Below are 144,179 nucleotides of genomic sequence, written 5' to 3' on the forward strand. Positions count from 1 at the left end.
AGATTGGTGAATCTAGTGTACATGTCGGCAATTGTTTCATCGGGTTTCATTTGAAAGAGTTCATATTGCCGAAAAAGATGATTCATTTTAGATTCTTTGACTTGATTGGTTCCTTCATGGGTGACCTCTAAGGTATCCCAAATTTCCTTAGCCGAATTCAAATTTGATACTCTATTGAATTCTCCGGGAGATAGAGCACAAATAAGGGAATTCATAGCTTTGGCGTTATAATTTGAAGCTTGTTGTTCGGCTTCGGTCCAATCATTTAGATTTCTTGTGGGTAATGTGTATTCATTATTAATTGCTCTCCACATTTGATAATCTTGGGTTAAAAAGATTTTCATTTTAGTTTTCCAAAAATCATAGTTTGTTCCATCAAAATAGGGTGGCCTAGTGTTTGAGTAACCTTCATGGTGTTGAGGATGGTTTGCCATTTTAGAATCTTTACTCTAGACCGGTTAGGGTTTTTAAAAAAAACTAGAGACGAGGCTCTGATACCAATTGAAATTAACAAGAGGGGGGTGAATTGAATTTTAATACTAAATTATCCCTTTTGACAATTACTTGTGAACCTAGTTAGAATTTTTCTTCTTTAAATTAGGTTTTTGGTTAGTGCAAGTAAGATTGAAAACAAAAGATATACCAAACCAAAAACAAGAATGAAAGTACAAAAATGAGAGATGACACACCGATATATAGTGGTTCGGGCAAAGCCCTACTCCACTCTTCTTAAGATCGTCCTTAAGGTTTTCCACTATTGGAGACCTCCACGATGCCCGGCTCCGAGGCGGTTACACTTCCAAGGGATATTAAATAAGGATGCCCTTACACCTTTACAAAAGACTCTCCTTCTCCGCCGAGTTCCAAGCGATGCTCTCTAGGGTATTAAGGTAGGATGCCCTAGCCACCTTTGCAAGAAATGAAGATTGAATAGCTTGGCTTCTTCTTGAAAGCTTGATGCTCTTTGTAGACCCTTGATTGCTCTTCAATGATGGTAGTTGCAAGTGAAAGCTCTAAATATCCCAACTCAAGAAATTTGCAAGTGCAAGGCAAGTTTGGGAAAAATCAAATCTTAAGAACAAAATGGGTTGCAAGTTTTCTTCAATGCTTAAGGAGGTTTTCAAATCATCAAGAGAGAGGAAATGAATCATCTAGATGTTGTATATATAGCCTCTCTATAGAATATGACCGTTTGGGGGTGGCAATAACAAAAATCACAAATTTATTCCAACGGCTATATTCTCACCTGTCGCGAGGTTCTCGGAGTTCCGAGAGAACGGCCAGAAGAACAAAATATTCTACTGGACCATTTCTCGGAGTTCCGAGAGAACTCTCGGAGTTCCGAGCTCGGAGCTCCGAGAAAAATCTCGGAGTTCCGAGAAGCCTAAAAAATCAGCAGTTTTTGTATTTTTTGCTTATTTGATTTTTTGGCTTTTGGAACTCAACTCCTTTGATAATTTTGGAATGTTTATGAGGGTCCCAACATGTTGGTCCACCACATAATCATTCACTAATGCATTTTAAGTTCTTTAAGTGTTTTTGAAAACTATTTTTTAAAACACTTTGCCTTGACTTGAAAATCTAAAGAGAAAGGATGTACAATGATACCTATGTAGCTTTCAACTTCTCTTTAGTCTTGGTCTTCATTTGATCTTCCATCTTGTGTATACTTGCTTGAGAGATGATGTGAGCTCCACATAGCTCCTTTGACTCTTGTGTTGGTACGTCTTCAAGCATGACCATGTAGTGTGTTGGTTTCATCAATGATCAATCCTATCTTAAACACAACACTTCAAAGCAAATTGATTAGTATTCAATAACACAATCAATTATGCTTAGAATCATCAAAACAAGATAGGAGAGCAGACCCTTGGGCTTACAATATGAAAATAGTGAAGAAATGACCAATTGCCATGAGAATCCAAAGTTCCAAGATGCCTTAGTTGGCCGAATTGGCATGACGCTTTAGTAGGATTAAATTGATAATGCCACACCCTCTTACTTTGCTTTGAAAGGTGAAATTTCAAGGATGGATGATGAAAAACAAGAGAAGAGAAAGGATCTTAATTCCAATGGTTGAGATTGAAATGATCAAGAGAGAAGAAGGAAATTATTTGTTGTTTATGTGCATTACAAATGAAGGGTAGATTTGCCATTTGCGAAAGTATATGGCATGGTTTCAATTCATTTGAAAGATAGGGACAATTTGGTCCTTTCATGCACATATTCCTCAACTTGGAAACTTTCCATTATTTTTCTAACATTTAGAAAGTTGCTTGACAAAATAATTAGAAGGTTTTAGACAAACATTTGGAAAGAAAAAAAAAAGGAAAGTAACCCCTGTGTTTTTTAGAAGAGATATAGAAAGCCCACTCAAGCCTTAATCTTGTCCTTTCATTTGTTTCATAAGATTAGCTTTTTAATCTCCACCTTACGTCTTTTTCAATCCCTTAATTTAGCAACCTTTCTCACCCAAAATATATATATCAATCTCTCTTGAACTCTCTCCCATCTTCTTAAATTTTTAGTCTCGTCTCGTCTCGTCGCGTCTTCAGTAGTTATTTTTATTTTTTTCTAAAACTTCAACGGACCATAACTTCTTCGTTTTAGCTCCAATTCGTGCGTGGTCGGATTCGTTGGACTCGTATCGACTAGAGGAATCCGATCAAGGCTTGAAGGAGGACAATGATTCAACCATTGAAGGATAAAAAGAATAAGTTTTCCTTATTTTGCTCTTTATTTTAAATTACAATTTAATGTATTTTTGCTTTCAATTTCAATTAAAGAAGAGTTTTTTTTTTTCTTTTTCCTTCTCAAGTTCTTAATGACAATTCTCTTCTTTCTACTTTTTATTTTTGTTTCTTTGACTTTCTTCATGAGTAACTAAATCCTATATGCATGGGTTTAGATTAAACCATGGGGAAGGAGAAAGTTTTTAATTAAATTTAATGGTATGGAATTAATGGTTTATAATTGTTGCATACCAATCATTCATGCCATTGGCTTTCCCCTTTCGTATGAGTGATTGCTATGAACATTATAAATATTTATATAGCCTTTAAAATTGGAGTGTATCTTTGATAAATTACTCATGGGCAATGGCATCCATTGATCTTATTTCCCATAGACTAATTATCAAATATACAATTCAATACACAAAAATTATTTTAATTAATCAATCTAATCCAAGCCCATGGTGGATTCTAACCCTGAGTAATCTTTTATATTGAATTAAGGTTTTTACACTATTCCAAATTACTTTTGCAATTTTTCAATTAACTTAGGCCCTTAGAATTTTGGTTATCTAATTAAATTAGATAAGTAGTTAAAAGAGATCATTAGAACTTTGGTACAGTTTGCCTAAATTAGGATTTTAAATCAAAAAGATCTTAGTTAAATTTGATTCTTAGATTGATTAGAATATACACTTATATATAGTGTTGGCTCCGAGGTCAAGTCCACGGAAATCCTGAGTCCATTACAGGCAACATTATATCATAGCTAGTATTCTAATCGGTACAAGAATAGGATTGACAACTAGATTTCTCTTTCCTAAGTTTGACCCGTATTTACACGATCCGTGCACTTGCGGTAATTTAATTTCTCAATCAAGTTTTTGGCGCAGTTGCCCGGGAAGAGAGTTGCATTAGAATCTTAATTATTCGAAGTGTTAGATTAGTAGTTATTTTTAGTTTAGTTATATTTTTGGTATTTTGCTTATCCATCTCTCTTACTTGGTTCTCTTGTGTTTATGAGTGCAGGTTGGGTGCGGAATTCGGCCAATCGACTAGAAAGAGCAAACCGGTTAGAGACGGCGGAAGACATCGAACTGAATCCAAATTAAGTAGTCATGGCGGAAGAACAAGAGCCGCCCAAGAATTTGCGTGATCGCTTCTATCCGGCCCGAACCGCGCAACCTTCTTGCATTAGATTGCCGATTGCACAGGGCAATAATTTTGAGCTAAAATCGTAATTTATCTCTTTGCTTCCTCATTTTCATGGCGTTCCTTCGGAGGATGCTTATTTATTTTTGTGTGAGTTTGAAGATGTGTGTGCTTTGATTAAGTTGCAACAACTTACCGATGATGCGGTAAAGTTGCGGTTTATTACGTTTTCACTCAAGGATGGAGCCAAGAAGTGGCTCTATGGCTTACCAACGAACTCCATCACCACTTGGGAGGAGTTTGCCGTCGCTTTCCTAAAAATTTTTTTTCCATTGCATAAAACTAATAAGCTTAGGAACGATATTTTACAATTCAAACAAAAGCCATTAGAGTCATTTTCTAAGTTTATGGAGAGGTTCAAAGACCTACTCCAAGAGTGTCGTCACCATGGAATTGATTTACGGCACTTATGCCAAATTGTTTATGAAGGCATCGATTACCAAACAAAGCAACTTCTTGAGTCCATGTGTCCTAATGGTTTTATATTTTTCACGGATGAGGCCGCGGCATAGAATTTCTTACTTGATTTGGCGAAAAAAACAAGAGAGTGGGAATCCACTCAAGACGGTGAGAGAGCCACTTCAAGCAAGGGATTTCTCATAGATGGTGCCGTGGCTAAAGAGGCCCATCTTGATAGCCTAATCAAAAGGCTAGAAGCAATAGTTGTCAAAGGACCCTCACAAGTCAATCAATTGCACATAGTGTTTCCATGTGTAATTGGTGTCAAGCCACGGACCATGTCATGGAAGAGTATCCAACTCTTGCTAAATTTGTTAATTCTAATGAGAATGTGAGTGCTCTTTATGCTAATAATCCTTATTCTAGCACTTATAATCCGGGATGGAGAAATCATCCCAACTTTTCATGGAGTCAAAGTGGGCCATCTAATTTCCATGGCCAAGGCCAATTCGACCAACCTAGGCCCACCTTCCCTCCCACTTTTGTTCTGCCATCCCCTTCCCCTCCTACTTTTCAAAACCCCATGATTAATAATGTTTCAAATCAGCAACCGTCGGGTTTTCAAAAACAAGGAGAGTCGGCACGCATAGCTTCCTTAGAAAAAAACATAGAACTTCTCACTAGCACTTTCATGACAAGCCAACACAACATGGAGAAGCAAATCTCCCAACTTGCCATGGCGTTGCATGAGAGGGAAAAGGGGAAGATGCCAAGTCAACCCGTTTCTAATCCAAGGAACGTGAATATGAATGTGAATCAACAGGTACCGCCAAATCAGATAAATGCCATTCACCCAATTTTGCCGCCGCAAGAGCCCTCCAACGAATGTAATGCCGTATATGCTTTAAGGAGTGGTAGAGATTACCACAAGGAGGAGGTCAGATCTGAACCTTCTATAGATATACAACATACATCCAAAGAGGTAAGAAAAGACTCCCCTCCAATAGGCTCGATTGCGGAACCCAAACAGGTAAGTGAAGAGCAGGCTGTTTCTCCACCTGAAAATGAGTTTGTGCCTACAGCTCCTTTTCCAAGGAGACTTGCTAAAAATAAGAAGGTGGATGCCATAGATAAAATTTTAAATGTGTTTAAACAAGTGCAAATTAACATTCCTTTATTAGATGCAATTTCTCAGGTTCCTACTTATGCCAAAGTGTTGAAAGATTTGTGCACACAAAAGCGCACAACTAATGTGTCCAAGAAAGCTTTCTTGGCCGCAAATATAAGTTGCATCTTGTCTCAACAAATGGTCGCTAAGTATAAGGATCTAGGATGTCCTACTATTTCTTGCACTATTGGTAACACAAATATTGAACATGCTCTTTTGGATTTGGATGCAAGTGTAAATCTCTTGCCTTTTTCTGTATTTAAGCAACTAGGATTAGGAGACCTCAAACCAACCACAATCACTCTTCAATTGGCGGATAGATCAATTAAAACACCCAAAGGAATGGTTGAGGATGTGTTAGTTAAAGTAGGTGATTTTTTATTTCCCGTAGATTTTGTTGTGTTAGATACCGAGCCTGTTGCTAATATCAAGGATCAAATTCCTATCATCCTTGGTAGGCCGTTCCTTGCCACTAGCAACACTCTAATTAATTGTAGAAATGGATTAATGAAATTATCTTTTGGAAACACATCGGTTGATTTTAATGTCTTTAGATTGGGTAAGCAACCAAATTTTCATCAAGAAATCAATATGTTGTATTCATTTCCTGACGATATTGTTTCTAATTTTGAAATTGATTTTGATGCAGGATTCTAAGAATGCTTGGACAAACTAGGAAATGATGGAGATGATTTCTTTTCCAAAGCTTTTACCATCCAAAACATGGAGCCTGTTGGACCACTCGCAACATCTCTTCCAAAGACATCAATCGAAGAAGCGCCACAGTTGGAGTTGAAGCCCTTGCCTTCTCATTTACGTTATGCATTTTTGGGTGATAATTGTACTTTGCCTGTAATAATTGCTGCGAACCTAACCTCCACTCAAGAGGAGGAACTCATTAAATTGCTAAATGATAACAAAGAAGCCATAGGTTGGACAACGGCCGACATCAAAGGAATTAGCCCTTCGATTGTGCAACGTCACATCCATCTCATTGAGGGTGCCAAACCTTCAAGGGAACATCAAAGAAGGGCTAATCCTGTGATGAAGGAAGCCATCCAAAAAGAAATTTTAAAATGGTTAGATAATGGGATCATTTATCCCATCTCGGATAGCCAATGGGTGAGTCCCGTCCAAGTAGTGCCTAAGAAGTCGGGAGTTACCGTTATACAATCCGCCACCAATGAACTTATTCCTACTCGTAATCAAATAGGGTGGTGGGTTTGTATTGACTACCGAAAGCTTAATGCCGCTACTTGGAAGGATCACTTTCCTTTGCCTTTTATTGATCAAATGTTAGAAAGGTTAGCGGGTCATGAGTATTATTGCTTTCATGATGGATATTCCGGTTACAACCAAATTCCCATAGCTCCTGAAGATCAAGAGAAAACGACATTCACATGCCCCTTTGGAACGTTTGCTTATAGACGCATGCCTTTTGGGTTATGCAATGCACCGGCAACTTTCCAAAGATGCATGATGAGTATCTTTTCTGACATGGTGGAGACCTTCTTAGAGGTTTTTATGGATGATTTTTCTATTCATGGCTCCACCTATGCCGAATGTTTACATCACTTAAAATTGGTCTTAGAAAGGAGTAGAGAAAATAACCTTGTCCTCATTTGGGAAAAGTGTCATTTTATGGTAAAAGAGGGCATCATTCTAGGACATGTGATTTCTAAAGAGGGAATTAAGGTTGATAAAGCCAAGGTGGATCTCATTGTCCATCTTCCACCGCCCAAAAGTGTGAAGGATATTCGATCATTTTTGGGTCATGCGGGCTTTTACCGGCGTTTTATAAAAGATTTTTCTAAAATTGCTAGGCCTCTAACCAACTTGTTAGCAAAAGATCAAAAATTTGAGTTTTCCAAAGAATGCTTCGATTCTTTTGAGTGTTTGAAAAAGGAGCTAACTACGGCTCCCATCATTCAAGCACCTAATTGGATCGAACCGTTTGAAATTATGTGTGATGCTTCCGACTTTGCAATAGGAGCCGTGTTGGGTCAAAGATTCAATAAATTACCGCATGTAATCTATTATGCAAGTAGAACTCTTAATGATGCACAACTCAACTACACCACTACCGAGAAAGAATTTCTGGCAGTTGTGTTTGCATTAGAGAAGTTTCGGTCTTACTTGATTGGATCTCATGTGATAATTTATACCGACCATTCGGCAATCAAGTATCTTGTTGGAAAGAAGGATGCTAAAGCTCACCTCATTCGGTGGGTTTTACTTCTTCAAGAGTTTGATTTAGAGATTAGAGATAAAAAGGGTACGGAAAACTTGGTTGCCGATCACTTGTCTAGACTTCCTAATGCAATGAATGACGAAGGTCCAATTAATGAATATTTTCCTGATGAGCAATTGCTTGCTATTTCTAGTGAGCCGTGGTATTCAAATATTGTGAATTACTTGGTTACAGGTGCTACACCGGATCATTAGTCCAACCAAGACAAATACCGGTTTCACTCACAGGTAAAGTATTTCTTTTGGGATGATCCCTATTTGTTCAAAACTTGTTCGGATCAAATTGTCAGACGATGTGTGCCCGATCATGAGCACCAATCAATTCTATCTTTTTGCCATAATCAAGCATGTGGTGGCCACTTTAGTGCAAAGAAAACCGCGCACAAAGTTTTACAATGTGGTTTCTATTGGCCAAGTCTTTTTAGAGATGCTTTTGATTTTTGTAAGGCATGTAGATCGTGTCAGTCATTAGGTAGAGTTACAAAGCGAAATATGATGCCCCTCAACTCGATCTTAGTGGTAGAAATCTTCGATGTGTGGGGTATTGATTTTATGGGTCCGTTTCCCAACTCTTTTGGAAACTTGTATATTTTGTTAGGTGTAGATTACGTGTCGAAATGGATTGAAGCCATTGCTTGCAAATCCAATGACCACATGGTGGTGGTCAAGTTTCTTAAAGAAAATATTTTTTCACGCTTCGGTACACCTTGTGCCATCATTAGTGATAGGGGTAAGCACTTTTGAAATAGACCATTTGAAGCTCTTATGAAGAAATATGGTGTTAGTCATAAGTTGGCCACCCCTTATCATCCTCAAACAAGTGGCCAAGTGGAGGTTTCAAATAGGCAAATTAAGCAAATTTTGGAGAAGACTGTGAATCCAAACCGCAAAGATTGGTCCATTAGATTAGTGGATGCTTTGTGTAAGCCCAAGGGTCTACTCTCCTATCTTGTTTTGATGATTCTAAACATAATTGATTGTGTTATTGAATACTAATCAATTTTCCTGGAAGTGTTGTGTTTAAGATAGGATTGATCATTGAAGAAACCAACACACTACATGGTCATGGTTGAAGACGTACCAACACAAGAGTCAAAGGAGCTAAGTGGACCTCACATTATCTCTCAAGCAAGCATACACAAGATGGAAGACCAATTGAAGACCAAGGCTAAAGAGAAGTTGAGGTTTACCTATAACTCATTGTACATCCTCTCTCTTTAGATTTATAAGTCAAGGCAAGGTTTTTCAAAAGAGTTTTTCAAAAACACTTAAGAACTTAAAATGGTTTAGTGAATGGTTGTGTGGTGGACCAACATGTTGGGACCCTCATAAACATTCCAAAATTATCATAGGGTTTGAGTTCTAAAAGCCAAAAATCAAACAAGCAATAAAAACACAAAATCTGCTGATTTTTAGGCTTCTCGGAACTCCCAGAAATGGTCCAGCAGCCTCTGGCCATTTTCTCGGAACTCCAAGAAATGGTCCAGTAGAAATATTCATCTTCTGGCCGTTCTCTCGGAACTCCAAGAATATTTCTCGGAACTCTGAGAATTTCTCGGAGGTCCGAGAACCTCGCGACAGATCAAAAAATAGCCGTTGGGCTTTGAATTAGAAATTGGTTTTTAATTTTCTTAATCCCAGACGGTCATATTTTAGCAAGAGGTTATATATACACCTTTAAGAGGATTATTTTCCTCACTTGAATATTTTGAAAAACCCCCTTAAGCATTCAAGTAAACTTGCAACCCTTTCAAGCTTAAGATTTTGTTTTTCCCCAAACTTGCCTTGCAACTTGCAAATCTATTGAGTTGGGATTTAGAGCTTTCACTTGCAATCACTATTGAAGAGCAATCAAGGGACTTCAAAGAGCATCAAGCTTTCAAGAAGAAGCTAAGCTATTTATCTTCAAATTCTTGTAAAGGTGGCTAGGGCATCCTACCTTAATACCCTAGGGAGCATCGCTTAGAACTCGACGAAGAAGGAGAGTCGGTGTAAAGGTGTAAGGGCATCCTTATTTAATATCTCTTGGAAGTGTAATCGCCTAGGAGCCGGGCATCATGGAGGTCTCCAATAGTGGAAATCCTTAAGGACGATCTTAAGAAGAGTGGAGTAGGGCTTTGCCCGAACCACTATATATCGGTGTGTTCTTTCTTATTCTTGCACTTTCATTCTTAATTTTGGTTTGGTATTTCTATTTGTGTTGATCTCATTTGAACTAACCAAAATCTAATCAAGAGAAGAAAATTCAAATTAGGTTTCATAATTAATTTTCAAAAGGGCTAATTTAGTGTTAAAATCAATTCATCCCCCCTCTTGTCTATTTCAATTGGTATCAGAGCCTCGTCTCTAATTTTTATGTAAAAACCCTAACCGGTCTAGAGTAAAGATTCTAAAAATGGCAAACTACCCTCAACACCATGAAGGTTACTCATACACTAGGCCACCCTACTTTGATGGAACAAATTATGGATTTTAGAAAACCAAAATGAAAATCTTTTTAACCCAAGATTACCAAATGTGGAGAGCCATTAATAATGAATATGTATTACCCACTAGAAATCTAAACGATTGGACCGAAGCCGAACAACAAGCCTCAAACTATAATGCCAAAGCCATGAATTCCCTAATTTGTGCTTTATCACCCGGAGAATTCAATAGAGTGTCAAATTTGAATTCGGCTAAGGAAATTTGGGACACCTTAGAAGTCACCCATGAGGGAACCAACCAAGTTATAGAATCTAAAATGAATCATCTTTTTAGGCAATATGAACTCTTTCAAATGACACCCGATGAAACTATTGCCGACATGTACACTAGATTTACTAACCTTGTAAATGGACTAAAGGGACATGGAAAACAATTTTCAAATAAAGATTTAGTGACCAAAATCCTTAAATCCCTACCTTTGTCTTGGGAATCCAAAACCTCTACAATCACCGAAGCCAAGGACATGAATACATTAAACCTAGATGAACTAATAGGGTCCTTGATAACCCATGAGATGATCTTCAAAACAAAAGCACCCGAAATTGAAACTAAAATTGAAAAAGGAAAAGGAGTTGCTTTTGCTTGTAATGTAGGTGATAATGAAGATGCAAAGAAAGACATGGAAGATGAAGTTGCCCTCCTAATAGGAAGGATCAAATTCTTGCAAAGGAACATGGGAGGCATGAAAAATAGAAGAATCAATCCTCCATTCAAGAAGAAAGAGGAGCTCGGTGACGGATCTTCTCAACCCCGATGCTATGGTTGCAAGAAGCTTGGACACATTCGCCCGGATTATCCACTCAACAATGAGCCTACCTCAAATAATCCCTTCAAGAGAAGAGAAGGCAAGAAAGGAATGACCGCCACATGGGATGAGAAAATTGAAAGCGAAGGCGAACAAAATGATGGCGAAGATTGCTTGATAGCAAAAAATCTTTGCTTCATGGCCTCAACAAACGACAATAAAGAGGTAAATACTTTAAATGATGTCATTGTTTTAAAAGAAGTTCTAGATTCCTTGCAAAATGCACATAATGAACTTGAGATTGAATTTGATAAAAATGCATCACTTGAAAATTCTCTTGCTAACATGACAAAAGAATTTGGTTGGCTAAAGAAAGACCATGAATTTCTAGATGATGAAAATGAAAAATATAAAGTTGAAATTCATGATTTAAATGCTACTATCAAAATCTTAAATGAAAATCGACAAGAACTATCTATTGAAAACAATAAGCTAAAGCATGAAAATAGTAAACTATCTTTTGAATATGATGAACTAAAGAAACTTTTTGAAAAATTTGAACATAGTTCATTAAAATTGGATAGGCTTGTTAATATTCAAAGAATGTCACATGATAAAAGTGGACTTGGACATAAATGGAATACTACAATATCCAACTATAAAAACAAACTTTTAAAGGCTTCTTCTAGTAGTACCAAAACTTGCTTTTATTGTGGTTTAGAAGGTCATTATAAAGTCGCTTGCGTGCATGCTAAACAAGATAAAATCAAATTGAACTCTAAAGTGAAAATAAATGAACATAGCAAGATTAGGAAGATTTGGGTACCTAAAGGATCTCACTTGCCTATTCATATGTAGGTATGCCTTAAAAGCCATAACAAGAAGAACACATGGTACCTTCATAGTGGATGCTCTAGACACATGACCGGAGACCCCACTCAATTCGCATCCCTTTACTCAAGGATGGTGGAGATGTTACCTTTGGAGATGACAAGAAATAAAAGGTCAAAGGAGAAGGCACCATAGGTAACTCTACCTCTCCCATACATGATGTGCTTTATGTTGATGGCTTATCCCATAATGTTATTAGCATTAGTCAACTATGTGATAATGGTTTTGAAGTAGTCTTCAACCCCGACAAATGCATTGCTAAAAATAAGATAGATGAAAAAGTGAAATTCATAGGTTCTAGAGACAATAATATTTACACTATTGGACTAGATGATCTTAGACTCCAAAATGTGACTTGTCTTAATGCCATTAGTGAAGATTATTGGTTGTGGCATAGGAGGTTGGGTCATGCCGGAATGGATCTCATTTCGACCCTCTCCTCAAAAGAAATTGTTAGAGGATTGCCTAAGTTCAAATACACCAAAGATCACATTTGTAGAACTTGTCAATTAGGAAAATAATTAAAAAGCTCATTTGCCCCTAAAAATATGATTTCAACCACCTACCCCTTGCAACTACTTCATATGGATCTTTTTGGACCAATGAAGACAAGTAGCCTAGGTGGAAAAAGGTACGTGTTTGTAGTTGTGGATGACTACTCACGATTTACATGGGTCATATTTTTAGCACATAAAGATGAAACCTATGAAAATTTCCTTAAATTGTGTAATCAAATACAAAATGAAAAGGTTATTGCCATATCTTACATTATGAGTGACCATGGAACGGAATTTGAAAATATACATTTTGACACTTACTGTAATGAACATGACATCAAACACAATTTTTCGGCACCTAGGACACCTCAACAAAATGGGGTTGTAGAAAGAAAGAACCGAATCCTCCAAGAAATGGCTAGAACTATGTTGCATGAAAATGATCTCCCTAGATACTTTTGGGCGGAAGCGGTTAGCACCGCTTGCTATATCATAAATAGGGTATATATAAGGCCAATTTCTAAAAAAACACCTTATGAGCTTTGGAAAAACTTGAAACCAAATATAAGCTATTTTAGAGTGTTTGGTTGTAGATGCTTTATCTTGAACATTAAAGATAACCTACACAAATTTGATAAGAAATCGGATGATGGCATATTCTTAGGGTATTCTTCACATAGCAAGGCATATAGAGTATTTAATAGAAGAACCCTAGTTGTAGAAGAATCCATGCATGTGACATTTGATGAGAGAGAGCCAACACCTCAAGAAATGCCACATGATGAGGATGAACCTATTGAACATCTCTTACCTAAGACAAATGTTCCTTCTCATGCATCTACAAGTGATACATTATCTAGTGAGGAAGTTGAGAATGTAGATGATGATGACTCATTGCCTAGGGATAGGAGAATATTGGTAGATCATCCTGAATCCCAAATCTTGGGTGATGCCACATTGTCGGTAAGAACTAGATCATACTATCGTAGTGTGAGCAATAACTTGGCGTTCCTATCCGAATTAGAGCCTAAGTCCATCAAGGAAGCCGAAAAGGATGAATATTGGTTGATGGCTATGCAAGAAGATTTGAGTCAATTCGAAAGGAACAAGGTGTGGAGGCTAGTGCCTAGACCTAGTGATCATCCAGTCATTGGCACGAGATGGGTGTATAGAAACAAATTGGATCAAAATAGAATTATCACTAGAAATAAAGCTAGGCTTGTAGCCCAAGAGGAGGAGGGAATAGACTATGATGAGACATTTGCTCCTGTTGCCCGCATGGAAGCCATTATGATACTCTTGGCATATGCTTCTCATAAAGGGTTTAAACTATATCAAATGGATGTCAAAAGTGCCTTCCTAAATGGCTATATCCAAGAGGAAGTGTATGTTGAGCAACCTCCAGGTTTTGAGGACGACAAACATCCAAAGCATGTCTTCAGACTTGATAAAGCTTTATATGGATTAAAGCAAGCTCCTAGAGCTTGGTATGAGAGGCTTTGCACTTTCCTAGTGGAAAAAGGATTTGAGATGGGAAAGGTGGATAAAACATTATTTATCAAAAGAGAAAATCAAGATATCCTTCTTGTCCAGATTTATGTGGATAACACCATCTGTGGCTTAACTAATCAAAAAATGTGTGATGAATTTGCAACTCTAATGAAAAATGAATTTGAAATGAGCATGATGGGTGAGTTAACCTACTTCTTAGGACTCCAAATTAAACAATACCAAAATGGGATATTTTTAAAGGGAAAGGTGTGCGTACTCGGTCGAGTAGATAAGCTTATCTACTGGGTCGGGTAAAAAACAGTGGGGGCCCACATTTTTGGGGTGATCCAAACCATTCATTTGAAAGGCCCTTACCTAGATAGGGTGTCCACCAAAAATCAGCCCCATAGGATCATCCTAACCCATGCAACAGTGGAGGGAAAAATGGGAAAAAATGGACAAACACAGCTTGTCCACAAATCTGCTCATTTTCCCTCCACTGTTCGATGGGTTAGGATGATCCTATGGGGCTGATTTTTTGTGGTGACCTTATCTAGGTAAGGGCCTTTCAAATGAATGGTTTGGATCACCCCAAAAATGTGGGCCCCCACTGTTTTTAACCCGACCGAGTAGATAAGCTTATCTACTCGACCGAGTACGCACACCTTTCCCATTTTTAAATCAAGAAAAATATACGAAGGAGTTACTAAAAAAGTATGGCATGGATAGCAGTAAGACATCAAGAATTCCCATGAGTACAACTGCTAAGCTAGAAAATGATGAATTTGGCAAATCTGTGGACCAGAAGATGTATAGGGGTATGATAGGTGGCTTACTCTATTTGACAGCCAGCAGACCAGACATTATGTTTACTGTCTGTCTCTGTGCTCGATTTTAATCGGACCCAAAGGAGTCTCACCTATCGGCAGTCAAGAAGATCTTCAAGTACTTAAGAGGAACCCAAAGTCTGGGACTATGGTATGAAACATCATCTACCTTCACTCTCATTGGATATTCAGATGCAGACTTTCCTGAATGTAGAGTGGATAGGAAAAGCACTAGTGGGACTTGTCAATTCTTGGGAAAATCACTTGTTTCATGGTTTAGCAAGAAACAAAATTCAGTAGCTCTGTCCACAACAAAAGCTGAATATGTGGCAGCTGGAGCTTGCTGTGCACAAGTCATATGGATGAAAAGCACATTGATGGACTATGCAATTAAAATGAAAAATATTCTCATCCAATGTGACAATACTAGTGCTATAAACTTAACAAAGAACCCCATACAACACTCTAGAACAAAACATATTGAGATTAGGCACCACTTCATTAGAGATCACTCACAAAAATGAGATATTTGCTTAAAATATATCAATACTGAGGATCAATTGGCGGATATCTTTACAAAACCCCTTAGTGATGATAGAATATGTTATATCCGAAGTGCCTTAAACATTTGGAGTGCGGATCAAGTTAAAGAAATTGCCAAATAAATACTTTGTGCCTTTCACCAGCTTATCTATATAGTATTTATATATATCATCTTTGTTTGATAGTATCTGCATGAATGAGATGTCAAATATTAATCTTAAAAATCACTCAATTGGTACTCTTAGCCTTCTTAGTTTTCTAAGTTGGAGAGGTACCTTCACTTTAATTAAAAATACCTAACAATTTGACTTGTGTCAACATCTTGATCATGAACTATGTGCATTACTTGGTTAAAATATTTTTATACCATAAGCATTGATTTAGGGGGAGTACCTAACTCAATCTTCATTTACTTCTAAATTGCTGTACATTTTAGTTCACCCTTTCTGTCGATGACAAAAGGGGGAGAAGTTTGAAATTGATTATCTATTCAATTGACTATATGCATCATATGCTTTTAATTGTTATAATATATCTATGTGCATATATTGAGGGGGAGTTCCAGCATTCACTTGCCTACTATGTCACTCCACAAACACCTCATAATCAATTTTGTTTGTCATTATCAAAAAGGGGGAGATTGTAAGCCCAAGGGTCTACTCTCCTATCTTGTTTTGATGATTCTAAATATAATTGATTGTGTTATTGAATACTAATCAATTTGCCTTGAAGTGTTGTGTTTAAGATAGGATTGATCATTGAAGAAACCAACACACTACATGGTCATGCTTGAAGACGTACCAACACAAGAGTCAAAGGAGCTAAGTTGAGCTCACATTATCTCTCAAGCAAGCATACACAAGATGGAAGACCAATTGAAGACCAAGGCTAAAGAGAAGTTGAGGTTTACCTAGAACTCATTGTACATCCTCTCTCTTTAGATTTATAAGTCAAGGCAAGGTTTTTTCAAAAGAGTTTTTTAAAAACACTTAAGAACTTAAAATGGTTTAGTGAATGGTTGTCTGGTGGACCAACATGTTGGGACCCTCATAAACATTCCAAAATTATCATAGGGTTTGAGTTCCAAAAGCCAAAAATCAAACAAGCAATAAAAACACAAAATCTGCTGATTTTTAGGCTTCTTAGAACTCCGAGATTTCCCTCGGAACTCCGAGAAATTTCCTCGGAACTCCGAGAAATGGTCCAGTAGAAATTTTCATCTTCTGGCCGTTCTCTTGGAACTTCGAGAATTTCTCGGAGGTCCGACAACCTCGCGACAGATCAAAAAATAGCCGTTGGGCTTTGAATTAAAAATTGTTTTTTGATTTTCTTAATCCCAAATGGTCATATTTTAGCAAGATGTTATATATACACCTTCAAGAGGATTATTTTCCTCACTTGAATATTTTGAAAAACCCCCTTAAGCATTCAAGTAAACTTGCAACCCTTTCAAGCTTAAGATTTTGTTTTTCCCCAAACTTGCCTTGCAACTTGCAAATCTATTGAGTTGGGATTTAGAGCTTTCACTTGCAACCACTATTGAAGAGCAATCAAGGGACTTCAAAGAGCATCAAGCTTTCAAGAAGAAGCTAAGCTATTTATCTTCAAATTCTTGTAAAGGTGGCTAGGGCATCCTACCTTAATACCCTAGGGAGCATCGCTTAGAATTCGGCGAAGAAGGAGAGTCGGTGTAAAGGTGTAAGGGCATCCTTATTTAATATCCCTTGGAAGTGTAATCGCATGGAGCCGGGCATCGTGGAGGTCTCCAATAGTGGAAATCCTTAAGGACGATCTTAAGAAGAGTGGAGTAGGGCTTTGCCCGAACCACTATATATCGGTGTGTTCTTTCTTATTCTTGCACTTTCATTCTTAATTTTGGTTTGGTATTTCTATTTGTGTTGATCTCATTTGAACTAATCAAAATCTAATCAAGAGAAGAAAATTCAAATTAGGTTTCATAACTAATTTTCAAAATGGCTAATTTAGTGTTAAAAACAATTCACCCCCCCTCTTGTTTATTTCAGTAAGTATTCCTAAGGGGCCCAAAAAGGTTCCTACAATAGGAGACCGCAATCCAACGGCTCCTATGACTTTAATTAAGTTAATTCAATTTATTGAGATTGGTGATTTTTAGATTGACTAATGTTCTATTTTCAAGGATTTTCGATTCCTAAATATCTAAGGGATACCAAAGATTTTATGGTTTGCCAGTTTCGGCCTCAAATCGCAACCATGGATGGGAATCGTGCTCTCAACCCTTGTATAATTTAGCACGTAAGTTATAGTATCTTATTGCCTGCATGTTTTTCAGGATTTTCGTGGACAGTGAACCTCGAAGCCAATATCATACTATAATTTGCACACTGCAATTATTCAGGATCGATCGCAATCAGTATACGATTATGGTTGCGATCTCGACTAGTAAATTATCGCGCTATGGCAAATTTTCAAGGGGGATCTATGAATCCTAAGGCTTCTGTTTCAAACAAGTTAGGGGTTGAAATCATAATGGAAAGTTAGGGTTTTCTGAAGATTTGTACTGATTTTTGTGTTAATATGCTCTTAAATTGTGATTTAATATCATTAAGACCAGATTGCTAGGATTACACAGTAACCCTAAGCAATCGAATTCCAAATTCATTAAAACATTTCCAGTAGCAAGATATGAATGAGTTTAGACTACTGAAAGAGATTAATGAATTGAGAACAAGTTTTGAATTTTCAAAATTTAGTTCAGATTGCAAACTAACAAATCCACTCATAGCATATGAATCTCAAATCAAGTAAAAATTTTACAGTACAGCTATAATCATGGTATTATACTACTGTAAAAATTTTAAAGGTTTTTATTAAGATTTGATGCCAATTAAAATTTTCACAAAATTTGGATAAAATCAATGAATTAATTAAAAGGTAGACTAAATGGTATCCTAAAATCAAGTAAAAATTCCAATAGATATATAATAGATTATATGATTTTTTGCCAAATTTAAAAATCCAAAAATTAAATCTCCTCTCTAAAATCAATTTTTAAGTAAAAGAGATCAATTTGTTTCATAGGAATTAAAACTCATTTATTAAAATAAATTGTAAAACCTTATCAAAGCTTTTCAAAATCAATTGAAAATTTTTCTCTAACATTCCAGTAACCTAAGTTACTAGTTTGTAAAGAAAATTTTCAAAAATTTAATAATTTAATATGGAAAAGAATTACGGCAAGTAAAACGGGGAGGCGATTAGAAAACAGTAAGACCATATTATTTTCAAACTTTTTTTTCAATGTAAAATTCAATTTATTATTAAGCTTTAATTTTGAAAACTTTCATCAATTTTTACAACCTTTTGATATTTATTAAAAATGGCCGAAATTTAAAATAATTAATAATCCGATTAAAAATATCAAAAAATTCGAAAAAATTTTGGGTGATCTGGAAATGCAAAAGTCGGTTCGGAAACAAAATGTCATGAATTTTGGACTTGATTTGACCCGTTTTTCATTTTATTCTTCAAGAAATAACCCTTTGTTGGGTTAACTTTGGAAAAATAGAACGGAAACCGAGGCGGTCAAACAATGGTCAAAGATCATGATTTCCAGTAGCTTTAGAATTTTTAGAACCCTAAAAAAAATTCATTTTTTGAAAACGATCCTTTTTCAAACACTTGCTTTGAAAATTCCATTTAAATCCATATTGAAAAGAAAAGATCCTTGATGTGTGATTTGTTGAAGAAGAAAAGGGAATTCAAGAATCCGTTTTGTGAAGAACCCTTGAGAGAGAGAGATGAACACACTTCAAGAGAGAGGATGTTTTTTTCTCTTTTTTTTTCTTGGGAGGAGAGAGAAAAATGACGAATTTGGATTTTTTTGGATCCCCTTTGTGTTGTGTGCTTTGATTTTTATACAAAAAAAAAGCTAGGGTTGAGAGAGAAATAGTAGTTTCCAATGTGAGAGCTCCCATCTTTGGCTTGTTTCCAATTTTCCCCTCTTGCTTTCTTTCTTTCTTGTTTCCAAATTGGATTTGATTCCAATCTTAATTTCTTATCAAACAAGACATGTTATTCTCATTTCATATTGCTTCTTTGGAAAACCCCTTTTATGCAACCATTCATCTTTTCTTTCTTTCCTTCTTTTTTTTTATTCTTTTTATTTTTCTTTTAACCAATATGATGTCACCACCATGTCATCATCTAGGTGGAGCACCCAACTCATGTGGGTCAGCCATGTGGGGCGCCCACCATGGTGGTTGACCCACATGGGTTCCATTCTTGCGGGCTTTAGCCCAATGGGCCGTTTCACACGGGTTTCGGATTTTTTCCATAAAAATTCAATAAAATATTTCTAAATTCAACATTTTATATATGGACCCAACCCATTTGACATTTATGGTGCATCCCTAACACATGATCGAACTATCTTTTTTGGGAAAAGAATTTTTCGGACCAAAATGCCCCTATTTAACAATTACACATCCAAATGTAACCAAAATACCCTTCAATTGGTTCACCCCTAAAGGGAAGAGTTAAAAATGGAAAGTCTTTGTGATCAAACTTCAAAAATAGAAACTTTTAAAGTTGGGTCCTTTTGGTGAGCAATATCAAACAGGATCATTTGGTACCCCTTTAAAATATCTAAAATGCCCTTGACACATAAAATTTCCAAGTAAAGCGAAACCCCTGAGAAACTCTAAATTTAGCAAGCTTTCCAAAATTCATGAAATGATCTAAGATTCCTTAGATACACCCTAGAGGTCAAATGAAACATATTGGAAATGACCAGATTACCCCCGAGGTACAAAATTTGGTGAAACTAGGAAAAACCCTGAGAAATTCTAAAAATAGCAGCTTTTTCAAAATTCATGTAATCACTCAAGATTTCTCAGACATAACTCGGGGGTCAAACGGGACACATCAGGAATGACCAAAATACCCTTGTACTGCAAAAATGGGCGAAAATGAAGGAAACCTTAAAAATCCAAAAAATAGCAGATTTTTTCACTTACTTGAAAACTTAATTTTACATCTTTCGGAGGCCAACGGAACCCCCTAGAGACCTTTAGGATCGCGGATCAACTTTAAAACTCATATAACGAGATGAAATCTACCCTAAAATGCATGGATGCCTAATCTAATGCGGAATACGGACTAAAGACTCGATGACACTATCAAATCTTTTGATTTTTAAAGCGAAGCAAAATAGGGGTGTCTATTGATGCCCCTTTTTGGAAGAGATGACATAGTCATAGAATACCAAAGCAGAAATGACAGAACCATTTTGCGTAGCTTTAATCAACAAAGATATTTCCTACACACAATGCAACCTAAATGCAAACAGCTCCTAAATGCAAGACCCTAGATGAAGTCCTAGAATTAGAATCAAGATCATTTATTCTTACCACCATGAGCTGGTAGTTCAGAATAATGGATAAATGGATTCAATCCAAGAGCGAAGATCACACAGCTTAGAACGAAAGATAATTATGAGGCAGCGCCATTTTCAAACGGGCAATGAGGAAATGAGAGATCATTTTCGAATGGGTACTGCTTTCAAACAGGCTCAACAGAAATGCGGCACTATAATTGTACAAGCCAAAGGGAAATGAGAGATAGATCATTTTCGAATGGACTCACAGAGAATGAAATGCCGTATTTATACAGATTCCAAGGAAATAAGACATCATATTTATATGAATCCCAAAGAGGAACAAGAGACCATTTTTAAATGGAATTAGATAGAATGAAATACTGTATTTGTACAGTTCCAAAAGGAAATGAGACATCATATTTATATGGATCCCAAAGAGGAACAAGAGACCATTTTTAAATGAACTCAGATACGATGAAATACTGTATTTTTACTGATTGCAAGAAAATGAGGCATCATATTTGTATGATGTTCAAAGAGAATTAAGAGATCATTTTTTAATGGACTCAGATAAGATGAAATACCGTATTTTTACAGATTCCAAGGAAATGAGACATCATATTTGTATGATGTTGAAAGAGATTTAAGAGATCATTTTTTATTTGACTCAGATAAAATGAAATACTGTATTTTTTCAGATTCCAAGGAAATGAGACATCATATTTGTATGATGTTCAAAGAGATTTAAGAGACCATTTTTGAAATACCGTATTATTACGGATTCCAACGAAATGAGACATCATATTTGTATGATGTTCAAAGAGAATTAAGAGACCATTTTTTAATGGACTCAGAGAAAATGAAATACTGTATTTTTACGGATTCCAAGGAAATGAGACATCATATTTGTATGATGTTCAAAGAGAATTAAGAGATCATTTTTTGAATGGATTTAGAAATAATAAAACGCCGTATTTTTATGAATTCCAAGGAAACGAGACATCATATTTGTATGATGTTCAAAGAGAATAAAGAGACCATTTTTTAATGGACTCAGAGAGAATGAAATATTGTATTTTTACGGATTCCAAGGAAATGAGACATCACATTTGTATGATGCTCAAAGAGAATAAGAGACCATTTTTTAATGGACCCAGAGAGAATGAAATACCGTATTTATACGGAGTTCAAGAAAATGAGACATCATATTTGTATGATCCTCAAAGAGAATAAGAGACCATTTTCGAATGGACTCAGAGAAAATGAAATACCGTATTTATACGGAGTTCAAGGAAATGAGACATCATATTTGTATGATGCTCAAGGAGAATAACGGACCATAGTTGTATGGATTCGGAGAGAATGAAATACCGTATTTATACGGACTCAGAGAGATTTAACTTGTTTGCAAATGAGACGAGAGATCAAATTCAGATTGCTTGGTTGATCAATTGTTGATTAATTGATGACTTTGACGATGGTGAATTTGGAGATTTTTCATGAACTTGAATTCTATGTGAAGTTGAATTTGATGAACTTTAGTTTCTTGAAATAAATGAAGGATGAAATCGGGGACAATAGAGATCGTGCCCGATGAAGTTATTGGAAACTAAGACTTTGATGAATGATGAGACAACAAACCTTAGGAATGAATAAGCATGCTTAACGAGAATGGTTTAGGAACGCTTTCAGGAAGCTTAAACAAGATTTTTTGCAAAGAGACTGTTGGTCTTTTCTTCTGGGGATTTTGATAACTGAAACCTTGATCAAAAGAATATTCAAATATCTCAAGGGGAATCTTAGCCTAGGTTTATGGTATGAAAGTTGTAATTATTTTACCCTAGTAGGGTATTCGGATACTGACTTTGCCAGATGTAGAGTGGATAGAAAAGTACAAGCGGCACTTGTCAGTTCCTTGGTAGATCCCTTGTATCTTGATTTAGTAAGAAGCTGTTAGCCCAAGGGTTCTCCATGGGTTCATTCAATCACCATGTTTTTATGATTAACAAACAAAATTGATTAGTCTTTTATGGACTAATTGTTTGCCTTGAGTGTTGTGCTAAGGAAAAGAAATTCATAGGTTAATCCATGATAACACCAACACACACAGATAGCCTATGCTTGAAGATGAACCAAACAAAAGACAAAGGAGTTAGAGCATACTTGGACAAACCAACCTTGGAGGATCAACTAAGGAGAAGCTCATCACAATCATCTCAAAGCATTGAACACACTAAAGAAGATCATGAAGGCTAAAGCCTGTGGATCAACAACTTGCAAAGGAGCTTGAACCAAATGGTGGCTCATCCTTGGAAGGTGTCAAAGAAAGAAGCTCAACTTTGAAGATCCCAAAGCAAGCCAAGCACCACATTGAAGATCAAATGAAGATTAGCTCAAGAGAAGTTCAAAAGAGTACTTAGAATGGTAGTATGTATCTCCTTTCTCTCTTGCATTTTCTCTTGATCAAGGAACATCTTAAAATCCCTTAAAAATATATTTTTTAAAGAGACTAACACACCCTTTAAGGACTTAAATGGATAAGTGAATGGCCATGGTGGTGTACCAACATGTTGGGACCCATATGGCATTCAACACAACATTGAACAAAACAAAGTTCCGAAGAAACAACCTGGACCAGCAACTAAATCCTATCAAAACTTGTTTAAAATATTTTCAAATATTTTTAAAAATATATTTAACAGATAGCTTTTTTTTCTCATATCTGTAGAGTATAAGAACGTCGAAATCCTATAAGAAACGAAGGAGATATGAATTTTACAAAATCGAAAAATCCTGATGGAAATCCAGATTCAGAATTCTGAGAATTGATCTCGGAATTCTGAGACATTTTCTCGGAACTCCGAGAAAGCCCCTGGACTGAAAAAAATAGCCGTTGGGGGTCCATCGGCTAGTTGACTGTTTGACCCAAAAATGATTGTTTTGCCCCTGAAACGGTCATATTGAGTTTGGACTTCATATATACCCATTCAAAGGGTCCAAAAAAAAAGATGAACATTCTCCAACTCAATTAAACCCTTGAAAATCATTTGGCCATTATTTTTGAGTAAAATCTCTCTCCATCTCACTTGTGCTTTGATCTTGAGGAATTCTTTTGAGACTGAATTAAGCCTTAGTTGTAATTATTTTTGAGAAATTCTTGTGAGCTTTACACTGTATCAAGCCTTCAAGAGGCTAAAGAGTGTGCTTCTATCTTCTTCTTTATTGTAAACTTGGCAACAAAGGGCGCCGTATTTAAGACCCTTGGAATTTGGACGCTCAGATTGTACTTGGCGAAAGGAACACTGTATTTAAGTACCTTGGAAGATAGTGGATTCCTCAAGGAGACAAAACTTGAGAAGAGTGGAGTAGGTCTTGGGGTTAAGACTAAACTATTATAAATCTTCGTGTTTCTTGTGTGATATTTATCTCTCTCCCACTCTCACTCTTATTTGTGCTTACACTTATACACTTAGAATTGAGTGAGTAGTTAGCATTGGGAATTAACTTGCTTCTCTAGTACCTTGCTAATTAGCTACTTTAATCTTGTTAATTAAGTTTGCTTCTACCAAGTGTTTGATAAAAGGCCTAAAAGAAACCATTCATCATATTCCGTTATCTTGTTGTGGAATTTACTTTATATTTGAAATCTTTAATCATCCACCAACTATTTTGATAAAAAGATTAAAAAAATAAATAATCAACTAGGGTTTTCAAAAGTCACCTAACAAGTGTTCGTTAAAAAGGTCGAAGAGAGAATATCCACTTAAGCTTTTGAAAACTAATTAATCTTGCAAAAGTTTTTAAAGAGGATAAATTTTTTTTAAGACACCCAATTCACCCCCCTCTTGGGTTGCCTATTAGAATTTCACTTGGTATCAAAGCTAAGGCTCTTATATAGATTTTTGAACTTTCAAATTTCTTCAAGAGAAAAGATCTATATTGATAACCTAATGGCTTCTAGAGTTCCTTGTTTTTATGGAACCGACTATGGATCTTGGTCGATCCGTATGAGGTCTTATCTGAAGAGTCTAGATGGTGAATTATTAAAAGTAATTGAAAATGGCTTTGTATTAAACTCCAAATCTAAGAGAATTAGTGAATATGATAAAAGATTATATTGCTTGAACTCAAAAGCTATGAATGCCATATGTTGTGCCTTACCTTCTCATATGTTTGATTAAATACCTAATTGTAAAAATGCCAAAGAAATATGGACCTCACTTGAAAATATTTTTAATGTACAAGTTATATGGCATTAGAAAACAACAATGAAGAAGATAATGATAAGGATGAGTCTCTTACAATTAATGAACTTCTTGATAGATGTGAAAAACTAAATGATGCTTTAAATCTTGAAGTCTCCAAGAATCAAAAACTTAAAAACTCTCTCAACTCAATTTCTAAGAAATTTGAAAACCTTGAAATGACTATCAAAATTTGCTTAAAGAAGAAAAGCAGTTAATTGAAAACAACAAAAAATTAGAAAAGAAAATAGAGGAATTAAAAACAAAAGAAGAGAAACTATGGGTAAACACATCTCATGAGCTAAATATTCTAAAAGAAGAAATTGAAGAGATAAAATTAGAAAAAGAAAGACTAGAGTTGGAAAACAAATCCCTACAAGAAATGAATGCTAAACATGTTTGTGTACCTATGCATTCTTGTAGTTGTTCATCTAGATGCTCATCTACCTATTCTTATGATTCATGTGATTATTGTGGTAGATTAGATCATCATAAATCTATGTGTAGACTTAGGTTTGTGAAAGCTTGCAAGTATGTGTAGATTAGAAAAGATGATTTTCTTCATAGAACAAACTTGCATGGACCCAAGATGGTTTGGGTTCCAAAAACCCCTACTTGATCTATTTATGACTTAGTAGATATAGGGATGTGCTTCAATATTTATATCATATGAAAATAGTTGTTTGGATACAAAAATGTCTATCTTGCATGAATGCCATGTATCTATATTTTGTGCTTAAATGTTTATCTTTTTGAAAATCCAAAGTCTATATGCTTAAAAAATGATTTGTATTAGACTTTGACACATTGCACTAAATTGTTATATCGATTGAAAAAGGTTCCCTAGATATCTCACTTGATGTCTAGTTTATGTTTGAGCTAAAATTGTCAAATCCCATGGAATGTATACTTCTAGATACATTATGCTTGATTCCCATGTATCTAGTAAATCTTGAGCTTAAATGCCGTATCCCTTGAGTTTATTTGGGTGCTAGATGTCACATTATTATTTCCTTACATCTAGCCTCATATGTGTTTTAGAGATCACAACTTTTTGAAAGAAACAACTTGTAGATACAATAGACTTATATTGTTTGATTCTTGTGTATCTATATGTACTAATCTAAATGCACACACTAATACTTAGATATATTTGCACTTACTAGCCATCCACATGACATGCCACTCTAGAACTTAATGTGAAAATCATAGTTGGTCCTTCATGATTTTCAACCCCTCTTTGCCCATGAGTTCATGATAAACTCACAAGTCATATTCCCTTTATTTGAACTCTAGTTTTGGACAAAATTGACATGTGCTATATTATTTGGTATTTAATGTATTTATGATATTACTTCTAGCAAATCTATGGATCTATATGTCATGTGTAGGAAAATCAATGACTATCCTTCATTAGACATCTTTCTTGCCCTAGGTGAGCAAATATGGTTCCAAGTCCCTATGCATCTAGTTGTTCTTCACCCACTCACAAGACTTTTCTATTATGTGCTAAAGTGCTATCACTATATATAATATGAAGTCTTTGATGAGTCATGTGTATTTGTATACCTAAAAGCTTATAATGAATATCCTCTCATGACTAGTATAGAATTAGAAACTTAGATGATATGTATTTAGTCATAGTAGTTCTTCTTTGGAATACTTATGTCCAAGGTGTTCACTAGATATTTATCTTTAGAGTCCTTTGATCTATCCTTAGATTCTTATAGAATATATTTTGTAGGGAAAATTGTAAATGGTCTAGATTCAATGTATTTAAGTAAAATTGAAAACATATTGTGAATCTAGTATCTTATTTGGGCATATTTCACCTTAGTGGTTGATATCCTATACCTTGTGATGGGAACATGTGTCTCCCACACATTTTGGTTTTCCTATGGGCTTATGCACTTTGTGCCTAATACCTTGTCTTTATATTAGTGGTTTGCGGATGTAAATACAAATGTTTGGACCATGCACCTTATATGTCATGTTTATGTCCAAACATGATAGACTATCCATGGATGTTTTGATATAAAGTATATCTTCCTCATGATTACCCATAGTGGTATACTCTCACTCATGAGCCATGGATGTCTCTCTTAGACATGGTACTTTATTGTCCATTCTTCTATGTCTAAGTCCTATAGAATTGAGCCAAATTGGTATATTTAAATAATCTATAGTTATCACCCCTGGTTGGTAGTATCTACATAATTGAGATGTCAAACCTTAACCGTAAAAGCTACTCAATTGGTGCCCATAGCCCACTTTGACTAAAGGCGGAGTCGGTACCTTCACAATAATTAAAATACTTAATCAATTGGCCTTATGCCACCATCTCAATCATGAATAGGTATATGTATTTGTATGATCTCCCTAGCTTGTTTGTATGCTATATACTTAGGGAAGAAAATTCAAAATTGTAGAAAATGATATCACACTTAGGGGGAGCATGAGCCAAAATTACAAATCTTTTGTTCTATGCTTGTTTATCATGATGAGATAGACTATGGCTAACATTTTGATCATGATAAACTGACACTTAGAGAGTAAGTGTCATTGTAGCCCAAGGGTTGAGTCTAACTTGGTATCTTTTGAAAAATATATCCAAAAATCCTTGGAGTATATGTGAGGACAATCCTTTGGATTCATATATTGCATGATTCTTTTTCAAAGGGAGTGCTTTAAAGTTAATCTTGTCCTCTATGTCCTATCATATGATTCTAAATGTGTATATCATTCCTCATATGATAAGTACACTCATTTGGAGCATGGTTGCTCCATATGGGTTGTTTTGGCATTGTCTTGTGCTTGTATGTGTATTTTGAGTTTAAGACAAGTATGCCTATAGCCTAAATTTTAAGGTCATAACCTATTAGGCTTCATACTTACCTTGGATCATCTATTTTATTTCATTTGTATCATTTTGGTATCAATATGTGGTAATTGTCATTACAAGGATAAGTTTCCATTCTAGTGGTGTACCTTGTGTATTCCCTAGAATCTCTTTCATATGATATTTCTTAGAGTTATTTATCTTATTTTCTATGATTAGACATCCTTATCATGTGTTTCTAAAGTTATTTAGTATACATAATCATGATAAGTTTCTTTGTTGGCCATGTATTCACTTTCATACCTTTGGCCTATTGTGTCATGTCATGCCTTGCCATATAGGTTTCACCTAAGGCCAATGACAATGACAAAGGGGAAGAGCTTACGAGTGTTATATTTAGGATCATATGGACCATAATGACTTGTGTGCATTGTCCATTTTAATATTTCCTACATATTTGTGCTTTAACTTGCATATCTTTAACAAAAAAAGGGTTTAATGATCAACTTTATAAATTTTGTGCTAAAACCTTAATATCATTATTGATCCTCATTAATAGAAGTATATTACACCTGCTCATCTTAATTTCTATGAAGTTGAGTGGATATCATGTGTGCTTGAAATTCCAAGGGTGGTCCCGAGTACGGCAACTTATGAGGAGTGAGAAATTAGGTTGCTAACAAGTTTTAACTCTTTTGAAAATTCAAACCCAATTTTGGAAATTAAGAGATCAACAATAAAGTTCAAGCACACAAGTTAAATCTAAAGTGCAAATGCAAAATAAAGAGCAAGAGTAAGAGAGATTGCACCCGAGATTTAAAGTGGTTCGGTCCTCCAAACGCGGGGCCTACTCCACTCCACCAACCAAACCCGTTGATGGCTTCACTATGTGATCTTCTTAACTTCGGCGAAGATCGGTGCCGATTACAAATTCCGATTACCTTTAACCTTGGTGGCAATCTTCACCACGGAGAGTGGGCTACGCTTCTCCGAACACTCGCCCAATACAAATTCTTGATATGAAAGAAAAAACAAAAAAATAATCCCTCACAAGGGTTTACAAAGTGGAAAAGATGTACAAATTTAGGCCTATAGATCCAAATCCTAATCTTAGAGGATGAGAGGCATAATCAAGTTTTGATTCACTCTTTGGATGTTCAAATGGAGTTTAAGAGTGTTAGGATTGATAATTTGAATGTTTGGAATACCCATATATATAGGAAAAACCAAATATGGTCGTTCAATGGCATTGTGGTAATTCCAGCAAAATTCCAAACGGCTCTTTTTCCGACCGTTGTAGTGTTCTCGGAGTTCCGAGAAAAAATCTCGGAGTTCCGGGAATTCAAACAGAAGATGAAAAAATGTCTACTGGACCATTTCTCGGAGTTCCGAGAATAATTCTCGGAGTTCCGAGAATTCTCAGAGTTCCGAGAAAAACTCTCGGAGTTCCGAGAAGCCTATGTTGAGCAGATTTTCGTTTCTGTTTTTAGGCTTCCAACTTAACACCAAGATGGGATTGCTATGAGGGTTCCAAGGTGTTGGAACTCCACAAATACAATCACTTATATATTTAGGGTGTGTGTTTTTAACTTAATTATGCCTTTCAAAATCCTAAACTAGGATTGGATCTTAATACAATCTAATATAACTTGATCTTCAATGGATTCTTCAAGTCTTCATTTGTCTTGGACTTCGATGTCTTTGGCCTTCATGATGTGGTTCAATGAGAGCTTCTTGGCCTCAATCCAAGCAATGTTGTCTTAGTACCAATGTGATCTACAACTTAGACAATCAAACACATTAGTGATCATTAATCACTTGTGTATTGGAATCATCAAAATAAGATGGGAATGCCAAGGTGGAAACCATTGGGCTTACAGTGCTTTTACCTTTTCACTCATCTACCCAAGATATACCTCACTGTCATGTCATGAAATGTGCTAAAAGTTAACCATATGCATGACAATTCAAAAGGGGGAGTTCTTAACTTTTATTATATCTATTCTTACTTATCATGATGAGTCTATAACAACACATGACCTCATGATAAGATTCTAATAGGAATTCAAATAATTGGGGGCTTATCATGCTAAGTCTAAAACTTGGTTAATTTCTTTCATGATAAGTAGAATATAAGCTTTAACTTGCTAATCTATTATTGTATTATGGGTAATAGGGTAGATTTATGTTGGATTTATACATATACTAAGATATACCCTAAAAATTTGTGCTAAAATTGGAATGTCTCTTTGTTTTCTCAATATAGGCTTGATTTGTCTTGTGTGTATTCATTTCATATGTTGTTTGTCTTTTATCATGCCATACGTACTTTAATTTTAATTGGTAAATTATGATAAGAAGCAAGGGAAGCATCTAGTTTGATTGAAAATCTTTGATACATTGATATTGTGCTTAATTGTGTATCCTTCCTTTTTGCTTATGCCAAAAGGGGGAGAGGTATGAAATTGATTAGATTGTCCACAATCCATATGCATGTATGCTAAAACTAGTTAAATTTATCTTATGCATATGTTGAGGGGGAGTTGTTATGATTATATTGTTTATTAATCCTCATAAGAGAATCCTCCCACCTCTCTAATCAATTTTGTTTGTCATCATAAAAAAAGGAGAAATTTTTAGCCTAAGAGTTCTCCATGGGTTCATTCAATCACCTTGTTTTGATGATTAACAAACACAAATTGATTAGTCTTTTATGGACTAATTATTTGCCTTCAGTGTTGTGTTAAGGAAAAGAAATTCACAGGTTAATCCATGATAGCACCAACACACACAGATGGCCTATGCTTGTATATGAACCAAACAAAAGAAAAAGGAGCTAAAGCATACTTGGATAAACCATACCTTGGAGGATCAACCAAGGAGAAACTCATCACAATCATCTCAAAGCAATGAACACACAAAGGAAGATCATGAAGGCTAAATCCTGTGGATCAACAACTTGCAAAGGAGATTGAACCAAATGGTGGCATCATCCTTGGAAGGTGTCAAAGAAAGAAGCTCAACTTTGAAGATCCCAAAGCAAACCAAGCACCACATTGAAGATCAAATGAAGATTGGCTCAAGAGAAGTTCAAGAGAGTACTTAGAATGGTAGTATGTATCTCCTTTCTCTCTTGCATTTTCTATTGATCAAGGAACATCTTAAAACCCCTTAAAAATATATTTTTTAAAGAGACTAACACACATTTTAAGGACTTAAATGGATAAGTGAATGCCCATGGTGGTGTACCAACATGTTAGGACCTATATGGCATTCAACACAACATTGAACAAATCAGAGTTCCCAAGAAACAACCTGGACCAGCAACTAAATCCTATCAAAACTTGTTTAAAATATTTTCAAATATTTTTAAAAATATTGTTCACAGGTAGCTTTTTTTTCTCATATCCATAGAGTATAAGAATGTCGAAATTCGATAAGAAACAAATGAGATATGAATTTTAAAAAATTGGAAAATCCTGATCGAAATCCAGATTCAGAATTCCGAGAATTGTTCTCAGAATTTCGAGACATTTTTTTGGAACTTCGAGAAAGCCTCAGGACTAAAAAAAAAATAGCCGTTGGGGGTTCCAACGGCTAGTTGACTGTTTGACCTAAAAATGACTGTTTTGCCCCTGAAACGGTCATATTGAGTTGGGACTTCATATATACCCATTCAAATGGTCCTAAAAAGAAGATGAACATTCTCCAACTCAATTAAACCCTTGAAAATCATTTGGCCATTATTTTTGAGTAAAATCACTCTCCATCTCACTTGTGCTTTGATCTTGAGGAATTCTTTTGAGATTGGATTAGGCTTTAGTTGTAATTATTTTGAGAAATTCTTGTGAGCTTTACATTGTATCAAACCTTCAGGAGGCTAAAGACTGTGCTTCTATCTTCTTCTTCATTGTAAACTTGGCAACAAATGGTGCCATATTTAAGACCCTTGGAGCTTGGACGCTCGGATTATACTTGGCGAAAGGAACACCATATTTATGTTCCTTGGAAGATAGTGGATTCCTCAAGGAGACAAAACTTGAGAAGAGTGGAGTAGGTCTTGGGGTTTAGACCGAACCACTATAAATCTTCGTGTCTCTTGTGTGGTATTTATCTCTCTCTCACCCTCACTCTTATTTGTTCTTAATTTATACACTTAGAATTGAGTGAGTAGTTAGCATTAGTAATTAACTTGCTTCTCTAGTACCTTGCTAATTAGCCCCTTTAATCTTGTTAATTAAGTTTGCATGAACTTTCTACCAAGTGTTTGATAAAAGGCCTAAAAGAAACCATTCATCTTATTCCTTTATCTTGTTGTGGAATTTACTTTATATTTGTAATCTTTAATCATCCACCAACTATTTTGATAAAAAGATTAAAAAGAAAATAATCAACTAGGGTTTTCAAAAGTCACCTAACAATTGTTTGTTAAAAACGTCTAAGAGAGAATATCCACTTAAGCTTTTGAAAACTAACTAATCTTACAAAAGTTTTTAAAGAGGATAAACTTTTTTTAAGACACCCAATTCAGCCCCCTCTTGGGTTGCCTATTAGAATTTCAGAAGCAAAATTTGGTCTCCTTATCCACTACGGAGGCCGAATATATTGCGGTAAGAGCATGTTGCGCAAAGGTCCTTTGGATGAAGAACACCCTGAAAGACTATAGTCTAAAATTTAATTGTGTTCCATTTCATTGTGACAACACAAGTGCGATCAATCTGACCAAGAACCCTATTCAATACTGAAATTCCACTTAGCAACCCAAGAGAGGGTGAATTGGATGTCTTTTCAAATTTTAAAGATTTTGAAAACTTAGATTGCACTAGTTTTAGATTGAATAGGAAATCAAAAATAGTATTTAAAGCAATAGTAAAATGCTTACCACAAGAGAAGAGGTGAAGAGACAAAGAAGCTTTGACATAAGGATTTTTATAGTGGTTCGGTCTTAGCTCAAGACCTATTCCACTCTTCTCAAGATACTCTCCTTGAGGATTCCACTATCTTCTCCAAGGGACTTATATACGGCGTTCCTTCCGCCTTGTACAAATCGAGCTTCAAGCTCAAAGGGTCTTCTACTGCGCCCTTTGTACCAAATACAAAGAAGATGAAAGATTTTAGCTTGCTTGCCTCTAGATAGGCTAATTACAAGTAAAGCTCACTGTAGACCTCGATCCCGAGGACGGTGAGCGAAGGATACGAGATCCCACGTCTGTCCTCTAAGATCTCCACAATGTGAAGGAGAGCTCTACCAAGGAACTCTCGAAATGGTGCTACTCAAAGCATGTTTGGCGATATAAATGAGATGCCTCTCGATTCACGGACTAGCCCGGAACCAAGATGTACCTATAACAAAGAAGAGTCGTCATCCAAGGAAGTAGGCCCTGGATCCCATGAAATACTCTGTTGCAACGAATAACCAGAGATACAAAAGTCCGTGCCTGATGACGAATGGGGAAGGTGTTAAGCGCCCCCAATTCGCCCAAGTGCAAGCACCTGGTCTCTTATGCCATTTTAAATTAATTTTGAAGAGTTTTGGGCTAAAATCATGTGAAATGGTAACGAGTATCCCCGAGAAAACGTCTATCTAAGCATGCATGACCCGAGGATGGGCAAAAGAAAATAAACATCCAAATCCTAACTCACCGCATCTAATCCTAACCCATCACATCTAGGAAAGCAGTAACATCCACACGCACAGCTACAACTAAGCAGATAATCAAGATAAGATGAATAAATGCTGCAACTAAGCAGGTGAGAGGACAGATAAGCATAGCAGTAAACTACCAAAGCAATAGAATAAACACACTAGCATGCGAGCCTATGTAAGAGATAATGCTAAGAAAATAATAGTCAATCTCATGCTAGGAAAGTAAGCAAGCTAACAGTAGCACATAAGAAGTCAAAGATAAACACACAATGAGCTAAAAGATACAGGGAAAGAAATGAATCGAAAAATCAACGGTACATGAGGACCGAGAATGCCAAGGAAAAGAAAAGGGAGCGTACGATAGGCTCAGGGAGCGATTCTAATGAATTAAGCTCAGCGATCCTGATCCGCTAAAGATCGGATAAGTCTCACGATCGTCATAGCCTATCGTTGGTCTCAGCGAAGACAATTCCTGTGAAGGGGCCACGCTACGTCGTCGCCCATCCCAGAACCCAATAAAACGTCGGAAAACCGATAAAACCGGAAAACCACGATCAAAATCGGAAATGAAATGAAAGGAAGGCTCCGAGTGACCTGCAATCATCATCCGTGCCCATTTTGATTTTTGTTTTGAAAGGTTTGAAAGATTTTTTTTAGATGTTTAAATGATTTTTTGAAGGGTTTAAATGATTTTTATTGAAAAGTTTGACAGAACTTGGGATGACGGTCCCAAGGTGCCTACGTACCCTGTGAAAAGGGATCAAGCCAACGTAGTTCGAAACAGCATTTCGAAATACGATTTGAGTGTTTTTTTATATTTTTTGGATTTTTGTTATTTGATTTTTATGTATTTTTATCCCTTTTGATCGAAAGGGGGTTTTGGCTCAAAAGGTTGCCGTCCGTCATCGCCTAAACCCGACGAGTGTTCCCAAAATCGATGGGGATCCCGAAATGCGAAGAGAATCCCAAGGAACGTGTGAAAAGATGAACCCGAAGAAGGAAAGAAATGAATCCCTAACCCTGTAGAAAATGATCATCTCAGAGAGGAAAGAACCTTTAAGTCCTGTAATAAAGGATGTCCTCCAATAAGGGAAAATCCCTAAGCCCATGAGAAATGATGAGATAAGCATAGAGGCATGGAGGGCAAAGGGATGGCTCAAGAAACATTCTGTCATTGCCATCCTGAGAAATGTTCTGAGAAAATCAAGGAAGGTTTTAATACTCAAATAAAATTTTGGAGCCAATAACGACATCCAATAAATAAGGTAATTCTGAAGGGGAAAAGACCTGGCAAATCAAGTTATGAAACAAATAGAATAGAGTTGCACTCCCATGGAGGAATTAACAGACCAATGTAATCATCTCTTTATTCAAAGAAACTTCCTAAAATTACTTCCCACTATTCTACTTGAAGGTCACAAAGTAATGCATTCGGCTAGGAACTGATTGATCTCTGTGTCCGAACCCTCACTTGCATTTAATCAGACACCAGCATTGATCGAGATTTATAAGTCAACACTAACCTACGGACGTAGATTGAAAGCATTATGCTTGTAACACCATAATCTTGTGAAATCAGACGACTATACTTTGGTTTGGAATCCATGTGATTGCAAAACGAACATATGATATGTGTTGAAGTTTTGAATTCTCGCGATAATGAAATTTAGCCACCATCAGACACATACTGAAACTTTTAACTATAAGATTATGAAGAAAATTTCTTACAGATATGTGTTCGCTTCAACCATCACATGATTCCCAATGAAAATTTCCTAATACTCCTCATATCATGGGTTGGATGGAATCTACTTTAAAATCAGAAAATAGAGTTTGAACAACCAACTGGGATAGTAAAAAAAAGCGAATTGAGTCCAGTTTGAGTATAAACAGCCATCTAACCCAAGAAAGTGTATTGGATGGATACCATTGAAAACATTCAGCAGTGTGAACATCACTTCCCAAAAGAAGAAACGGCAGAGGGTGTGTGAAACAATATGGGAAAGCAAAATCATGGGGGAGTCAACTTCCAATCAGCAAAACCAATTAATCTCATATTATCAAGACACCCAAATGAGGAATATAGATAATCCAATAGAAATTTTTTTTTCTTTTATGCCTACTATCGTTCCCACTAGAAATCCAAAGAACAGGTTAATGACATGGGCCTGATTCATGCAATGAACTCATTGAAATCTACAGACGAAATAAGAAGAAAAGGAAAATTACCTGTAGAATGGTTGAAATTCAACTGATGTCTACGGAATCTTCGGAATTACCAGAGATTGGATTAGCTAAGCCGGGTTCCGATGTTAGCGAAGGAAAATCGCCGCAAGAGCTTTGCCAGAAAAGGGGCCGGATCCGAGACTTCTCAAGATGATGGTGATCGTAAGGAGGCTTTAAAAAGATGAGGGTAGGGGGTTTGGTGGAGTGGGGCTTAGCTAAATGGGTTTGAGGGAGATGGTGGGCTCGGTGGAGAAGATGGGGGTTTGGAGAAGAAGATGGTCGGTGGTGGTGGAGATGGGAAAATGAAGTGGGCTTGGTGACGGCTGCAATGAAGAGGGGTAGACGGTGGTTTTAATATGGGTTTAGAAATGGGTTTAGGCTAGATTTGATCGGAGGTTGCAGATGTGGGTTATGGGTTGTGGCCATGAAGGAAGGGATAGAAATGGGGATGATGGCCGATGGAGTGGTTGGTGGTCGGCCGGAGCTGGGTGTGGGTCGGAGATGGGAGGGGTTGAAGAAGACGTAGCACCTCTCTCTCTCTTAACTCTCTGTTTTCTTTTTCTTTTTTTTCTCTGCTAATCTCTTGAAAATGAAGGTGGGTTGAAAATCCGATATAGGGGGTCCCAAGTTATAATAGAAATGGCAACTATGAGGAGGGAGAATACGGTTGTTTTAGAAAACTAGAATTTACCAATTTGAAAAACTTAAACCGATTAAGAGATCAAAAACAATATTTTAAGCATACAAGTTAAATCTAATGGTGCAATGCAAATGAAAGAGCAAAGAGATAGAAAGAGTGCACCCGAGATTTAAAGTGGTTCGGTCCTCAAACCCGAGGCCTACTCCACTCCACCAACCAAACCCGTTGATGGCTTCACTATTTGATCTTCTTAACCTTGGCGAAGATCGGTGCCAATTACAATTGCTTTAACCTTGGTGGCAATCCTCACCACGGAGAAAAAAGGGCTCCGCTTCTCCGAATACTCGCCCGAATACAAATCTTGAAAGATGAAAGAAGGATCTAAAAAATCCCTTCACAAGGGTTACAAAAGATGTACAATTGAGAGCCTATGATCCAAATCCTAGAGTTGGTGATGAGAGGCACAATTGAAGCTTGATTCACTCTTGGGTATTCAAATGAAGTTTAAGAGTGTTAGGATTGATAGTTTGTATGTTTAGAACACCCATATTTATAGGAAAAACAAAATATGACCGTTCAGTGGCATTACGGTAATTCCAGCAAAATTCCAAACGGCTCTTTTTCAGACCGTTGGAGTGTTCTCGGAGTTCCGAGAATAATTCTCGGAGTTCCGAGAATTCTCGGAGTTCCGAGAATTCTCGGAGTTCCGAGAAAAAATCTCGGAGTTCCGAGAAGCCTCACAGAAGTTGGAAAAAGTCTACTGGACCATTTCTCGGAGTTCCGAGAATTCTCGGAGTTCCGAGAAAAACTCTCGGAGTTCCGAGAAGCCTATGCAGAGCAGATTTTCAATTCTGTTTTTGGGCTTCCAGTTCTCAACCAAGATGGGATTGCTATGAGGGTTCCAAGGTGTTGGAACTCCACAAATACAATCACTTGTTTATTTAGGGTGTGTGAGATTACTTTAATTATGCCTCTAAAAACCTAATCTAGGTTTGGATCAATTACATTAAAAAATGGTCTTCAATATTAATTTCTTCATGTCTTCAAGTCTTCATGACTTCTTGCTTGATGACTTTGGCCTTCCAATTAGTGGTCCAATGTGGGCTTCTTGGCCTTCAATCCAAGCATCCTTGATCTTACTTTATCAAGATCTACAACTTAGACAAACAAACACATTAGTGATAAATGATCACTTGTGTATTGGAATCATCAAAACAAGATGGGAATGCCAAGGTAAAAACCATTGGGCTTACAATCTCCCCCTTTTTGATGATGACAAGCACAAGAGATTTACAAATCAAAGCATATACTCTTTTCACATTTTTCTTACACTAGAGACTTTACTCTAGATTCTTCTCCCCCTTTGTCATCAACAAAAAGAAGGGGTAAGAAAAACAAGGGTTTAAAATTTACAATTTTAAAGCTCCCCCTTTTTCAAAGAAAAATTCAATTTTAACTCCCCCTAGTTAAAATAATTTTACAATACAAGAGGGGTTATCAAAAAAAAACATACAAATGAAATATATTCAATTTTAAGTTCAAAAACCCCTAATCTACACAATATGAATATCATCATATGGGGGTTTTGGGAACCCAAGATTTCTTGGTCCCACATCTAGCCCTACTCTTGGATGCACATTGGAATTGGTAATGACCATTCATTCCACAAAAATGGCATCTAACAAGAGGGTTAGATACACTAGTCCTATCATGATAAGCATGTTGAGGTCTAAGACTAGTTTTACTTAGGATTATGTCAATAATTTTATTTCCATTTAGAAATCCATGTAAACATAATCTAAGTCTTTCATTTTCATTATGAAGATGGGATGTTTGAACTAAAAGCTCATTTCTTTCATCTTCATAAGAATTGGAGGAGCTTGCCATATTTTGAAATTTTAAAAGTTGGCAAGTTTTCTCATCCAAACTACCCTTAAGGGTATTAATCTCAAGTTTATGATTTTCAAGTGTAACTTGTTCTTGAGATATGGAAGAAGATAAATCACTTTTCAAAAATTCAAGTTCTTTTTCTAACTTTAAAATGGATTTTTTAAGAACTTTGTTTTTGGAAATTTGGGTATGCAAGGTTTCACATAATTCATCATAAGGTATGCTATCACTTTTACTACTAGATGAAGAATATGAGGGGTTAGAGTTTACCTCAACTTCATGGGTGAATGTCATGAAGCAAAGATCATCTTTTTTTATTTTCTTCCCCTTCACTTGAGCTTTTGCCCGATGTGCTTAACGCATCCCAACCGGCGGCAAGAGCCTTATGCTTCTTCCAATCCTTCTTACCCTTGTACTTAGAGGAAGTTGATTTTAGAAGTGGACAATCCGGTCTTTTGTGTCCTATCTTCTTGCAATTGAAGCATCTTAAGGCTCCATCAACATCACTTTCTTCTTTCTTTTTCTTATCTTTCTTATGCTTCTTTCTCCACAAGCTCTTGAATCTTCGTAAAGCTTCTTCTTCGTCACTATCCGCTTCACTTGATGGGTCTTCCTTGGAAGCCTTGAGTGCTAGGGATCTAAATTCCCTCTCCTTCTCCTTTGGCTTCTTTTCCTCTTGTCGGCTAGTAAGGAGCATCTCATGGGTGATGAGAGATCCTACAAGCTCCTCTATGGTTAGCGTCTTGAGATTTTTTGACTCTTGAATCGCGGTCACCTTTGGATCCCAATGGGGAGGAAGAGACCTAAGTAACTTACTCACAAGCTCATCGTTAGGATAAGATTTACCAAGATTAGCTAGTTCGTTAGAAATAATAGAAAAACGAGTATACATTTCCGAAATACTCTCGTTTGGACTCATTCTAAACATTTCATACTTGCTCTTTAACAAGTTTATTTTGGAATCCTTGACTTGTGATGTTCTCTCATGGGTAGTTGCAAGGGTATCCCAAATAGTCTTGGCGGAATCAAAAAGAGCAACTCTATTAAACTCCTCGGTAGCTAAGGCACAAAACAAGGAATTTATTGCTTTGTAGTTCAAATTAGCTTGCCTTTTCTCTACCACATTCCATTCTTCAAAAGGTTTGGAAGGTACATTGTATCCATTTTCAACAATGTACCAAAGTTCCACATCTATCGAAAGAAGATAGATGCGCATCCTTGTTTTCCAATGTCCATAGTTTGACCCATTGAAGAAAGGAGGTCTAGTTGTGGAATGGCCTTCCGGAAGTCCGGTTCCAATTTGGTGTGCCATTTCACAATTAGAAGTTGCCAAATAAAATCTTTCCCTAGTTAGATTTTGAAATAACTTTCACAAAAAATTTTAAAATCTTTTAAGAGCCAAGGCTCTGATACCAAGTGAAAATCCGATATAGGGGGTCCCAAGTTATAATAGAAATGGCAACTATGAGGAGGGAGAATACGGTTGTTTTAGAAAACTAGAATTTACCAATTTGAAAAACTTAAACCGATTAAGAGATCAAAAACAATATTTTAAGCATACAAGTTAAATCTAATGGTGCAATGCAAATGAAAGAGCAAAGAGATAGAAAGAGTGCACCCGAGATTTAAAGTGGTTCGGTCCTCAAACCCGAGGCCTACTCCACTCCACCAACCAAACCCGTTGATGGCTTCACTATTTGATCTTCTTAACCTTGGCGAAGATCGGTGCCAATTACAATTGCTTTAACCTTGGTGGCAATCCTCACCACGGAGAAAAAAGGGCTCCGCTTCTCCGAATACTCGCCCGAATACAAATCTTGAAAGATGAAAGAAGGAACTAAAAAATCCCTTCACAAGGGTTACAAAAGATGTACAATTGAGAGCCTATGATCCAAATCCTAGAGTTGGTGATGAGAGGCACAATTGAAGCTTGATTCACTCTTGGGTATTCAAATGAAGTTTAAGAGTGTTAGGATTGATAGTTTGTATGTTTAGAACACCCATATTTATAGGAAAAACAAAATATGACCGTTCAGTGGCATTACGTGTAGACACCCCATTTTGCTCTACCTTAATCGATAAAGAAATTAGGGTTTGTTTTCCGTCGGTTTTCCAATGTCTTTCTTTCCCGCATCCGTTTGTTACATTTCTAAATATTTTTGGTCGTTTCCGTCGTGTTTCGTATTTTCCCGCTAAATGTTGAGAAGGATTATTCAGAAAAATCTAAACCAGAGAGAATTGGGACCCGTTTGGTGGGCCCGCATTGGGTGCTTCGATTAAATTTGGATCGAGAAAGTTGGACCCATTTGGTGGGGCCGCATGATGCATTTTGATTAAATTTGGACTCGTTTGGTGGGCCCGCATTGAACATTTGTTTAAAATCGAATCAACCGAGGGCCCACATTGTGGGGCCCGCGTTGTGGGGCCTCAGTGGGGCCTCTTGTGAGGCCTCTTATGAAGAGCAATGATGGTAGCTCTCCACTAAGAAACATGATGGGCCCTCCACTAAGAGCAATAATGATGGACTCTCCACTAAGAAACATGATGGGCCCTCCACTAAGAGCAATAATGATGGACTCTCCACTAAGAAACATGATGGGCCCTCCACTAAGAGCAATAATGATGGACTCTCCACTAAGAAACATGATGGGCCCTCCACTAAGAGCAATAATGATGGACTCTCCACTAAGAAACATGATGGGCCCTCCACTAAGAACAATAATGATGGATTCTCCACTAAGAGGGACAACATGATGAGCTCTCCACCAACATATCTCTCTCTCTCTCTTTCTCTCCCTATATATATCTCCCTTCCCATCCATATGAAGGGAGGAGAAAAAAAAATAGATTCATCCTTCATTATCTCTTCCAATCACTCCTCCAATCCCTCTCTCTAAGATATTCTTCTTCCATTATCTCTTTAAATCACTCCCCAATCCTTCCCTCTAAGAGAAAGCGAAAGACGGCGGAGTAGATCGGCGGCGGCGATTTTTCTTGACTCTTGGATTGGGCGGAGATCTTCATCACAGGTAGGTACATTGTTTTTTGAATTTTTTCCAATTTTTCCGAATTTTTCCGCAAATTGTATTTTAAAAATAGAAAACTCTTCAAAAAAAACATCTTTTGACAAAGAAAAATAAATTATATACTAAACAGACTCCAAAATTAATGAAATTTCGTGGACAAATACTATGATACTCACACATTCTACCATGAATTTTTGAGAATTGTTGGATTCGGTTTGGTATATTATTTTATATTTTCTTTGAAAATTACCGGATTTTGTGAGAATTTTTACTGACACCAGATCATCATTAAAATTCTTGAAAGTTTTACAGTTGTCTTATATTCCATATTTCTTGTTACTGTAAAAGTTTCAAGTGTTTTGGATCTGTTTTCATATGGGCTGTAGTGTTAATTCAGAATCTGGTCTGAAAATTGTAAAATCCGGAATTGGTTGTAAATAGTCATTAAAATCTATGAACTTCTCACTGCATGTTTTTTTTTATTCATATCTTATTTCTGTAGAAATTTCATAGAATTTAAATTTCTATTTCTTGTAGTTTCTGTGTTAATGTTGTAATCTGGTCATTTAATTGTTTAATCAAGATTAAATGTGAATTTAATGTAAAAATCTGCAAAACTCATCCAGTAAGCTACATACATTCCCATCTTGCTGCTGTAGAAATTTCAACTCATTTCGAATTCGTTTGCAATAATTTCACTTGTAAAATCACTCATATGCTTAAAATTGATAAAATCCATTGAAAATTCGAAATCAATTAAAAATTATTGTGAAAATTTCCAAAGAACCTTAAATTCTGTCACATGTTCATTCCTTAATCCATTGAAACAGAAATTTTAGGGTCTTTAGATTTTCCTGGAAAAATGGCCAGTGCATCCCTAATCGTATCCTAATTGCAACCGATCTTTGACAATTTTAATATTTAAGCTATAGCATGTTGTTGGCTCCGAGGTTACTGTCCACGGAAATCCTGAGATTTGCCAGGCAATAAGATGCTATAACCTAAGTATTAAATTGCACAAGGAAAGAGAGCACGATTCCCTTCCTTGGATGCCATTCTTAGCCGAAATTGGCGAACCCTAGAACCGTTGGTATTCCTTAAATGTCCAGAAACTGAAAATCCTCAAAATCTGAAATTCGTTAACTTCAAGAATTTGAATCGATTTGTCTCAAGTCTTCCGGAACCATTCGATTATGGTTTCCAATCTAAGAACCATTAGAGCCCAATTTAGGAACACTGGTGTCGTGCCGTGTCCTAGGTTTTAGGGAGTCCTAGAGTTAGGAGTCCAGCCTCATCACGGACGCTTGCTATGAATAGCAACCGTACCATAGGTCTAGTTACACTAGTCACCCGATCTTTCCCTAGGACAAGCCTAGTAAACTAGGATGTAGGCAAAACCTGCATTAGTCTAAGGGACAACTTGCATTCAGATAAGAATCATATAGCATCTTAGATGAAATCCTAAGATAATAAAATCCTCAACTTGAATTAAATAATTCCTCTTAAAACTGTTGAAACAGTCAAATCCGTCTAAGTCGGTGTCCTAGTTGAGTTAGGCATATGTAGCTTAGCTTAGGTGCACCGAACTACGTCGACTCTGATCCCAGTGAGGCTTGGGTACGTAGGCAGCTTGGATGTCTGACGGCATACCACCCGCGAGTCGGCACCACAACAAATTGTGGTGTTTTGTATATTAATTTTCTTGTAAATACTTAATCAAATCAGTTAGGGTTTTCCATGAAATTAGAATTCTAGGAGAACTTTCACTTAGAATGAATCCAGACAAATTAATAAATCAAGATACACATCTAGGATTCACATTGAAATTAGATTCTAGGATGCATGTCACTTAGTTCGCACATTAACATAGAGTTGAATGAGCCATTTAAAATAAATTTAAAAGAGTTAGCTTTTGGAATCGAAGACCGATTATCGGGCAGGAATGGTGCATGTGGTGGATAACTCCCCATACCTTCCATTCTCGTAACCAGGTAGCGAGTCTAGATTTCTGGTTAATTACGGGTCCTAGATCCCACATCTAGGTGGCGACTCTGTCAGTCTCTTTCGTGTGGAATTCGGATTGCCTTAGTGATCCCAAGTTTACAGGAAAGACAAATTCAAATCAATAATTAAAATGCACACGCCAATCGCGTGGGTACGAGAGACCAAAGGAGAGCGCGCGGCGGCTCGCGCCCCACGCCCCTCTCGCGGGATCATGTCCCACAGTCTGGCGACTCTGCTGGGGACCACCTAACTTCATTAAAATTTCAAAAGATAATTCATTTGAATTTAATTTAACTGGCTCATAAAAACTCTATACTTGTTAGATTAGTTTGTCTCGTTTTATTTTCTCATCATATTTTACTCGAACTTAATTTAACAAAACCTGAAGGCATCATAGATTGCGCGAACTTATTGCACACACTTACATCACTTGCATCTAAACCTTTGCATTTCACATGCACACACGTCCTATTTTAGGAACCCGGAGTGTTATCTAGCATGGTTGACTGGGATTTCATCACCTGGTGCCTCTGTGCTAGAGAAGCATTCCACCCTTAGCCTAGTACCTTTATGGTGCGTAAACGGATCTCTTGTTCACGTACTGATACGCCGGACACTGGTACAGTATATCGAACATGGATTCGCGCTAAGGGGACTCTTGGCCTTACCCCTAGATTAACCCACACATGCATGCAGTATACGAACACATGTGCACCACATGTGTGAGCCTAGTTTAGGATATCTTACCCATTTGTGTCTAGATTAGGCCGTAGTCCATCTTCCAATGGCTACGATCGGTCCTAGGTACACAAACAAAGTCATGAGTCGAGATCCTCTCTCCACTCCGCTAGATTAGGATTAGGGTTGATGCCTTCAGGTAACACTGTTAAAATGTGCGAAGACTAAAAACTTTTCCTTTGGGGTTAGGATATAAATCCCATCATTTCCAAAGATCTCATAGGATTAGTTATTCTTGATCTACCCGTTGAAAGTAATCCTATGCAATCTCACATTTTGATCATGTGTCTATCATTCGTCTCTTGTGGGATTCGATTGTGTCTTCATTGGCGGAAATTGTGTCTCAATCATTTGATCGTGCAATCTTGATGATCCAATCTTGCCTGTACCCTTGATCTCTTCCTCCTCTAGGGGCTACCTTTTTCAAGAATATTTCTGCTAAATCCTTCAGAGTTTACTCTCATAATCCTTGAACTAAGGGCATTCCCCTCATCATTTGGATTCATTCTATTGTCCCAATTACTTGCTTAAATGTGTAATATTTTTCAGTCATTGAGAAGAAACACTCCATGAATGCCAAGCTCATATACCTCGTGTTCATTATTTCCATGACAGGGCACTAAACACCATAGCTAACCCTACTATTCCTTGGGTTCGGATCTCTTCTCGATTGCAGAGGAAATCTGTCTCCCCGCCACCTTCTCTGAGGACCCCAGCATCTCCTTCTTTCCCATCCTCATCCTCCCCAATGGCAGAAAACCAGAACAGTAGTCTTCCACCCGCTGCTATTACCGATACTCTCACCTTGATTCTCCGGCAGCTTCAAGAACTCAAAGAAGAGAACCAAGTTATCAAGGCCCAGCTTTCTGAAAAGTTGGGGCCATCGTTGTCCAAAGATAAAGGGTCCATGCACCATACAGTTACTTCAGCCGCACCTGCCCAGCCAGTGTTCATTCCTATCCCTGACAAAACTGAAGAAGATTTTGAAAAAGAGCAGTACAGCGAAGATCGCAGCAGGCCTTCTCAGTCCATGGTTGATAAAGTAGTTATGGAGAAATTAGAAAGTCTTACCAGGAAGGTTCAGGACATTCAGTTTCAGGACCAGGGTGGTTTCAATCCAAGTGACCTCACACTGTTCCCAGAAATCCGTCTCCCAGCCAATTTTCAAATGCCGGACTTTGATAAATATGATGGTGTGGGTTGTCCAATCACACATTTGCAAATGTTCACCATCATGTGTCAACCTCAAGGCTTATCTTCTGAGCAAATGGCTCAATTGTTCCCGGTTTCCCTAACCAAGGTTGCCAGGAGGTGGTTCATGGTCTTGGACAAGACTCGTTACAGGACATGGAAGGATATCGGCGAGCAGTTCATCAGGCAATTCAAATATGATGACGGGACAGAAATCACCAGAAAGGATTTGGAAAGGACAAAGCAAGACTTGAGGGAATCCTTTCTGACCTTTGTGAAAAGATGGAGGAGAATAGCAGCTCAGATGATGGAGCGCCCTTCTGAGGAAGAGCAGGTCCAAATAATCATGAAAAATATTTCCCCCCAGCTCCAGTATCACATGTCGTTGCAGTATTATCCGGACTTCAAACACTTTATCGTGGCAGGCACCCAAATAGAGGAGGCTATGGCTCAAGGTGTGTTCAACCAAAGTAACCCGAATACCAAAGAATTCAAGAAGCCTCCATCAGCTGAAATTAATAACCTTTCCCGCTCCAAGCCTCAGCCTTCAAAACCTCAGAACCCCATGGTGATGGATTATACCCAACCTGCTGTCGCACCTCGGCCACAGGCCCAGACAGAATTTACCCCTCTCCCTCTTCCACCATCTGTGATACTCAAGGAGTGTCTAGCCTCAGGTCGCATAATCCTGCCCGACATTAGGGCTCTTCCTAATCCTTTATCAGCAAATTGGCGAACAGATCAACACTGCGAATACCATAGAAATTCTGGCCATCTCACTGATAATTGCATTGCCCTAAAATTCAGAATCCAGAGGTTGCTCGACAATAAAAGCCTTGTGTTTGAGCCAAGTCCCGTTGCTACCAATAACCCATTACCGAATCATGCAGTACTGCCGCCAGCCGTTCGCAATGCTTAAATAACTGAAGGTTCAAAGGGGCACAGGTCCGGTTGCAATGAAAAGAATCAGAAGTTGAAAGTACCATTTATGAGCCAGCTTTCGCCGAGCCTCCGAAGCTAGACAGTTGCGGCAGTTAAAGTTTTAGTCGTTTATTATTTTATTTTGAGTCAGCCATCATGGTCAGTACAATTGTTGAGTCCGGTTCTACAGTTCAAGGTTAATGCCTAGTCCAGGCAAGTTATCTTTTGCTTTTCTTTTAGAGTTGTGAATCATGAACATGTTCAGGATAGGTTGTGAGATGTAGTATCTTTTTCTTTAAATAAAATTTCAAGTTCCAAGAGTTCACTTGTGTCTATTTCTTAAGTGTGCTTCTGATCTTAAAATAAGACTCCCTCATCAAATGAGGACAAAATTGACGAAACTCCACTTGAGTCACAACGATTACTTGAACAAGAGGAGGAGCGCCAATCTCAGCCTTTCAAAGATGAAATTAAAGTGGTAAACACTGGCACTGAAACCTTGATCCAGTAAATGCCGATTGAAAATACATTACCCTCTGAAGAGTGTGAAGAATTGGTAAACCCATTTTGAGGATAAAAAGATGGTCTGGTAAGCGTTACCATTAATGCCAAGAGAAAGACCCAGATAGAAGGTTCAAGAAAGAATGAAGTGAATATCATATGCTATGCAAGGGGCATGGAGTGGAAACAACTTTCATATTTCCAATCAATGACCTTGGTTCTCAAATTCATAACATGAAGCCATCAAATTCGAGATAAGAAGTTCAAGAGCAAGCATTGAAAAGTGATCATCAGATATCAAGAGTTACAAATCCATAGATGGAGGATGTCGAAGACACGTATTAGAATCTTGAAAGAAGAAGATTTATTATCTCTTACCTGGAAATGCCGTCAAACTCCGTAAAAAAAGAAAAAGAAAATAAAAAAATAAATAATCAGTACCAGAGGGACTCTAGTAAACTAGATCGACTCCCAATCTGAACATCGGAAGGCCTCCTTTGGCCGAATAAATCCCAAAATCAGAACCCAACGTCAAAAGAATACTGGTTTGCAAACCCTTCGAGCCTAAATGAAATTTTCTTGAAAACCCATCAAACTAGGGGCATTCGCCCCGAACTACGCGAGACCTGATCCCTACACTGGGGTACGTAGGCAGCTCGGTTAAACTGAGTTCGGTCAATTCAAAAAAGAAAAGCAATTCAATCAATCCAAAAAAAAAAAAAAATTTCAATCCTTTCAGAAAAAAAAAAAGGGGACAAGTTCCTAAAGAAGAGAAGTCAATTATTCCAGAAAGAAGAAAAAAAAAGAAAAATCAATAAATTTTCGAACAATTTATCTTCAAACTAGGGGCATTCGCCCTGAACTATACACGACCTGATTCCTACCTTGGGATATGTAGGCAACCTATTCACAGGTTCGGTCGAAATCTTTGTTGAACCTTAAGCCATTCTTTGAAAAGCCCTATCCTACCTATAAAGTCCTTCCGGTGTTCAGAACTAATGATCTAGGTCCCGAAACAAAAAAAAAATGATGATGAATAAAAAAAAATGGAGTTTGAAGATCTGCTAGACTGAAAACCTGAAAGGGCGGTTTAGGCAAAATTTAAGATCATTCCCCTGTTAAGTTGAAAACCCGAAAGGGCGGCTTAGGCAAAAGCTAAGGGGATAGCCTGCTGAATCGAAAACCTAGAAAGACGGTTCAGGCAAAAGTTAAGGCTACCACGGTCCGCCAAGTTAAAAACCCTGAAGAGGTGACTTGGTCACGGTAAGAGAATCATTATAAGAAGGCTACAGCCAGTATCAAGACTGAAGATCAACTGAAGTTCAAGCAAATTTATAAGAAGGTTACAGCCGGTATCAGGACTGAAGATCAATTGAAGTTCAAACAAATTCAAGTGACATCCTCAAAACTGGGGGCATTGGAGCTAAGCAATCCTAGGAGTTGTAATTAAATCATTGAGGCATTACTGTTTTAAGGAAAAAGTCCAGTGTTTACCAATTGAAAAAAATATTCCTTGAAAGGATAGACTTACCAAATAAAACGTTAACTAAGTCAGAAGCATTACTGTGTCTGTCAGTGTAGTTAATCAATCGTTGTTATTCTATGTTCACTCCTTTAGAGCTCCTCAATCCTTTGAGTAGTGCCTTTTATCTAAGTTTTCTATTTAAAAAGAGTCAATCGTCATCCATATGTCCAAATGATGCAACTGTCTCGGTGAAGGAGGCCCGGCCTCGTCAGCTCCCTGCGATTGTACCTGAAAAAGTTCGAGAATCTAGTCAAACAGCTATATTTCAAAGATGATCAACCCAGAAGAATTCAGAAGTAGAAACATCAGAAAGCCCAGCTTCCGTAAAAAGATCATACCCCAGGAAGGCATCTTAAGCTTGGAAGAGCCTCAGATGCAATGATGGTCGAGCCAATTTCTCAGAAAGATGAACCGTTAAAATTCAGAATTTCCTTCCAGTTAGTTAAATACTTTCCTGGTCAAGAAATGTTTATCTAAACACCTATCAAGAGGCAAGTCCCACTTTTCCATGATTATATCCAAGAGAGCCGTTGTTCTAGATTACCAATTTCAAGTGTCTTGTTCAAGGTTTCAGTCATCCAAATCCCCAAAGACAAGACCAGCAGTCTCTTTGAGAAAAATCTTGTTGAAGTTTCATAAAAGTGTTTCTAATCCATTCTTGTTAGTAATGGTTCTTCGGTTTGCCGTTTCATCATTCGTCAAAGTCCTAGTTTCCGATATCTTTGTCAGGCACGATCTATAACATCCTCGATTTCATTAAGTTCAAAAAAATCAAAAATTTATCAAATCCAATCCTATGTCAAATTCAAGTTCATGAAAAATCTCTAAATTCTTCGTTATTGAATTCATCAATCAAAGCTATCTTGTTTCTTTGAGCCTGTTTGTGAACGGTGCCTCTTTTCTCGAGTCCATTTGTAAATAGTCTCGTCTTCTCCTTGAACCCGTTTGTGAACGGTGTCTCATTTTTCTGAGTCCATTTACGGTCTCATGTCCTCCTTGAGCCCGTTTGTGGACGGTGCCTTATTTCTGAAAAATCAAAAATTCATCAAATCCAATCCTATGTCAAATTCAAGTTCATGAAAAAACTCTAAATTCTTCGTTGTTGAATTCATCAATCAAAGCTATCTTGTTTCTTTGAGCCTGTTTGTGAACGGTGCCTCTTTTCTCGAGTCCATTTGTAAATGGTCTCGTCTTCTCCTTGAACCCGTTTGTGAACGGTGTCTCATTTTTCTGAGTCCATTTACGGTCTCATGTCCTCTTTGAGCCCGTTTGTGGACGGTGCCTTATTTCTGAAAAATCAAAAATTCATCAAATCCAATCCTATGTCAAATTCAAGTTCATGAAAAAACTCTAAATTCTTCGTTGTTGAGTTCATCAATCAAAGCTATCTTGTTTCTTTGAGCCCGTTTGTGAACGGTGCCTCATTTCTCGAGTCCATTTGTAAATGGTCCCGTCTTCTCCTTAAGCCCGTTTGTGAACGGTACTTCATTTTCTGAGTCTATTTGTGAATGGTCTCATGTCCTCCTTGAGCCCGTTTGTGGACGCTGCCTTATTTCTGAAAAATCAAAAATTCATCAAATCCAATCCTACGTCAAATTCAAGTTTATGAAAAATCTCTAAATTCTTCGTGGTTGAAGCTATCTTGTTTCTTTGAGCCCATTTGTGAACGGTGCCTCATTTCTCGAGTCCATTTATGAATGGTCTCATGTTCTCCTAGAGCCCGTTTGTGAACGGTGCCTCGTTTCTCGAGTCCATTTGTAAATGGTCTCGTCTTCTCCTTGAACCCGTTTGTGAACGGTGTCTCATTTTTCTGAGTCCATTTACGGTCTCATGTTCTCCTTGAGCCCGTTTGTGGACGGTGCCTTATTTCTGAAAAATCAAAAATTCATCAAATCCAATCCTATGTCAAATTCAAGTTCATGAAAAAACTCTAAATTCTTCGTTTTGAGTTCATCAATCAAAGCTATCTTGTTTCTTTGAGCCCGTTTGTGAACGGTGCCTCATTTCTCGAGTCCATTTGTAAATGGTCCCGTCTTCTCCTTAAGCCCGTTTGTGAACGGTACTTCATTTTCTGAGTCTATTTGTGAATGGTCTCATGTCCTCCTTGAGCCCGTTTGTGGACGCTGCCTTACTTCTGAAAAATCAAAAATTCATCAAATCCAATCCTACGTCAAATTCAAGTTTATGAAAAATCTCTAAATTCTTCGTGGTTGAAGCTATCTTGTTTCTTTGAGCCCATTTGTGAACGGTGCCTCATTTCTCGAGTCCATTTATGAATGGTCTCATGTTCTCCTAGAGCCCGTTTGTGAACGGTGCCTCGTTTCTCGAGTCCATTTGTGAATGGTCTCGTCTTCTCCTTAAGCCCGTTTGTGAACGGTACCTCATTTTCTGAGTCTATTTGTGAATGGTCTCATGTTTTCCTTGAGCCCGTTTGTGAACGGTGCCTCGTTTCTCGAATCCATTTGTGAATGGTCTCGTCTTCTCCTTGAGCCCGTTGGTGAACGGTACCTCATTTTCTGAGCCCATTTGTGAATGGTCTTTTTATTCTCCTTGAGCCCGTTTGTGAACGGTACCTCATTTTCTGAGTCTATTTGTGAATGGTCTCATGTTTTCCTTGAGCCCGTTTGTGAACGGTGCCTCGTTTCTCGAATCCATTTGTGAATGGTCTCGTCTTCTCCTTGAGCCCGTTGGTGAACGGTACCTCATTTTCTGAGCCCATTTGTGAATGGTCTTTTTATTCTCCTTGAGCCCGTTTGTGAACGGTACCTCATTTTCTGAGTCTATTTGTGAATGGTCTCATGTTTTCCTTGAGCCCGTTTGTGAACGGTGCCTCGTTTCTCGAATCCATTTGTGAATGGTCTCGTCTTCTCCTTGAGCCCGTTGGTGAACGGTACCTCATTTTCTGAGCCCATTTGTGAATGGTCTTTTATTCTCCTTGAGCCCGTTTGTGAATGGTACCTCATTTTCTGAGTCCATTTGTGAATGGTCTCATGTTCTCCTTGAGCCCGTTTGTGAACGGTGCCTCGTTTCTCGAGTCCATTTGTGAATGGTCATGTGTTCTCTTTAAGCCCGTTTGTAAACGGTACCTCATTTTCGAGTCCATTTGTGAATGGTCTCGTCTTCTCCTTGAGCCCGTTTGTGAACGGTACCTCATTTTCTGAATCCATTTGTGAATGGTCTCTTATCCTCCTTGAGCCCGCTTGTGAAAGATGTCTCATTTTCTTTTTCTTTAAAAAAAAAAAAAAAAAAAAAAAAAAAAAAAAAAACCGCTTGAGAACGATCTTTGTTCTTTCTGTTCGGAATCCATTCGAAAGTGGTATCTCATTCTCTCGTTGCCCGTTTGTGAACGGCACCGCATCAGGATTTCTTATTATGTTCTAATTCTAGGATTTCATTTAGGGCCTTACATTAGGTAGTAAATGTTTGCGTCTAAGTTCCGTTTGTGTAGAGTCTTTTGTCGATTAAAGCTACGCAAAATGGCTCTGTCATTTTGACTTTGGTATTCGATGACTACGTCATCTCTACCAAAGAGGGGCATCTGTAGACACCCCATTTTGCTCTACCTTAATCGATAAAGAAATTAGGGTTTGTTTTCCGTCGGTTTTCCAATGTCTTTCTTTCCCGCATCCGTTTGTTACATTTCTAAATATTTTTGGTCGTTTCCGTCGTGTTTCGTATTTTCCCGCTAAATGTTGAGAAGGATTATTCAGAAAAATCTAAACCAGAGAGAATTGGGACCCGTTTGGTGGGCCCGCATTGGGTGCTTCGATTAAATTTGGATCGAGAAAGTTGGACCCATTTGGTGGGGCCGCATGATGCATTTTGATTAAATTTGGACTCGTTTGGTGGGCCCGCATTGAACATTTGTTTAAAATCGAATCAACCGAGGGCCCACATTGTGGGGCCCGCGTTGTGGGGCCTCAGTGGGGCCTCTTGTGAGGCCTCTTATGAAGAGCAATGATGGTAGCTCTCCACTAAGAAACATGATGGGCCCTCCACTAAGAGCAATAATGATGGACTCTCCACTAAGAAACATGATGGGCCCTCCACTAAGAGCAATAATGATGGACTCTCCACTAAGAAACATGATGGGCCCTCCACTAAGAGCAATAATGATGGACTCTCCACTAAGAAACATGATGGGCCCTCCACTAAGAGCAATAATGATGGACTCTCCACTAAGAAACATGATGGGCCCTCCACTAAGAACAATAATGATGGATTCTCCACTAAGAGGGACAACATGATGAGCTCTCCACCAACATATCTCTCTCTCTCTCTTTCTCTCCCTATATATATCTCCCTTCCCATCCATATGAAGGGAGGAGAAAAAAAAATAGATTCATCCTTCATTATCTCTTCCAATCACTCCTCCAATCCCTCTCTCTAAGATATTCTTCTTCCATTATCTCTTTAAATCACTCCCCAATCCTTCCCTCTAAGAGAAAGCGAAAGACGGCGGAGTAGATCGGCGGCGGCGATTTTTCTTGACTCTTGGATTGGGCGGAGATCTTCATCACAGGTAGGTACATTGTTTTTTGAATTTTTTCCAATTTTTCCGAATTTTTCCGCAAATTGTATTTTAAAAATAGAAAACTCTTCAAAAAAAACATCTTTTGACAAAGAAAAATAAATTATATACTAAACAGACTCCAAAATTAATGAAATTTCGTGGACAAATACTATGATACTCACACATTCTACCATGAATTTTTGAGAATTGTTGGATTCGGTTTGGTATATTATTTTATATTTTCTTTGAAAATTACCGGATTTTGTGAGAATTTTTACTGACACCAGATCATCATTAAAATTCTTGAAAGTTTTACAGTTGTCTTATATTCCATATTTCTTGTTACTGTAAAAGTTTCAAGTGTTTTGGATCTGTTTTCATATGGGCTGTAGTGTTAATTCAAAATCTGGTCTGAAAATTGTAAAATCCGGAATTGGTTGTAAATAGTCATTAAAATCTATGAACTTCTCACTGCATGTTTTTTTTTATTCATATCTTATTTCTGTAGAAATTTCATAGAATTTAAATTTCTATTTCTTGTAGTTTCTGTGTTAATGTTGTAATCTGGTCATTTAATTGTTTAATCAAGATTAAATGTGAATTTAATGTAAAAATCTGCAAAACTCATCCAGTAAGCTACATACATTCCCATCTTGCTGCTGTAGAAATTTCAACTCATTTCGAATTCGTTTGCAATAATTTCACTTGTAAAATCACTCATATGCTTAAAATTGATAAAATCCATTGAAAATTCGAAATCAATTAAAAATTATTGTGAAAATTTCCAAAGAACCTTAAATTCTGTCACATGTTCATTCCTTAATCCATTGAAACAGAAATTTTAGGGTCTTTAGATTTTCCTGGAAAAATGGCCAGTGCATCCCTAATCGTATCCTAATTGCAACCGATCTTTGACAATTTTAATATTTAAGCTATAGCATGTTGTTGGCTCCGAGGTTACTGTCCACGGAAATCCTGAGATTTGCCAGGCAATAAGATGCTATAACCTAAGTATTAAATTGCACAAGGAAAGAGAGCACGATTCCCTTCCTTGGATGCCATTCTTAGCCGAAATTGGCGAACCCTAGAACCGTTGGTATTCCTTAAATGTCCAGAAACTGAAAATCCTCAAAATCTGAAATTCGTTAACTTCAAGAATTTGAATCGATTTGTCTCAAGTCTTCCGGAACCATTCGATTATGGTTTCCAATCTAAGAACCATTAGAGCCCAATTTAGGAACACTGGTGTCGTGCCGTGTCCTAGGTTTTAGGGAGTCCTAGAGTTAGGAGTCCAGCCTCATCACGGACGCTTGCTATGAATAGCAACCGTACCATAGGTCTAGTTACACTAGTCACCCGATCTTTCCCTAGGACAAGCCTAGTAAACTAGGATGTAGGCAAAACCTGCATTAGTCTAAGGGACAACTTGCATTCAGATAAGAATCATATAGCATCTTAGATGAAATCCTAAGATAATAAAATCCTCAACTTGAATTAAATAATTCCTCTTAAAACTGTTGAAACAGTCAAATCCGTCTAAGTCGGTGTCCTAGTTGAGTTAGGCATATGTAGCTTAGCTTAGGTGCACCGAACTACGTCGACTCTGATCCCAGTGAGGCTTGGGTACGTAGGCAGCTTGGATGTCTGACGGCATACCACCCGCGAGTCGGCACCACAACAAATTGTGGTGTTTTGTATATTAATTTTCTTGTAAATACTTAATCAAATCAGTTAGGGTTTTCCATGAAATTAGAATTCTAGGAGAACTTTCACTTAGAATGAATCCAGACAAATTAATAAATCAAGATACACATCTAGGATTCACATTGAAATTAGATTCTAGGATGCATGTCACTTAGTTCGCACATTAACATAGAGTTGAATGAGCCATTTAAAATAAATTTAAAAGAGTTAGCTTTTGGAATCGAAGACCGATTATCGGGCAGGAATGGTGCATGTGGTGGATAACTCCCCATACCTTCCATTCTCGTAACCAGGTAGCGAGTCTAGATTTCTGGTTAATTACGGGTCCTAGATCCCACATCTAGGTGGCGACTCTGTCAGTCTCTTTCGTGTGGAATTCGGATTGCCTTAGTGATCCCAAGTTTACAGGAAAGACAAATTCAAATCAATAATTAAAATGCACACGCCAATCGCGTGGGTACGAGAGACCAAAGGAGAGCGCGCGGCGGCTCGCGCCCCACGCCCCTCTCGCGGGATCATGTCCCACATTACGGTAATTCCAGCAAAATTCCAAACGGCTCTTTTTCAGACCGTTGGAGTGTTCTCGGAGTTCCGAGAAAAAATCTCGGAGTTCCGAGAAGCCTCACAGAAGTTGGAAAAAGTCTACTGGACCATTTCTCGGAGTTCCGAGAAAAACTCTCGGAGTTCCGAGAAGCCTATGCAGAGCAGATTTTCAATTCTGTTTTTGGGCTTCCAGTTCTCAACCAAGATGGGATTGCTATGAGGGTTCCAAGGTGTTGGAACTCCACAAATACAATCACTTGTTTATTTAGGGTGTGTGAGATTACTTTAATTATGCCTCTAAAAACCTAATCTAGGTTTGGATCAATTACATTAAAAAATGGTCTTCAATATTAATTTCTTCATGTCTTCAAGTCTTCATGACTTCTTGCTTGATGACTTTGGCCTTCCAATTAGTGGTCCAATGTGGGCTTCTTGGCCTTCAATCCAAGCATCCTTGATCTTACTTTATCAAGATCTACAACTTAGACAAACAAACACATTAGTGATAAATGATCACTTGTGTATTGGAATCATCAAAACAAGATGGGAATGCCAAGGTAAAAACCATTGGGCTTACATGGGTTTAAGAGGTTGGGGATGGTGATGGTGGAGATGGCTTGGCCGGATTCTTGTCGGATTCCGGCTAGGAGGGCCGGAGGAGATGATGGTTGTTGGGGATGAATCTGTGATAGCAAATGAAAAAAAAAAACGAAATGGGTTTGGATAATGGTGGTGGTGGAGTTATGTTGGCCAGTTGAATAGAGGTAAGGGTAGGGTCGGATTTTGGGTTAAAATAGTGGTGTGGATGAGATGGGTTTTTTGAGATGAAGGGAGAAGTGGCTGCAAATGGAAGAAAACCCAAGTGGGTTTGATGGGTAAAAGAAAGAGATGGAAATGGGTTTGGTGGGTGTGAGGTTGAAGATGGTGATGGTAATGAAGATGATGTGCAGAGGCTGGCCGGAGTGGGCTCTAGGCCAGAGAAGACGAAGGATTGGGGTTTGGGTTTTATAGGTCTGGGTGGCCGGAATCCATGGTGGTGGTGGGGATTGGATCAGAAGGAGGTTGTGTGTGGGAACGGAAGTCGGAGAAGATGATCCGAAAGTGGCCGGAGGTGATAGCCAAACCCCTCTCCCTCTCTCTCTTTCCCTTGCAACTGCTCCCCAAATGAGGCTCTCTCCTTCTTCTCTTCTCTCTTGCTGATGAAGATACCTCCCCTCAAAACCCTAATCGAGTGGCTTATTTAAAGGAAAATGATAATTTCACACCCCCCATTCCCTCTTTGGACAGCAACCCTCCTGATGAATTTATGACTACTCCTTTGCACAAGGGGGGGCGGCTGGGCAAAACAGACCCAAAGGGAAATGATATATTTGACCCACCTTATCCTTGCTCTGGACAGCCCCTACTAGTGAATTACTCACTCTCTTTCATCCTAAATGGGGTGGTTTGGGTAAAAAAAATGGGCACATTTTTCTCTTCTCTCTCCATAATCCCTTTGATTTGATCCAAGGGCCACTAAAGATTGCTTTCAACAAAAGCCAAACAAGAATTACAAAATCACCCTCGTAAAGATAGCAAATTCACCCTTTTAGCCTTGAACAAGGAAAATGATATCCACACACCAAATTTTGATAATTGTACTAGCTCGACCCATCTTAATCTCTATTACTTGTCCGATTCACTTGAAAATTTGCGAGCATACTCTTGGGAATATTAACCATCTTTTGGGAATTTTGTACCTATGGGTAAGTACAACGGACTGGTAAAATTTGGGTTCTCTCTCCTTGCTTGGGGCCCACTTCCTCGGGAATTTTGGGATTAAGCTTCCAAACTTTTATTCAAAATTCGAATCTGGGCTTTATTCGGCTTCGGGCATTCAATCGATTTCAGGAATTTATTCGATTTTGGAACATTGGGGTCCGGTCAAAATGGGGTGTCTACACTCACTCACTCTCACAAGAAAAGGATCAACAAATGAAAATCCAAAAGTCTCTCAAGAATAAATTAAGGTAAAGGCACAAGAGAGAGATGGAGGATGAAAATCTTGAGGAGAAGGAGAATCAATGCCTTTTAGTGCTCTTAGAATGTTTTTTGAACTCCTTGGTTAGTTCCCCAAAAGTCCCAAGGTTTATATTTATAGAGGGGAGAAAATACACCTTTTTTAAGCTCCCCAACGATCTTCTTGGACTCCGGGCTCGGAGCTCTGAGTGGGCCGAAATCCCTTTAAATTTAAACCTGGAACCATTCTCGGAGCTCTGAGAAGCCTATGTACATCAGTTTTTCCTTATATTTTTTGCTGACTTTGTTTGGGCTTTTGGAACTTTAATTTATCAAGTTAGATGGAATGTCCTGAGGGTCCAACAATGTTGGGACACCACTATGAACATTCACAAACCCATTAAGTTCTACTTAGTTTGATTTTAACTCTCCTTCGTGCCATAGACCTAGATTATATATGAAGGACCATTTACATTTTAATTCTACTTGGTCTTCAATCTTGTTGGCACCTTGTAGAGGCTTTGACATGTCTTCACTTAACTCCATTGATGCTTGAGCCAAGCTTGAACTTTTGAGTTGATTGCCATTCTTGTTAGGCTAGAGTTCAACCTTGTCTTTGAATACCTTTGAGATGGTGATGCCTTCTTCATGCCTTTGATATTACTTTAAGCTTGAATGATTTGCCATTTGTCATGCACTCTTGAGGATGCTACGTTATGAACACCATAATTTTGCCAATGGGAGTACTTGTTGAACCCTTGGCCTAACAAATACTCTAGGAAAAAGCATATAGAGATAAGGTATCATTTTCTTAGAGAACATTCACAAAAGGGTGACATATCAATTGAGTATATTCATACCGATGCTCAACTTGTTGACATATTCACCAAACCTCTAAGTGAAGAGAGATTATGTGATCTTAGAAGTGGTTTGAATATCTGGTCACTTCAACAGGTAAAAGAATTTTAAACTAGCATGCATATACATATATTGTATATACTTTAATAGTTGTGTGTATGGAGTGCATGGTCATGATGTCAAGTTAATTTTAAAATCTACTCAATTTGTACTCTTAGTCCTCTTACGTTGTAAGTTGGAGAGTGTACACTCATTTTTCTAATTAAAATATTTAGTCAGTTGGCTTATTGCCTCATCACGACCATGAACATGCCTATTTGCTTGATTAGTACTATAATTACATAGGCATGCATTCTATAAATCAGGGGGAGAAAAAGGTTTTACATTTTAAAAAAAAGGGAAAATTTTCATTTGTTTTATCTTTCATCATTCTTTTGTATGTGACGAAAGGAGGAGAAGAAGGACAAAAAGATAAGAAGGATAAATTGATTATGTATGCATGTATGCTCACTTGTTTCATTCATTGTTCTCCATGCATATGATTTCCTTAGTCACCATAATAGCCACCATATTAGCTCTACCTATGCTTATCTTGTGCTCATTGTCATATGCTCTAAATGTTTGCATAAATATCTTAAAACCCATATTTATGATAAGCATATATTGAGGGGGAGGCACAACTTGCATAAATGTGTTATTAAGGGAGAGCCTCCAACCCCAAAATCAATTTAAGTTTGTCATCATCACAAAGGGGGAGAATGTAAGCCCAGTGGTACATCCTTCTCTTGTTTTGATGATCAACAAACCCAAATTGATGGTAGTTTACTAATGGCTTCTCTAGTGTTGTGATTTAGACAGGTTTCATTCATGTCAACACTTGAAGCTAGGAGAACAAGGACTAGTCTTGGAGAAAGTCAAGTCTTGGTGGTTATCCGTTAAGCCGTATGGTATATTGAAGAATCAAGGAAGCCACAAGTGCAAAAATGTATTTGAAGACTATCTCAAGACAAAGGAAGACTCATGCGAGCATCCAAGAAGATTGAAGATTAAGAAGACTCAAGGTTCATATGTTTAGAATGCATAGGAGTCCTCTTGGCATTTAATGTTTGCATGTTTTGATATTTTCAAATCATATTTAAAACTATTTTTCTTAGTGTATTAATGTATTTGAAAAAACATGTTTAAAGCACAAAGACCAAGGCTCTAAGTCCCTCTCACAAATATTTTAAAACAAGGTTTTAAAGCAGGGCCGGTCGATCGGGCTAGGTTGGGCGACCGCTGGATGCTACCTGGAATTCCAGGGCATCTCAAAATTTATCGGGCGCGGGATTATTTCTCAATTTTGACAAATCATCGAAGTTGGTCTCTGCGGACGACCGCGACCCCCTCGGTCGAGCGCCATATTGCTTTCGAGCCAAAATATTTTTTTGAACAAGTAGCCCTCGGCGGGCGACCCCGGTAACCCCGGTCGACCGCGGCGATAAAAATTCTAAAAATAAAAATAGGAGCCCGATAAGGGCGGGCGACCTCGGTCGGCCATGCCGGTTCGGCGAAAGAGTCGTTTGAGCTTGTCAGTGGTAGGTGCAACTACCCCACCTACTCAGTTTTATTACGGTTTTGCCATTGAGGGTTTCTAAATCAAGTATGGGTATTTAAACATGAAAACAAACCTCATTTCATACCTTTTGAGCATTTTTATCAAACCCTAGAGCTTTACTCTTTGAAATCAAAAGGATTCTTCTTCAAATCTCTTAAGCATTCAAACTTGCATTCATTTCTTGCGAAGTGGTTCTCCCTAAGCTTTTAGTTTCAATCATTCGGAGGTTTGTGAGCTTTGAGAGTTGTATACGCCTACAAGAGGCTTGAGTGTTTTTCATTTTTCTTAATCCTTCTTCATTGGTTGTTGAGATTGTAAAAGAGGAGTTTCTTGCTTCAAGGCCGGAGTGTAACGAATAAGAACGTCCTAGGAGGTGGATTTGTAATACAAGGATGTGTCCCCTTGTTGAGGTGGTGAATGTTGTATACATTTTGTGAGGCGGTGTCAAGGAGTCTCATCATAGTGGAGAAAATTCCAAGGAAAGGCGAAGTACTTGGGTAGTGGAGTAGGCCAAGTTGTGACCGAACCACTATAAATCATTGTGTGGTCTCCTTACTCTTTCTCCTCTCTTTCTTGTGGTGTTGGTAATCTTTTTCCCTTTTTATTTTGAATATATGTTGAACAAGGGTTAGAACTAACTAGGCGAAACTCACTTGCCCTAGCTTTTCAAACATAAATTTTTTAAGAACACCCATTCACCCCCCTCTTGTGTGTTGACCTTTAGGATTTCATTTACAATAGATAGAAACAACTAGATATGTTTGGAAAGAAATTTTTATCCAATTTGTAGAAAAGAAATTAACCTATATTTTAATTTTAGAATTTGAGAAACTAAAAATAGCACTTTCTACTTACGGGTTTGGTTTCTTTTGGAATCTTATTTATAAAAGGTTTGATTAGAAAAGGAGATTAGAAACTTGGCTTTTATATGGTAAAGTGAAAAAGGAAAGAAATGTTGAAAAGAAAAAAGAAAGTACTTTTTGATCTAGTCTTGACTTGTAGCATTTTTTACTCGAGCAAGTAAGTCCGAGGGGTGTTCTACACCTAATTCCTTAAAGCTATCTAGTTTGAGAGTAATTGACCAAAAGCTAATTACAAGGGTCATTTAGAAGGCTTAATAGGTCAAGACATTGCACGGATCAAAATAAGGTTGAAACTCATACTGCATCAATTTCTATAGATATATGCAAAGTAATTCCGACACTGCTTAGTAGGATGTCTGGTGCAAGCCCTGCATGTCTTTCACACTAACAGCAGTAGAGGAATAATTGAGTTCAATTCTTAGAAATAATGGGAAAGTGGAAAGAATGGTGGAACCATATAAGTGTCCAATTTTCAATCAAATTTCTGATTCAAATTCTTTTGTAATTAAGATAATACTAGAATCTTATTTATGAGGACAAAAGTGTGAAAAAATATAAAAGGAGAATTCCTTAATTAAGATATACGTCGAATTTTACAACTTAGAATGGGATAACAAAGATCAAGTATGGGGGTATTCTAGAAGTTTCTATCTTGGGTAAACTATAAAGCAAAGGGAAGTATTTTATTTGGCTTTATTCTATGATAAGGATTTGCAATTTAAGTTTTTGGTTTTTGGAAGTTAATTTTTAAAATTTTTTGTGTATATTCACTGCAAACACTCACGAGACACAACTCGCCCACTAGGGTAACCTATGGATTTAAAGGCTTGTTGCACGTGCTAAGTGCAATCATGATTCCTACGAAAGTAAGTTAGGATTTTATTTTTGTCAAGTTCTTTATTTTTTGTTTATTTTCTTTTTTGTTTGCTTGAAGACAAGCAAAGCTTAAGTATGAAGGAATTTGATGAGCACATTTATGTGTGAATTGAAGGTAGGAAAAGCATGTATATTTTGTTATTTAGAGCAGTACTACTAAGATATTTGCTTTGGTTTTGGTGTTTTAGGTTGTTTTCTAGATTTCCATGGAAAATATAGGATGGAGTTTCAAGGAAAAAAGCAAAGCTTGGAAAAACATGGATAAAAAATAAGAGTGTAATTCGACAATGGTATAAGCCCAAGGGTCTACTCTCCTATCTTGTTTTGATGATTCTAAACATAATTGATTATAGTTTTGAATACTAATCAATTTTCCTTGAAGTGTTGTGTTTAAGATAGGATTGATCATTAAAGAAACCAACACACTACATGGTCATGCTTGAAGATGTACCACACAAGAGTCAAAGGAGCTAAGTGGAGCTCACATCATCTCTCAAGCAAGCATACACAAGATGGAAGATCAATTGAAGACCAAGACTAAAGAGAAGTTGAAGGTTACATAGGTATCATTGTACATCCTCTCTCTTCAGATTTATAAGTCAAGGCAAGGTTTTCAAAAGAGTTTTCGAAAACACTTAAGAACTAAAATGGTTTAGTGAATGGTTATGTGGTGGACCAACATGTTGGGACCCTCATAAACATTCCAAAGTTATCATAGGAATTGAGTTCCAAAAGCCCAAAAATCAAACAAGCAATAAAAATAAAGAGTCTGCTAATTTTTAGGCTTCTCGGAACTTCGAGATTTTTCTCGGAACTCCGAGAAATGGTCCAGTAGCTTCTGGCCATTTTCTCGGAACTCCGAGAAATGGTCCAGTAGAATTTTTTCTTCTTCTGGCCGTTCTCTCGGAACTCCGAGAATTTGTCTCGGAACTCCGAGAATTTCTCAGAGCTCCGAGAATGGTTCTCGGAACTTCGAGAACCTCGCGACAACTTAGAAAAGAGCCGTTGGGATTTGAATAAAAATTTGGTTTTTGATATTACCACCCCCAAACGGTCATATTTTGAGGAGAAGCTATATATACTCAATCAAGAGGATTATTTTCCTCTCTTGAACATTTGAAAAACTTCCTTAAGCCTCCAAACACACTTGCAACCCATTTGAGCTTAAGAATTTATTTTTCCCAAACTTGCCTTACAACTTGCAAATCTTTTGAGTTTGGATTTAGAGCTTTCACTTGCAACCACTATTCAAGAGCAATCAAGGGACTACAAAGTGCATCAAGCTTTCAAGAAAAGCCAAGCTATTCAACTTCTATTTCTTGTAAAGGTGGCTAGGGCATCCTACCTTAATACCCTAGGGAGCATCGCTTAGAACTTGGCGAAGAAGGAGAGTCAGTGTAAAGGTGTAAGGGCATCCTTATTTAATATCCCTTGGAAGTGTAATCGCCTCGGAGCCGGGCATCGTGGAGGTCTCACAATAGTGGAAAACTTTAAGGACGATCTTAAGAAGAGTGGAGTAGGGCTTTGCCCGAACCACTATATATCGGTGTGTTCTTTCTTGTTCTTGCACTTTCATTTCTTTTTGGTTTGGCATTTCATTTTGTTTAAACTTATTTGCACGAACCAAAAAATCTAATCAAGAGATAATAAATCAAATTAAGTTCAATTTTTAAATTTTCAAAAGGCATAATTTAGTGTTAAAATCAATTCACCCCCCCTCTTGCATATTTCAATTGGTATCAAAGCCTCGTCTCTAATTTTTTTTAACCCCTAACCGATCTAGAGTAAAGATTCTAAAAATGGCAAACTACCCTCAACCCCATGAAGGTTACTCAAACACTAGGCCACCCTACTTTGATGGAACAAATTATGGATTTTGGAAAACCAAAAAGAAAATCTTTTTAACCCAAGATTACCAAATGTGGAGAGCCATTAATAATGAATATATATTACCCACTAAAAATCTAAATGATGGGACCGAAGCCGAACAACAAGCCTCAAACTACAATGCCAAAGCCATGAATTCCTTAATTTGTGCTTTATCACCCGGAGAATTCAATAGAGTGTCAAATTTGAATTCGGCTAAAGAAATTTGGGACACCTTAGAAGTCACCCATGAGGGAACCAACCAAGTTAAAGAATCTAAAATGAATCATCTTTTTAGGCAATATGAACTCTTTCAAATGACACCCGATGAAACTATTGCCGACATGTACACTAGATTCGCTAACCTTGTAAATGGACTAGGGAGACTTGGAAAGCAATTTTCAAATAGAGATTTAGTGACCAAAATCCTTAGATCCCCACGCGAGTCTCGGGATCATCCACGTGAAGGAGAGCTCCACCAAGGAACTCTCGAAAGAGTGCCCCTCACAGCATGAGCGGCGATGTGAAGTGAGATACCTCTCGATTCGGGGACCAGCCCAGATTCGAGACGCACCTCGAACAAAGAAAGAGTCGCCATCCAAGGAAGTGGGCCCTGGATCCCATGCTGTGCTCTGTCGCAACAGATAACCAGAGATATAAAAGGTCCATGCCTGATGACGAATGGGGAAGGGATTAGGCGCCCCCGATTCGCCCAAGTGCGAGCACCTGGTCTCTTATGCCATTTATTATTAACTTTGAAGAGTTTTGGGCAAAAATCATGTGAAATGGGAACCATCATCCCTGAGATAACGTCTATCTAAGCATGCATGACCCGGGGATGGGCAAAGAAAGTGAACATCCAAATCCTAACTCATCGCATCTAATCCTAACTCATCACATCTAAGAAAGCAATAAACAATCGCATGCATAGCTACAGCTAAACAGATAATGACAGATATAATGAGATAAGGAAAGCAAATATCTAAGTTTAGACAGATAATCAAACTAAGACGAATGGATAAACGCTATAGCTAAGCAATCAAAACAGTAAGGTAAACACACTAGCATGCGAGCCTATGCAAGAGATAAGACTAAGAAAATGGCAATCGATCGCACGCTAGAAGAACAAACAAACTAGAATGCATAAGAAATCAAAGATAAGCGCACAGCAAGCTAAAAGGTGTAAGAAAAGAAAGAAATCGGAAAATCAACGGCACGTGAGAACCAAAATGCCAGGGGAAAGAAGATGGAACACACGATAGGCTCAGAGGGCGATTCAAAAGGAATCAAGCCCAGCGATCCTAATCTGCTGAAGATCGGACAAGTCTCGCGATCGTCATAACCTATCGTTGGGCTCAGCGAGGGCAATCCCTGTAAAGGGGCCACGCTACGTCATCGCCCGTCCCAAAACCCGATAAAACATCAGAAAACCGATAGAAACCGAAAATCACGATGAAAACCGAAAATGGAATGAAAAGAGGGCTCCGAGTGACCGGGCAATCACCATCCTTGCCCATTTTTGCTTTTGTTTTGAAATGTTTGAAAATATTTATTAAAAATGCTTGACTGAACTTGGGTGGACGAAAAGATGAGAAATATTTGTAAAATAGTGATTTAAAAAATGGTGAAAGGGTGCAAAAATGGTGTGTGAAAAATAGTGTAAAAAGAAAGGGTGACTGGACTCAGGATGCCAGCAGCACGCCTGAGCTGCCTACGTACCCCTCAGCTAGGGATCAAGCCATCCGTAGTTCGGACCAGAATTCCTAACTACACTCCTAATGACTCAAGAATTTTGGGATTTTTTATTTTTCAGATGTTTTTGATGTTTTTTAACTCAACAGGACAGAATCCTATCATCATAAGCGTAGGATAGACTCATGATATCCCGCAAAGGTTGGACAACATCCTATGCTTTGCGAGGGGAATGAACAGAATAACAACTCTGCAAGGGTTGGACAGCATCCTATACCTTGCAGGAGCGGACAAAATCACATGACTTGATGAGGGGATGGACAGAATCCTAACCCCAATGATGATAGGACAGACTTCTGAAAGACTGAAGGACTGACTCTTATGCTGAAGACTGACTCTGAAAGATGGAAGGACGGAATCCTAAATTTATGAAGGGATAGGACAGAATCCTAAACTCTACAGGGGTAGGACAGACACCTAAACCCTAGGATGGTAAGACTGACTCCTAAACTCTCTAGGACTGACTCTAAAGAGGAAGAAATCCCTTAACCTGCGAAGACTCTAAGGCAGGAAGGGAAGGGGTTGGCTCAAGAAGCGTTCTGTCATAGCCGGCGCCCGAAAAAGACAAATTCCCTGAGGCAAAGAGTTCTAAAACCCTTGAAAAAGACTGATTCATGCTGCCACTGTACAAGGAATTTTCTCTTTTGCAATAAAACAAAAAAATAACAATTCAATTGAGACCTTTGCTAATGTGCGATCTGCACCATGAACAGAACCTGTTTGGGCTTAATCAAAATATTCAACTGAATCGCGAAGACTACTAAAATGCTGAAATTCATTAGATAGGAAACATGAAGATAAAGGTTGATCATCAGGAATGCAGAGAAAAGGAATGCCCTGAGATGAGCCATTTGATAGATTTTCAACTAAAAATAAAGAAACTCACCATCTGAAGATGACTACTATAAGCTCAAGCTTATGAATCAAGGTGCATTGGATCATAAAGCACTGAGAATAGATGTGACAAAAAGAAAACCTGAGAACTGAATTTCGACAAATAAGCCAAAAGAATTTCCAGAGATCATACTTAAACTTCAAAACGTAACCAGACAACTAATCCCTACTTCGAATTCAGACCAAAATGCCTAAGAGGATGAGAAACTACCTGAGTTGGGCTAGTTACTCTTTAATTTTCCATTGCCGGTGCCGCACAAAGTTGCCGATCTGGAAACGATCCCCGCGCCGCGAGGACGCAATGCATGTACAGAACCTCTCTTGGGTTGAATGCAATACCAGCGATGACGATGATGAAAGATCCGAGATCAGAGGAGAGGAAATGGTCGGATTCCGGCAAAATTGCCGGAATCGATGAAGGTAATCTCGGCAGCTGCTGGATTGGATCGGATATGGGGTGTCAACGAAATGGGGGAGACGGGGCCTCGGCGGATGAAACAGGGTTGATCGGAGAGCGCCCGGAAAGTGGAGCTCGAGCTCCCCTTCTGATTTTTTTCTACATATAAAAAAACAAATGAGAGAATCCCTCATCTGCTCACAAAAATTGGGCTCCTCCTCTCCCTCTCCCTCTCTCTCTCTCTCTCTCTCTTTGCTTTTTAATAAAAAGGGAATCCCAAATCTGAGATGAAACGGAGATGGAGATGAAGAAGGTAGAAAACGGTGGTGGGGTTTTTCGAAGATGGGTTTTGGGTTTGATGGTGGAGAAGGTGGCTAGCAATGGTGGTGTGGGTGGTCGGAGATGGTAATCGGAAAAATGGGTTTGGGGTCTTGTGGTAGGGACGGTGGAGATGAAGATGGAGTAAGGTCTGATGAAATGGGTTTGCAGGGATGATGGTTGAGGTGGCGGCTGGCAATGGGTTTGATGTTTGGGGAAATTGCCAAGGATGGGTGGCTGTGGAAGAAGCTTGGCCGGAGGAGTGGGGTTGAGCTTGCCGGATTCCGGCAAGCTTATCGGAGAAAATGGAGATAGGTGGTTGGGGCGAAAATCTGCAGAGGAGGTGGTGGTGGCTGGTGGAGAAACAAATGGAGGAGGTGGTCGGTGAAGGTGGAATAAAATGGGTTTTAATAGAGGGTTCTGTAGGAAGGAAAATGGAGGTGGGGATTGTGGGTGAAAGGGGAAGATGGTGGTGGAGTTTAAAAACGAGTCCGAGGAAATGGCAGAGGGTGGCCGGTGGTGGTGTTTTTTTCTTTTTTGCCGGATTCCGGTGGTTTGGCCGGAGAAAATGGTGGGTGAAGAAACGGGTTTTTATGAGGTTTTGATAGAGGGTTTAAAACGATGGTGATGTGGATGGGGGAGCTCGCCAACGGCAAGAGAGATGGCCGGGGGAGGTTGGGCAAATGGTGGGGAAATGATGTTGGAGGAGGGTGGATTGGTTTTTCGAAAAGGGGTTGAGGATGGTGGCTGGTGGTGGTGCGGTAGAGATGGGTTTTGGGTTTCGGGTTTGAGGTTGATGATGGTGGCTGCAATGGTGGAGGTCACGGCCGATGGAGGTGGTGGCTCGGTGGAGTGGGTTGGAGGTGGAAGAAGGTGGGTTGTGGTGGAGGTTTTGCTGGAGGAGTGGTGGTCGGAGGAGGGAGATGAGAGGGGTGGTGGAGGTTCGGATTCCGATGGGAATAGCAGAAATCGTGCTGCCGGATTCCGGCCGGTGGATGGTTGGAGGTAGAAGGGAGGTGGCTGAAGAGGAGGCTCAAGCTCTCTCCCTCTCTATTTTTTTTTGCAGCTAACAAGGGTCAAACGAAATTTTTTTTTCTCTCCCCTCTCTTTGTCATATATAGGTAGGGTTTAGGGATGATATTGGCACACCCATACCAAAACCCACGCTTGATGAGTGCACGGATTTGGCTCGTCTTGTCTGCCATTTCTCACTCGATTTCCGTGAGATTTTGCTGGCGCATTCCTTGGGGTTATGACAATCTTTTGGGAGAATTGCACCTATAAATGTACACAATAAGCTGGTAAAATTCGGGTTTTCTCCTCGCTTGGGGTCCGCTTCCTCAGGAATTTATTTAACTTCAAAGCTTCGACTCAACTTTGGGACTTTTGGAGCCTGTCAAAATGGGGTGTCTACAGATGCCCCTCTTTGGCAGAGTGCTTGTCGCACGAAAGCCAAAGCCGAACAGACAACACATTTTGACTGGCCCAAGGCTTTAAACAAAAGGGATGCAAGGGGATAACAAGGTTGACTAACGAGACAGATTCTCATCGGATCAACCAAGAAAGAAATGATAAGATGAATTGACGAGACGGCTTCTCGTAAAGAAAACTGAGATGGACACTCAAGGGATAGTTAGACAGACTCTCACAAATTGCAGAATGGGATGATTAGACAGCCTCTAATTAAGCCACTCAGGGATTTGGAGATTATAAAGCGGAATGATTAGACAGTTATCATGATCAAACCTAAATTAGGATCTGAGAAGACAACATCTTGACAGATCAACAAAAATGGAATGATTAGACAGCATCATGATCAAACCTAAATTAGGATCTGAGAAGACAGCATCTTGACAGATCAACAAAGCGGAATGATTAGACAGCATCATGATCAAACCTAAATTAGGATCTGAGAAGACGACATCTTGACAGATCAACAAAGCGGAATGATTAGACAGCATCATGATCAAACCTAAATTAGGATCTGAGAAGACAGCATCTTGACAGATCAACAAAATGGAATGATTAGACAGCATCATGATCACTCCTAAATTAGGATCTGAGAAGACAGCATCTTGACAGATCAACAAAGCGGAATGATTAGACAGCATCATGATCAAACCTGAATTAGGATCTGAGAAGACAGCATCTTGACAGATCAACAGAGCGGAATGATTAGACAGCATCATGATCAAACCTAAATTAGGATCTGAGAAGACAGCATCTTGACAGATGAACAAAGCGGAATGATTAGACAGCATCATGATCATTCCTAAATTGGGATCTGAGAAGACAGCATCTTGTCAGATGAACAAAGCAGAATGATTAGACAGCATCATGATCAAACCTAAATTGAGATCTGAGAAGACAACATCTTGACAGATGAACAAACCGGAATGATTAGACAGCATCATGATCAAACCCAAATTGGGATCTGAGAAGACAGCATCTTGACAGATGAACAAAGCGGAATGATTAGACAGTTATCATGATCACACCGAAATTGGGATCTGAGAAGACAGCATCTTGACAGATGAACAGAGCGGAATGATTAGACAGCATCATGATCAAACCTGAATTGGGATCTGAGAAGACAGCATCTTGACAGATGAACACAGCGGAATGATTAGACAGCATCATGATCAAACCTGAATTGGGATCTGAGAAGACAGCATCTTGACAGATGAACAGAGCGGAATGATTAGACAGCATCATGATCAAACCTAAATTGGGATCTGAGAAGACAGCATCTTGACAGATGAACAAAGCGGAATGATTAGACAATCATCATGATCAAACCACTCTAGGAATCAAGAACACGAAACTCAAGGAGGAACAATTTTGATTCAAGAAATCGAGATTTCGATCGATTCCATTACAGGATTGATTGTCTCTTGCCGAGAACTTTAGGAGTGCGCGATCTCTGTTGAGAACCAGACACAGGTAACTTGCTGAGGTTTTGAGTATTGACCATTTTTCTGAGAGAACTGAATTCTGCTGGAGATTGAAGGCTGCGCGAGCAAATTCTAGACTCCGCTAGGGAAACTGATTTTCTTGGAGACTTGACTCTTCTGAAGAGTGGACTCAGCTGAGGAGTTTAGAGGTTTGGCTTGAGATGTGCTTGTACCCCTCTTATCTTTACTTGCTGGAGACATTGTTATTGATTGCCTTTGTGTGCTTGACATCTTTTATGACGCAAGTCATAAAAGATGCCCCTAGTATATTGTGTTTCCATGACAAGGGCTTTAAGGAGGCAGGACAATGATGGTTGAAGAAAGATGCATCGTTTCATGAAGGCTTGAGGTTGCACAGTATTGTTTTTGTATGGAGAGAGTAGGACAATCACCATGATGGCTGAGTCTGAGAGTCCTTTCTTTCGCATTGCTCACTTTTGGAGGCTTAAGGTCTTTGGCGGGTTTGAACAAGATGTCTCTCGCCCCTTCTGATACCTAAACCAGGATTTACTCTGAATTTTCTTCGCATTTTGGAGGACACATTCCCATTCTTCCAGCACCCGACAGTTTGGACTTTGCAAGGAAAGAGAACACAAATATTAAGGAGGAACAGATTTTCAAGGACTCAATCAAAGAAGATTCTCATTGTTCGACGGACTCGACTCACTTTTGACTCATTCTCGGATCTGATGTGTCATTTTTTAAGGGTATGGCTTAGCCACTTTTAGAGTATTTCGAAAACCATGTCAAGAGGCACTACTCTCCTCTTTCGGTGTTTATGTCATGGTTATTATCCCTTTCGAATTGCTCGGTTTCAATGCCCCTGGTTTAGAGGAATGTTAAAGTAAGCTTGCTGGCACTACTTGGACTCCGAGATTTTACCCTGGTTGAAGACTGTTTCTCCATCTCGATGATTCGCTTTTTCGTTGGAAGTCATTGCCATTGACCAGATTGCCTTTTCAGGTTTTCAATCTGACGGACCGCTTGCCCTAACTTTTGCCTGGTTCGCCCTTTCGGGTTTTCAATCCAGCGGGCTTGATACCCTAACTTTTGCCTAAGCCGACTTTTCAGTTGTCAACTTAGCGGGTGAATGACACTAAATTTTGCCTAGACCGCCCTCTCGGGTTTTCAGCCTAGCAGGTCTTCAGACTCCATCGTTTTTTTTTTCTTGACTTTGAACCTCTGCTTGTTCACCAGAAGGACTTTCTAGGCGGGCTTGGGTTCAAATGGATTGGGATATTTCTCTTGGATTTCAAAGTTGCAATCGAACCTGGATTGGCCAGGTTGCCTAGGTACTCCAAAAATGGAGGATCAGGTCCGCGTAGTTTGCTGGGGTTTGGAACACAATGATTTGGCTTTAAGCTCAAAGGTTGAAAGGGAATAATTTGACTTTTACTCCAAAGGTTGACCGAACCTGAATTGATCAGGTTGCCTACGTACCCTGTAGAAAGGGATCAGGTCAGACGTAGTTCGGACTGAACTGCCCCTGGTTTGAGGGTGTTTGAAAAGAATGTTTGATTTTGTTGAGGCTCGAAGGTGTTTGCAAAAGGATTTTTTTTTAAAAAAAAAACTTGGGATTTTTGGCGTTTAAAGCGCAGGCGTCCAAGGATGGCCTTCTGGTGTTTTGGCATACAAGCTTCTTGAGTGACTACGGTTCAATGGCTTTGAACTTTTTTCTCTTTCTCTTTTTTTTTTGAGGAGTCTGGCGGCATTTCCTGGCAAGACTTCATCTGCACTGTGCAAGCTAGACTGATTGAATTCCCACTTTTTCTTTGGGATCTCGCACTGATATTCGGGATTCTACGACTCTGGGTCTTCTCTGAATGCTGAAGATTTTGAAATCTTTCAATCTATTTATCAGCTCCGCTTTTTGCGATCCTGACGTTCTTGAGGAGTTGACGTGGGATATGTTCCCTGCTCCTTTCTTCTCTGGATTCTATCTTCTTTTTTTTTTTTCACTTGAAATGCGGGAATGCCCTTACTCTTTGATTACTTTGACTTGAAATTCCATCGGAATGTAGAGCCCAAGTATTTTTTTTTTTGGGGTTCATGTTCTATGCTCATGACTTTGTTGTCCGAAAGTCTTCTCTAAATTTTTCATTAACTTCACTCGATGTCTGGTATTCTTCGTTTGAAATTTTTGCTCTTTTGACCTGATGTCTGAAGCTGAGGGTGACTTACGTTGAACAGTGCCAAGGCACGCTTCCGGTTTATCCTCATAGGACCAAGCAACACTTCTTTGAACCCTCTAAATAGGTTTATCGATTCTTTGCGCTCTTCGGGAGATAAAATTTTGCCAATTCTTGTTTCCCGAGTTTCGGATTTCGATACCACTATCCACAGTATCGATTTCATCTGCAAGTGGCTTTGCTCGACGCTCTTCCTCTCGTCTGATTATCTTTCAAATCTCGAGGAGAATTTCATCGGCATCCTCGTCCGAGGAGGGTGTCTTAATTTGTTTATTAACATTAGATCCAAGAGTGAACATGTACAAGAATATTGACGACACTGGAAACAGATGTTCATTGCATTGAATGTTTGAAGTACATACAATGATTTTTGACACGCCACGCTAGGCTCTTCATCAAATTCAACAAAAGATTGGACATTGGCTCACAATGAGAGAGACCAATAAACACAACATACTTAGAATTGATATTGACATGGTTAGACTTACCAACTTTGACAGGAGGGTTGGTATACACACTTCAAAATAAATTTCGAAGATGAGACACTTCATCGGAGGCAACGGATTGGCGCTGAAAGTTCAAGGGCAACGTGCCTTCCTTAATGATGAGAATGATTGGAGAGATTCGACCCTGGTGTTAGAATCTCAGAAGGGACAGTCCTATAATGTCCTATCAAATTAGCTCAAACTGCTCCATTGGCATTGGTGGGATTTTCTCAGGCGTGGTGATATTTCCTTAATTTCAAGCTCTGGCATCTTTCATTTTCCCTTTGCAATCAATCTACTTCCCAGCCCCAGGGTGGTACAGGTAAAGGTAGTAAGATATATGAAGGGTTGAATGGGTGAAATGGTTCCCATGGTGTGGGTGTAGGAGGTGCAACACGGTTAGGTGTAGGGTTCTTGGAAGCACTTGAGTTCAAGAATAATGAGGGGATCCCTGTCTATCAGGTCATGGATATCATCATCATCTCTCTCATTTCTGTAAAGACGAGATTTTCAGTATACTCAGCCATCTGGACAATGTGAGAGGTGCAATGGGTGAAGCAGAATTGCGGTTAAGCCTTGAAGCTGGGCGAGGCCAAATGGGTTTTAAAAAGGTGAATCTTTCGAGAGCTATGATTAACCAACCGGGCAAGATTCCTATCATGGACATCACAAACACTAGGTTCAATGAGAAGAAATCGCATGGCAATGTAATGCGCAAGTTGAAACAAAAGGCAGCACAAAGACATCCTTCCCTTGGATAAAAATCCAACAGCATAACAACTGCACATGAAGATGTGGTATGGCAAGTACATGGTTCGTCAACAAGCCTAAAAGGATGATGACCACACTCAAAATATTTGGAGAAAATTCGGCAGCATAACAGCTATACTAGGAGATGTGGTGAGGCAAGCACATGGTTTGTCAACGAACCCAAAAGGATAATGATTACGCTCAAGGGTTCTGAAATAAAATCGGCAGCATGACGGTTATACTAGGAGGGTCTCAGCAACTAAACATGAAGAGTATGCCGTCATGATCAAGATAAAGCAGGGCTCTCAGCAAGAACACACACTCCGATAATGATAATGGCAAGATAGACTCACAATCGACATGTGGAACACGGTCTGATCAGGATCAATCAAATGATCAAGCTCACGGAAGACAGATCATGACTAAAAGAGCCAAGAATCTGATGATAATCCACAGAATGGATAGATGGGGGAAAATTGATTAGATTAGAAGGAAACCTAACTAAGAAGCAAGCCCTAATCTAATAATAAATATATATATATATATATATATATATACATCCTAACCAGGGGCATCAACCCTAGTCTAACTAGAGGAGTCAAGGAAGTCTCGACTCAAGACAGACTGATGAGTGTACTAGGACCGCTGTAGCCATGTAAAAATGAACTACCCTAGTCTACAAAGGGGACAAAGCTCCTAACTCTAGGCTCCACACGTGTGAGCAACACATGTTCGACCCTATATGAATGCAATATACTTATATAGACATAGGTACTTCCTAGTTGGGTTTCACTAAGTCAGTAAGTATATACATAATATATAAAACAAAGTAGGGCTCCGGACTCAATCTATCGGGTACTATGCGTATGAAACATACTTAACATGTATAACAAAAGTACGCCCAATGTTATACATAGTATGCTTCATTGCCCATCGGCTGCTCTAGACAAAAGTACGCCCAATGTCTACGGCTGCAGCACCGGCGCATAGCTTGGAAATAGATTCAACAGTACCATCAGGGTGTAATGACATCCCAGTCGGGCACGCATCGAATCTATCCCGTGGAGCCAATAATAATGAAAACAATTAAAGAAATAAAGAATATGACGATGCATGATGTGCAGTGTGTGAATCCCTCGTTTTAATTACGCACCTATCTGGTGCCCCTGGATTCTAACGATAAAGTTCCCATTTAGCTTGGTTTTGACCCAAATTTCAACAAAATTAATTAAAATGGCATTTTTACAGAGTTAGGCAATGTTTCAAAACTTCCCCAGCAGAGTCGCCAATCTGTGGACCCCGATCCGAGAGAGGCGGGGAGACGTGCCCCCACGCGAGTCTCGGGATCATCCACGTGAAGGAGAGCTCCACCAAGGAACTCTCGAAAGAGTGCCCCTCACAGCATGAGCGGCAATGTGAAGTGAGATACCTCTCGATTCGGGGACCAGCCCAGATTCGAGACGCACCTCGAACAAAGAAAGAGTCGCCATCCAAGGAAGTGGGCCCTGGATCCCATGCTGTGCTCTGTCGCAACAGATAACCAGAGATATAAAAGGTCCGTGCCTGATGACGAATGGGGAAGGGATTAGGCGCCCCCGATTCGCCCAAGTGCGAGCACCTGGTCTCTTATGCCATTTATTATTAACTTTGAAGAGTTTTGGGCAAAAATCATGTGAAATGGGAACCATCATCCCTGAGATAACGTCTATCTAAGCATGCATGACCCGGGGATGGGCAAAGAAAGTGAACATCCAAATCCTAACTCATCGCATCTAATCCTAACTCATCACATCTAAGAAAGCAATAAACAATCGCATGCATAGCTACAGCTAAACAGATAATGACAGATATAATGAGATAAGGAAAGCAAATATCTAAGTTTAGACAGATAATCAAACTAAGACGAATGGATAAACGCTATAGCTAAGCAATCAAAACAGTAAGGTAAACACACTAGCATGCGAGCCTATGCAAGAGATAAGACTAAGAAAATGGCAATCGATCGCACGCTAGAAGAACAAACAAACTAGAATGCATAAGAAATCAAAGATAAGCGCACAGCAAGCTAAAAGGTGTAAGAAAAGAAAGAAATCGGAAAATCAACGGCACGTGAGAACCAAAATGCCAGGGGAAAGAAGATGGAACACACGATAGGCTCAGAGGGCGATTCAAAAGGAATCAAGCCCAGCGATCCTAATCTGCTGAAGATCGGACAAGTCTCGCGATCGTCATAACCTATCGTTGGGCTCAGCGAGGGAAATCCCTGTAAAGGGGCCACGCTACGTCATCGCCCGTCCCAAAACCCGATAAAACATCAGAAAACCGATAGAAACCGAAAATCACGATGAAAACCGAAAATGGAATGAAAAGAGGGCTCCGAGTGACCGGGCAATCACCATCCTTGCCCATTTTTGCTTTTGTTTTGAAATGTTTGAAAATATTTATTAAAAATGCTTGACTGAACTTGGGTGGACGAAAAGATGAGAAATATTTGTAAAATAGTGATTTAAAAAATGGTGAAAGGGTGCAAAAATGGTGTGTGAAAATAGTGTAAAAAGAAAGGGTGACTGGACTCAGGATGCCAGCAGCACGCCTGAGCTGCCTACGTACCCCTCAGCTAGGGATCAAGCCATCCGTAGTTCGGACCAGAATTCCTAACTACACTCCTAATGACTCAAGAATTTTGGGATTTTTTATTTTTCAGATGTTTTTGATGTTTTTTAACTCAACAGGACAGAATCCTATCATCATAAGCGTAGGATAGACTCATGATATCCCGCAAAGGTTGGACAACATCCTATGCTTTGCGAGGGGAATGAACAGAATAACAACTCTGCAAGGGTTGGACAGCATCCTATACCTTGCAGGAGCGGACAAAATCACATGACTTGATGAGGGGATGGACAGAATCCTAACCCCAACGATGATAGGACAGACTTCTGAAAGACTAAAGGACTGACTCTTATGCTGAAGACTGACTCTGAAAGATGGAAGGACGGAATCCTAAATTTATGAAGGGATAGGACAGAATCCTAAACTCTACAGGGGTAGGACAGACACCTAAACCCTAGGATGGTAAGACTGACTCCTAAACTCTCTAGGACTGACTCTAAAGAGGAAGAAATCCCTTAACCTGCGAAGACTCTAAGGCAGGAAGGGAAGGGGTTGGCTCAAGAAGCGTTCTGTCATAGCCGGCGCCCGAAAAAGACAAATTCCCTGAGGCAAAGAGTTCTAAAACCCTTGAAAAAGACTGATTCATGCTGCCACTGTACAAGGAATTTTCTCTTTTGCAATAAAACAAAAAAATAACAATTCAATTGAGGCCTTTGCTAATGTGCGATCTGCACCATGAACAGAACCTGTTTGGGCTTAATCAAAATATTCAACTGAATCGCGAAGACTACTAAAATGCTGAAATTCATTAGATAGGAAACATGAAGATAAAGGTTGATCATCAGGAATGCAGAGAAAAGGAATGCCCTGAGATGAGCCATTTGATAGATTTTCAACTAAAAATAAAGAAACTCACCATCTGAAGATGACTACTATAAGCTCAAGCTTATGAATCAAGGTGCATTGGATCATAAAGCACTGAGAATAGATGTGACAAAAAGAAAACCTGAGAACTGAATTTCGACAAATAAGCCAAAAGAATTTCCAGAGATCATACTTAAACTTCAAAACGTAACCAGAAAACTAATCCCTACTTCGAATTCAGACCAAAATGCCTAAGAGGATGAGAAACTACCTGAGTTGGGCTAGTTACTCTTTAATTTTCCATTGCCGGTGCCGCACAAAGTTGCCGATCTGGAAACGATCCCCGCGCCGCGAGGACGCAATGCATGTACAAAACCTCTCTTGGGTTGAATGCAATACCAGCGATGACGATGATGAAAGATCCGAGATCAGAGGAGAGGAAATGGTCGGATTCCGGCAAAATTGCCGGAATCGATGAAGGTAATCTCGGCAGCTGCTGGATTGGATCGGATATGGGGTGTCAACGAAATGGGGGAGACGGGGCCTCGGCGGATGAAACAGGGTTGATCGGAGAGCGCCCGGAAAGTGGAGCTCGAGCTCCCCTTCTGATTTTTTTCTACATATAAAAAAACAAATGAGAGAATCCCTCATCTGCTCACAAAAATTGGGCTCCTCCTCTCCCTCTCCCTCTCTCCCTCTCTCTCTCTCTTTGCTTTTTAATAAAAAGGGAATCCCAAATCTGAGATGAAACGGAGATGGAGATGAAGAAGGTAGAAAACGGTGGTGGGGTTTTTCGAAGATGGGTTTTGGGTTTGATGGTGGAGAAGGTGGCTAGCAATGGTGGTGTGGGTGGTCGGAGATGGTAATCGGAAAAATGGGTTTGGGGTCTTGTGGTAGGGACGGTGGAGATGAAGATGGAGTAAGGTCTGATGAAATGGGTTTGCAGGGATGATGGTTGAGGTGGCGGCTGGCAATGGGTTTGATGTTTGGGGAAATTGCCAAGGATGGGTGGCTGTGGAAGAAGCTTGGCCGGAGGAGTGGGGTTGAGCTTGCCGGATTCCGGCAAGCTTATCGGAGAAAATGGAGATAGGTGGTTGGGGCGAAAATCTGCAGAGGAGGTGGTGGTGGCTGGTGGAGAAACAAATGGAGGAGGTGGTCGGTGAAGGTGGAATAAAATGGGTTTTAATAGAGGGTTCTGTAGGAAGGAAAATGGAGGTGGGGATTGTGGGTGAAAGGGGAAGATGGTGGTGGAGTTTAAAAACGAGTCCGAGGAAATGGCAGAGGGTGGCCGGTGGTGGTGTTTTTTTCTTTTTTGCCGGATTCCGGTGGTTTGGCCGGAGAAAATGGTGGGTGAAGAAACGGGTTTTTATGAGGTTTTGATAGAGGGTTTAAAACGATGGTGATGTGGATGGGGGAGCTCGCCAACGGCAAGAGAGATGGCCGGGGGAGGTTGGGCAAATGGTGGGGAAATGATGTTGGAGGAGGGTGGATTGGTTTTTCGAAAAGGGGTTGAGGATGGTGGCTGGTGGTGGTGCGGTAGAGATGGGTTTTGGGTTTCGGGTTTGAGGTTGATGATGGTGGCTGCAATGGTGGAGGTCACGGCCGATGGAGGTGGTGGCTCGGTGGAGTGGGTTGGAGGTGGAAGAAGGTGGGTTGTGGTGGAGGTTTTGCTGGAGGAGTGGTGGTCGGAGGAGGGAGATGAGAGGGGTGGTGGAGGTTCGGATTCCGATGGGAATAGCAGAAATCGTGCTGCCGGATTCCGGCCGGTGGATGGTTGGAGGTAGAAGGGAGGTGGCTGAAGAGGAGGCTCAAGCTCTCTCCCTCTCTATTTTTTTTTGCAGCTAACAAGGGTCAAACGAAATTTTTTTTTCTCTCCCCTCTCTTTGTCATATATAGGTAGGGTTTAGGGATGATATTGGCACACCCATACCAAAACCCACGCTTGATGAGTGCACGGATTTGGCTCGTCTTGTCTGCCATTTCTCACTCGATTTCCGCGAGATTTTGCTGGCGCATTCCTTGGGGTTATGACAATCTTTTGGGAGAATTGCACCTATAAATGTACACAATAAGCTGGTAAAATTCGGGTTTTCTCCTCGCTTGGGGTCCGCTTCCTCAGGAATTTATTTAACTTCAAAGCTTCGACTCAACTTTGGGACTTTTGGAGCCTGTCAAAATGGGGTGTCTACACTCGTCTCTAATTTTTTTTAACCCCTAACCGATCTAGAGTAAAGATTCTAAAAATGACAAACTACCCTCAACCCCATGAAGGTTACTCAAACACTAGGCCACCCTACTTTGATGGAACAAATTATGGATTTTGGAAAACCAAAAAGAAAATCTTTTTAACCCAAGATTACCAAATGTGGAGAGCCATTAATAATGAATATATATTACCCACTAGAAATCTAAATGATGGGACCGAAGCCGAACAACAAGCCTCAAACTACAATGCCAAAGCCATGAATTCCCTAATTTGTGCTTTATCACCCGGAGAATTCAATAGAGTGTCAAATTTGAATTCGGCTAAAGAAATTTGGGACACCTTAGAAGTCACCCATGAGGGAACCAACCAAGTTAAAGAATCTAAAATGAATCATCTTTTTAGGCAATATGAACTCTTTCAAATGACACCCGATGAAACTATTGCCGACATGTACACTAGATTCACTAACCTTGTAAATGGACTAGGGGGACTTGGAAAGCAATTTTCAAATAGAGATTTAGTGACCAAAATCCTTAGATCCCTACCTTTGTCATGGGAATCCAAAACCTCCGCAATCACCGAAGCCAAGGACATGAATACATTAAACCTAGATGAACTAATGGGGTCCTTGATAACCCATGAGATGATTTTCAAAACAAAAGCACCCGAAATTGAAACTAAAATTGAAAAAGGAAAAGGAGTTGCTTTTACTTGTAATGTAGGTGATAATGAAGATGCAAAGGAAGACATGGAAGATGAAGTTGCCCTCCTAACAAGAAGGATCAAATTCTTGCAAAGGAACATGGGAGGCATGAAAAATAGAAGAACCAATCCTCCATTCAAGAAGAAAGAAGAGCTTGGTGACGGATCTTCTCAACCCCGACGCTACGGTTGCAAGAAGCTTGGACACATTCGCCCGGATTGTCCACATAACAATGAGCCTACCTCAAATAATCGCTTCAAGAGAAGAGAAGGCAAGAAAGGAATGACCGCCACATGGGATGAGGAAATTGAGAGTGAAGGCGAACAAAATGATGGAGAAGATTGTTTGTTAACAAAAAACGTTTGCTTCATGGCCTCAACAAACGACAATAAAGAGGTAAATACTTTAAATGATGTCATTGTTTTAAAAGAAGTTCTAGATTCCTTACAAAATGCATATGATGAACTTGAGATTGAATTTGATAAAAATGCATCACTTGAAAATTCTCTTGCTAACATGACAAAAGAATTTGGTTGGCTAAAGAAAGACCATGAATTTCTAGATGATGAAAATGAAAAATATAAAGTTAAAATTTATGATTTCAATGCTACTATCAAAATCTTACATGAAAATCGACAAAAACTCTCTATTGAAAACAACAAGCTAAAGCATGAAAATAGTAAACTATCTTTTGAATATGATGAACTAAATAAACTTTTTGAAAAATTTGAACATAGTTCATTGAAATTGGATAGGCTTGTTAATATTCAAAGATTGTCACATGATAAAAGTGGACTTGGACATAAATGGAATACTACAATATCACTATAAAAACAAACTTGTAAAGGCTTCTTCTAGTAGTACCAAAACTTATTTTTATTGTGGTTTAGAAGGTCATTATAAAGTTGCTTGCATGCATGCTAAACAAGATAAAATCAAATTGAACTTTAAAGTGAAAATAAATGGACATAGCAAGATTATGAAGATTTGGGTACCTAAGGGATCTCACTTGCCTATTCATATGTAGGTATGCCTTAAAAGCCATAACAAGAAGAACACATGGTACCTTGATAGTGGATGCTCTAGACACATGACAGGATACCTCACTCAATTCGCATCCCTACCACTCAAGGATGGTGGAGACGTTACCGTTGGAGATGATAAGAAAGGAAAAGTCAAAGGAGAAGGCACCATAGGTAACTCTACCTCTCCCATACATGATGTACTTTATGTTGATGGCTTGTCCCATAATCTTATTAGCATTAGTCAATTGTGTGACAATGGTTTTGAAGTAATCTTCAACCCTGACAAATGCATTTTTAAAAATAAGATAGATGGAAAAGTGAAATTCATAGGTTCTAGAGATAATAACATTTACACTATTGGACTAGATGATCTTAGACTCCAAAATGTGACTTGTCTTAATGCCATTAGTGAAGATTCTTGGTTGTGGCATAGGAGGTTAGGTCATGCCGGAAAGGATCTGATTTCGACCCTCTCCTCAAAAGACATTGTTAGAGGATTGCCTAAGTTCAAATACATCAAAGATCACATTTGTAGAACTTGTCAATTAGGCAAACAATTAAAAAGCTCATTTGTCCCCAAAAAAATGATTTCAACCACCTACCCCTTGCAACTACTCTATATGGATCTTTTTGGACCAATGAAGACAAGTAGCCTAGGTGGAAAGAGGTACGTGTTTGTAGTTGTGGATGACTACTCACGATTTACATGGGTCATATTTTTAGCACATAAAGATGAAACCTATGAAAATTTTCTTAAATTGTGTAATCAAATACAAAATGAAAAAGGTATTGCCATATCTTACATTAGGAGTGACCATGGAACGGAATTTGAGAATGTACATTTTGACACTTACTGTAATGAACATGGCATCAAACACAATTTTTCGGCACCTAGGACACCTCAACAAAATGGGGTTGTAGAAAGAAAGAACCGAACCCTCCAAGAAATAGCTAAAACTATGTTGCATGAAAATGATCTCCCTAGATATTTTTGGGCGGAGGCGGTTAGCACCGCTTGCTATATCATAAATAGGGTATATATAAGGCCAATTTCTAAGAAAACACCTTATGAGCTTTGAAAAAACTTGAAACCAAATATAATCTATTTTAGAGTGTTTGGTTGTAAATGCTTCATCTTAAACATTAAAAATAATCTACACAAATTTGATAAGAAGTCGGATGATGGCATATTCTTAGGGTATTCTTCACATAGCAAGGCATATAGAGTATTTAATAGAAGAACTCTAGTTGTAGAAGAATCCATGCATGTGACATTTGATGAGAGAGAGCCAACACCTCAAGAAATGCCACACGATGAGGATGAACCTATTGAACATCTCTTACCTAAAACAAATGTTCCTCCCCATGCATCTACAAGTAACACATTACCTAGTGAGGAAGTTGAGAATGTAGATGATGACTCATTGCCTAGGGATAGGAGAATATTGGTAGATCATCCTGAATCCCAAATCTTGGGTGATGCCACATCGTCAGTAAGAACTAGATCATACTATCGTAGTGTGAGTAACAACTTGGCATTCATATCCGAATTAGAACCAAAATCCATCAAAGAAGCCGAAAAAGATGAATATTGGTTGATGGCTATGCAAGAAGAGTTGAATCAATTCGAAAGGAACAAGGTGTGGAGGCTAGTGCCTAGACTTAGTGATTATCCAGTCATTGGCACAAGATGGGTGTATAGAAACAAATTGGATGAAAATGGAATTATCACTAGAAATAAAGCTAGGCTTGTAGCCCAAGGGTACAATCAGGAGGAAGGAATAGACTATGATGAGACATTTGCTCCTGTTGCCCGTATGGAAGCTATTAGGATACTCTTGTCATATGCATCTCATAAAGGATTTAAACTGTATCAAATGGATGTCAAAAGTGCCTTCCTAAATGGCTATATCCAAGAGGAAGTGTATGTTGAGCAACCTCCAGGTTTTGAAGACTTTAAACATCCAAATCATGTCTTCAGGCTTGATAAAGCTTTATATGGATTGAAGCAAGCTCCTAGAGCTTGGTATGAGAGGCTTTGCACTTTCCAAGTGGAAAAAGGTTTTGAAATGGGAAAGGTGGATAAAACCTTATTTATCAAAAGAGAAAATCAAGATATCCTCCTTGTCCAAATCTATGTGGATGACACCATCTGTGGCTCAACTAATCAAAAAATGTGTGAGGAATTTGCAACTCTAATGAAAAATGAATTTGAAATGAGCATGATGGGTGAGTTAACCTACTTCTTAGGACTCCAAATTAAACAATACCAAAATGGAATATTTATAAATCAAGAAAAATATACAAAGGAGTTATTAAAGAAGTATGGCATGGATAGCAGTAAGATATCAAGAATTCCCATGAGTACAACTGCTAAGCTAGAAAATGATGAATTTGGCAAATCTGTGGACCAAAAGATGTATAGGGGTATGATAGGTAGCTTACTCTATTTGACAGCCAGCAAACCAGACATTATGTTTACTGTCTGTCTCTGTGCTCGATTTCAATCGAATCCAAAGGAGTCTCACCTATCGGCAGTAAAGAAGATCTTGAAGTACTTAAGAGGAACCCAAAGTCTGAGACTATGGTATGAAAGATCCACTGCCTTCACTCTCATTGGATATTCAGATGCAGACTTTGCTGGATGTAGAGTGGATAGGAAAAGCACTAGTGGAACTTGTCAATTCTTGAGAAAATCACTTGTTTCATGGTTTAGTAAGAAACAAAATTCAGTAGCTCTGTCCACAACAGAAGCATAATATGTGGCCGCTGGAGCTTGCTGTGCACAAGTCCTATGGATGAAAAGCACATTGATGAAGTATGGAATTAAAATGGAAAATATTCTCATCCAATGTGACAATACTAGTGCTATAAGCTTAACAAAGAGCCCCATACAACACTCTAGAACAAAACATATTGAGATTAGGCACCACTTCATTAGAGATCACTCACAAAAAGGGGATATTTGCTTAAAATATATCAACACTGAAGAACAATTGGCGGATATCTTTACAAAACCCCTTTGTGATGATAGAATATGTTATATCAGAAGTGCCTTAAACATTTGGAGTGCGGATCAAGTCAAAGAAATTGCCAAATAAATACTTTGTGCCTTTCACCAGCCTATCTATATAGTATTTATATATCATCCTTGTTTGGTAGTATCTACATGAATGAGATGTCAAATATTAATCTTAAAAATCACTCAATTGGTACTCTTAGCCTTCTTAGTTCTCTAAGATGGAGATGTACCTTCACTTTAATCAAAAATACTTAACAATTTGACATATGTCAACATCTCAATCATGAACAGGTATATGTGCATTACTTGGCTAAATATTTTTATACCATAAGCATTGATTTAGGGGGAGTACCTAACTCAATCTACATTTACTCCTAAATTGCTGTATATTTTAGTTCACCCTTTCTGTCGATGATAAAAGGGGGAGAAGTTTGAAATTGATTATCTATTCAATTGACTATATGCACCATATGCTTTTAATTGTTATAATTTATCTATGTGCATATATTGAGGGGGAGTTCCAGCATTCACTTGCCTACTATGTCACTCCACACACACCTCATAATCAATTTTGTTTGTCATTATCAAAAAGGGAGAGATTGTAAGCCCAAGGGTCTACTCTCCTATCTTGTTTTGATGATTCTAAACATAATTGATTATAGTTTTGAATACTAATCAATTTGCCTTGAAGTGTTGTGTTTAAGATAGGATTGATCATTGAAGAAACCAACACACTACATGGTCATGCTTGAAGATGTACTACACAAGAGTCAAAGGAGCTAAGTGGAGCTCACATCATCTCTCAAGCAAGCATACACAAGATGGAAGATCAATTGAAGACCAAGACTAAAGAGAAGTTGAAGGTTACATAGGTATCATTGTACATCCTCTCTCTTCAGATTTATAAGTCGAGGCAAGGTTTTCAAAAGAGTTTTCGAAAACACTTAAGAACTAAAATGGTTTAGTGAATGGTTATGTGGTGGACCAACATGTTGGGACCCTCATAAACATTCCAAATTTATCATAGGAATTGAGTTCCAAAAGCCCAAAAATCAAACAAGCAATAAAAATAAAAAGTCTGCTGATTTTTAGGCTTCTCTGAACTCCGAGATTTTTCTCGGAGCTCTGAGCTCGGAACTCCGAGAGTTCCCTTGGAACTCCTAGAAATGGTCCAGTAGCTTCTGGCCATTTCTCGGAGTGGCCATTTTCTCGGAACTCCGAGAAATGGTCCAGTAGAATTTTTTCTTCTTCTGGCCGTTCTCTCGGAACTCCGAGAACCTCGCGACAAGTTAGAAAAGAGCCGTTGGGATTTGAATAAAAATTTGGTTTTTGATATTACCACCCCAAACGATCATATTTTGAGGAGAAGCTATATATACTCAATCAAGAGGATTATTTTTCTCTCTTGAACATTTGAAAAACTTCCTTAAGCCTTCAAACACACTTGCAACCCATTTGAGCTTAAGAATTTATTTTTCCCAAACTTGCCTTGCAACCACTATTCAAGAGCAATCAAGAGACTACAAAGTGCATCAAGCTTTCAAGAGAAGCCAAGCTATTCAACTTCTATTTCTTGTAAAGGTGGCTAGGGCATCCTACCTTAATACCCTAGGGAGCATCGCTTAGAACTCGGCGAAGAAGGAGAGTCGGTGTAAAGGTGTAAGGGCATCCTTATTTAATATCCCTTGGAAGTGTAATCGCCTCAGAGCCGGGCATCGTGGAGGTCTCACAATAGTGGAAAACCTTAAGGACGATCTTAAGAAGAGTGGAGTAGGGCTTTACCCTAACCACTATATATCGGTGTGTTCTTTCTTGTTCTTGCACTTTCATTTCTTTGGGTTTGGCATTTCATTTTGTTTAAACTTATTTGCACTAACCAAAAAATCTAATCAAGAGAAGATAAATCAAATTAAGTTCAATTCTTAAATTTTCAAAAGGCATAATTTAGTGTTAAAATCAATTCACCCCCCCTCTTGCATATTTCACATGGTGGTGGACCTACAATGATTCAATACATGGTGTAAATCTAATAGGGTGGTACCAATATCAATTTGCAACTTCAAGTGAAAAATCCAAAGATTTTACGTTGACCGAATGAAAGAAGGGTCTATCATTTGGATGGTCTGGATTATCCAATGGAAACGGTTTCGTGGCACACTAATTTATGTTGTAGCTCGATCATGTGGATGGTTTGGATTATCGTACGAGAATGATTCATGGGCAGCATAAATTCACATTTAGATCCATGAAAGTAACGGTTCGGATCATCTTAGTAGAATTGTTTAAGGGGTGCAACCACTTTACATTATTGCCCATCATTTGAACGGTTTGGATCGCCTTATAGAAATAGTTTGACGGTGTTCGACCAATTTGATACAAGAGGGTCCACTAGGGTGTGAAACGCCAAAATATGGATTGGAATTTTTGCACGGGCCCAACTTATGTCTCGGTCACAGAGGAGCCTATATGCTCGGTAAAAATTGAAAATTGAGCCCACTAATGTGCAAAATATAAAATTTGGGAAAGAGACATGTTCAACCAATTTGGAATAGGGCCATCAAACTGATTTTTTGAATTTTCTTTTTAATGGGATTCGGCCAAGCTTGGTGTAGGCCCCACCATATGTAGTTTCTATGTAGATTGAAGGGCTAGCGTCAGCCTATGGAAATGATAATTTGGGACAAGTCCATCAAAGCCCACAAATTGTACGGTTCAGATCATCATACGGCAAGAGGTTAAGGGGTGTGTCCAATTTACTTTGTAGCCCACTAAATGAATGGTCTAGATCATCTTACAAAAGTGATTTGAGGAGTACGAGTTAAGTATATTGCAGCCCTTAAAATTTAGCGGTTTAGATCACCTTACAAAATGGATTAGGTGTGTAATCAACTCACATAGTGGGCAATTAAATCAGCGGTTTGGATCAACCCCTAATGCCTAATTTTTTTACACTAGCTACAAGAAAAAGGGCATTCACCAACGTTCGTCATGTATAACGTCCCTAATAATAGTACATGCACCGACGTTCAATGAAGGAATGACGGTGAAGGGTGACTAACCACTCGCGCCCAAAAAAATACGCCTTAATAATTTACCGACGTTCCTGTAACGTCACTGAAAGTGATTATTTACCGACGTTTTACAATTAAAACGTCGTTAGATGTCTGTTTAAATAGAAGAGGAATTACCGACTTTCTCAAGCGTCGCTGGTTTGGTAAAACACCGGCGTGATTCTTTGAACGTCGATGAGGGCAGAGATAAAATATTCAGGAGACCCTCATGCGGGCAAACGAAAAAACGAAGCCGATCGCGCGGGGAAGAAAAACCTAAGCGTTTATCGATTCTTTCGTGCCCTAAAAAAGTGAAGAGCCCTAAAATCTCCATTTTCTTCCCTAAAATTTTCGATTTTGGTTGGTTTCTTCCCAAAAACTTTTGGGATTTGCTTCCCTAGACCAGAAACTTTGGTTTTTTCTTTCCCTAAACCAGAAACTTTGTGGATTTCGACTTCAAGCTCAGCTTCTTGCCCTCAATCTCCACAAAAATCAAAGACAAGCTAGGGTTTCTGCATGTTGAGGTAAGCTGTGTGATTTATGGTTAGTTCTAACACAATTTTCACTTTGAATATCTTTGTTTCTGTCTTTCTCTTTGTATGTGAGACAATCAAAAGTCAATCTCGTTAAGATCAGTATAATTTTTAGTTTTTTTCGTAACTTGATTTTTCCTTTGTTTGTTTGAGACGATCAGTCTGCGTGTGGAGGTTTTGAGCATGAAAATCAATCCATCCTCAAGCTTGTCTCTTGTTCGCCTCGAGGAGATTTCGAGCATGAAAATCTGAGAAAACCCTAGGTGTGTTTGGAGGTAAGATATGGGTTTTTCCCTTATTTTCTATTTCATAATTTTAGCACTGCTTTCTGGGGTTTTTATGTTTCTCTTCCCTTTTAGTTTCATGTTTTACTGAATAATATGTGTTCTGAAAAGAAAAGCAAGGCTTCAAATTTTAGGGGCTCCCTCTTTTAGGTTTTTAGTATCTTAAAAAACTAGTGTGACACCCGTGGGATGCACAGGGGCAATAAAAAATTAAAAGAGCAGTAAAGAAAATGAATTAAAACGGTAAAAAAATAAAAAGGATTCGAATAAAAATGTTACTACATAACCAATCGCACATAATTTCGTATGCAAGTAATTGCCATTTCAGTCACAACAGGACCTTCCTGGCTTTGAATTGCATACATGTATTTGTTCTTTTCTTACTAAAAATTCTCAACCCTAATAGAGAAACATATTTTATTGTGAATCCAAGTTGAAAAAGAGTCAATTAAGGTGGGTTGATGATTAATTTGTTAATTTTTTAATCAGTGTTCCAATCACAGTCAAGCCTTAATGAAGAAACTTGATAATGTAAGAATGCTTCAGACCTACTAACCTTTCATTCAGATCTTAAGACCAAGTTTCAAAAAAATAAAAACATGAGCTAATTTTGGATGCTTCCAGTAATGGCAGTTGGACAACCCATCAAACTTATTCCAAATGACTAATTAGAGACATTAAGTTTGGAAGATTGAACATAAAAATCTAAAATAATTTGACTTGCTTCAACAACAAAAAAATACACTGTGACTATGAAAAATACAGGGACTCTCTAGGCAAAGAAGACAACCTTGCAGTTCAAACTCAATAGAACGTGTTTACAGAAGCAACATATTTCCGGCATAAACTGATTTGTTGATCAATTTCTCCCAAGACTCATTTGTCTCTGCGATGATGACCTTTAGAGCATAATTCTGTTTGTGAAGGAAATAACATTTAAAAATTGGAAAAGGTTAATGACATTGCATTTGGCATTAAACCAATAAAAAAAATTGCAACCATTAATTCAAATTCAGTTAAAAAAATTATGGCTATCCAATATCAGCTCATGTATGCTGGAGTATAATTTAATGCACATTTCTGCATCCAACAGCTTGCTTCTGTACATAACCTATACTCGCCTATATATTTTACATGTTTCTTGTTAACATGTTCCTTTAGTCCAAAACAAAAAAAAAGACCCTCTTTTAGATTGAAGCTCTGTTCTTCTCTACTGTAATGGCGGTTGAAGGAGCAAATCAGAGGCAAAAAAACTAAGATCGTATGCATGTTGGGCCCTGCATCGAGGTCTGTACCGAATACCATACAACTCATCTTGTTAAAACATTTGCAAAGTAATCAGAAGCCAGAACACAAACGTCAAGCCCATAAATCCAGACCTAAAAGCCCTTTCAATAGGAAGATAAATTCAATTAATAATAAAAAAACAGTTGGAATCTATGGTATTCTTTTGACTAAAAAAACGAAAAAGGATGGAAAAGTGCAAATTAATTTGAAAAAACAAATGAATTGCCATTTTTAGGAACCCCTACAGTTTGTCGTAGTTCCAATCCACCCCTTTATTTTCTCTCAGACTGTTTTTTAATTCCTTCTCTCATATGATCATTTTCTTGTTTGATATTAGAGAAAAATGTAGCATTTTTAAAGGTACCCCCAGAGCCAATGAAATAAAGATTGTGTTTTTCTTTCCCTTCTTTTAGATGGTTAGATATGAAGCCTTTTGTATTGCGCATTTTAATGGCCACACCTTTGAGATCAATGAGCAAGGCTTCTTTCTGCAGCGCTGCAACACCGTGTAATTGTGGGGTTTCCATGGTGCAGGGAGCATATAGGGGAATTGGGCTTGAATTTGTGAGCAATTTCTCATACTCAAACTTTTTAGATTATATCATGTTTTGACAGTTTTTAGAAATTTTATTGAAAAGTTTTTTTAAATTTAATTGATATGCTTATGGGTTTGAGACCATATAGGATAGATTATTGGTTTCAAGTATTGGGTTTGTTCCTTTTGGGTTCATTTCACGGTTTATGATTTATTTATTTATTTTTTCCTGATGCCCATTTTTGTTAGAATTTTCATATAAATGTCGCTACAAAATGGTATCATATTTTTATGGGTTTAGGATTGGTTATTTTGGTTTAGTTTTGATTTTCATACAAATGTAGCTAAAGAATGGTATCATATTTATGGGTTTAGGATTTTTTATTTTGGTTTAGTTTTGGGTTTGTCGCCAAAAACTATTGACGTGCAAAAATGTCTCCTCTACAATGATCCTCATTGAAACAATGGGCTCCAGAGTAAGCTTCATCAACCACCAAATTCTAACAAAAATCGAACAGTGGTAAAAAATTACATATCTAAAAGAGTTTTGCCTTTCAAGTAGTTAGAAGCTGAAATGAAAAGGAAATATTCGCTACCCAGATGTAAACTAAAGAAGTAGCATATAATGGATGGACAGAGCAAACCAAAGGTTTAGCATGGCACAGATGGACAGTTATTTGGTTATCCAAAAATATCATAAAATGGACATAGTGAAACGGTCCATTATAGATATTGAAAGTTCATAAGCTACCAAACTTAGAAGATGCTGAGAGCCCAATTGTTCCCCATCACAGAAAGACATTTCGTGGCCGGCTGTTTCATTTGAGAGCAGCTGCACAATAGATTTCTAAGCACAACCAAAGACTAGGTGACTGTAGACACCCCATTTTGATCGTCCCCTAAGCCGTCCATGTTTGTACAAAACCCAACCAAATCATAGTTTTAAAGCCCCAAATTTAACCCCAAGGAAGGTTAGGGTCCCAGCAAGGTCCTTGCAAAATTTCATCGAAATCCGCGATCGTTTGCCTATAGAACGAGCCTCGAGAAGACCGTAGTGTAAACCGGAAAAGGGGGTGAATTTATCCTGTGGGAGACGTGCCCAAGCCGAATAAAAAAATGGTGGGCGCGCTTTATCAATTCTTCCGCGCGCCTCATCCATCTGGGGTGCGGATATCAATCCCAAAATTTTCTATAAATACCTATTTGAGCTCATTAAAAAAAAAAGAAAAATTCGTATGAGAGCGAGAGAAAGGGAGAGAGAAACTAGATCTCATTTTCCCAAACCCATATTTTCCGATCACCTTCTCCGGCTGACCTCCGGCCAAGCTCCGGTTGTATTCTGATCGTACTCCGGTCAAGCCTTCTACATTGTGCTATCTTCATCTTCTTCTTTTTTAGCCGTACCTCATAGAAATCTAGATCTGATTCTTTTCTTCATAAAAAAAAACTAGCTCCGTTCGATCTTCTCCTTCCTCGGCAATCCTTCCGGCGAGCTTTTCTAAACTCCGATCCGATCGGATTACAGCCAAACTCCGGTCAAGATTTTTTTTTTTTTTTATTTCTTCTTTAGATCTTACAAGCTGTTGCTTGTGCCATTTTTCTCCTTCCCAAACCCTAAGTTTTGTCTTTAAAACTTTAGATCTACCTTGCTCTAAACCCTAACTTGAGCAAAAATTACAGATCTGCTCTGTTTCTGTAGTCTAAACTTTAGGTTTTTACTTTAGAATCATAGATCTATAACCTTAGCTTTTGATCCTAGTTTTTTTTTTTTACTTAAACTCCGGCCAAAACTCTGGCCAAAAGCTCCGGCTAGCATTTTCCTTTATCTTCATGCTTGATTTTCACCTTTTCCCTTGTTAAAAATATGTGTTTTCTTATACCTAAACCTTAGTCCGAGAGCTCAAATCCTAGAAACCCTAAACTTGTAGTTTTAGAGCCCTAACAATCAATTTTTTTTAACCAGAGCTTCAGTTCCATAACCAAGATTCGTCTTTTGCTGATTTTGCCGTACTTTTGGTCATTTTCCTTTCGAAAGCTTCGGTAAAAATTGGAGATTCAATCATAGAAAGGGAGAATTTGACGATTGTGCTGAAGGAACAGAGATCTAAGGAGGATAAAGTTACAAAAGAGAAAGAGAAGAGAAGGAACAGCATATAAGGTAAGTTACTTTATTATTATCTCAAATTTATTTTATTAAAGTAAGTAATTTGGTGATTTATAGTATGATTCTATGATCTGTAAACTTTAGCTCTTTAAATGCTGTGGATTATTCTTTTACTCTTTCGAATCACTGAATGGAAGAAGAAACTATACGTAATTAGAATATGATAATTGATTAGGGGAGTAATCTCATGGATGTGTTGGTCATCATGTCTATCATTAGTGGTGATTGAAAATGATCATTTTGTATTTTCTGGCATTTTCGTGGTTTATGGAATTGGATTATTTTGATCTTTGATTGTATAATAGTAGAAATTTTTTTTTACTCTATGAGCTAGCAAGCTGAACCTATTTTGAATGGATTTGTGTGGAATAAGTTTATGTGAAAATTGATTCAAAGCAGAGTTGCTCTAAATTTTTTTTATGGACTTTAGGACATGGGATGACTTTGTGGATATATTCATTTCCTTGGACTCTAATACATTAATGACAATTTGTGCGGACTATTTTCTTTAGGTTAGGGATATTTTCTCTTACTTTGTTTCACCAATGATAACATGATCTGCAGGTTTATGATCATTAAAGTAAAGGTTTCTGTTGCTTTTATTATTTGTAATTGTTTATTATTTGTAATTGTAATAAAAGATAGTAAGAGATTAGTGAAGGCTTTGTCTCTTTTGTTGTTGGGTCATTTTATTACATTAAAATTAGTTGTTGTAAATATAATAGAAATTCTTTGTTCTTATATTGTTCAGCTTTACTGCTAAGAGTTGTAATAACTCCGACAATAGTTTAGTGGTTAGGAATAAATAGTTTCATACTACACTTTTCAGACTCGCGCACTTTCCTATCTTGGCTCACATTTTCATAATCTCATCTTGAGATTTCTGGACATGTCATACACTGTTTCATTCTCATATATATGTTTGTCATTTTTTTTTTAATGAAATCTGTTTGAGTCCCTAACTTTTCTTTAAAATTTCAAATTGTAACATGAGTTAATATATGTAGTAGAATATAATGATGTTGATATCATTTCTCTATGGTTTATCACCTTAGTAGTCAATGACCAGATTCATAAGTGTCCTAAAGCTTTAATTGATGGACTGTAGAATAGCTTGACCTGTAACTTATTCATATATATCATATTTTTCTGAAATTAGCATAATCGCATTCTGGAAATGGCAATAATTTCAGTAGATTATTCAAATATGCTTCATTTTGTTTAATTGGACTGGTAGATTGTACATGTTGTAATAGTACATATGGATGTCTTCATATATCTTGTTATTCTCATATAGATGCATGTAAGTCTGTGGAGATAAGCTATGGAATTCATGAGAAATTGCTTCAATAGAGAAATTATCTTCTTATTGCTCTATGATCTGGGGGTTCCATAGTTGCAAAAGTTTGTAAAGACTATAATGTTCACGTCAATATGTCTTAAGGTTATTTATGAATGCATGTTGTCCATATCAAATCACTCTTTTATTATTCTACGTAGATGTTCAAATTTTATTTTTATTTTTTTTGCTACACATAACCCTGTTTTCTGCAGCCTTTTGCTTCAGCCCCTGTTTTCTACCGCCTTTATTTCACCCCTTGTTTAGAACTTAAGAATTTTGCCTCATTTTTACAGCAATCTCTTCGATATTGGCAGCCTACTTATGGCCTCATTTTTTATAGTCATCTGTCTCGATATTAACAGCCATCACTTTTTTTATACTAACAGCCTTAACATTTTTTTTGACATGTGTAACCCTCATCTTGCTATGGTATGTGTAGTCTTCTCATTTTGCTTTGGCATGAGTTATATATATAGTTGTAGATTACTTTGATTAGCCTTGAGAATTTATAAGCTATAAATATTTTATCTTGCATACATATTCATGAAAATTGTGAGTTACACTGAATTCCTTGCTTGGTATCGAATGAGTGAATCAAGGATCATTTTGTGAAGATGAAATGTTAAAAATGACTAAGATTATTATAACATTTGCAAATACAATTAACATGAACTTGATTTTTCTTCAAACTTCTTGAATGTTCTTATGGAAATGTCTGCTGATGAATATGGTTTTCTTGTGTCTTTTGGAATATCCCCATTAAACTTTTGTTAGGAACAAAGGATTGTTATAGCTTATGAATTTAATTCTTATACAGTTCAAAGTAATAGTGTGATGAGTAGAAGAGTAGATAAGATTGATTTCCAATTTTTAAACTTGAATCTGTTTTATTGGAAATTGTATTGGGCATTTCGGCTATACAGGTATGAAGTCTGCATCTTCTTGATTCCATTTATTTTATAACACCGGGCTTTGATATATGGATTTCAATGATATAGAGTTGGTATTTGACTCCTAGTTATGGTTATCATCTAGATTTTATAATCTTTGGTGTAAATATTTGAATGATAAGAACAAATGGTTTGGTTTGGATATTTTTCTTGTCATGATTTGTGTGTCCTAGTGTAGGTTTACAATGAAATTGTGATAGGATATTCTCTCCTATGGATTCTATGTTACTAACAGGGACATTTGGGTAATGCAAGTGATATGTTAGGTTTTAGTGCTGTACCCCTTTTATTATGACTTTTCCTTTTATACAGTTGCTAGAAATGAGAGCAAGTAAAATCCAAGAAAAAGACCCATAGAATTTGACTTGTTTTCTATGGATTGTGGCCTTTGTTATAGTAAGATTGTAGAGGCCTGTGTTGATCTTCAGGATAAGAACATTTTATTTCTTTAAATATTCAAAGGTTAAAAGGGGCGAAGTTTGGCTTTCAACATTAGCTATGTACGAGGAAGATTTTTATGGTTGTTGGAGAGTTAAGGTTTAATCCATAGTGTAGTTTTTACATTAATTTCATGATTCTCAATATAGATGTTTTGGGGATGCATGCACTAGTTTTGGATTTGATTTTTTTAATTATTCTCGATCTTTTTCTTGTCCATTACTCACCCTTGTTATGTATATCCTGAAGGTGATTTGGGTTCTCTTACCTTGTTTTCACTGTTCAGAATTTCTATTATAATTTCCAGTTGAGTTCTTGGAAGATATATATATTTTAACAGCATACAACATAGAATTTAGTCACTTACCATGATGATGCTTTGATTTTTTATTATTAGTGGAGTGTCCAAATCCTATATACTATGTCATCTGTAGGACAAGTTTTTAGTGAGTAAATAGATCTCGAAATAAGAGCTTGTGATATTTTTCTTAAGTATCATTGATGTGTTATGAAGTACAGGTGTTAAAATGATCTCGTAATTTATTGTTATGTTACTAATATTTTTTTTATTCATATAAGTGCATTGATTTAATATTTTTATTCATATAAGTGCATTGCGCTTGTATATACCTTGTATAGGTTATATTGAGATTCAAAACATTTTATTTCTTACGCTAAGACATTACCTGCTTCAAGGTTATTTATTTTTGTTGCTTTAGAAGTGATGCCAATTCATTTGTGTTGTAAAAATTGTATCTTTATTGCCTTTTTCCCTCTAGAAATTAATTTTTTTACTCTCATTAGAATATTCTTTTATCCTTATTTTTAGAAGACTAACTTAGTCTTTTAGTTGCCATATTCCCTTCATTCATTGTAAGGGCGATGAAGACGCTAGCCCAAGCCCATCCTTAGGGGACTTACTCAGTCTAAGTAGCATTCCCCTCTTTTGTTTAAAAGACTTGCCTAGTCTTTTAGATGTTCATTCCTTAAATCTTAGGTCTCCTTTCATTGCAAGGGCAATGAAAGAGTTATCTAGAGCCCTCTTAGGGGACAAGCTGTGTCTCAGGAAAATTCAACCCCTTTTAGGAGACAAGCTATGTCTCGGTAGAAAAGTCATCCACATTTTGGAGACAGGCTTTATCTCATTGACCCTACTTATCCTTTTGTTTTAGGAGACATGTCATGTCTCATTAGAGTCATTCTCAGAGTCATTAGCATAGGAGTCAGTCTTTAGCATAGGAGTCAGTCCTTCAGTCTTTCAGGAGTCAGTCCTATCATCATAGGGGTTAGGATTATGTCCAACCTCTCATCAAATCATGTGATTTTTATCCACTCTTGCAAGGTATAGGATGCTGTCCAACCCTTGCAGAGTCGTGATTCTTTCTTTTTTCCCCGCAAAGCATAGGATGCTGTCCAACCTTTACGGGATATCAGGAGTCTGTCTTCCCCTTATGATGATAGGAATATGTCCTCTTGTGTCAAAAACAACAAAAACATTTCAAAAACCAAAAATCTCAAAAATCTCGAGTCATTAGGAGTAGCTTAGGAATTCTGTTCCGAACTACGTTGGCTTGATCCCTTTCCACAGGGTACGTAGTGCAGCTTGGGATTCACATCCCAAGTCCAGCCAAACCTTTAAAAAAGTAAACATTTCAAATCTTCTAAAAATACAAAAATTCTTCAAAACATTTTCAAAATGATCTTCCCCTAGAGTTAGGAGTCTGTCTTAGCTATTTGGGGCGTTTTAGAGTTAGGAGTCTGTCCTGATTTGTATTGATATGGTGTATCCTGTCGTATGAGTGTCCCTAGAGTTAGGAGGCTTCAAGTTGATCGGTTAGACATTTAGTCGAACCGATGGCTAGACTATAAAGCATATGGTCAGCCTGTGGTCTTCTTTAGGATGCACAGCCTAGTTACACATAGGATGTAGGGCCCACCTGCAGTAGCTTAAGGCTAATCAACTTACATTAGGTAGGGCATATAGAGAATCCTGAAAATTACAATTCACCTGAACTTAAGCAATCATGCAAAAAGCTTTAAAAATCAGTCGAGTCTAGTGGATCGAGTCTAGGATAGCGGTTCTAGATGGTTAGGCATCGTAGTTAGAATAGGTCATCGAACTACGTTGACTCCGATTCTTCCCGAGGCCGGAATACGTAGAGCAGCTGGGATGGACGGCCATCTTGGTCCGAGTCAAGTCCTGCATTAGAGTTTTAGGATTTGTCTTTTCCATTCATGTATAGAGTTGATTTGTGTTGTGTGTTTTGCTGTGTTTTCTTACTTTCTTGTATTGATCCTATACCTTTAGCTGTAGCTTGCATGTGTATGTCCACTAGAACTTAGATACCAATTAGGCATATCACTCACAACCTAGTTGTCATTAGGTGACACATCTTTTATCTTACTTTACGTATGCTTATTATTTCATCTCCGAGTCATGCATGATTAGGTAGACGTTCACTCAGGGATATTTGTTCCCATTTCATATGATTTTACCCAAAATTCTTTGGATTTAATAATAAATGGCATAAGAGACCAAGTGCTTGCACTTGGACGAATTGGAGGTGTTCTTCAGACCTTCTCCATTCGTAATCAGGCACGAACCCATTCATTTCTGGTTATCCATGGTATACAGAGCATATTTTTTTAGGATCCATGGCCGTATACCATGGATGGCGACTCTGAGTTTTGTTTTGTTTCGAGAGTTCCTTGGTAGAGCTCTCCTTCACGTGTGGATGATCCAAGAGGCCGCTAGGGGCTCGTCCCCCACCTCTCTCCCAAATCGGGGTCCACAGGCTGGCGACTCTGCTGGGGAGTTCTTAGAACATTGCCTAGCTCTAATAAAAATGCCATTTTTATTATTTTGGAGAAATTTGGGTGAAAATCATTATAAATGGGAATTCTTTCGCTTAAAATCCAGGGGCACCAAATAGGTGTTTAAAACAAGGGATTCACACACTGCACTGCATGCATTATCATATCATTTATTTTGTCTTTTACTTTTCCTTTCTTTGATTTTATTGGCTCCATGGGATAGATAAAGCACATACCAGATGGGATGTCATTACCCTGATGGGATTGTTGTATCTATTTCCAAGCTATGCGCCGGTGCTGCAGCCGTTAATACTAGGCGTACTTGTGTTTACAGCAGCCGATGAGCAATGAAGCATACTATGTATAACACTAGGCGTACTTGTGTTATACATCTAAAGTATGGATCATAAGCATAGTACCCGATATATTGAGTCTGGAGCCCTACTTTTATTTTACATATATATTATGTACATGTATATATTTGCTTATTTAGTGAAACCCAATTAGGATCTGCATGTGCTTATATATATATATATATATATATATATATATATATATATATTGCATTCATATAAAGACGAACATGTGTTGCTTATACATGTTGAAGCCTAGATTTAGGAGTCATGTCTTATCCATAGATTATTGTAGCTCACCTTATGTGGCTACAACGCAGTCCTAGTGTACTCACATGTCTGTCTTGAGTCAAGTGTCTTGACTCTGCTGGATTATAGGATATATATATATATATATGTATATATCTATATATTGGTTATCAGATTGGGGCCTATCTTCAGTGAGGTTTCCTTGTCTAATCTAATCAATTATCTCAGTCCGTTTTTCAGATCTAGACCCGACCGGTGGCTTTTACTTGCCCCTCTCATGGTCGTGGCCTATCTTTTGCTCTATTCTTTGAGATTTTGTCCATATATCTCTTGATTATAAGATCAGGACCTACTTTCTAGTAGAGATTCCTGGCTTGAATCAATCCGTCGTGTCTATTCATTTCTCAGCTCTAAACCTGGCTAGGAGCTTATACCTGTCACACTCATAGCTATGGTTTATTTCTTGACCCAGTGATGATAAATTTTGCCTGTTTTATCCTTCAGATTCAAACCTCATTTATCCATTCTTTTGTTGTGTCATAGATTCATATTACGTATGTATTATTCAGATTATTGTTTGTTTTGTCTTTAGACATGGTCGACAGCTCGTCTACTATCTTTATGGCCATAGTCTATCATTGTTGATCTCATTGATCATATAGTTTGATATCCATCTTCTAGATTTAGACCCGGTCTATGATCTACATTTTTCACTTTGTGACCGTGGTCTCTTATCTGAGTTTCTGATCATCTTTGATCATCAGAGGAACATTCAATGTCGTCAATTGTATCCTTCTTATAATCGATTGTTAAGTTAACCCCTATTTCTTGTTTATTCCAAGTTATCTTCATTCCCTCATTATCCCGTCCTATTTTTGTGTCAGGTCTGATTATGGCGAACATTTTGTTGGACAACTGGATAGCTGATACCATTAGAGTTCTCCCATCTGAGCATTGAAAGAGAAATATGGCTGATCATTTCATCAATTCGTTCACTCATTTGAACAGTCATGATATAAATTGGAAGTTTCTTTAAGCAGCTGCTGGACTTTGGGATCCTGTTCTTCATGTCTTCCGATTTGGCCCTTTTGAACTCTGTCCCATATTTGAGGACTTGTGTACCCTACTAGAGCTCCCATCTGAGGGACTCTGGATCAAACCTTCAAGAGTAGAATCCTCCCATGACCTCTTTTGTAAACTATTCAAAAATGAAACTGTGGATACTCTGCCTTGTCTAACGGATACGTGCGTAAAAGTTCAAGACCTGATTAAGCTTTTTTTCTAAAAACGTCGATCCTACCAATTCCCGTTTTCAGGATTGTCGACGTAATGCTTTAATCTTTATGGTCTTCGCACGCCATGTTCTTCGCAGAAACTCCCATGTTGCATCTTTAACCCAACTAGGAGTAGTAGATCAGATCAATGAAGGGAGGAATCCAATCCCCCCCATGTTAGCAGAGACCTTCTTGGGACTAGATCTTATTGCTTCCCAAGAGATCAAAGATAACTTTTGTGGGTGTGTCAAGTTGTTGTATGTCTGGCTTGGTGAAAAACTTCAAATTCTTCAGCGACAAAACCAAAATCCGTATACCCTGAAGAATTTCCGTACATGGAAACCAATAGCTAATCAACCTCAGTCCATTGATGAATGGCACAATTGGTTGCAACATGTAGAGGAGAGCCAGTTTCGTTGGGTAAGTCATTCATGCTTCCAAGTTTTACTAGCACTTACCCGCATCCATTTGTTTACCTCATGGGTATCGAGAAATCTTCTTTTTATGCACCCATGTGATTTCTCCATCAAATTACAGGAATTCCATGTCCTCCCGGAACCATAGTCCCTCCTCTTTGCAAAGACCTCACTCCTGATCTCATTAGATCTATTGTGGCTGCTTGGGGAAACAAAAATATAGGGAGGAGATTTTCCTTGGTATCTAAAATTTGACGTGGAGAAATATCGGAAGAGCCCGCAAGCAGGAGAGCTCGGATTGAGGGACCTTGAGGATCTATATCATTTTTGTTATCTTGATTTCTGCATTTCCTATTATTGTCAGTTCGCTTATCTAGTTGTAATAAGAGATTAGTATTTTCGTCAATTGTAATCGCAATTTGAATTTCATTAAATCAAAGTAGGTTTCTGTTTCTCTTATCACTATTTGATCAGAATATTTTATCTCATTTATCATTCGTTTTAATCTAGTGTTTATACTTCCATTTCCAGGATTCTTGACTGAGCAACTATTGCTCCAAGGAAAATTACAATTTCAAAACCAACCTGGTCCCGTCAGTCTTCTGATTCCAGGCTGAGTAGACAATCTTTGTCGCCTGTTTCATTTACTTCTCCACCGTTACCTGTGTGTCATTTTCGAGAAATACTTTCACCCATCCAACCCACTCCAGTCTCAATGGCAGATCCCGCTGATCCTATGATAGCTATCCAGGAGATGCTAAAAGGCCTTACTTGTGACATGGCGAGCATGAAAGAAGATATGACTCACATGAAGACCCAAATTAGCGATAAGGCTTCTGCTTCCAGAGGGGACCAACATTTCATCAACCTCCTCGTGTTGCATCTCCAGAGTTGAACAGACCTACTATTTCGCCGTTAGAAGTTGACATGGATGATGAACAATATGCCGAAGAGTATTGTATCCCTAGGATCAATAGGGAGAAGGAAATGTATAAAAAATTTGAGAGAGAAATGTCTAAGAAGTTCGGGAAACTGGCTCAAGAGATGGAACACATGAAAGTCCAGGGACCGAAGATATTTGACGTCTCTAAGTTGATGATGTCCTCTGCAGTGGTTTTACCGCATAACTTCAAAGTCCCAGAATATGATAAGTATGACAGGACTGGATGTCCTCGGAACCATATAAGGTGGTTTATCATCCTTTCACAGCAATATGGCCTGAATCATGAACAGATGGCCCATCTATTTCCTATTTCTCTGGTAGGGATAGCAAAGAAATGGTTCTTAAGACTAAAACCAGATGAGGTCAGGACCATGGGAGACATCTCTGACCAGCTTATTGAGCAATTTTCAATGGAGGAGGGGATAGAGGTCACAAAGAGAGACCTCAAACAGTTGAAGCAAGGTCCTCAAGAGACCTTTACCTCATTTATCAGGCGCTGGAGGCGTAAATCTGCCCAATTAAATCAGAGGTTATCAAAAAATGATCAGATAAAGTTGGTGGTCAAGAGTCTGTCTACTCAATATTTCCATTTCATGGCGCCCCAGCATTATCCTAATTTTGATCATTTGATTCAGACGGGAACGCAAACTGAGGATGCCATCGGCAAAGGTTTAAGGGCGAGACCATCGTCATCTGATGTCAGAGAAGGCAAGAGGCCAATGGTTATACAGAAGGAAGTGAATAGTGTGAACTATGTTAGACCAATGGCAAGAGCAGTAACTGAGGTGTCAAGACCGGTAGAGAGGCAGGCACCTAAGCAATTTGATCCGCTTCCTTATTCCTACCCTGTTATTTTGAAGAAATTGATTAGGGATAAGAAGATAAAGCTTCCTGATATCAGGCCAGTACCAGATCCATTGCCTAAGTATTGGAGATTAGACCAATACTGCAAATATCATCAGAATTCAGGTCATCTGACAGAAAGATGCCTAGCTCTGAAGTATGCTATTCAGAAAATGATAGATAATAAAGATTTGGAAGTGGAGCGACCAAGTACTACTCAAAACCCCCTCCCAAATCATCGTGTTGTTCCTCCGCCTGTTACCAATGCTATTTTTGTCAATGAACCTCTTCTTGACCCTTCAACTCTCATTTGTGCTATAAAATCCGATAAACCCTATGTGCTGAGGTTGGATGATGAGGAGATCAAAGAATTGACGAGAGAAAAGCCTTATGTCTTTTCCCTAGCTGGTGGTGATTTTGCAGAGTCTTCTTCTCGATCTTATATACTTCGTTGTGAAGACGTTGAGGAAGAGCAGATGAACAGAACACCATATGTTTTAAGAATCGAGGATGATGATTTGTTGTTCCTCGATGACCAGTGTGATGAGCTTCAACACGTCACAAGGGGTGGTCGTGTATTCAAGCCTCCAGAGTTGAGTGCAGAGAATCCAGCAGAAATAGCAAGGGCTGCAGGAAATCAGAGGCTGAATAAGTCCGTTGCAGAAGAGGAGGATGATAATTTGTTAAAACAGTTGAGGAAGACCCAAGCGAATATTTCCATATGGGGCATGCTCATGTCTTCTTCCAAGCACAGGAAGGTAATACTCAGGGAGTTAAATGCCGCACAAGTATCTGTTGATGTTACACCTGATGAGTTGGTGAGCTTGGTCACCCCGGCTAGAATATCTAAGGTTTTGTCCTTCACAGATGAGGATCTTCCTCCTAAGGGTAGAGACCATACTAAACCTCTCAAAATCACCTTAATTTGCAATAAGAAGAAAGTTCCAGAGGTATTAGTAGACAATGGGTCTGCTCTGAATGTTTGCCCATTGAGCACAGCAACTACCCTTGGGTTCGGGCCAGAGAACTTTGTCCCCTCTGAGCAAGGCATTCTAGCTTATGATGGAACCCGTCATGATGTCATCGGGACTTTGGTGATAGAAATTCAAATAGGCGGTGAGGAATTTGAAATAGAATTCCAGGTCCTTGATATCAAAGCATCTTTCTTGTTGCTGCTTGGTCGCCCATGGTTGCACCGGGTTGGGGTTATACCATCCACGCTGTATCAGAAGTTGAAGTTTATTCGAAATAACAGGGTGGTCATTGTGAAAGGCGACCCTGATTTGGAAATAGGCCAGATTTCCTAGGAGTTGGTTGTTGGCAAAGCAGATGATATAAGCTTAACTGGCTTTTCGCTAGAAGTGACTGCTATCACTATGGAGGAGGCGATGAATGAAGAGATCTTCTTCCTAAGTAGCACCAATTCCAAAGTTGTCAAGATGATTCGCAAACAAGGATATATGCTAGGTGCCGGGTTGGGCAAATATCATCAAGGTATGATTGAGTTCCCAATGCTCAAGACCTTCAATGGCCTGTTTGGGTTAGGATACAAACCCACCAAGAAGGAGATCATAGAGATGAAGCGCTACATGCTGAAGTGGGCCGAATGTCGTCCCCGTGGCTTAGACTTGCCTATGGGACCTCTGAATTTGACAATGAATGGTCATTTTCGCAAGGAGAGAGCAGATGTTCCATTCTGCAGTTTCGCTGAGGCCTGGGTTGATGAGTCAACTGGGCAAAGGTTGCCAGGGTTTGAAATTTTCTTCGACCTCGAGCTACCAAAAGATGAGCCAGTAAGTGTACTGTAAGCCCAATGGTTTCCACCTTGGCATTCCCATCTTATTTTGATGATTCCAATACACAAGTGATTTATGATCACTAATGTGTTTGATTGTCTAAGTTGTAGATCACATTGGTGCTAAGATAATATTGCTTGGATTGAGGCCAAGAAGCACTCATTGGACCACTTCATGAAGGCCAAAGACATCAAAATCCAAGACAAATGAAGACTTGAAGAATCCATTGAAGATCAAGTTATATTAGATTGTATTAAGATCCAATCTTAGTTTTAGATTTGAAAGGCATAATTAAGTAAATAAACACACACCCTAAAAATATAAGTGATTGTATTTGTGGAGTTTCAACACCTTGGAACCCTCATAGCAATCCCATCTTGGTGTTAAGTTGGAAGCCCAAAAACATGAAGTGAAAATCTGCTCTTCATAGGCTTCTCGGAACTCCGAGAATTCTCGAAACTCCGAGAAATGGTCCAGTAGACTTTTTTTCATTTTCTGTTTGTATTCCCGGAACTCCGAGATTTTTTCTCGGAACTCCGAGAAATATTCTCGGAACTCCGAGAACACTGTAACGGTCATATTTTGAGCCGTTGGGAATTTTGCTGGAATTACCACAATGCCATTGAACGGTCATATTTTGGTTTTCCTATATATATGGGCATTCTAAACTTCCAAACTATCAATCCTAACACTCTAAAAACCTACTTGAACATCCTTAGAGTGAATCAAACTTGTTTATGCATCTCATCATCTAAGATTAGGATTCGGATCTATAGGCTATATTTGTACATCTTCTGCAAAGTTGTAAACCCTTGTGAGGGATTTTTGTTCTTTCTTTCGTATTCAAGAAATTGTATTCGGGCGAGTGTTCGGAGAAGCGTAGCCCACTCTCCGTAGTGAGGATTGCCACCAAGGTTAAAGGTGATCGGAATTTGTAATCGGCACCGATCTTCGCCGAAGTTAAGAAGATCTCTTAGTGACGCCATCAACGAGTCTTTGTTGGTGGAGTGGAGTAGGCCTCGCGTTTTGAAGACCGAACCACTTTAAATCTCGGGTGCACTCTCTCTTGAACTCTAGCTCTTTACTTTGCATTGCACCTCTAGATTTAACTTGTGTGCTTGAATTTCATTTTGATCTCTTAATTTCCAATTTAGGTTTGAGTTTTCAAAATATTAAAACTTGTTAGAAACCTAATTAATTCTCACTCCTCATAGTTGTCGTACTAGGGACCACCCTTGTAATTTCATGTACAGATCGCAGAGATAGAGTCAGAGACAGATTGGGCTGACTGCATGGTGCCAGAATTTCTGAACTCACTTTTTAAGGACGGGTCACAGATTGTAGCTGTTATTGACAAGAGCACAGTAATTCTGAACCCGACACATCTTATCACCCCGGCGGAGGGACCTTTGACTAACTGGACCTCTCAGGTCCTACCTCAGGTTACCTTTCAGTATAGTCATACTTCTCCAAAAGAGTCTGTTGTGTCTAAGTATGAGTCTGTTTCCAAGTCAGATACAGAGTCTGTCATTTCTAACTCTTCTTTTGATGCAGGTACTGTAGAGGTCAAGTCAACCCTTGGAGTCGGTGGTGTGTCTCCTGCTAGTGAGGTCGAGTTTGAAGATATTTCTGCTGATGTACTTGATGTTTCTCATGTACATATTTCTGAGTATAATGAAACTGATGTCAACATGTCTGTTTATAAGTTTGTAAATACAATTCCAGAGTCTGTAAAGCCTGATGTGGGCTATTCATCATCTGATGTATTTAATTCAACTTTCAATGAAATAAAGGACTCTTCATTGTACTTTCCTGTTTCTATTTCTTCTACTGAATCTGCTTTAAAATCTGATAATAATAATAATAATCAAGACTCCCCCTCTGATGAGGATGCCGACGAACCTCCCCCTGAAATCAAACATCTAATTCAACAGGAGGGGAGTCGCCGAGCAAAACCACTGGAAGAGGAAGTTGAAACCGTGAATATAGGTGATGAAACTTTGATTCGGGAAATAAAGATTGGTAAAACTTTATCTCCTGAAGAGCGCGAAGAATTAATCGCCTTACTTAAAGAGTTCAAAGAGGTTTTCGCTTGGTCTTACTATGACATGCCGGGATTGAATGAGGAGATTGTTCAGCATCGATTACCTTTAATCCCTGGCATCAAGCTGAAGAAGCAGAAACTCCGAAAACTCAAGACAGAATGGGAGTTGAAAGTTTATGAAGAAGTCAAGAAACTTCTAGAGGTGAAATTCATCCAAGTGGTCGAATACCCTGAATGGCTCGCTAATGTAGTACCAGTGCCCAAAAAGGATGGGAAGGTTCGAATGTGCGTTGATTTTCGGGACCTGAACAAAGCAAGTCCAAAAGACGATTTCCCATTGCCAAACATTGATCTCTTGGTAGATAATACTGCTCTGTTATCCTTTATGGATGGGTTCTCGGGATATAACCAGATCAAGATGGTGCCTGAGGACATGATGAAAACAACATTAATTACTCAGTGGGGTACATATTGCTACAGAGTAATGCCATTTGGGCTAAAGAATGCTGGTGCAACTTATCAGAGAGCTGCAACTACTCTTCTTCATGATATGATTCACAAAGAAGTCGAAGTCTATGTAGATGACATGATCGTTAAAGCAAAGACTAGACCAAAGCATACAGTTGCCTTGAGAAAATTCTTTGAGAGGATTAGAAAATATCAACTTCGCCTGAATCCAAATTAGTGTGTATTTGGAGTTACATCAGGAAAACTCTTAGGATTCATGGTGAGTGAAAGAGGAATTGAGGTTGATCCTCAAAAGATCAAGGCAATCCAAGAAATGGAACCACCTAAGACAGAAAGGCAAATCAGAGGTTTCCTTGGGAAGGTTCAATACTTGAGAAGGTTCATATCTCATTTAACTATGACATGTGAACCAATTTTCAAGCTTTTAAAGAAGAATTCCTCGAAGAAGTGGAATGATGAATGTCAAGAAGCATTTGAAAAAGTTAAGCAATGTTTATCTTTGCCTCCTGTCTTATCTCCCGTCATTCAGGGCCAACCCTTGTTGATGTATTTGTCGATTACAAACACTGCAATGGGTTGTATGCTTGCTCAGAAAGATCCAGAGTCTAAGTGGGAAAAGCCTATCTATTATATCAGTAAGAAGATGCTGGAATATGAGATAAAGTACTCTGTTTTGGAGAAAACTTGTCTAGCATTGGTTTGGGCTACTCAAAGGCTTAGACACTATCTGTTGTCGAACAAGGTCCTTTTACTTTCTCGGATGGATCCGTTGAAGTACTTGTTTGAGAAACCCGCCCTTACTGGAAGAACCGCAAGGTGGTTGTTATTGTTATCTGAGTTTGACATCATTTATGTCACTCAAAAGTCCATTAAAGGACGGGTTATAGCTGAACAGCTGGCTGATTCTCCTACAGAGGAGAATGCTTTCCTGAAAACTGAGTTTCCTGATGAAGAAATAATGGATATTGAAGAAGAAACTCCAAGTACCAAATGGTTGATGTATTCTGACGGAGCAGTCAATAACGAAGGTCGAGGAGTGGGCGCAGTGTTGATATATCCAAAGAAAGAGTATATCCCTATATCCATTAAGTTGCAGTTTGAGTGCACGAACAACATGGCAGAATATGAAGCTTGTATAGCAGGACTCGATGCAGCTTTAGCTCTTCAAGTTCAAGACATAGATGTGTTTGGGGACTCAATGCTCATTATTTGTCAAATCAATGGGCAATGAAAAACTCGGGAGGATAAATTGATCCCTTATAACACATATTTGGAATCTCTGGTTAAAAAATTTAAGAATATCACTTTCACTCACTTGTCAAGAACCAGGAACCATTTTGCTGATGTTTTGGCAACTTTGGCTTCGATGTTAGATATCTCTGCAACTATGGAGGTTCAGCCGTTAACTGTCAGATTGCAGTGAGCTCCTGCGCATGTGAATGCGATAGAAATATTGGCGAGATGTCCGGATGGGAAACCATGGTATACGGATATCAAGAACTTCATTTCTGGCAAGGGTCACCCTCCTGAAGTTTCAAGCAAAGAGAGGAAAACTCTTCAGAGGCTAGCTACCAAATTCATCATTTGTGGTGAAGAGCTGTATATGCGATCTTTTGACGGAATCCAACTCTTATGTGTTGATGAGGACAAAGCTGTGGAGCTTATTGAGCACACTCATGAGGGAGTTTGTGGACCGCATATGAATGGCAAGATGTTATCTAGAAAGATTTTAAGGCTTGGATTTTATTGGCCCACAATGGAAGCAGATTGCTTTGCCTTTGTGAAGAAATGCCATAAGTGCCAAGTTTATGCGAATCTTATTCATGTTCCTCCGTCAGAGTTGCATTCTTTGACTTCACCGTGGCCATTTTCAGTGTGCAGGATTGATATCATTGGAAAAGTTTATCCGAGGTCTTCAAGCGGGCATGAGTACATTCTGGTCGCGATTGACTATTTTACGAAATGGATTGAAGCCGCTTCGTATGCTTCCATCACTTCGAACACAGTTGCGAAGTTTATCCGCACCAACATTATTTGCAGATACGGAGTACCTCATGAGTTGATTTCAGATAATGGGTCGCAATTCAAGAAAGGGGTGTTACACCTGTGTGAAGAATTCAAGATAAGACATCACAAGTCATCTCCTTACAGACCTCAAACAAATGGTGCTGGAGAGGCAGCGAACAAAAATATCAAAGTCATTATCAGTAAGATGACTGAGACTTATAAAGATTGGTCGAATAAGTTGCCATATGCTTTGTGGGCTTATCGAACATCGGTCAGGTCTTCGACAGGTGTAACTCCGTATTCTTTAGTGTACGGAATGGAAGCAGTCCTCCCTGTTGAGCTGAGAATCCCATCCTTAAGAGTGATGGTAGAAGCTGGCTTGCCAGAGTCTGAATGGGCAAAAGCCAGATACCATGAGCTACAGATGATAGACGAAAAGAGGTTGAGAGCCTTGTATCACATCCAGGGATATCAAAGGAGAATCGAAAGAGCCTTTAACAAGAAGGTCAGGGTTCAAGACTTGAGACCAGGAGATATCGTCTTAAAATCTTACAGGGCGCCGGTATTTGATCCTCGAGGGAAATTCAGGCCAAACTGGTCTTGTCCTTACATTGTCGATGAAGTCCTGCCTGGAAAAGCCGTAAGACTCCTCGATGAAAGTGGAGAAAAATTAAATGAACCTACAAACTTGGATCAATTAAAGAAGTATTACGCTTAAGTACACCAGAAGGCCATCCTTGGACGATTTGAGCTTCAAATCATTATTCCAAATATTTTAAACCATTTGCAAACCCTTTGGGCCTAAAAAATAAATATATAATCTCTTTCTTTGATAAACCCAAAATAGGGGCATTTATTTTTTTAGTAAAAAAAAAGTGTTTGAACTACGTTATGACCTGATCCCTTTTTAAGGGTACGTAGGTAGCCTGATCAATTCGGGTTCGGTCACATCTTTTGCAAGTCCAAAAGGGCGAACTACGCAAACCTGATTCTCATTTCTTCAAGGATACGTAGGCAGTCTGGAGGGTCCAGATTCGGTTTAAAATACATGCAACCAAACCAAGGTTTATCCTGCTTGAACCTAAGCCTACCTTAAAGTCTTTCTGGTGTATTTTAGGCCCAGGTTTGTAGAGAAACAGAAAGAAAGAAAAATGATGGAGTCTTAGACCCGCTAGACTGAAAACCCGCAAGGGCAGTCTAGGCAAAAGTTAAGGTCATTCACCCGCTAAGCTGAAAACCCGAAAGGGTGGCTTAGGCAAAAATCAGGGTGCTGAGCCTGCTGGATGGAAAATCTGCAAGGGCAGAGAGTCCAGGCAAAATATAAGGCATATGGTCCGCCAAATCGAAAACCTAGAAAGGCGATTTGGTCATGGCAGTAACTTCATGCAGAGAGGACAGAGCTTCAAAGAGCCAGTTAGACTTTCATTTTCTTTGGCATCACTCTAATGTTTGAGTAAGCGCCAGCAAGGCTTCCTTTGGTACTCTTTGAGTTAAGGAGGTTGAAACTAAGCAATCTAAAGGGATAATAACCATGACGAAAATACCGAAAAAATGAATGAAACACCTTTAAACACGGTAACGAAAAAAATCTAAGAGTGGTAGACTTTTACCATCTTAAAATATTTTATCAGGCTAAGAAGCAGATTCAGTCTCTCTTAATGTTCACGTTGTGTGTTTTGTCAAATCCTCGTTCGTCGCTTGTCAAAGTCTTTCTTTTGTCGAGTCAGGGTCAAGTTTTGAAGTCTTGTTTAGTCACTGTCTTCCCAAAGCCGGGGTGACAAGTAAAAGGGGGAGAGAAATAATAGAATATGTGCCTCCTATGAGCAGTGAAAAGCAGAGCAAAGTTCAGAATGTGACAAGCTCTTAAAGCCATTTGAGGTATCAGAGGTTGGCAGAGATGAAGAGAATTTCTGAGTAGAACCAATTTCTTGTATTTGAGAAAAGCTTGGTAAACCCATGTGTTCTTGAGAAAAACTTTGTAATCCTAAGATTTCATTAATGAAAGCTTTCTGCTTATCCTTTTGATCCCTTTTGTGTTGCTCTCCAATGAATTTTGTCATGGAAGTAATCGTACTAGGGGCATCTTTTATTACTTATGTCATAAAAGATATTAATCAAACAATGATATTTGAGATGGTTATTCTCATCAAATAGAGATAAGAGAAATTTGACCACACTTTTTTTAGTCCAAGCTCTTCAATCAAGTTGTTTTCTTTCTGAGTCAAGTTTTCAGAAAATCTTTACTCCCAGCGGAGTCTAGAATTCACTTCTGCAATTTTCAAATTCCAGCAGATTTCTTTTCAAGGGTCAACACCCGAAAATTTCTTCATCCTTGCTTGAGTTTTGTCTTCAGCAAAGATCATGCATTTTCAATCATTCTCAGGCAGAAATGGTTTATTCATCTGGTGAAATCGATCAAAGTTGGTCATTTCTTCAATCATTTCAATGAATTTTATTTTCATCATTGGCTCCATGATTTGGAGTTTGGCATTTTTCTTTTATCATCTTATAAATGTTTGCCATTGGCTCTGTGATTTGGAGTATGGTATTTTTCTTTCATCATTTTGTAAAAATGTTTTCGCCAATGGCTCCGTAATTTGGAGATTGGTCTTTTCTTTCACCATTTGAAAGATTTAAAAATTGTTTCCGCCAATGGCTCCATGATTTGGAGTTTGGTCTTTTCTTTCACCATTTGAAAGGTTTAAAAAAAAAATATTTTCGCCAATGCTTCCGTGATTTGGAGATTGGTCTTTTCTTTCACCATTTGAAAGGTTTAAAAAAAAATGTCTTCGCCAATGGCTCCGTGATTTGGAGATCCATTTGAGAAGGTTTCTCTCATCATTTGAAAAAGTTTTAAAAGAAAATTGTCACTCGCTCCATGTGTTTCGAGAATGGTTATTTTTTCATTCATTTGAAAGTTTTTTTTTTAAAAAGAAGGGAATTTCCAGTGAAACAGCTCTGTATGTTTGGAGTCTGGGCTTTTCTTTAAATCATGAAGAGTTTTTAGAAGTAAGAAACTACCGGTGAAATTGAGCTCCGTGTGTTTGGAGTCTGGTCTTTTCTTCTTCGCCCCTGACACTTAGCAGTGAAATGCCAAATTTTGGCCTGTCTAATTGTCACTTCGCAATGTACCGCTACCTACTGAGAGTGGGAGTCAGGTATATCTGCGTGGATTTATGTGGAACCCTTTTCACAGGACCATATCAATCTTAGATGACCCGCTACCTTGAAAGAGAGGAGTCAGGATTATCTGGATGGCTAAACAGACGGATTTTCAACAATGGTCTGTGTAGTTATCGTTTTTTTGTTTTGAGGTAGTTTTGACGACTGACCAAGTGGTATTTGGTCTGATCGTTAAGACTTGCTCATCCTTTTTAATGATATCATTTTTGGCAATTGACTAAGCGATATTTGGTCTGATTGTCAGCAAAAACCCATATTCATCGATACAAGTGTGCGTTTGTAGTATGATTCTATTCTTTGAATGATTCGTTTTGTGTTTAACCAGATTTTTGGTTTAACAGTAAAAAAAAAGGGAGTCGGACTTTTGGTTTAACAGTAAAAAAAGGAAGGAGACGTGTTTTATGCATATTTGTTTTCAATAAAAGTCCTTGTTAATTGTTGTGGATCACACAATTAAGGGATTACAGAGAGGTTATCTTTTTGAGATGTCATTGGTTGCCCTGTCGAGAGCTAGTGAGAGATCATCTTCTTATTGCCTGCAGTCTTAGAAGTCTTATTAAGTGTCATCTTTGTTGTGTTACTGTGGGACCCGATCCCGCGAGAGGGGTGAGGCGCGAGCCGCCACGCTCTCTCTTGGTCTCTCGTACCCACGCGATTGGCGTGTACATTTTTATTATTGATTTTAATTCGTCTTTTATGTGAACTTGGGATCACTAAGGCAATCCGAATTCCACACAAAAGAGAGTGACAGAGTCGCCACCTAGATGTGGGATCTAGGACCCATAATTAACCAGAAATCTAGACTCGCTACCTGGTTACGAGAATGGAAGGTATGGGGAGTTATCCACCACATGCACCATTCCTGTCCGATAATCGGTCTTCGATTCCAAAAGCTAACTCTTTTAAATTTATTTTAAATGGCTCGTTCAACTCTTTGTTAGTGTGCGAACTATGTGACATGCATCCTATGATCTAATTTCATTATGGATCCTAAATGTGTATCTTGATTCCTTAATTTGTTTGAATTCAATCTAGGTGCAAGTTCTCCTAAGATTCTAATTTCATGAAAAATCCTACGTGATTTGATTAAGCATTTCCAAAAAAATTAATATACAAAACACCACAATTTGTTGTAGTGCCGACTCGCGGTTGGTATGCCATCAGACATCCAAGCTGCCTACGTACCCAAGCCTCACTGGGATCAGAGTCGACGTAGTTCGGTGCACCTAAGCTAAGCTACTTATGCCTAACTCAACTAAGACACCGACCTAAACGGGATTGACTGTTTCAACAGTTTTAAGAGAAGTTATTTAATTCAAGTTAAGGATTTTATTATCCTAGGATTTCATCTAAGATGCTATATGATTCTTATCTAAATGCAAGTTGTTCCTTAGACTAATGCAGGTTAGCCTACATCCTAGTTTACTAGGCTTGTCCTAGGGAAAGATTGGGTTACTAGTGTGACTAGACCTATGGCATGGTTGCTATCCATAGCAAAGGTCCGTGATGAGGCTGGACTCCTAACTCTTGGACTCCCTAAAACCTAGGACACGACATGACGTAAGTGTTCCTAAATTGGGCTCTAATGGTTCTTATATCGGAAACCGTAATCCAATGGTTCTGAAAGACACGAGACACATCGACTCAAGTTCTTGAGGTTAATTAATTTCAGATTTCAAGGATTTTCTGTTTCTGGACACTTAAGGATTACCAATAGCTCTAGAGTTCACCGATTTCGACCCAGAATGGCATCCAAGGAAGGGAATCGTGCACTCTTTCCTTGTGCAATTTAATACTTAGGTTATAACATCTTATTGCCTGGCATATCTCAGGATTTCCGTGGACAGTAACCTCGGAGCCAACAACATGCTATAGCTTAAATATTCAAATTGTCAAAGATCGAGTGCAATAGGGATACGATTATGGATGCACTAGCCATTTTTCCAAGGAAACCTAAAGATCCTAAAATTTTTGTTTCAATGGATTGAGGAGTGAATGTGTGACAGAATTTTAAGGTTCTTTAGAAGCTTTATGATGATTTTTAATTAATTTCAGTTTTTCAATGGATTTTATCAATTTTAAACCATATGAGTGATTTTACAAGTGAAATTGTTGCAAAGGAATTCGAAATGAATCGAAACTTCAACAGAAACAAGACATGATGGGATGTAGCTTATTAAAAGAGTTTTGCAGATTTTTACATTAAGCTCATATTTAATTTTGATTTAACAATAATAAGACCAGATTGCAAAAATAACACAGAAACTACTAGAAATAGAAATCTAAATTCATCAAAATTTCTACAGTAGTAAGATATAACTAACAATAGAATGCTGTTAGATTTTCATGAATTTGAGAAACTATTTACTACCAATGTCAGATTTTTTAATTTTAAGACCAGATTATAAATTAACACTACATCCCTTATGAAAAAAGAACTCAATCACTTGAAACTTTTACAGCAGCAATAAATATGAAATATAAGACCACGGTAAAAATCTTGTGAATTTTTATGGTGATCTGATATCAGTAACAATTCTCACAAAATCTGATAATTTTCGAAGAAAGCATTAAATAATATATAAAAAAAATCCAAAAATTCTCAAAAATTCATTGTAAAATGTATCAGCACCATATTATTTTCCCACGAAATTTCATTAATTTTGCAATTATTTGATTATATATATTTTTTTTCTTCGTCAAAAAGATGTTTTTGAAGAGTTTTCTTATTTTTAAAACACGATTTTCGAGAAAATTACGACTCCGGAAAACATCCTTTAATCTTCTTCTGATATGATGAACAAAAGAAAATTTTAAAATTCCAAAAAATAGATCATCCTGAGATGGCTATTTTTTCGAATTTTGTAATTTCTCAGCCATTATTTTAAATAAAATTTCACTCTTCACTCAAATTTTTGAAAGCCTTTGATCCAATGTCCGATCCGATCCGATGGTTACTTTACTCTATTTAGATAGATCAGTGCATTAAATTTCGGGACGAATCGGAATTGAAACACTCATGCAGCTCATGATTTTAAGCACACACATTTAATATTAAATTAAAATCATTTAAATACTTAAAAATCATGCAAAAATCTAACAAAATACCAAATAATTTCGGAAAAATTCGAGAACAGCGTACCTACCTATGGTGGAGATCCCCGCAGAATCCGAAGCCGAAAAATCTGAAAATCACGCCGATGTTCGATCCGAAGTCCGCTTTTCTTCTTTTTTTCTTTTTTTTTTTTTACTGCTGTGAGAGAAATGGAGAGAGAATCCGAGAGACAGAGAGTGAGCAAGAGTGATTGAGAGCGAGAGTAAGCGAGAGCAAAAACAGAGAGGGAGTGAGAGAGATAGAGGATGGGAGGGATAGAAAGAATCCGAGGGAGAGAAATACGCAGAGAGAATGAAAATGAGAGTGAGATTTGAGAGACCGAGAAATGTAAAGGAGAGTGAGAGTTAGAGAGGTAGTGCGAACAGAGGAAGAGAGTGAGGGAGACGAAAAACAGAGCTTGAGGGATCGAGAGAGGGAGAGACAGAGAGATAGAAAAACAAAGAGAGGTAAAATGAGAGAAACAGGGGGATAGAGAAGAGGATACAGAGAGGTTAAGAGAGGTTAAGAGAGACCGAGAAATGAGAGGGATACGGAGAGGGTAAGAGAGAATAAGATATGGAGAGGGATGTAGCAATACGGCACTTGTTTCTCGTCAAAACCCAAAAAAACAATACTCTGTTTTTTTGGAAAACTTGAGAATGAAGAATGGAGCCGGCTGTTGAGTGTGGGCAAGAGTGAAAGAGACCAAGAGAAGGAGGGATATAGAGGGTGAGTGAGAACTTGAACGAGGGAGAGGGAAAATGTTTGAGAGGGAGAGGGATAGATGGATATAGAACGTAGAGGGAGGCTCTGTTTTTTCTCGTTTCTCTTTTCTTTCAAAAAAAAATCCAACACTCTGTTTTTTAGAAATATAGACGGAAGGATAGAGATGACTCGGCTGTGCTTGAGTGAGGGAGGAAAAGAACTGTTGAAAAAGAGAGATGATACCACCCACACCGAGTGAGAAAGGGAGGGAAAGCACCCATCCACCGTAACAGAACAGATCTTTCCCCCCTTTTTTTTTTCCTTGATGGGCTATAGATGGTGATAGAGTGGGGAGACCGTGGGATCACAGAGGGAGTGTGAGAGATGGGGATCGCTGTTGGGTAGGGGAAACAGAGGGAGGGCTTGGAGAGTGAGAGGCCGAGAGTCGTGTTCTTACTCCTTTTTTTTCTAAAACCGAGAGGCCAGGGAGAGATAGAGGCCCAGATACAGAGAGTACGAGAGATTGAGAGTTTAGAGAAGGTTCGAGGATGCAAGGCAGAGGGAGGTTGATGGAGAGGTTGCTCCCTGAAGCAAAAACTAAGATCAAGGAGATGGGAAGCTATCCTTTTTTCTCCTCCTCTTTTACTTTTATTTTCCCCAAGCCATCGTATATCCTCTTTTTTTTTTAACAGCTCCCCTCCTCCGCAATTGCTGAGAGGCTTTCCTATTCTATAGAATATCCGAGAGAAACCTTCCTCAACTCAAATTCCTTGCTTTATTCAAGAAAAAGAAAATTGGAAAGAATTCCAAACATGCTGTGGTTGCACCGTTTCTTTCTTTCTTTCTTTTTAGAATTCACTTGCTTGCTTTCTCTTTCTTTTTTCTTTTCTTTCCCAAGAAGGCATTTGCCGAAATTCCCCACTGAATAGAGATATTTTTGGTTCTTTTACCTTCCTTTCCTTCATTGTTATCATCCCTAATTTCCAAGAATATTTTTTCTAACTTTTAGCATTTCGATCCTTTTAGGTGACAAGACTACCCTCCACATTGGCCGAATATGCCTCTTTCCCAAATTTAATTCATTGCATATTAGTGGACCCCACTATCTACCTCCACCTCCCCATTCAATGCATCATCATGTAGGGACCACCATTCGATCAATATCTTCCACAAACCAATTTTCATTTGTGATTGAAAATTGATATTAGCACCCCTGCACCATACAATAAATTAATGTGGGTCCACTATCATGGGTGAATTTCCATGGTATAATTCAATCTAGAAACTAGTGGGCCCTACTTCGGGTGAATTCTTCTTGCACTGCACTACTTACATTCAAATTCTCTCCATTGGATGATCTCAACCGTCCAATTTATGGGTCACAAAGTGGATGATCATACCCACAAATCAGCCATTGGATGAGCCAATCCGCCCAATTAGTGAGCCGCAATACAAATGGGTTGGGCCCTCAAATTTTTTTTCATGGGATGATCTGAGCCAATAATTTATAAAGTTATGCCTCAAAGTTATTTTTGAGAATTATCCGAACAATTCAACTTGATGATCGCAACAGAATTTGGTTGTTAAAATAACCTCCCTGAAATCCTGATTATTCCCCCGATGGACACTTTCATGCACTGGATCGAAGTAGGTTCAGAACTCATTTTTCAATAAAACAATGAGCGGGCCCCCTGATTGATCCAAATTTTAACAAATGTTCAATGCGGGCCTACCGACGGGTCCAAGCTCCCTCGTGCTCGGATTCTTATGAATAACCACTCTCAACACTTGGCGAAAAGAAAAATGCGGAACATTGCGAAAATGATCGGAAAGATTGAGAAAGCATAAGGGACGGACACGGGAATGAGAAACACTGAAAAATGGATAACGAAACACTAACCTCTTTGTTGATTAAAACGGAGCAAAATGGGGTGTCTACAGATGCCTCTCTTTGGTAGAGATGACGTGGTCATCGAATACCAAAGCCAAAGTGACAGTGCCATTTTGCGTAGCTTTAATCGACAAAGGACTCCCTAAACACAATACAACCTAATATAATGCATGACCCTAGATGAAATCCTAGAATTGGAATAATAATAAAAAAAACTCGATGCGGCGCCGTTCACAAACTGGCAATTAGAGAATGAGATATCATTTTTGAATGGATTCTGAAGGGAAAGGACAAAGATCGTTCTCAAACGGTTTTTAGAAGAAGAGGAGACGCCGCTCACAAGCGGGTTCAACGAGGATAAGAAGCATTCCCAAATGGACTCGGACAATGAGGCACCGTTCACAAACGGCCTCAAGGAGGATAGAAAACCATTTACAAATGGACTCGAGAAAAGAGACACCGTTCACAAACGGGCTCAAGGAGAAGACGAGACCATTCACAAATGGACTCGAGAAATGAGGCACCGTTCACAAACGGGCTCAAGGAGAAGACGAGACCATTCACAAATGGACTCGAGAAATGAGGCACCGTTCACAAACGGGCTCAAGGAGAAGACAAGACCATTGACAAATGGACTCAAAAAATGAGACACCGTTCACAAACGGGTTCAAGGAGAAGACGAGACCATTCACAAATGGACTCGAGAAATAAGGCACCGTTCACAAACGGGCGCAAGGAGGACTGAGACCATTCACAAATGGACTCAGAAAATGAGACACCGTTCACAAACGGGTTCAAGGATAAGACGAGACCATTCACAAATGAACTCGAGAAATGAGGCACCTTTCACAAAAGGGCTCAAAGAGGACATGAGACCATTCACAAATGGACTCAGAGAATGAGACACCGTTCACAAACGGGTTCGAGGAGAAGACGAGACCATTCACAAATGGACTCGAGAAATGAGGCACCGTTCACAAACGGGCTCAAGGAGAAGACGAGACCATTCACAAATGGACTCGAGAAATGAGGCACCGTTCACAAACGGGCTCAAAGAAACAAGATAGCTTTGATTGATGAATTCAACAACGAAGAACTTAGAGATTTTTTATGAACTTGAATTTGACGTTGGATTGGATTTTTTTGAATCGGGGATTGGATTTGATGAATTTTTGATATTTGAGAAATGAGGCACCGTTCACAAACAGGCTCAAGGAGGACATGAGACCATTCACGAATGGACTCAGAAAATGAGACACCGTTTACAAACGGGTTCAAAGAGACCACGAGACCATTCACGAATGGACTCAGAAAATGAGACACCATTCACAAACGGGCTCGAAGAATATAAGAAACTATTCCCAAATGGATCTAAAAAAATGATGCACCGCTCCCAAACGGGTTAGAAGAAGATAACAGGCCATTCCCAAATGAACCCGGAAGATGAGACACCGTTCACAAACGGGTTCAAAGAAACGAGATAGCTTCGATTGATGAATTCAACAACGAAGAATTTAGAGATTTTTCATGAATTTGAATTTGACGGAAGATTGGATTTGATGAATTTTTGATTTTTTGAACTCAATGAAATCGGGGATATTATGGACCGTGCCCGACAAAGATGTTGGAAACTACGATTTTGACGAATGATGAAACGGCAAACCTTAGGAACGAAGAACCATTACTAACAAGAATGGATTAGGGACACTTTTATGAAACTTCAACAAGATCTTTCTCAAAGAGACTGCTGGTGTTGTCTTCTGGGGATTTTGATAACTGAAATCTTGAACAAAATATTTGAGATTGGTAATCTAGAACAACGGTTCTCTTGGATATAATCACGAAAAAGTGGGATTTGCCTCTTGACAGGTGTTTAGATAAACATTTCTTGACCAGGATAGTATTTAACTAACTGGAAGGAAATTCTGAATTTTAATGGTTCATCTTTCTGAGAAATTGGCTCAACCACCATTGCATCTGAGGTTCTGCCAAGCTTAAGGTGTCTTCCTGGGGTATGATCTTTTTACGGAAGCTGGGCTTTTTGATGTTTATACTTCAGAATTCTTCTGATCTGATCTTCTTTGAAATGAAGCTGTTTGACTAGATTACCGAGCTCTTTCATACGATCGCAGGGAGCTGCCGAGGCCGAGCCTCCTTCATTAAGACAGTTGCATCATTTGGACATATGAACAACGATTGACTCTTTCTAAAGAGAAAACTTAGATAAAAGGCACTACTCAAAGGATTGAGCAGCTCTGAAGGAGTGAACATAGAATGACAAAGATTGACTAACTACACTGACAGACACAGTAATGCTTCTGACTTAGTTAACGTTTTATTTGGTAAGTCTATCATTTCGAGGAATGTTTTTTTCAATTGGTAAACACTGGACTTCTTCCTTAAAACAGTAATGCCTCAATGATTTAATTATGACCCCTAAGATTGCTTAGCTTCAATGCCCCCAGTTTTGAGGATGTCACTTGAATTTACTTGAACTTCAGTTGATCTTCAGTCTTGATAACGGCTGTAGCCTTCTTATAATGGTTCTCTTACCGTGACCAAGTCACCTCTTCGGGGTTTTTAACTTGGCGGACCGTGCTAGCCTTAACTTTTGCCTGAACCGCCTTTCTAGGTTTTCGATCCAGCAGGCTATCCCCTTAGCTTTTGCCTAAGCCGCCCTTTCGGGTTTTCAACTTAGCAGGGGAATGATCTTAAATTTTGCCTAGACCGCCTTTTCAGGTTTTCAGTCTAGCAGATCTTTAAACACCGTTCATTTTTTTTTTCTTTTCTTTTTCATTTTTTGTGTCTCGGGACCTAGATTATTAATTCTGAACACCGGAAGGACTTTATAGGTAGGATAGGGCTTTTCAAAGAATGGCTTAAGGCTCAACAAAGATTTCGACCAAACCTGTGAACAGATTGCCTACATATCCCAAGGTAGGAATCAGGTCGTGTGTAGTTCAAGGTGAATGCCCCTTAGTTTGAAGATAAATTGTTTGAAGGTTAATTGATTTTTTTCTTTTTTCTTTTCTTTCTGGAATAATTAACTTCTCTTCTATTGGAACTTGTCCCCTCCTCTTTTTTTTTAGAACGATTGAATTTCTTCTTTTTTTTTTAATTGACCGAACTCGGTTTAACCGAGCTGCCTACGTACCCCAGTCTAGGGATCAGGTCTCGCGTAGTTCGGGGCGGATGCCCCTAGTTTGATGGGTTTTCAAGAAGATTTCATTCAGGCTCGAAGGGTTTGCAAACCGGTATTCTTTTGACGTTGGGTTCTGATTTTGGGATTTATTCGGCCAAAGGAGGCCTTCTGATGTTCAGATTGGGAATCGATCTAGGTTACTAGAGTCCCTCTGGTACTGATTATTTATTTATTTTTTCTTTTTTCTTTTTTTTTCACGGAGCTTGACGGCATTTCCAGGTAAGAGATAATGGATCTTCTTCTTTCAAGATTCTAATACGTGCTTTCGACTTTCATAGAGCGAAACTTGTTCTTTGACATCCTCCATCTATGGATTTGTAACTCTTGATATCTAATGGTCGCTTTTCAATGCTTGCTCGTGAACTTCTTATCTTGAATTTGTTGGCTTTATGTTATGAATTTGAGAACCAAGGTCATTGATTGGAAATACGAAAGTTGTTTCCACTCTATGCCCCTTGTATAGTATATGTTTCTCACTTTCTTCATTCTCTTGAGCTTTCTATCTATGTCTTGCCCCTGGTATCGGTTGTAGCTTTTCTAGACAATCTTCTTATTCTTGAAATAAGTTTATCAATTCTTCACACTCTTCAGAGGGTAATGTACTTTTAATCGGCATTCACTGAATCAAAGTTTCAGTGCCAATGTTTACCACTTCAATTTCATCTTTAAAAGGCTGGGATTGGCGCTCCTCCTCTTGTTCAAGTAATTGCTGTGACTCACGTAGAGTTTCGTCAATTTTGTCCTCATTTGAGGAGGGAGTCTTATTTTAAGATCAGAAGCACACTTAAGAAATAGACACAAGTGAACTATTGGAACTGAAATTTTATTTAAAGAAAAAGCTATTACATCTGACGACCTATCCTGAACATGCTCAGGATTCACAACTCTGAATAAAAAGAAAAGCAAAAGATAACTTGCCTGGACTAGGCATTAACCTTGAACTGTAAGACCGGACCCAACAATTATACTGACCATGATGACTGACTCAACATAAAATAGTAAACGACTAAAATTTTAACTGCCGCAACTGTCTAGCTTCGGAAGCTCGGGGAAGGCTGGTTCATATCATGATAGCAGCTACTAGAACATCTTCACTGTCTGTATCTTCTTCTTCTTCAAAAGGTTCTGACCCAGACATCTCAAAGGTAGGTTCTAAGGCGCAGATAAGAGTGAGAGGATCAAATTTTGGGTCCCCTATGGTTATAGCACTGACAACAGCAGCAGGGTTTGCATGACCAAGTAATGGGTTATTGGTAGCATCGGGTCTTGGCTCGAACACAAGGCCTTTATTGTCAAGCAACCTCTGGATTCTGAATTTTAGGGCAATGCAATTATCAGTGAGATGGCCGGAATTTCTATGGTATTCCCAGTGTTGATCTGTTCGCCAATTTGCTGGTAAAGGATTAGGAAGAGCCCTAATGTCGGGCAGGATTATGCGACCTGAGGCTAGACACTCCTTGAGTATCTCAGATGGTGGAAGAGGGAGAGGGGTAAATTCTGTCTGGGCCTGTGGCCGAGGTGCGACAGCAGGTTGGGTATAATCCATCACCATGGGGTTCTGAGGTTTTGAAGGCTGAAGCTTGGAGCGGGAAAGGTTATTAATTTCAGCTGATGGAGACTTCCTGAATTCTCTGGTATTCGGGTTACTTCGGTTGAATACACCTTGAGCCATAGCCTCCTCTATTTGGGTGCTTGCCACGATAAAGTGTTTGAAGTCCGGATAATACTGCAACGACATGTGATAGTGGAGCTGGGGGGGAATATTTTTCATGATTATCTGGACTTGCTCTTCCTCAGAAGGGCGCTCCATCATCTGAGCTGCTAGTCTTCTCCATCTTTTCACAAAAATCAGAAAGGATTCTCTCGAGTCTTGCTTGGTTCTCTCTAAATCCGTTCTATTGATTTTTGTCCCATCATCATATTTGAACTGCCTGATGAATTGCTCACCGATATCCTTCCATGTCCTGTAACGAGTCTTGTCTAGGACCATGAACCATCTCCTAGCAACTTTAGTAAGTGAAACAGGGAACAGCTGAGCCATCTATTCAGGAGATAAGCCTTGAGGCTGACACATGATGGTGAACATATGCAAATGTGTGATTGGACAACCCACACCATCATATTTGTCAAAATCTGGCATTTGAAAATTAGCAGGGAGACGGATTTCGGGAAACAGTGTGAGGTCACTGGGATTGAAGCCGCCCTGGTCCTGAAACTGGGTGTCCTGAACCTTCCTGGTAAGAGTTTCTAATTTTTCCATAACTGCCTTGTCTATCATGGACTGAGAAGGCCTACTGCGATCCTCGCTATACTTCTCTTTTTCCAGATCTTCTACGGTTTTATCAGGGATAGGGATGAATACTGGCTGGGCAGGTGCGGCTGAAGTAGCTGTATGGTGCATGGGCCCTTTATCTTTGGACAACGACGGTCCCAATTTCTCAGAAAGCTGAGCCTTGATAACTCGGTTCTCTTCTTTGAGTTCTTGAAGTTGCTGGAGGATCAAAGTGAGAGTATCGGTGATAGCAGCAGGTGGAAGACCATCTTGGTTGTCTGCCATTGGTGAGGATGAGGACGAGAAAGGGGGAGATGCTGGGGTTCTCAGAGAAGGTGGTGGAGAGACAGAATTCCTCTCCAATCGTGAAGAGACCCGAACCTAAGGAGTAGTAGGGTTAGCTATGATGTTTATTGCCCTGAAATATTTGAAAGACTTATTTTTAAAAATCAGAAAGAAGAATAGACGATGGTGCACACATAGACAAAGATAATGAAAGAGAAGGATGGACTTTATTGATCAACCATTAAAATTTGAGTACAGGGTTCATTCTTTCAAAGATAAACGGATAAGATTAAACATGGAACTAAGCATTCTTTTTAGACTTCTTCTTTGGACGACAATCTTGCCCAGCTGACTCTTTTAAAGGCTTGATGATTTTGATATCCCAAGCAGATGAAACGGCTTTGACAATCTTTGGCTTGAGATCCTCAGGCGGATAGAAATGACGAAGGGGAGGCAGAATAGATTGCTCCCTTCCATACTGACGCAAGATCCTGGAAGGAACATAAAAGGAAGTCTTTTTGAGACCAAGAAGGCGAACGTAGTTAGCTTCTCCAGTGTTGAAGACGGCTTCTTGGATTCCAGGGATTTGCCAATAAATCTGATCTTCTTGGCAAGAATTTAACCATTCAACCCAATCGTTTTTGTGATCGAAAGAAACATCATGACGCCATTCACTGAAGGTGTATAACGTATGATCGAAATGCACAGGAGCTGCGATTTTTAGCTTGTGGCACAACCACACCTGAAGTAAAGCAGGACATCCTGAGAAAGACCCAACGAAAGAGCGAACATAAGAGCTTGGACCTGAGCTGGCACGAAGGCGAGCCATATCATCCAATCCATTGATGGTTTCTGCAAGCATAGTAGGAATTGGATTGGCGCCCCGATCCATTTGATCCACGAGATCCAAAAGAACAGCTGACGCAAAGCGAGAAGGCTGGACAGTGAGGAACCTGGCGAAGGAGCAGAATCTCAGAGCGCGACGTCGGGCTTTCTGAATATCAACAGCACCAATGTGTCCAACAGGAGGGTAAATGTCAATCAGTTGTTGTATGGACACCTCTTGGCCTTTCATGAAAGAGTTCATGGATTCATCTGGATTATTCATTAAGCGAAGGAACAAAAGACGATAATCTGGAACACAGGATGGCTTCACTAGAGGGCCATCCACAGGATATTCCAATAAGGCACACCATTCTTCAAAGGTGGGACACATTTCTTGGTTGCCAAAACGGAAGACATGGTGATCGGGATCCCAACACTCTGATGCGGCATAGAGTAATCCCCAATCGAGCTTAATGGTTGCCACGTAGCCGAAGAGATTTTTCTCTTGCTCACTTATGGCATAGATGTGAGATTCTCTTAATGTACCACGGATCCAATCAAGAATCGTACGAGTAGATATGGTGCCTGTAAGCCAAGAAAAAGGATACGAGGATGATCAAGATTACATGAACACGAGATTAGGATAAGTTCCAGCCAGTTTAGAGAAAGTATGAATACATGATCGAATCACATGATAGAAGAATGAAAGGCATACGATCAAAAGATTAGATCAGATAGCTTAGGATTGTTTTCAACGGATAGATCATGAATGACTAATCCTATGAAATCTTTGGAAATGATGGGATTTATATCCTAACCCCAAAGGGAAAGTTTTTAATCTTCGCACATTTTAACAGTGTTACCTGAAGGCATCGACCCTAATCCTAATCTAGCGGAGTGGAGAGAGAATCTCGACTCATGAGTTTGTTCGTGTATCTAAGGACCGATCGTGACCATTGGAAGATGGACCACGGCCTAATCTAGACACAAATGGGTAAGATATCCTAAACTAGGCTCACACACGTGATGCACATGTGTTCGTATACTACATGCATGTGTGGGTTAATCTAGGGGTAGGCCAAGAGTTCCCTTAGCGTGAATCCATGTTCGATATACTGTACCAGTGTCCGGCGTATCAGTACGTGAACAAGAGATCCGTTTACGCACCATAAGGTGCTAGGCTAAGGGTGGAATGCTTCTCTAGCACAGAGGCACCAGGTGATGAAATCCCAGTCAACCATGCTAGATAACAGTCTGGGTTCCTAAAATAAGACGTGTGTGCATGTGAGATGCAAGGGTTTAGATGCGAGTGATGTAAGTGTGTGCAATAAGTTCACGCAATCTATGATGCCTTTAGGTTTTGTTAGATTAAGTTTGAGTATGATGTGATGAGAAAATAAAACAAGACAAACTAATCTAACAGGTATATAAGAGATAAAGTTTTTATGAGCCAGTTAAATTAAATCCAAATGAGTTATCTTTTAAAATTTGAATGAAGTTAGGTGGTCCCCAACAAAGTCGCCAAACTGTGGGACCCGATCCCGCGAGAGGGGTGGGGCGCGAGCTGCCACGCTCTCTCTTGGTCTCTCATACCCACGCGATTGGCATGTACATTTTTATTATTGATTTTAATTCGTCTTTTATGTGAACTTGGGATCACTAAGGCAATCCGAATTCCACACAAAAGAGAGTGACAGAGTCGCCACCTAGATGTGGGATCTAGGACCCATAATTAACCAGAAATCTAGACTCGCTACCTGGTTACGAGAATGGAAGGTATGGGGAGTTATCCACCACATGCACCATTCCTGCCCGATAATCGGTCTTCGATTCCAAAAGTTAACTCTTTTAAATTTATTTTAAATGGCTCGTTCAACTCTTTGTTACTGTGCGAACTATGTGACATGCATCCTATGATCTAATTTCATTATGGATCCTAAATGTGTATCTTGATTTCTTAATTTGTTTGAATTCAATCTAGGTGCAAGTTCTCCTAAGATTATAATTTCATGGAAAATCCTAAGTGATTTAATTAAGCATTTCCAAAAAAATTAATATACAAAACACCACAATTTATTGTAGTGCCGACTCGCGGTTGGTATGCCATCAGACATCTAAGCTGCCTACGTACCCAAGCCTCACTGGGATCAGAGTCGACGTAGTTCGGTGCACCTAAGCTAAGCTACTTATGCCTAACTCAACTAAGACACCGACCTAAACGGGATTGACTGTTTCAACAGTTTTAAGAGAAGTTATTTAATTCAAGTTGAGGATTTTATTATCCTAGGATTTCATCTAAGATGATATATGATTCTTATCTAAATGCAAGTTGTTCCTTAGACTAATGCAGGTTAGCCTACATCCTAGTTTACTAGGCATGTCCTAGGAAAAGATTGGGTGACTAGTGTGACTAGACCTATGGCATGGTTGCTATCCATAGCAAAGGTCCGTGATGAGGCTGGACTCCTAACTCTTGGACTCCCTAAAACCTAGGACACGACATGACGTAAGTGTTCCTAAATTGGGCTCTAATGGTTCTTATATCGGAAACCGTAATCCAATGGTTCTGAAAGACACGAGACACATCGACTCAAGTTCTTGAGGTTAATTAATTTCAGATTTCAAGGATTTTCTGTTTCTGGACACTTAAGGATTACCAATAGCTCTAGAGTTCACCGATTTCGACCCAGAATGGCATCCAAGGAAGGGAATCGTGCACTCTTTCCTTGTGCAATTTAATACTTAGGTTATAACATCTTATTGCCTGGCATATCTCAGGATTTCCGTGGACAGTAACCTAGGAGCCAACAACATGCTATAGCTTAAATATTCAAATTGTCAAAGATCGAGTGCAATAGGGATACGATTATGGATGCACTAGCCATTTTTCCAAGGAAATCTAAAGATCCTAAAATTTCTGTTTCAATGAATTGAGGAATGAACGTGTGACAGAATTTTAAGGTTCTTTAGAAGCTTTATATTGATTTTTAATTAATTTCAGTTTTTCAATGGATTTTATCAATTTTAAACCATATGAGTGATTTTACAAGTGAAATTGTTGCAAACGAATTCGAAATGAATCGAAACTTCTACAGCAACAAGACATGATGGGATGTAGCTTATTAAATGAGTTTTACAGATTTTTACATTAAGGTCATATTTAATTTTGATTTAACAATAATAAGACCAGATTGAAAAAATAACACAGAAACTACTAGAAATAGAAATCTAAATTCATCAAAATTTATACAGTAGTAAAATATAACTAAAAATAGCATGCTGTGAGATTTTTATGAATTTTAGAAACTATTTACTACCAATGTCGGATTTTTTAATTTTAAGACCAGATTATGAATTAACACTACATCCCTTATGAAACAAGATCCAAATCACTTGAAACTTTTACAACAGCAATAAATATAAAATATAAGACTACCTTCAAAATATTGTGAATTTTAATGGTGATCTGATGTCAGTAACAATTCTCACAAAATATGATAATTTTTGAAGAAAGCATTAAATAATATACCAAAAAAATCCAGAAATTCTCATAAAATTCATGGTCAAATGTATCAGAAACATATTATTTTCCCACGAAATTTCATTAATTTTGGAATCAGTTTATTATAGATTTTATTTTTCTTCGTCAAAAAGATGTTTTTGAAGAGTTTTCTTATTTTTAAAACATGATTTTCGAGAAAATTACGACTCCGGAAAACATCCTCTAATCTTCTTCTGATATGATGAACAAATGAAAATTTTAAAATTCCAAAAAATAGATCATCCTGAGATGGCTATTTTTTCGAATTTTGTAATTTCTCAGCCATTATTTTAAATAAAATTTCACTCTTCACTCAAATTTTCGAAAACCTTTGATCCAATGTCCGATCCGATGGTTAATTTACTCTATTTAGATAGATCAGTGCATTAAATTTCGGGACGAATCGGAATTGAAACACTCATGGAGATCCTGATTTTAAGTACACACATTTAATATTAAATTAAAATCATTTAAATACTTAAAAATTATGCAAAAATCTAACAAAATACCAAATAATTTCGGAAAAATTCGAGAACAGCGTACCTACCTATGGTGGAGATCCCCGCAGAATCCGAAGCCGAAAAATCTGAAAATCACGCCGATGTTCGATCCGAAGTCCGCTTTTCTTCTTTTCTTTTCTTTTTATTGCTGTGAGAGAAATGGAGAGAGAATCCGAGAGACAGAGAGTGAGCAAGAGTGATTGAGAGCGAGAGTGAGCGAGAGCGAAACAGAGAGGAAGTGAGAGAGATAGAGGATGGGAGGGATAGAAAGAATCCGAGGGAGAGAAATACGCAGAGAGAGTGAAAATGAGAGTGAGATTTGAGAGACCGAGAAATGTAAAGGAGAGTGAGAGTTAGAGAGGTAGTGAGAACAGAGGAAGAGAGTGAGGGAGATGAAAAACAGAGCTTGAGGGATCGAGAGAGGGAGCGACAGAGAGATAGAAAAACAAAGAGAGGTAAAATGAGAGAAACAGGGGGATAGAGAAGAGGATACAGAGAGGTTAAGAGAGGTTAAGAGAGACCGAGAAATGAGAGGGATACGGAGAGGGTAAGAGAGAATAAGATATGGATGTAGCAATACGGCACTATGTTTCCTCTTGTTTCTCGTCAAAACCCAAAAAAACAATACTCTGTTTCTTTGGAAAACTTGAGACTGAAGAATGGAGCCGGCTGTTGAGTGTGGGGAAGAGTGAAAGAGACCAAGGGAAGGAGGGATATAGAGGGTGAGTGAGAACTTGAACGAGGGAGAGGGAAAATGTTTGAGAGGGAGAGGGATAGATGGATATAGAACGTAGAGGGAAGCTCTGTTTTTCTCGTTTCTCTTTTCTTTCAAAAAAAAATCCAACACTCTGTTTTTTAGAAATATAGACGGAAGGATAGAGATGACTCGGTTGTGCTTGAGTGAGGGAGGAAAAGAACTGTTGAAAAAGAGAGATGATACCACCCACACCGAGTGAGAAAGGGAGGGAAAGCACCCATCCACCGTAACAGAACAGATCTTTTCCCTTTCTTTTTTTTCCTTGATGGGCTGTAGATGGTGATAGAGTGGGGAGACCGTGGGATCACAGAGGGAGTGTGAGAGATGGGGATCGCTGTTGGGTAGGGGAAACAGAGGGAGGGCTTGGAGAGTGAGAGGCCGAGAGTCGTGTTCTTACTCCTTTTTTTTTCTAAAACCGAGAGGCCAGGGAGAGATAGAGGCCCAGATACAGAGAGTACGAGAGATTGAGAGTTTAGAGAAGGTTCGAGGATGCAAGGCAGAGGGAGGTTGATGGAGAGGTTGCTCCCCGAAGCAAAAACTAAGATCAAGGAGATGGGAAGCTATCCTTTTTTCTCCTCCTCTTTTACTTTTTTTTTTCCCCCAGCCATCGTATATCCTTTTTTTGTTTTTAACAGCTCCCCTCCTCCGCAATTGCTGAGAGGCTTTCCTATTCTATAGAATATCCGAGAGAAACCTTCCTCAACTCAAATTCCTTGCTTTATTCAAGAAAAAGAAAATTGGAAAGAATTCCAAACATGCTGTGGTTGCACCGTTTCTTTCTTTCTTTTTTTTTAGAATTCACTTGCTTGCTTTCTCTTTCTTTTTTCTTTTCTTTCCCAAGAAGGCATTTGCCGAAATTCCCCACTGAATTGAGATATTTTTGGTTCTTTTACCTTCCTTTCCTTCATTGTTATCATCCCTAATTTCCAAGAATATTTTTTCTAACTTTTAGCATTTCGATCCTTTTAGGTGACAAGACTACCCTCCACATTGGCCGAATATGCCTCCTTCCTAAATTTAATTCATTGCATATTAGTAGACCCCACTATCTACCTCCACCTCCCCATTCAATGCATCATCATGTAGGGACCACCATTCGATCAATATCTTCCACAAACCAATTTCCATTTGTGATTGAAAATTGATATTAGCACCGCTGCACCATACAATAAATTAATGTGGGTCCACTATCATGGGTGAATTTCCATGGTATAATTCAATCTAGAAACTAGTGGGCCCTACTTCGGGTGAATTCTTCTTGCACTGCACTACTTACATTCAAATTCCCTCCATTGGATGATCTCAACCGTCCAATTTATGGGTCACAAAGTGGATGATCATACCCACAAATCAGCCATTGGATGAGCCAATCCGCCCAATTAGTGAGCCGCAATACAAATGGGTTGGGCCCTCAAATCATTTTTCATGGGATGATCTGAGCCAATAATTTATAAAGTTATGCCTCAAAGTTATTTTCAAGAATTATCCGAACAATTCAACTTGATGATTGCAACAGAATTCGGTTGTTAAAATAACCTCCCTGAAATCCTGATTATTCCCCCGATGGACACTTTCATGCACTAGATCGAAGTAGGTTCAAAACTCATTTTTCAATAAAACAATGCGCGAGCCCCCTGATTGATCCGAATTTAAACAAATGTTCAATGCGGGCCTACCGACGGGTCCAAGCTCCCTCGTGCTCGGATTCTTATGAATAACCACTCTCAACACTTGGCGAAAAGAAAAATGCGGAACATTGCGGAAATGATCGGAAAGATTAAGAAAGCATAAGGGATGGACACGGGAATGAGAAACACTGAAAAACGGATAACGAAACACTAACCTCTTTGTTGATTAAAACGGAGCAAAATAGGGTGTCTACAGTTACCTTTGTGAATACCATTTTGAATCAAAAACCCAAAAATTTGCTTTCGGGTCGATCAAAATGTGTTGTCTGTTCAGCTTTGACATTCGCGCGTTACACACGCTCTGCCAAAGAGGGGCATCTGTAGACACCCCATTTTGACCGTGCCCTAAACCGTCCATGTTTGTACAAAACCCAACCAAATCATAGTTTTAAAGCCCCAAATTTAACCCCAAGGAAGGTTAGGGTCCCAGCAAGGTCCTTGCAAAATTTCATTGAAATCCGCGATCGTTTGCCTAGCGAACGAGCCTCGAGAAGACCGTAGTGTAAACCGGAAAAGGGGGGTGAATTTATCCTGTGGGAGACGTGCCCAAGCCGAATAAAACAAAAATGGCGGGCGCGCTTTATCAATTCTTCCACGCGCCTCATCCATCTGGGGTGCGGATATCAATCCCAAAATTTTCTATAAATACCTATTTGAGCTCATTAAAAAAAAGAGAAAAATTCGTAGGAGAGAGAGAGAGAAAGGGAGAGAGAAACTAGATCTCATTTTCCCAAACCCATATTTTCTGATCACCCTCTCCGGCTAACCTCCGGCCAACCTCCGGCCAAGCTCCTGTTGTATTCTGATCGTACTCCGGTCAAGCCTTCTACATTGTGCTATCTTCATCTTCTTCTTTTTCAGCCGTACCTCTTAGAAATCTAGATCTGTTTCTTTTCTTCAAAAAAAAAAAACTAGCTCCGTTCGATCTTCTCCTTCCTCGGCAATCCTTCCGGCGAGCTTTTCTAAACTTCGATCCGATCGGATTACAGCCAATCTCCGGTCAAGATTTTTTTTTATTTATTTCTTCTTTAGATCTTACAAGCTGTTGCCTGTGCCATTTTTCTCCTTCCCAAACCATAAGTTTTGTCTTTAAAACTTTAGATCTACCTTGCTCTAAACCCTAACTTGAGCAAAAATTACAGATTCAGGGGGAGAGTACTTGTCTACCAGATTTCAGGAATTGCTACTCTCTCTAAACTAAATGGAAAAAGAGCTTATCTTATAGCAGCTCTACCAGGGAAGCTTCCTTCGGGATTAACCAATAGGGTAGAGGGATTTATCTATAACCTTAGCTTTTGATCCTAGTTTTTTTTTTTTACTTAAACTCCGGCCAAAACGCTGGCTAAAAGCTCCGGCTAGCATTTTCCTTTATCTTCATGCTTGATTTTCACCTTTTGCCTTGTTAAAAATATGTGTTTTCTTATACCTAAACCTTAGTCCGAGAGCTCAAATCCTAGAAACCCTAAACTTGTGGTTTTAGAGCCCTAACAATCAATTTTTGTTAACGAGAGCTTCAGTTCCATAACCAAGATTCGTCTTTTGCTGATTTTGCCTTACTTTTGGTCATTTTCCTTTTGTAAGCTTCGGTAAAAATTGGAGATTCAATCATAGAAAGGGAGAATTTGACGATTGTGCTGAAGGAACAGAGATCTAAGGAGGATAAAGTTACAAAAGAGAAAGAGAAGAGAAGGAACAGCATATAAGGTAAGTTACTTTATTATTATCTCAAATTTATTTTATTAAAGTAAGTAATTTGGTGATTTATAGTATGATTCTATGATCTGTAAACTTTAGCTCTTTAAATGTTGTGGATTATTCTTTTACTCTTTCGAATCACTAAATGGAAGAAGAAACTATACGTAATTAGAATATGATAATTGATTAGGGGAGTAATCTCATGGATGTGTTGGGCATCATGTCTATCATTAGTGGGGATTGAAAATGATCATTTTGTATTTTCTGGCATTTTCGTGGTTTATGGAATTGGATTATTTTGATCTTTGATTGTATAATAGTAGAAATTTTGTTTTTACTCTATGAGCTAGCAAGTTGAACCTATTTTGAATGGATTTGTGTGGAATAAGTTTATGTGAAAATTGATTCAAAGCACAGTTGCTCTAAATTTTTTTTTTATGGACTTTAGGAGATGGGATGACTTTGTGGATATATTCATTTTCTTGGACTCTAATACATTAATGACAATTTGTGCTGACTATTTTCTTTAGGTTAGGGATATTTTCTCTTACTTTGTTTCACCAATGATAACATGATCTGCAGGTTTATGATCATTAAAGTAAAGGTTTCTGTTGCTTTTATTATTTGTAATTGTAATAAAAGATAGTAAGAGATTAGTGAAGGCTTTGTCTCTTTTGTTGTTGGGTCATTTTATTACATTAAAATTAGTTGTTGTAAATATAATAGAAAGTTTTTGTTCTTATATTGTTCAGCTTTACTGCTAAGAGTTGTAATAACTCTGACAATACTTTAGTGGTTAGGAATAAATAGTTTCATACTACACTTTTCAGACTCGCGCACTTTCCTATCTTGGCTCACATTTTCATAATCTCATCTTGAGATTTCTGGACATGTCATACACTGTTTCATTCTCATATATATGTTTGTCATTTTTTTTTTAATGAAATCTGTTTGAGTCCCTAACTTTTCTTTAAAATTTCAAATTGTAACATGAGTTAATATATGTAGTAGAATATAATGATGTTGAAATCATTTCTCTATGGTTTATCACCTTCGTAGTCAATGACCAGATTCATAAGTGTCCTAAAGCTTTAATTGATGGACTGTAGAATAGCTTGACCTGTAACTTATTCATATATATCATATTTTTCTGAAATTAGCATAATCGCATTCTGGAAATGGCAATAATTTCAGTAGATTATTCAAATATGCTTCATTTTGTTTAATTGGACTAGTAGATTGTACATGCTGTAATAGTACATATGGATGTCTTCATATATCTTGTTATTCTCATATAGATGCATGTAAGTCTGTTGACATAAGCTATGGAATTCATGAGAAATTGCTTCAATAGAGAAATTATCTTCTTATTGCTCTAGGATCTGGGGGTTCCATAGTTGCAAAAGTTTGTAAAGACTATAATGTTCATGTCAATATGTCATAAGGTTATTTATGAATGCATGTTGTCCATATCAAATCACTCTTTTACTATTCTACGTAGATGTTCAAATTATTTTTAATTTTTTTTGCTACACATAACCCTGTTTTCTGCAGCCTTTTGCTTCAGCCCCTGTTTTCTACCGCCTTTATTTCACCCCTTGTTTAGAACTTAAGAATTTTGCCTCATTTTTACAGCTATCTCTTCGATATTGGCAGCCTACTTATGGCCTCATTCTTTATAGCATCTGTCTCGATATTAACAGCCATCACTTTTTTTATACTAACAGCCTTAACATTTTTTTTGACATGTGTAACCCTCATCTTGCTATGGTATGTGTAGTCTTCTCATTTTGCTTTGGCATGTGTTATATATATAGTTGTAGATTACTTTGATTAGCCTTGAGAATTTATAAGCTATAAATATTTTATCTTGCATACATATTCATGAAAATTGTGAGTTACACTGAATTCCTTGCTTGGTATCGAATGAGTGAATCAAGGATCATTTTGTGAAGATGAAATGTTAAAAATGACTAAGATTATTATAACCTTTGCAAATACAATTAACATGAACTTGATTTTTCTTCAAACTTCTTGAATGTTCTTATGGAAATGTGTGCTGATGAATATGGTCTTCTTGTGTCTTTTGGAATATCCCCATTAAACTTTTGTTAGGAACAAAGGATTGTTATAACTTATGAATTTAATTCTCATACAGTTCAAAGTAATAGTGTGATGAGTAGAAGAGTAGATAAGGTTGATTTCCAATTTTTAAACTTGAATCTATTTTATTGGAAATTGTATTGGGCATTTCGGCTATACAGGTATGAAGTCTGCATCTTCTTGATTCCATTTATTTTATAACACTAGGCTTTGATATATGGATTTCAATGATATAGAGTTGGTATTTGACTCCTAGTTATGGTTATCATCTAGATTTTATAATCTTTGGTGTAAATATTTGAATGATAAGAACAAATGGTTTGGTTTGGATATTTTTCTTGACATGATTTGTGTGTCCTAGTGTAGGTTTACAATGAAATTGTGATAGGATATTCTCTCCTATGGATTCTATGTTACTAGCAGAGACATTTGGGTAATGCAAGTGATATGTTAGGTTTTAGTGTTGTACCCCGTTTATTATGACTTTTCCTTTTATACAGTTGCTAGAAATGAGAACAAGTAAAATCCAAGAAAAAGACCCATAGAATTTGACTTGTTTTCTATGGGTTTTGGCCTTTTTATAGTAAGATTATAGAGGCCTGTGTCGATCTTCAGGATAAGAACATTTTTATTTCTTTAAATATTCAAAGGTTAAAAGGGGCGAAGTTTGGCTTTCAACATTAGCTATGTAAGAGGAAGATTTTTATGGTTGTTGGAGAGTTAAGGTTTAATCCATAGTGTAGTTTTTACATTAATTTCATGATTCTCAATATAGATGTTTTGGGGATGCATGCACTAGTTTTGGATTTGATTTTTTTAATTATTCTCGATCTTTTTCTTGTCCATTACTCACCCTTGTTATGTATATCCTGAAGGTGATTTGGGTTCTGTTACCTTGTTTTCACTGTTCAGAATTTCTATTATAATTTCCAGTTGAGTTCTTGGAAGATATATATATTTTAACAGCATACAACATATAATTTAGTCACTTACCATGATGATGCTTTGATTTTTGATTATTAGTGGAGTGTCCAAATCTTATATACTATGTCATGTGTAGGACAAGTTTTTAGTGAGTAAATAGATCTCGAAATAAGAGCTTGTGATATTTTTCTTAAGTATCATTGATGTGTTATGAAGTACAGGTGTTAAAATGATCTCGTAATTTATTGTTATGTTACTAATATTTTTTGTATTCATATAAGTGCATTGATTTAATATTTTTATTCATATAAGTGCATTGCGCTTGTGTATACCTTGTATAGGTTATATTGAGATTCGAAAGATTTTATTTCTTACGCTAAGACATTACCTGCTTCAAGGTTATTTATTTTTGTTGCTTTAGAAGTGATGCCAATTCATTTGTGTTGTAAAAATTGTATCTTTATTGCCTTTTTCCTTCTAGAAATTATTTTTTTTACTCTCCTTAGAATATTCTTTTATCCTTATTTTTAGAAGACTAACTTAGTCTTTTAGTTGCCATATTCCCTTCATTCATTGTAAGGGCGATGAAGGCGCTAGCCCAAGCCCATCTTTAGGGGACTTACTCAGTCTAAGTAGCATTCTCCTCTTTTGTTTAAAAGACTTGCCTAGTCTTTTAGATGTTCACTCCTTAAATCTTAGGTCCCCTTTCATTGCAAGGGCAATGAAAGAGTTATCTAGAGCCCTCTTAGGGGACAAGCTGTGTCTCAGAAAAATTCAACCCCTTTTAGGAGACAAGCTATGTCTCGGTAGAAAAATCATCCACCTTTTGGAGACAGGCTTTGTCTCACTGACCCTACTTATCCTTTTGTTTTAGGAGACATGTCATGTCTCATTAGAGCCATTCTCAGAGTCATTAGCATAGGAGTCAGTCTTTAGCATAGGAGTCAGTCCTTCAGTCTTTCAGGAGTCAGTCCTATCATCATAGGGGTTAGGATTATGTCCAACCTCTCATCAAATCATGTGATTTTTATCCATTCTTGCAAGGTATAGGATGCTGTCCAACCCTTGCAGAGTCGTGATTCTGTCTTTTCCCCCCTCAAAGCATAGGATGCTGTCCAACCTTTGCGGGATATCAGGAGTCTGTCTTCCCCTTATGATGATAGGATTCTGTCCTCTTGTGTCAAAAATAACAAAAACATTTCAAAAACCAAAAATCTCAAAAATCTCAAGTCATTAGGAGTAGCTTAGGAATTCTGTTCCGAACTACGTTGGCTTGATCCCTTTCCATAGGGTACGTAGTGCAGCTTGGGATTCACATCCCAAGTCCAGCCAAACCTTTAAAAAAGTAAACATTTCAAATCTTCTAAAAATACAAAAATTCTTCAAAACCTTTTCAAAAAGATCTTCCCCTAGAGTTAGGAGTCTGTCTTAGCTGTTTGGGGCGTTTTAGAGTTAGGAGTCTGTCCTGATTTGTATTGATATGGTGTGTCCTGTCGTGTGAGTGTCCCTAGAGTTAGGAGGCCTCGAGTTGATTGGTTAGACATTTAGTCAAACCGATGGCTAGACAAGGAAGCATATAGTCAGCCCGTGGTCTTCTTTAGGATGCACAGCCTAGTTACACATAGGATGTAGGGCCCACCTGCATTAGCTTAAGGCTAATCAACTTACATTAGGTAGGGCATAGATAGAGTCCTGAAAATTACAATTCACCTGAACTTAAGCAGTCATGCAGAAAGCTTTAAAAATCAGTCGAGTCTAGTGGATCGAGTCTAGGATAGCGGTTCTAGATGGTTAGGCATCGTAGTTAGAATAGGTCATCGAACTACGTTGACTCTGATTCTTCCCGAGGCCGGGATACGTAGAGCAGCTGGGATGGACGGCCATCTTGGTCCGAGTCAAGTCCTGCATTAGAGTTTTAGGATTTGTCTTGTCCAGTCATGTATAGAATTGATTTGTGTTGTGTGTTTTGCTGTGTTTTCTTACTTTCTTGTACTGATCCTATACCTTTAGCTGTAGCTTGCATGTGTATGTCCACTAGAACTTAGACACCAGTTAGGCATATCACTCACAACCTAGTTGTCATTAGGTGACACATCTTTTATCTTACTTTACGTATGCTTATTATTTCATCCCCATGATTAGGTAGACGTTCACTCGAGGATATTTGTTCCCATTTCATATGATTTTACCCAAAATTCTTTAGATTTAATAATAAACGGCATAAGAGACCAAGTGCTTGCACTCGGACGAATTGGAGGTGTTCTTCAGACCTTCTCCATTCGTAATCAGGCACGAACCCATTCATTTCTGGTTATCCATGGTATACAGAGCATATTTTTTTAGGATCCATGGCAGTATACCATGGATGGTGACTCTGAGTTTTGTTTTGTTTCGAGAGTTCATTGGTAGAGCTCTCCTTCACGTGTAGATGATGCAAGAGGCCGCTGGGGGCTTGTCCCCCACCTCTCTCCCGGATCGGGGTCCACAATGACTGAAGGATTTGGTAGTTTTAATTTCACTAGTGAATAATTGCAATTGATACTGACTTGAGTGATTGTTGTCATACACCTAATTGAATGTTGCTAGAATGAAGATAAGTGGTGTTTGTTTTGCATTTAACTAATTGTCTGACACTTGTAGTCATTCTTCTATTTATATCTAGTTTGAATGTGTTGTATCTCTCTCTCTCTCTCTCTCTCACTCTCTCTCTCTCTCTCTCTCTCTCTCTCTCTCCCCCTTTGCTAGGTCTTGCTGATATATTGTTTCTGTTTAGAGTAAAAAAGGTGTCTGTCTTTGAGTTGAAGGAGTGAGAAACTGCGGTAGTGACTCTTCAAAACGCATGGCCTCTGCAGATATAGGACCCCCTTCAGCAGTTGTCAAACCCAGTGGCAATACAATGTCTGTTGATAAATTGCCAGAGGAAATTAATGAGATGAAGATTAGGGATGATAAGGTTGAGTATGTTGTTCCTTCCCTACTAATTTAGTGCAGATTAGCGTACCCTCTCTCCCTCCCTCCCTCCCTCCCTATCTCTCTCTCTTGTGATGCTATCTTTGGATTTCTTTTATATTTCTTGTTATTGACAAATATGTATATGTTTTGAAGTAGGAAATGGAAGCGATGGTTGTAGATGGGAATGGCACTGAAACTGGGCATATAATAGTAACTACAATTGGTGGCAGAAATGGTCAGCCCAAGCAGGTATCTATTGGTGGTAATTGAATTGTCTGATTTATGATAGGATTTTCACTTGGAACGATGAACTCCATGATACAATGTAATGAAAACATAAAAGCTCTAGTGATCACTAAGATGAATATATTTTGTCAAAGTGTCAACGATACAAGATACTCCCACTTTGCATTTATTGAGATTCTTTCTCTACGAGTCTCTTAATTCAAATAGTCTCATCACTCCACCGAAATCTATTTCCATTTTTTCAAAAAAGAATCAAAGATGCATTTTATCTCCTATGTCAGTTAAGGAGGGTCATAGAAAGAACAACTTCAAAATCATGGTTGATTCATTTTTCAAATCCCCCTGCAGCTGCATGGGCTCTTCCAGCCTGCCACAATTGACCCACAAATAGGAAGATTCACGATCCCGCAGGGGTGAGCTGACTCCAAAAACCTTTCTTCAGTTCAGATTGCATCTCGTTTTTTGTTAATAATAAAAATGTTCTCTGAGAAAAAACCCATCTAGCAGAAGAATTAAAATATCAAAGTTAAGGAAGATTGTAGAAGGAAGATACAGTGTGGTGGAAATTACTGCAAAGTAGTGCAGAAAATGGGAGGCATGTTTTCATAATGTAGGCAAGTGTCCCACAAGAAGTGTGCATAAGTTAAGGAACTATTTAAGATCTTAAGTAAATTAACTCATAAACTGATACGGGGTAGTAGGAAAAGGAATCGATCATCCCACCATCAATTTTGAATCATTTATTTGTTCCCCTTCCCCCATCAGGCTATCTGTTATCATGTTCCTCCCTTTCATCCTTTTTTTTTTTAATCGTGCTCTCTGTAATGAAGTGAAATTTAAAGGCAAGGCATATACTAGGTAAGGCATATGTTGATAAACTAATGAAGTGAGTGATTGGTTCAATCATCATAGACAGCTATTTAGCTTGTATGCTAAAATATGCTCCCATTTATACCTCAGACTATAAGCTACATGGCGGAGCGTGTGGTTGGACAAGGATCATTTGGTATCGTATTTCAGGTGATTCCTTATATTTCTGATTCACAACCAATCTGTAGGTTGAAATTTTCACTTGTATATGTTACTGCGAGTCTGTGACATACTTATGACATTTGCTTCTGCCTAAGCAGTTTAAAATTCGTAACTGTTCAGCTTCACTTTTCTTTCCAAAGGCTAAGTGCCTAGAAACAGGAGAGACTGTAGCAATCAAGAAGGTTTTGCAGGATAAAAGGTATAAGAACCGTGAGTTACAAACTATGCGCCTTCTTGATCACCCCAATGTTATCTCTCTGAAGCACTGCTTCTTTTCAACTACCGAGAAGGACGAGCTCTATTTGAATTTGGTGCTTGAATATGTACCTGAGACCGTTTATCGGGTAGCAAAACACTACAGCAGGGCAAATCAGCGCATGCCTCTAATATATGTCAAACTATATACGTATCAGGTTTGAAATTTTAAATGTGTAGCCAACTTTATATTATATTTCATACGCGATACTGGACAGAACACAAAATATTTGTTTACTGCTGTTTTCATTACATAATTTAAGGATCAGTTTCGGATCCCTTTTGGTTTTTTGTAATACATGCAAATGAATTTGTTGCTTGAGTAAATTGAGTCATGAAACCAGTACATATATATTTAGCTAGGCCAAATGAATCTTGTTTAGCCAACGAAACAAGTAACTTGAATTAGACGCTTGGTCTTTTCATGAAGTAAATTAGCGTACTAAACTGTTATTCTTCGAACTGCTACACCGAGTTAGGACAGAATTCCAAAAAATGGATATGTAAATATTTACCAAGTATTTGACTTGTGCTTGAATGACTGGTTTTGAATATGCCAATTTTCTCCATAATGCTTTGGTATTTGTTCCTCCTAGCATTTCCTCTATCTAATATTTTCTCCACCAAATTCCTTTTTTTAAATGGTGCCAATTTCTCATCTGTTGTCAGGACATTTCAAACTGGTTTCATTATTCTTTCATTGTTTGTCATTCTTTTAAGTAAACTTTCTTACTTCTATTTTTTGCTACAGTTCTTGGTTTCATTTCCTATTTGAGCCTTTGGAATTAATAGCAATTGTTTTGGGATTGAAACATAATAGCGAGCGTGAGATGCACATACTTCAGCAGAGGAAAGGGACTAATCCAACCTGAGAATTACATGATGATTCTTCATGCCCTGGAGGATTTCGTTTGGAAAACTGATCTCCTTAGATCTAAACCAGATTTATGAATCTCATGCAACCATTAAAGATAGACAAACTCCATTAACAAGTATAGGTAACATTGAATGGAATACAATGTCCGAAGATCACTCTACCCAGGATTTGTGATTCGACTAACAGATCCAGCTTCTCCACGGTTCTTCTCAGTTCAGTTCTGAGAAGGATTTGTGATCCGACGAACAGATCCAGCTTCTTCACGGTTCTTTTCAGTTCAGTTCTGAGCAGTAAGGTTCGTTACTTCAACACAAATCTTTAGAGGTTTCTGCCCATAAGAAAATCTTGATTTCCAGCAATTCATATTTTCATTCCAAGTCCAAAGCATACAGTCATCAGTCATCACAACGATTACAGAGTAGAGTGTAAAGGAAATAACTAGCAGCAAACTTCAAGGAATCTGTGAGTCAGATCGATGCAATGGAGAATTACATTCAACAACAACAGATGATAGTCCAGAGACACTGTAATGTCTTCCATTCGTGGGGGCAAAAGGACTTAATGAGTTCTTCCCAAAAGAAAAATAATAAAAAAAAAAATTCTTGCCTACAACAAGTAAGAGAGTACAGGAGTCCAAGATGCAGAAATATCACTCGGAAATTCACTCCTAGAACACTCCCAAGCTAGAACAACCTGTTGGAATTCTCTCCAAGCAGAAACCCACTTCTCCAATTCCAAAAATTCTGCAAAAAGTGCCCTAAAATGGAGAGAAACCTCCTATTTACTTAACCCTAAAACATAATGAGTTCCAGCATTCCCGCTGGCCCACCAACTTGAATAATGGTGCAGTCCAATATTGTTCTTCCAATGTACAGTTTTTGTCGGAGTTGAGCTGGGTTAATGAGTTGGTAATTGGGGTAATTTGACACCCAATTAACTTCCCCTATGATTGGTTCATGTTGTCTTTGGAGCTCAATGGACAGGTTGATTAATTAGAGTCTGAACTGGAGAGGGTTGAGAGTCAATCTTCGGATCATCTCAGTTGTCTCCATCTCTATTCACTCTGCCTCAGGTTCCTTTATCATTTCCTTTAGATTTTGGAAGCCTTAGTTGCTTTTAAGATGGAATTGAAGAAACTCCTCTCTCTGGATTTAACTTTTACATGCCCGCACCTTCTACATTGCTTGATGCTTTACTTTGTTAGTGAGATCTCACCCCTCTCCCCTACCAGCTATGGAAGGAAACCCACGAAAATCACCGACTTTAAGCTTTGATACCACTTGATGCAACATCAAGAAAGAAATGGGTTTTCAGCACAAAAGAATTCAGGAAGTCAAAGAAATAACAAAAAAGCGTTATGCTGGAAATTAGAAACCAAAGGAAAAACACATTTTCAACTTCAACAATACTATGAGAATCTCAGTCCATGTTTCCCACCTTCTAATTTGTCCATAAAGAATATTTATACTATAGTTCCCTTAAATAGATGTAATTCCTAATTTGGACTCCAAACCAAAATCACCATCTTAATTTAAGGAAGCTTCTTCGAAAAGGATTACACTCAAAGTTTGTTAAATCTAGGAAAAAACCGTGTATGGGGGACCTTTCCAAGACACCCTATAAAAAAACTCTAAAAATATAGAAAAAAAATACAATTATGCCAAAATGAAAACCACAAGGAGCTCCGTTTGGTTGCAAGCAAACTTTATTGTTGGTCTGGTAGGGGTCCTATGGGCCCACTAAAGTTGCATAAATTGGTCATGGGTTTGTTTGGTTCTGTTATCAAAATTATAATGTCTACATGCTTGCCCTTCAATCTGCTAAAATAAACCCTTATTCTTTGAATTGACCATTGGTTTATTCAGACATTGTTGGAGTACTTTTAATAATATTGTTTACATTGAGAAGCATTGGTTCTCCTATTGTCTTGAAATTGCATTATTACATGGTGTGACAATATTGGTTGGTGGAAGAAGTTATCCAATTTCACTAAGCTTTAATCATTACGTTTTTATTTGACATAAATATACAGATCTGTGGATCATTGGCATATATTCATGGGGGGGGGGGGGTATAGGAGTTTACATTACATGTTGGAATCTATGTTCGTTGTATTTATCTAATTTCACTCCACTGTAACCATTACTTGGTTGCCCGAGAAAGTGCTCTAATTTCTGATAAATATGCAGATATGTAGAGCGTTGGCATATATTCATGGTGGTATAGGAGTTTGCCACAGGGACATTAAGCCACAGAATCTGCCGGTTTGTATAAAAAAAATTCTGATCTTTCCTGTTCACAATAAACTGCTCCTCTTATCCTTCATCTCTTGCAGGTTAACACTCATACTCATCAGCTCAAACTATGCGACTTTGGAAGTGCAAAAGTGCTGGTATTATATTCAATTATTAGGCATTTCACTGTTATTTCTATCCTAGCATAGTATCGTGAAAGTCCTGAAGGTTCTGGCATTAGCTGCAAATTTCTTCAAATTGTATGCTATTTGGTTCTATTTGCAATCAGTCTACAAGTCCAATTAGTCCTAAATTTCCAGTTAATTAGTGGTTTTATGCAATAGATATATTTTTTTGAATAGTTTGTTAAAGTATAAAAAAAAACAACTTCCCCAATAGCTTAAGCTTTTGGAGTTACTGGTAGTTTCACATGGTACCAGAGCCAAAGGTCCCGATTTTAAACCTCCTTGATAGCAAAAATCCACATGCAATGGCCAAACCCAAAAGAGGGGCCACATGTGCCACGTGTAGGCCAACCCTAAAAAAGAGAGGTCACACGTGACTACGTGAGGGGGATTGTTAAAGTATAAAAGATTTAATAACACCTTCTCCAATAGCTTAAGCTTTTGGAGTTATTGGTAGTTTTACATGGTTTTTATACAATACCTATTTGGTTCTATCATCTATGAAAAATGATGTTCTTTATTAGTTAGAACGAATTGTGATTTTATTAGAAGGAAAGATTAAGTGTTCACTAGAAATGGAAAACATGCTGTAGTTGCAGATTAACGATGGGAAATATTCCAATGTTGCATGTGGACATAGAAATCTCTTGCGTATAGCCCAAATCGGTACATATATGGCAATATGTATCATGTATCGGTTGACACGCATGCAATTCTTTTTTTCCATCCACATTTTTCATAAACAAAGCAAAATTTAGGGATTTCATAATAAGTAGAACAAATGGCTCAGTCATTGTCTCTATTTGTCTTCACTCCGACATCCTTCGAGATTGGCTGACATTACTCTTGCAATTAGTCATCTCTGTCTGACCTTTAAGCATATGCCTACGAATGCTAATGAGATGCCAGATGGGCTGGTAAAGGACAGATTTTAGAGAGAAGCTGTATCTGTTGGTAGCTTGTTGCTGTTGTGATCTTATAGCTTTGTTCTTTATTATTTTTTATTTTTGTGGGACTATCTCAGCGTTTTCTATTTTATATTTTCCCCTTATATCATTCTCCATTATCATTCAACAAAGAAAAGCTTCTTCTTCTTTTTTGAAAATTGACATTTTATTAATTTGCTAAAGTGTCAGTTAGGAACAAGTTGTCCCCCTACTGAGATTACATCAAGTACATTAAGAAGTCTAATACAGATTAAGAGAGAGATGATACTATAAAAGTAGATTCTCTCAGCATCCCTTCCTTGGCCAATGAGTCTGCTACTTCATTTGCTGATCTCAAACAACAACAAAAAAGCTTGGGCCTGTCTTTGAGTTCTGAAATGATGGAATTTGCCAATTTGGTTACAGTTACAGAGGCAACGGTGGAAATCGTACATCACGAATTAATCTCCAAAATAAGTACTTACGGGCTGAAACCTATGCTCTAAGTGCCAAGTTATGCCCTTCAGAAGGGCAGAAATGAATTTGAATAGAAAAAGCATGAATTTGTTTTTTCAACTTTTCATTTCTTGTAATAAATTTGCGAACCCCAACCCTACATTTTCTACAAATGCATCTAGAAAATCTGTTGGCTGCATTCCTTTATGAAATTTCACTATTAACAGAATGTTTGCGATATCTCTTTCTTTAGCCTTCTTTCTAAGCTTATTACCATCTTAATGGCATTTTTTCTGTGCAGTTAGCTTTTTATTAGGAATATTAGTTCTTTCCCATTGGATAATTGATTAGTTCCATCTCGATACATTTCTCTATAACAGGTCAAAGGCGAACCGAACATATCTTACATTTGTACGAGAAGTGTTGATAGATACATTGTTGCAGCTGTGACGTACAGGGTTACTGGCAACGACCTGGATTGTAGTGTTCATCGGTTTCTGATCTTTACAAGATGGGGATGGTGTTTTTTTTTTGCTTTTTCTATTGCTTCACTCTTTCTTAGGGAACTGAGACTTTTTTCTATTGTAAAATTGGAAATGAGACTTGATTCTGTATTACAGGTTTTAAAATTGTATCCCATATTACATGTATTACAAGTTATTTGTATAATAAGATTGTATCTCATTGTAGTGTGAGGTTGTTTGAATGTCATATTACAAGTTGTATCCCAATATGATGGATTGTAGTGTCAGGTTGTTTGAATGCCATATTGCAGGCTGTATCCCAATATTTTGATAAAGGGAATTTTTTTTAAAAATATGTCTATATTTACCAACGGCCAGGACCGTCGGTGATTCTCACAATCAAACTACGGCCATACATTTTCACCGATGGTCCTTAACCGTCGGTATATACACCGACGCTCACAAAATGTCGCTAAATTTGGCATTCACGTTGCTGTATTAACCGTCGCTAAAGACACATATCCAATGGCCCATGTGGATCTTTTAGTGACTGTCTTGATCGTCGGTGTAATATTACATGCACCAACGGTTTACTTAAAACGTCGGTGAAAGCCTTAACACCAACGTTTGTTTTTTATTTTTGACGACGTTCATAAACGCCGGTATAAAAGGTAGCACCGACGGTTTGCATTAAACGTCGGTAAATACCTTTAGGCACGGTAGTATCAGTGATGTTCACTAAAAGTGTCGGTGTAAGTTTCACCGACATTCATTGGCGTATACACCGACGGTCATGACCGTCGGTGAATGTCACTTTTCTTGTAGTGACCGTAGGGACCACATCCACGTTTTGCCATTTTGGGCGTTATTATTGAAGGAAACAAGTGTACAAGGTCGATTATCTTATTTTTGCATGCAAAGGATGATAAAAAGAAATACTTATACGTGCAAGGAACAGCAAGATAATAGAAACTTAACTTCTATAGCAACATAAGTGGGGCCCTCTCTAACTTTTGCATGGTTCGGTTATTATTATTTGGAAACCCAAAATTTGTGGGTAAATTGCAGATTTGTGGTGCATCAAAATTTTTAGAAAATCCAAGAACTTTTAGAA

The 144,179-nt window shown here is 38.4% G+C and overlaps 2 protein-coding genes across 2 annotated transcripts; both read left to right on the forward strand.

The window, feature by feature from the left end:
- Positions 1-6,234: 6,234 nt before the first annotated feature.
- Positions 6,235-101,765, forward strand: LOC143891701 (uncharacterized). The gene is made up of 4 exons (XM_077396241.1): positions 6,235-6,442; positions 99,204-99,265; positions 99,519-100,043; positions 100,164-101,765. The coding sequence occupies exons 1-4, from the start codon at positions 6,235-6,237 to the stop codon at positions 101,763-101,765; spliced, it is 2,397 nt and encodes a 798-aa protein (XP_077252356.1).
- A 34,462-nt stretch (positions 101,766-136,227) lies between these two features.
- On the forward strand, positions 136,228-143,233 carry LOC143845919 (shaggy-related protein kinase epsilon-like). The gene is made up of 6 exons (XM_077354321.1): positions 136,228-136,391; positions 136,547-136,639; positions 137,597-137,656; positions 137,809-138,081; positions 140,990-141,192; positions 142,982-143,233. The coding sequence occupies exons 1-6, from the start codon at positions 136,278-136,280 to the stop codon at positions 143,049-143,051; spliced, it is 813 nt and encodes a 270-aa protein (XP_077210436.1). The 5' UTR covers positions 136,228-136,277; the 3' UTR covers positions 143,052-143,233.
- Positions 143,234-144,179: the final 946 nt, after the last annotated feature.

This window comes from Tasmannia lanceolata, unplaced genomic scaffold, assembly GCF_043159265.1.
Source record: "Tasmannia lanceolata isolate RefF3 unplaced genomic scaffold, GAP_Taslan_0.1 ptg000015l, whole genome shotgun sequence".
NCBI lineage: Eukaryota > Viridiplantae > Streptophyta > Magnoliopsida > Canellales > Winteraceae > Tasmannia > Tasmannia lanceolata.

Bases quoted from the DNA above. Each gene is read 5' to 3' on its own strand.
- LOC143891701 (XM_077396241.1), top strand. From the start codon at position 6,235: ATGGAGCCTGTTGGACCACTCGCAACATCTCTTCCAAAGACATCAATC. The intron at 99,266-99,518 runs GTCAGTCTTCTG...TTCTGCTTCCAG, and splicing joins TTCAAAACCAACCTGGTCCC to AGGGGACCAACATTTCATCA. The intron at 100,044-100,163 runs GTCACAAAGAGA...AAAAATGATCAG, and splicing joins CAATGGAGGAGGGGATAGAG to ATAAAGTTGGTGGTCAAGAG.
- LOC143845919 (XM_077354321.1), top strand. From the start codon at position 136,278: ATGGCCTCTGCAGATATAGGACCCCCTTCAGCAGTTGTCAAACCCAGT. The intron at 136,392-136,546 runs GTTGAGTATGTT...GTTTTGAAGTAG, and splicing joins TGAAGATTAGGGATGATAAG to GAAATGGAAGCGATGGTTGT. The intron at 141,193-142,981 runs GTATTATATTCA...TCTCTATAACAG, and splicing joins TTGGAAGTGCAAAAGTGCTG to GTCAAAGGCGAACCGAACAT.